Source organism: Ursus americanus, chromosome 19 (genome assembly GCF_024610735.1).
Source record: "Ursus americanus isolate L20-20 chromosome 19, mUrsAme1.1.p, whole genome shotgun sequence".
Lineage (NCBI taxonomy): Eukaryota > Metazoa > Chordata > Mammalia > Carnivora > Ursidae > Ursus > Ursus americanus.
The window spans coordinates 19,605,033-19,749,211 of NC_142145.1; the positions used below are offsets into that span (position 1 = coordinate 19,605,033).

The following is a 144,179-nucleotide window of genomic DNA, read 5'->3' on the forward strand; positions in this document are numbered from 1 at the left end:
GGGACGGAGTAGAAATGCCCGGTGTGTTGATATGGGTGATGTCACGGATATGCTCCATGACAACAATCAATACTTTGTACAATTTAAATATTTACTTCAATAAAGTAGTAAAAAAATTAACATTATGTTATTCTACAGCCCCCAATCAGGTTTTCACACAGGATTCAATCATTTTTTTTCTTTCAACAAATATTTATTGAGTGCTCTCTATTTGCCAGGCACTGTTCTAGATGCCAGGGCTATGACAGTGGAGAGAGAAGAGGGCATGCATGTGTCAGGGAAGAAAGAAAAAGGAAAAGTCTCTACCTTCAAGAAATATATTCTAGGGACAAAAAACAGAAAATAAAGTCAGAGATGTCCCATGGACTGTGAAGAAAAATAAAGCAGAACACAAGGGTCAGAAGTTACCAGCGGGGAAGGTTTGTGGTTGCAATTTAAAACTGGGTGATAATTTTAAATGTGTTAACTATGGATTGGTAATTTAAATACAATAGTCATTTTATTTTTTTTTAAAGATTTTATTTGTCAGAGAGCGAGCACAAGCAGGGGGAGCAGCAGGCAGAGGGAGAAGTAGGCTCCCTGCTGAGCAAGGAGCCTGATGGGGGACTCAATCCCAGGACCCTGGGATCATGACCTGAGCCGAAGGCAGATGCTTAACAGACTGAACCACCCAGGCGCTCCAGGATAGTTATTTTAAATAAGACCTCTCTCTTTAAAGATAACATTTAAGCAAAGACAGGAAGAAGGCTAGGAAAGTAACCAAACGAGAATGTTATTTGGAGGAGGGGTGCAGGAAGAGGCAAGCACAGGTGCCCAGGCTCCAGAGGACAGGCAGACCAGGCATGCCCTGGAATAGCCAGGACATCAAGGAAGCTGGACTGGCAAGTGAAGAATAAGTCCCAATATTGTCTAAATCATTCTCCATGCAACATATTCTTTCACGTTTCCTCTGTAAAAATCATTTCTTTTATTTGAATAATAAATTATCCTTCCAGTTCTTTGAATTCTGAGCATGGTAAGCTAATGAGTTTTAGGAATCTGTATCTCAGTTCTTGTTTGTCTATGTTTCCTAACATACTGAGAAAGCCCACGTTTTCTGGAAGGCACAGTGAAGGGGAAACTGCTCTTAAAACGTTCAGCTGAGTGGTCTTATTTTGACCCTATGCTCTTTGCCTGGAGGACTCATGAGGAACTGCTGTTGGAAGTCAAGGGAGAAGAGGGTCCAGGAAGTTAGGTAATGTGTATTCATAATCCAATAATGAACTAGCACGACTCCAAATCACTCCTTCTGCTTTATTTTTTTCATCAGTGAATGAGTCATGATATAAAATTCTCCGGAGAATCAAGCAAACAGATTGAAGTATCTATTAACCTTGCTGCTGCTTTTTTGTTTTTTTTTTAATCTTTTTGGTAAAGAAGAGTCACTTTCTCAGAGACCTACAAAAATGATTTATAGCTTTAATAATTTCGACAATCAGATTATTATCACAAAACATTTCTAATACCTATATTATCACCTTAGTCAAATTATAATTTGCGTATTGGTTTTGTAAAGCATAACGTACGTCACCTGAATGAGTTTTTAACAGAAAAACAATGTTCACGTTCTTAGAATTAGAATTTTATTTTATTTTTCAAGATTTATTTGAGACAGAGAGCACAAGAAGGGGAAGTGGCAGAGGGAGAGGGAGAGGGGAAGCAGACTCCCCACTGAGCACAGATCCTGAGCTCCTTCCCAGTACCCTGATCATGACCTGAGCCAAAACCAAGTGTGGGACGTTTAACCGACTGAGCCACCCAGGTGCCCCTAGAATTAGAAGTTTATGTTAGAAATGAAAGTGTTCTTGGTATAGACGGCAGTGAATAATCCAAACACCTTACATACAGTTTTTAAAAGATTTCTCTTTTCCTCATTAATGACAGTGAGTGTCAAGGTCGACATTTCCCCCCCCTCAATATGGAGCCTGCTATGACTATTTAAAAATCCTATAAGACCATCAGGAAAAGCAAGTCCTTAATGACTTGTCATAAATTATTTAAGACGAACCCAGGGGGTAAAAGATTCTGCCTATGTGAAACAGCATTATCGTTACCAGGGAGTAAAGTTGGAAGCACGGTGCCAAGCATTTATTTGCTTACAGTGGGAGAGCTGTTTATCTTTAAATTAAAAACCCATCATTATCTTGGCAAAGACTATCTAAGTAACATATGGAATGAGAGCGACTCTGGGAACACGGCAGCCTTTGCAAATGAACATTTAAAAGGAAGCTGTATGGCTGTGGTCTTGAATTGGCCTTGAACATCCATCCTTTCACCTGTCTGGGACTAAGGAAGTTACCATCTCTGCCTCAGCATTTCATTATGGGGAAGAAAAAGGTTCTAATATACCGAGGTGCTTATGTATCATAAAATAGTGTAACAAGTTAACTGTTAATTTTATACATATATCTTTCGAAATTATTAGAACACTTTCCTTGCAAAGCCCAGTCGATAAACAAATAATAAATGAAAAATTTTAGAGAGATGGATACAAATCACTTGGCTAAATCCCAATACCTATTTCCTAGTTCCTCGAGGGTACCACTTTAAATGCAAAACAAGTTCCAGGTTGAAACGGATTTAACATTCAACTTCAACACAGAAAAAAGTTTGCTTTGAGTACACAAAATAATTGATAAAAATGCATTTTTATTATTGAAAAGTGTGCAGAAACAATCACTGAATACAGTTCGCCACCGTAGTATTCAAACCCAGACACCACAAAATCATTGGATGCTATGATTTCTGAAGCCACTAGAACTTTGGTACAACAAAATAATGATCTAACAGTGTTTGTCAGGCACCACAGTATACTCAGGGGCACGCAGAATAAAAACTCCAGGTTTAAGGTTTTAATTTACATTCATAGCACTAGACAAAACAGGTCTGTGGAGATGACAGACAGAACAATCAAAAGTGCTTAGCCTAAAAATGAGAAGAGTATCACTTAAAGGTAGACTGCTGGAATACAGTGAAGCACTTCAGTGTTACGGTAGAACATTGTCTATTTTTAACACATTAAGCAGGATAACTTATTTCTCTTAATTTCAGATGCAGTCAGATCTTTTACAAGGCGATGGACACAAAAGCCCTACTTGTACAAGGAGGATTTGACCAAGTTGTAAAACACTATCTAGAATGCACTTGGACTCCTTGGAAGAAATACCAGATGACGTACAAAATGAAATAGAACTCATATTTTTCAATAACTTGAGATATATTAAACATTTTCAATCAAATACTATGACCTCAAGTTGCTAACCATTGATAGCTTCCAATTCCCCCTCCTAAAATTAGTGTTTTGCCCCTGCTATGTAATTTCTCCTCACCAAGTGGTTTAAACCAAGTGGCTTAAACTACTGTAATTTTTTATTATTCTTAGCTTGTGATAATAGTGCCTGTTTATGAAATGGAACATAATTTACAAACCAATTTCTTAGATTCTCCTTTGAGCCTGACATGAACCCTATGGGGCACACGGGGTTTATAAACTCCATATGAGGCGAAGCCACTAAGATATTTAATGACACACTCACGGTCCCCAAATTGTTCCTTCTGGCCACTTTCCTTTCTATAATACTAAGCTTCCCCTCAAAGAGCATTTGGGAAAATAACCTGGAGAATAAAAGAGTAAATATAAGAATATGTTCATACTTTACTAGGGACGGACACCATTTTGATGTTCCGGCAGACATAAGGACGAGAGCCATTGATTAAATAAGGGACCCATTAGGTTAAAGACAGACATGCCTGCTTCTACAAAATTCACTAATGATGCTTAAAGACTAAGTCAGCTGAGGGCTATTTGCCATGATTTCCACAACCTGTTGGAAAGAAAAGGAACCAGGAAACAAATTCAAATGACTCGATCCAAAGATGATTCCTTTGTATATTTTTTTCTTCAAAAGCTGACACCCTTTTAAATAACCCCCCTATTTTGTTGATAATATTTTTGCTTGTTTTTTGTTCTCTCTCTATACGAAGCTGGAAAATATCTCAACCACACACTGTTGGTAAAAGATGTGCAAAGAAGCATCTTTGTGATTCTACTCCTTGAAAAATTAGTCAAAGTGCTATTTATAAGAAAATTAAATTCAGACAGAGCAAACAAAATGTTTCAAAGTTTCCCACATTTTGATGCCACTAATGAAATATTTGGTGTTTAAATATTTTCATTAGCTTAGTTCTAAGGGCATAAATTTCCACTTGATAGATAAAAATGATGGATAAATATTTGCCTTGGATCTAGTTACAAACACTCTTCTTGTTGGTAATTCTCTTTTTCATTTTCTACTTAAAAATCAGCCTCAAAGTACATGGTCTTCTCTGTGTTCTGCAATATTGTATTCAGACAATGTTGAACTCTAACCTCTCTTTATAGTTCTTCCTTAACAATGTCATCATGGTTGGGTCTCCACCTAAGAATTCCAAGGCAATAAATTCCTAAAATCCCCTAGACTTCTAACAATGATTTTTATCAGTCCTACTCTATGAGACAAATATCTTCATGGGTTTATAAAGCATTGAGACAACACTCATCTCAGATAACACTCTATTTCTACTTGCCATGCTTAAGAGTTCAGCACTCTCCCCAGAAATAAATTTATATCATATTGGTCAAAGAGCAAGAAGAAAATAATAGTTTTTGGTGAATTCTCAGACATCTTTTTCAAGTATAGACAGCATCTTATCACCTTTAAAGATCATAAAGCTTTCCCTAAAATATTCGCATACACTAGCCTTCTTTTAAGCTTGGTGGTACAGAGTGAAAGACAACTTTTCCATCCCTTTGGCTAACATTCGCTCTCAGATCTCTCTTTTAAAGAGTTCAGTATCTTAGGAAACCAGAAGCTTCATTATTATCTCTTTACAGTTTAAGTTTGAGATTGTAACTCCAAGATTCTTTATGGATGAGAATTTTCCCTCAATGCTTTAGTATGGTACACATTGAGGGAAGCATATATACCCTTTTTTAAAGTGAACAGAGCTACAGAACAGTGAATAATTTTGTGTCATGGACACAGGTTCTGGGTTTCCACTCTACCTAGTTATTCACTATTACACACACTGCTTCTCTTTCTAGTCGACCAGTGTGTTCATGAGCTTCAACAAATATGGTGATTTCTAGTTGATTCAGTTTATAGAATATTTTGGCTGTTATTTATTTTTTAATATAGTCATGTACTTCTCCATAGTCAAGCTTCTGTCTCTTACAAAGGAGAAAAGAAAGGTCTGATTGAAACTCTTGCCCAGGTCATTTAACCTGTACAGGTTGGCAGAGAATAGCACACTCTAGAAGCATAACAAAGACACCCACTGATACACAGAATGGCCCACCTGGTGAAAAACAACCGATGAAATATTTACCTTAGAAAATGCTGGTTTTGAATTTTTTGCAATGTATAGCTGATACTATGGAAATGATAGCAAATCAACTCGAGTGGTGACTTGCAAGAATTCTAACACTTATGTAGGACCCACAAGCTCAATTTCTAGCACTCAGCATTTTCTCTGCCAATTTATGACTTGTGACCCTCGTCATACCAAGACAAACATGCTTTCTCAGTCATTTTTGATACATTTTTCAAAGGATTTTTCTTTTCTTGTATCAAAAGGTAACCTTGTACCTACTCACAGTTAAGTCTCGAGCGATGCCCACCCCCACTCCGTGAGAAGCTTAGGAGACCAGGAGATGGTGGTAATCATTCCCAGATTCCAATAACATCCTGTCCCCTTGCTGAAGATGTCAGAACGCCTTTAGTGTCTCTGTGAGACCTTCCTCAAATATATAACAGGAAATGAGCTATGCGGTTGGAGACAAGTTTGGTCATAGAGGTATTCGAGGCACTGTGTTAGAGCAATGTAAACATCAAACTAGTGTAAGCACTCCAGAATGATTTCTATATCGGAAAGGAACTTCATGTACATTTTAAACATTTCCCCAAAATACAGTATGGTTTATCAAAGCATTTGGGAGATAACAAGTAACAGGATACATCTTGGCTAAAAATACATGCTGTTTTGGGTTAAAGGAGGTATGCAATTCTTTAAAGCAGTTTGTATACTTCATGTTCCCAAATCAATTTGAAATTGTAAAATGAATTATACATAATAATTAATTCTGTAATAAGAAGTGAAGGCATTTCCAGTAATGGTGACATAGAATTTGGGATCAGATGTCAAACTCGAGAGAGAAAATATTTTCTTAGGTCAAGTATTTATTTATAAGTAGGACACTATTTTAAATTAATTTTCTTGTCTTCTTTAAATTTCATTCCTCTTGAGACTGTTGCCCAATAATTGTTATTTTTATAGGCAGAGTTCTATAATTATAGGCATCGTCGCCCTCTGCTTCATGCTACAGCTATCAAATAATGATCTTAAAATAGACCCTGAATAAATGCTTGTCAACTGGCAATGACAGAATCTTGGCAAAAGTCAGTCAGTCATATAACTGGAAAAAGAGTAGAAAACAAAAAACAAATCCAAAATAGAATACCTTTAGGATTTCATAAAGGCTAAACATGCCCTATCACGGGAATGCCAGAGACATCACAATTTGAATCCAAAGGAGAGTTGATAAAATGACCATAGAAGTTTACCAAATTTTGCCACAACAATGATAATATTGTTTCTGCTCACTTTTCTTTCAGTCAAAGCATCTTGGGTGTTAGTGAATAGCTTTCTATCCTCATGGCTCAGGAACTGAGGTCATGAAGTGCATCGTAGAGAAAAACAGCATTGGAGGGAATACCCAAGTATGATGGATCCTAGAAGCTGGCATTATGCTTCCAAAGTCAGAGGAACTGAAGAGTTCACACTGAGAATTTTGCAAGAACATTTTAGACAATCCCTTGGATCTGTGTTCCTAATAATGGATTCTATACCAGATGTAGACTCCGGAGAGAGGTTCAAGGGTGGGGATATACTCATGGTAAAAAGAGAAAACTTGAAGTGTGATGCCTTTGTTACTGATAAAACTGACTGAAATATTTAAATAATAGTTTAACAGGAGTTGCTATGCTTATCAAAAACAATGATTGAAAAAAACAATGTAATATCAGTTTAGACACAACAATAAGAAAAGGCAATGGAAAATCTTTTTGTAATGATTTTTAAAAAGAAAAGGCAGTTTTATGTAAAAATATAAAGTGAGTAACCAAATTTTTAGAGAGAAAATACACAGCTCCATTCCTGCCCTACCCCCAACTATAGTTCAAATGTGAGTATTTTGCCTTGGGCAAACAAAAACATATGTATTTTTTCATATATTGTAATATGGCATGAGGTATCATCAATTTTTATGTGATGAATGACATGAAAACTCAAGAGTGACCATAAAAATCAATCTATCATCCTGAAGTTGTTGATTCACAAAGGAACACACCTGTATTTTTGCAATTGATTCAAAGTCAGGGGTGGGTGTGGAGGGTGGAAGTGTGATTTAGAATTTCCCGTGCTTTTGTAAGTTAAACCCACAATTATTTGTCACTTTTTGTTTTCATATCACCAACATATTTTGTCTAAAAACAATTAAGGCTAAATAGTTTTTCTTGACTGCATTTTTGAAGACATATTTAATAAATGACAATCTTTAATTTCTCCTTGTGACCATTTACTAAGAAAAATGAAATGTGAAACTGAACACTGAACCAATTTCCAAAATTTTGTTTGGAAAGGGAAACTTCTGGAGATTCTCTTAATCCCAGCTGATAATGTCAACTTCTAATTGGCTTGAGTGAAATTTGGCTAAATGATTCTTCCAGACATCTGTAACAGACACATTTAATATCATTTGTCCAAATGCCATGGTTTCATACTTCCATTTTTTTCCTAAGGCATTTCTCTTGTGCTTTGTCGTTCACAGTCCTATTCTTATCTATCTGCCATTTATTAAGAATATAAAAATGACATTAATATACAGTCTCCCACATTTTAACAGAAGTCTGATTCACAATCTCATAACCTTACCAGTACTTGAGTCACCCTAGGACAGCTTATTGGGTGTACATAGTAATGTCATTATTAATGATCCATTTAGAATTCTTTATTGTATACCCATTTTTAGCTAATATGTTCCCCCAATGCAAAACTAAAAGTACAAATCAAATTCAATATAAGAAGTAAATCCAATCTTTGAAAAAAAATCATCTTTCTATATTCTCCCTTTCGTGGCCTATTCCTTTCCCCCATGTGACATGGTCATTTTTGTTCTGATTTAAAACTCACTGATATCATCTTGAATACTTTCTTATATACTCATCTTCTTCATAAAAAAAAAAAAAAATGAGCATCCATGACCACGAGATCACATTAGGAAATCTCTGATCTTGTTTGGAGGGTGCGTCAGAGACAACTGGTCAATTCTTTTGAACACTGTTGACTATTCTGGCTTCTTAAAATAGATTTTTCTGGCAGAAAAAGAAAGACATGCCATTATGCATGGTCTACTCAACAACAATTTCGTGGTTTGTCGCTGTTTTTTGGAAGTAATATTTGGGTGGGGTTTTTGATGATCAGTTCCTACAAAGGGTCTAGCAGCCGCATTTCTTCTCTGCTGGTTTTTCCCCATCTAGCTTTCCAGAGTCTCCATTGACAGTGTCGGGGACTTGTGTCTTCTCTACACACTGTTCCATTCGCTTCATGATTAAGTCCAGAAGGGTTTCCACAGCTTTCTCCACATTCTGGCCCGTCGCGGCACTTGTTTCGAAATATGGTATGCTTGCATCGAAGAGATGACACATATTTTTGAGAGGAAGAAATCGAAAAGACACAGACGTACAAATAAGTAACATTGGCAAAAACATGGCTGGCTGAGAGATGGTGAAGTAATCAGGGTTTTGCCCACTGAGATGGAAAGTATCTTGTTTTTTCTCAGTGAGTAAAAATTGATGGGCAGCTTTCTCGTATGGGTATAACCGATTTTATGGACAAGGAAACGGATATGGGAGGTACTTAGGAATTTGAAGCTAAGGCATTATCACTGTTTCACAAAAAAATTAAGAGGGTAGAAATACCTGAATTAGGGATAAATCTTACCATTAAAATATCACTTCCCTTCTAATCAATTATCTGGAAATTTGACTTAGAAATTAAGCAGGCACTGAATAAGAGATGCATGTAAATAAATAATTTATATGGAATCAAAAGTTACACATTTTTAAAGCTCTCATGGAAAATTCTTCAGTAAAAAATTGGCAGGTATGCTGAAACTGCTTTAAATTTAAAGTCTGTGTTGGAAGTCAACTTATCATTGTAGGGGAGTATTTCATTTTTTTTTTTTTTAATCTGCCACTTAGGCTCAGCTAAGATAAGGATTGCAATATTATGTCCTGGTCAGGTGTTATTTCTTAGAGTTTTACAGCTATTAGTGGAAAGGCAGCAGACTATCGTGCTGAAAATCATGAGCTCTGATCTCAGAGTGCCGGGTTGAATTCAAGCTCTGCTACTTACTAGCTACGTGGCCTTCCATCAGTTACTTAATCCTTCTATGCCTCAATTCTTCACATATAAAATGGGAGAACTCTAGATCCCCTATGTATGATCATGAGGGGTTAAAAGAGTTAAAGTCTAGGGACAGTTGTTAGTACATAAGGAGTATTCAGCAAATGTTAGCTGCTATTACTATTAAGGACTTGATTTAAAAGATCACATACATTCCCCTGAAAGATCTTTTTCATTCATGGGCCATTATTGACTCAAGGGGATTCCTCCCAGTATCCAGCTCATGTCCCTGCTCCATCACTAAGCAGTAGCGTGCACGGTCAGGTGACATGTCCGTGTCAAAGACGTACCCGTATTTGTCAGCCAGGTCCCGGGCTTGCCTTTCATTGACCTCCCCGTGGTCTGGCAGGTCTGCCTTGTTGCCAACTAATACTATATCTGGATTTTCACAATAAGCATTCGCTTGCAGTTGGCCTTAGGAAGAAAGCAGATGGACCCAGCACGTTAGTTATAAACTAGTAATGTCAAATGACTGCTCATACTTTGAACTCCTTTTCTTTTTTTCATACTTCAAATTCCTAATTTAATTGTTCACTTCGCTGCTTGCTAGTTACGTGATATAAACTTATATGATATAAAGTTACTTAACTTTACTCAACTGCAGCTTCCTCATCTGAATGAAGACGATGCTTCAAAAACTGCAGGTTGTGACTATGAATAATAATTGCTATGAAGCACCTGTATGATCACCTATCAGTGCTGTACATCCGGGGAAATGTCCTCCAAGATGGACATACTGCTTCATACTATTTGTTCCTCAAATATAAGGGAGATAATAGAACAGGAATTTTAAGTGTGTAAGTTTGCTCTTTCCTTTAAGAGGCTGCTATGTTTTTTTAAGTAGGTTCCATGCCCAACATGGAGCCCAATGCGGGGCTTGACTCATGAACCTGAGATCGAGACCTGAGCTGAGATCAAGACTCAGATGCTTAACTGACTGAACCACCCAGGTGCCCCAAGGCAGGTACATTTCTATCTCCTGAAGTCCAAGATGATGACCTATTAGAATAGAATGTTTCTGAACCACCACAAATTCATGTAGAAACAATTTTAAGACAGGTGACTTGTTTTTCTTTTTCTCTAGGATACACTGTGCAAAAGAGAGAAGAAAGAGGGAGGGAAGGGGAAAAGGAGGGAAGGAAAGAAGGAAGGACTGAAGAAGGGTTGGGGGAGGAAGGGAACAAGGAAGGAAAGAAGGAAGGAAATGATAAGAAATCTGTCAACCTACGTTTTTGAGTTATGGGGATTACTAATTTCTATCTCAAGGCATGCTGTATGCAACTTTGCCAAGGAGGAAGACAAGGCTTACCCTGTAACACTGATTACTTGGGTGTTAAAAATTAAAGTGTTAGGAGACATGCCAATTAATTATCTTAAATCCCAATAGTATCCTCCTGGATTTTTCTTTAAATAAGGAAGAATTTCATCTGCCTCAAGAAAGGACGAACAAATCATTCTCTGAAAGAGTCTAATAATCTTATTATCTCTTTATCTCCTCAGAATCTAATAATACCACCAAAATTTAGAGAAAGAAATAGAGTAATAAAAGAAAATGGAGACAAATCCTAGGATAAACACTCAGATGGAGAAGTAATGAAGGAAGTCAGAATTTGTCGGGATTTGTCCCCGTGGTATCATCTGTATTATTGAATTCACATTTAAAGCAGTTATATGTATTAATTATAAATAATATATAATAAGAAGAAATACATTTTTTTGAGTATCTATTCTGTGCTGGACACTAATCCCAGCTTTGGGCTATTGTGAAGGAACAAAGCCGACAAAGTCTGCACTTTCACAGAGCTCACATTCGAGTGGCAGAGAGTCAAAAGGACATGTAACCAAAGAGATACATAAGACGATGTCAGGCGGTGGCAGAAAGTGTACTGAGGAGATACAAAGTAATGAAGATTACTAGTTTATTTATTTTTTAAAGATTTTATTTATTTAAGAGAGAGCAAGAGAGAAAGAGCACGAGCAGGGGGGAGGGGCAGAGGGAGAGGGAGAAGCAGACTCCCCAGTGAGCCTGATGCAGGACTTGATCCCAGGACCCTGGGATCATGACCTAAGCTGAAGGCCAATGCTTAACAGACTGAGCCACCCAGGTGCCCTGAAACACACTAGTTTAGATGGGTAGTCAGGGAAGGCTTCTTCCAAGAGATAAAGAAAGTTTAAACAAACCCTTGAAGGAGACACGAGAACTGGCACACTCCATAAATGGGAGAAGAGAAACCAAGGCAGAGAAAATCAGAATGTGTAAAAGCCACAACGTAGAGAATGTGCCTTTTGTCCTGGGAACAGCAGCAGAGATGTGTGGCTGGAGGCCAGTGAGCTGGGACAGAATAAGAGTAAATTACACAGGAATCTAAGGCCTGATCGCCAAGGCCTTACAGGTGAGCGAAGGATTCTAGATTTTATTCCAAGTGAATTGGGAGGTCCCAGAGGGACTTTGAGGAGGGGAATAACATGATCCAACGTTTTTTGTTTTTTTTTTTAAGATTTATTTATTTATTTGAGAAAAAGAGAGAGCAGGAGAGAGAGAGAGAGAGAGAGAGAATGGGGGTTGGGGCAGAAGGAGAGAGAATTTTAAGCAGATTCCCCACTGAGTGAGGAGGCTGACTCGGGGCTCCATCCCAGGACCCTAAGATTATGACCTGGGCCGAAATGAAGAGTCGGATGTCCAACCGACTGAGCCGTCCAGGTGCCCCAATATGATCCAATTTTTAAAAAAATATCACTCTGGCCATAGACAGCCCCAACAAATCTAGAAATGACAAGCCTATCACCAGTCCATAGGACTGCTTATATATCCCATCAGGATCAAAATTCTTATTTATAATAAAAATGCAAATGAAATAGTCCCTTTAGTGCTACATCAATTTTTAGAAAAAGAAAATCAAATACTATTTTCCTATGCTGACATATATCAATCTGTCTTCAACAACTCATTGGGCTACTTTTAACTTACGTCTAAATTGTATCGATTTTTCATTTTAAGTCTTCCTTACATTTGAACATGTTTTTCCAAAAATCTAAAATTTCAGTGTGAGCTGATTGACACACAGTACCTTATCTTCATGTGGCTGGTCTGCTCTGGGGCAGTTTCTCACCAAATTAACCAACTCGTGAATTCATCCATTAGTTAACCCGTGCACAAGGGGATACATTTTTAGGTGCCAGTGATCCCTCTCAGAAAACACTGCTGCTTTTCTCTGTCTCTTTTCCAGATTAGATCTGGTAGCTCACACAGTTGTAAGAAGTCCTTTAAGACTTACTGGATAAGTAGAATTAGTAGCCTTTCAATTGCAATAATAAAGACCTTGAATATTTTATATATATATGTTGTGAGAGATACACAGGCTTCTTCTAAGAGTGTCAAAGGAAGGGACGATTCCACGCCACCTTCAGTGAGCCACGTACAGCCCATCACTTTGAAGGTGACACAGGGAATGCTAAACTCATGGATCCCAAGGTTAATCTGTGGAACCTAATCTGGTTCCATGTTTGGAGGCAAAGAAGCAAATAGAGCTGTTGGGGCCCAAAGTAGCCAATGCGAGTAACTTCATCCCACTTACTCATCCAGTTTCTGACATTTAAGAAGCTCTGTTGACTGGTGAGGTCAAACATTAATAAGAAACCCATGGCATCTCTGAAAAATGCAGTGGTGAGGCTCCGGAATCTGCCAAGAAAGCACAGTGGATAGTTCTGGAAGTTAGCCCACAAACATATTATGATGACAGTACACACAACACTTTTCCCTTTGAAATGTGAAATCCCCATGGCATCCCTTAGGGATTCTCCTGCAGAAAGAGAGAGTGGGCAGAAAGATTGCTGAAGGATCGGGGAAGGGCATCTGGTTGTAGACATTTCTTAGGACCACATCCTGGCTTTATGGTCTATGGCAATTATGCACACGGAGTTTGTAACCTTCAGTCACATGCTGGCTTACACAGCCCCTTGGCTTCTCTCTCTTGTTGGCTCGCAGATATCTTGTGGTCCACAATTAAACTGGACGCCAGTTTCAAATGGGGACTTTAACTTATACTTTTCGATCTCCCTTGTCTGTGTCTAGAAGAAAGCTTGGCACTCGGTAGCCTAAAAATGAGCCCGTGATTATGTGCAGAAAACCACAACTTCTTAGCAACTAAAACTAGGTTCTTCTGCAGGGAAAAAACAACACTGGTGAGAAGACTGTTTTATAAACACTGTTGGGGTAAAGCTGAATTTCAGCCTGGCATCATGTTTCATGAGGAAGAGGGAAAAACATTGAAGAAAGGAGGAAGAAGAAGATGATTAGGGGAAGCAAGACAAGGTCAAAGAGACGTACTAGTTGGAGACAGAAAGCAAGAATGCTTATCTCTAATGGAGGATTTTGAAGAATATACTCTGTCATGTGCTATGTAAAGACTTCCTCTCCTCTGCTCCAACCTCCTCCACCCCACACTCTTCAGTAAAATTGAAGGTGTGCTGAGATCCACTTCAAAGGCAGGATTGGGCAAACCAGAGACCACACAGAGGGACTAGAGAAGGTTTGGGTTATACGGATACAGAAGTGAATTTGGAAATGGGTTTTTAGAAAGGCACATAACTTTGAAATACTATCACTTCGTATCCTAAATGTCCTCCTAGGACATTTTAGCCTATTTGTGGATTCTTTGGTTTCCTTGGAGTTCTATTCTCAACCCTTTCCCACTCTACATACATTCACTGAATAATCTCATCTACTTCTCTGGGCTCAATTGTCACCTATAGGTTGAATCCCAAATGAATAGGTGTAGATTTGTCCTGTCCTTCATGCTGTGTGCCCAACTACAGTGTGTTTCCAGCTGGAGGGAACTGGGGCACCTCTCACTTCAGGAGTCTAACCCCAACCTGGCCCCTCCTCCTGATCTCTTCTATCAATGCATCACCATCTTTGGGGTGACCATGGCTTCTTTGTCCTTCACCTACTGTATACAATCACCAACTATCTCCTGACCATTTCATTTCTGTCCATCTACTCTAGTTTCGAGTCTATCCTCTTTCATCTGAATAACTTCAACAGTCTTCTTCATAGGCTTCCTGTCTCCAGTTTTGTTCAGGACCTTACCCTTCACGGATCCCTTCCTGCTGACTATAGAAATCCTCTGCTAAAAACATCTAACTGATGATGCACTGCTCTTAAGATAATGACTGAACTCTTCAATACACTGTCAGGCTCTGCATGAACTGATCCTTGCTCATCTAGCCGGCTTCATCTCCTGACTATCCACAGGCATGCTGATCTTCTTTTAGTTCTTAGAAAGTTCACTCTCTCCCCTGGGCTCTCACACATGCTGTTCTTTCTGTGGGTAACCTGGCCCTAATGCCTCTTCTACCTCCTACCTCTTGAGCCAGTCATACATTGTGTATGAGTGTGTATATATATATATATATATATATATATATATATATATATATATATATATATAAAACAGTCTCAGAGGAAATAGCACTTTCCCAAGCAGCCTTCCTAACACCCACATTTGGGTTATAGGCTCCTCCTGGTGCACCTGCCCATCATCTTTAGTTTTCCTGACACTGTCCTAAGGCTGTATTGCAATTGTTCGTTATCTGTTCAAATTCCACCCTAGACTTGTGAGCTCCAACAGGAAAGGAGTTATGTTTCTAATTTGTTATCCATTATATTTTCATGGTCCTGAACATAGTATCTGATCACAAAATGTCAAATTAAGAGACAAAAATAAAAGAAAGAGAATAGCAGAGGATATACAATTATTAAAGATTTCAATGACTTCAGTAGAGAACGATTCTTTTAATACCCGAGCAAAGAGAATAGATATTTTAATGACTATTCCCAAATTTGATTTCTTTGGTAAGACATTAATCATGATAATTATGAAATACCAAAAATTTTATTCAATTTTTTCTTGTGGAATTGTTCCTACCGTTTGCTGGAAACTCGCAGAGATTTTAGTGCTTTTATCAAAGTTTTCTTTCTCTTTGCGGAGTAGCTATATTCCCAAAATTGTCTCCTACTCAACTACAATAGCGTAGCTAAGACAACTGCTCTCTGTTCTCTCCCAAAGAGAGAGAGAGACAGAAAGAAAGAGAGTGTACGTGTGTCTGTGTGTGTTGTGTGTGTGTCTCATTTCAGGACAAGACTGTAGCCATGGCCCCCTCTCACTGCCCATAGCACGTGACAAAGTTATTTTTTTATGTTAATGGTCTTTTTGTTGGGGGGAAAAAAGGCTAGCATTTACAACTTGGAACGGACATAAATTGTAATTTCTCGAACAACAATGCTCATGGTCGTGCTCAAGTCCACGGCCACAGCCTACTCTGCTGGCTCCAATGCATGGCTCAGAAGGTTTTAAAAACGGAGTCCAAAGATGTTGCCTTGGTAAAGGTTTCTAAAAATTTGTGTTAACGGTGACATCCTGACACCCATGTCACTGCAGTACAATGCACACAATGCTAAACCAACACACGCAACCTGCCACCAGGACGAGTGTCATCGTCACCATGGGTGGGGGCCACGCAAATGCGAGAGGGCCATCCTGCTAAGTGGGGCTACGTTATTTTTAAGACATTCCTGTGTGGATCTCACTGAGGTAAAACTTTCTGCATCCCCAGCAACATGGATAGGACATTCTTGTTCTAGAACAGGCTCCTATCCTGGACCATCCTGCCCAACACCCTTGTTATCCCCATTCTTCCCAAGGTGACTCCAGGGGAGAGATTTCTAGCTTTACTCAGCAATCTCATGCTGTCCAGTGAGTCAGCAGGGTGGGGAGAGCTGGGACCACATAAAAAAAAAAAAAAAAAAAAAAAAACAGATCCCAGAGTCACAGTATTACTTTCTCCCTCACTGGGAACTAAGGCTGTGCCCTGTATCCTTGAGGTTTACATAAGGGGTACGATTTTTAGCTTGTTCCCATGATACCACTTTTATCAATAACCATAATCTTATACGGGTTATACGGCCAGATATTTTTAAGCACCGGGCTGAGGTATGAGACACTGTTTACCTTGCTGCGTGGCTACACCTTATATAAATACACAACGCAAAACTCTCAAGGGGTGAATAACCGCCATATTACTAAGACTGTGCCTAGTTTCCCCCACTTCCCTCCGAGAGCAGCCGTCTTAGGCGGGCAGAGGAGAGAAGCCTACCATCGTGCTAGGCTGACATATCATGTGTGAGGACATATGGGAACCACATTTTCTCATATTACTTCTTCAAAAATGAATTAAATTGGTCTATAAAACATACATCTTTGTGACAACAAAACTGACATATGAACAGAAATTCTTGTGAGGAATGACTTCAGAAGAACGAGCAGTGTTGAAGAATGTGTGTAAATGGAATTCACAGTCAAAAGAGCTAACGGAGAGGGCCCGGCACCTCTCCTGGCGTTTACACTCACTGAAAGCGAGAACACTTTGGACGCATTTCAAAAACTAAAGTGTTTACAAGCATAAACATTCTAAGACATGTGATGCAGAATTTGGAGGTATGTGCCTTCTAAACATCTCTGACGATCTCCTGCCAATTTTTATTTAATCTGATATTGAAAAGCTCCACTAGCTTGTGGTCTTTAGTGCTTTGAAGCCTTCAATCTCAAAGAAACATATTTTCATCAAATAATGGAACAGCACCTCCAGCCCTAAGCAAACAACACTCCTGTCGACTGACCTTCTCTTGCCTTGGACATTATACCTGAGAAGATGTTAGAAAACCAAGCATGGGGGCGCCTGGGTGGCACAGCGGTTAAGCGTCTGCCTTCGGCTCAGGGCGTGATCCCGGCGTTGTGGGATCAAGCCCCACATCGGGCTCCTCCGCTGTGAGCCTGCTTCTTCCTCTCCCACTCCCCCTGCTTGTGTTCCCTCTCTCGCTGGCTGTCTCTATCTCTGTCAAATAAATAAATAAAAAATCTTTAAAAAAAAAAAAAAAAGAAAAGAAAACCAAGCATGGCCTCTGCCCCTATAATGTTGACAATTTTGTTGGGGGTAAGAAGGCCACAGGTGAATCAAAGGACCGCAGTTAGAGATAAAAAAACAAAGATTTGCCTTCTTACAAGGTGGTATATAACCAATCAAGTAACTTAAGGGACGGTGGGAGAGGTGTAGGAGTTCACAGAAAGAGGGAGTTTGTTTCAGATGGGCATTTAGAAAGGCCTCACAGAGGAGGTGGTCCATGACCTAGGCTTAGTAAAAGGAGAGGATCAAGGAAGGTGGAGAGGGAGGAAAACATTCTAGCCAGAGAGCAATGGTATGCCCCAAATCTTAGAAAACTAAGCCTGTCAAGAGGCATAGGACAGACAGTGTGTGCAGAAGAATGGAAAGAAATGGGAAAGGTCTTACTACCCTTTCTTCAACTCCCTCTCCAGGTTGCACTTGTAATCATGTTAATTTCCCACTTGAATTAAATTCTAGAGGGTTTGTTTTTTTTCTTATTAGAAAGTACAAAGACTACATCAAAAACTAAGGATGTATGGTATGGTGACTAACATAACATAATGAAAAATTATTATTTAAAAAAAAAAGAAAGGAAAAGAAAGTACAAAGACAACACAGAACAAGGGTCTCCAGAGATCGCTAAAGATCTGATTTTTGAAATCCGTACCAAATCCGCAATGGTAGTTATGGTTTATTAACTATAAATAATTTATTTTTATTTCTTGACATAAATGTCTATTTTGGAACCAGGAAGAGAGTTGTACAACATTTGCTTTCAAGTCCATGTACAACATTCACTTTAAAAGAAATTTTTCTCAGCTGTTTGTAGCTAGAAACAAAGTAATTTACTATTACCGCTCTTGGCCGGCGGTGTCCCAAAGCTGAAGATGCACTTTAAATGCTTTCCCTGATGATCCATTTGGTCCCTGGGTATTATAAACCTAAAAGATACAATTTTCATCAGTTGATATTACTTTGGATTTTGTCGACATTCAAATTCTCTGGGTTCCCTCAGCATGTTTTTTCTCAATTACTATAATCAAAGTTCATAGTGCAGAATAAATATTTGCTCTGTTTTTTTCCAGAAGTATCACATATACTCTCACTTTTAAATGTCAAGTACAAGTATGATTTTCAACACAATTTAGGCATACTGCAAACTTAAATTAGACACCTTCTGTCATTTCCTCACGGAGACAGCAAACATTAGATTAGGACCCAAGTTCTAGGTTCGAATATCAACCCTTCATTTCACTTCTTTGAATCTTATTTTCTTACAGCAAACTGAGACCCATGATCTCTTCTTACTTTACAGAATTACTGCAAACTTAAATGACGTAACAGATGTGAACGCACCTTTAAAATGCTAAAATGCTTTCCTAATACCTCAATATCTTTTACTGTGCCTTGGACTTCCAAAGTGACCTACCCACGAAATACGCACAGAATTTCTCAGTAAGTTTACACAAGATTTTTCAAAACTTCCTTTACTTGCCATTTTTTCCAAAGGCTCTTTTTCTTAATGTTTAAATTTTCAAAACTATGGCCTTTCGGCTTCTTATTTAAGCAAAGCCTAACAACTTTAATACTTCATTGGCTCCCCTAAGTCTGGTTTAGTAGAGATGTTTAAAGTTTAGCATAAGTATGGTTTAGTAAAAATGTTTCAAGGGACAACTTCACAAGGACTTACCTACCTAGGTCACTGGAGGCATTTGGGAGGGGTGAAGTCACAGGAAAACCCTGGAGAGGTTGGAAGCAAGGTTGCTAAGACTACAGTAAAATGTATTGACCTTCAGATAAGGTACAGGATGTATGGAACCAGGACTGAACTTCTCAGTCGCTATTTCCTTTTCTCTCCCCCACCCCCAAGTCTCGAGCAAAGAGTAGATTTGTGACATCAACTGGAAGCCACAGCCTTGTTGGCAATCAAGAATACCTTGGGTGGCAGGAAATCTGGCTCAGCTTATGTGTCTATGCTCCACGTCTCACATGTCACAATATCCTTATTCCTGTCATTAGCGTCTAGCATAGGAGAAGAAAGCAGTTGTAATTCTCACTTAAACTCCCTTATCTTGGAAAATAGCATGGACTGGTCTCACATTCTGTTCATAATAAGCTAGTGATTGATAGCTGAGTCTACACATAAATAAAAATGCAGCAAGCTCTTACAAAGCTCATGTTCCAGCTATTTGCCAATCATTCTTTTAACTTCTCTCTGAAGGGTTGAGAAATGAACACTAGTTCTTATTGAGAAACTTAACTCAGATCAAGAGTTAAGGGTTTTGCAACCCGGATCATTCAAGTTTTGAAAGATTCCTAGAGAATTCATAGAAAACACGCTATATAAACCTGTAAATTATTTCTTTGTCTAATATGCTTTTGGAGACAGTTGATAGTGCCTCTCGACGTTTTTCTTAGCAAAATATTATTTATAGTTGACAACATTAAGAGTATTCTAAATTGAATTAAAGTGACAGGTTATGAATTTCCTGTGATAAAAGACACCTTGCAATGCAATAGACATAGCTTCTTAATTCTATTTTATTTTGGGAGGGAAGGAGAAATCAGCAACAAGGTTAACATAACAGTATGGTTAAAAACTCACCACACGTTTTTCCCGAAAGTCTATTCCTACTGTCGTAATAAACTTGGGATTGAACTTATTGTCTGTGTATCGATAAAGAAATGTCGTCTTCCCCACCCCCGAATCTCCAAGGGCCAGGAGTTTGATCAGATAATCATAGTCCCCATCAGTCATAGTGATGGTCTTGGTGGGCCTGTATAGGAGAGGAAGAATAGTAGGTTATGATAAAAATCGGTTTCCCTTTCCCTTCCTTCAAAACACAACAAAAATTTACTTTTCAAGGTTAAAATAGTTGAATACTTTTATTCTGTCCAATTCTGAATTAACGTGTTCAGGGCAGCTGCATGAGTAAGGGCACCTCTATTATTTCACTCAGTACAAATCTTTTTACATCATGTCAATTAATAGGGAAAAAAAGCTATCTGGTACCCACCACAGCCATCCACAGCAGTAGAACTTAAAGAACCACAGCCTTTGGTTTTAAAGCCAGTGCCCTTTGGGGACAGCAGTATGGTGCCAGGAAGAGAAGGAGGTCACAGAAAACAGAAAATCCTGCCCAAAAAGATGCAGGGAGGCTAGGGAGAGATTGCAATTACTTATGGGTAGTGGAAGAGAAAAGCCTAGGGAAACATTTTGCATCTAATCATGCACAGTGAGCTTTCTATTATGTGCATGCAAAATATTCCTTTTTAATTTAAAAAATTTAACAACTGAGATGACAACCTTTAAAAACATTGATTTGAAATCATTTCAAAAGCAGTGTCTAAAAATCTTCTGTTTTGAAATACCAAAGCCTCTGTTCTCCAATGGCAAATCTGTTGTATTTGGCAAACCTGCTGAATATTTTCCAGACCTTGAAAAAGGAGAAAAAGCTAGTAAGAGGCATGACTATGGTAATTCTGCTAGTATTTCTCCTGCCTGAAAGAATGCCATTTGCCATTTTTCCCCATTGTCTGGACCTCCTTTGCCTCAGTCTTAATTTCTTCTGTTGTTACAATGACTATGGGTGATGCCATGGGCTAATGCCAAGAACACCTGCACTGGTGACACCTTTGAATTACACTATCACCTACTGAATACTTAATAAGGTTTCCACTCCTGAGGTCAGCAAAATGATTTGCCATTTGATAAAACTTTCTGATTCATGAGTTATAGAAACAGGTTTATGATAGCCCCACGTAGAGGAAGGCCTATAAAGAAGTGCCTAGAAAAGTATCTCTCCTATTATATGAAAGGGCAGAATATTTTTCCACCTTTATAAATCCAGAAAACATCGTACTTCTCATTCTGGGGCGATTAAAATTAAATTTCAACAAGTTATCCCATAGACATATCTAAAAATTGCTACACAATTCCAATCATGTTCTCCCTGTACGAAAATGATGCATGTGGTCATCACTGCAAACAAAACTTTATTTTTTAGGGGCGCCTGGGTGGCTCAGTCGTTAAGCGTCTGCCTTCGGCTCAGGGCGTGATCCCGGCGCTCTGGGATCGAGCCCCACATCAGGCCCCTCCGCTGGGAGCCTGCTTCTTCCTCTCCCACTCCCCCTGCTTGTGTTCCCTCTCTCGCTGGCTGTCTCTATCTCTGTCAAATGAATAAATAAAATCTTTAAAAAAATATTTATTTTTTACATAGTCACTTTAGTTAGTGATCAAAACTAAAAGGTTTCATGTCTTTAGATAAATAATGATGAAGATGATAATTGGGTACTTAGCAAATCAGTATCATTACATCATTTGGAAGATTGGCAAATTTTTTAATTAGAATTTTCTAAAATTTGAACCATCCTGCTGCTAAATCCAGTTAAATACATTATGGATGTATGTTTCTTTAATTAATGAAGTGTTTTGAGTTAAAGTGTTTTGAGAGCTGCCAATACATACTTCTATGCTAAAGCTCTCCTCCCCTGTAATAGGCTTTCTTCACTGAGTAGGACTCTCATGGTGAATGTTTGCAGACAATGTTCTCTCTTTTATTGCTGTTGCTTTTGTTTAGTAGCTATACATTGCTCAGGAAGAAGTGCTTAGCTTCCGTCAACAACCAGCCTTCCTCAATAAAAAGATGCAGATATCTCAAGCATTGACCTGAAATTCTTCTTGGAAAATGTCTTCAGTGACTGACTACCTAGCAGTGACTAGTTCCAAGTTCAGATGTTTTTAAATATCATACCAGGACATTATAGTTAAGATGTTGCTGTTCCTAGTCTTTGAGCCAAATGGATTGCTAGAGGAGATTGCTATCAAAGTAGTATCATTTCCCCCAACTTGGGTCTATCTGGGTTACCATCGCTCGACTTTCTTTTCTCTTTGCTTCCCAAACTTTCTCATGTGCAATTCCTCTGAAGGGTGATAAAGTCTGTCATTTCACTGGTAGAATTGGATGAAACTGCTAATTCTCTTGGGAAAGAAGGATTAAATTTATTCTGAGATATAAGTGACCAAAGCTAAATCTTTCCCTGAGCACAAATCTTGATTGGGGGAGGAACTTAAAGGTACTAGCTGCCTAAATACAAGATAAAGGTAGAGGATAGTATGGCCCCCTAGCCTAGAAAAATGAAAATACTAGAGTCAAGAGGATATATTAACATACTTTAAATTTTTGCTTAAAGTTAACTATGTTTTTTTGCAATATTCCTTGTAATGGAGTTAAGAAAAGCTAAGTCTTGAGCAAATCTACTTAAATATCTTCAATATATAGTATCAGGTCCAAAAATGAAAATTTTTTAAATGTAATTTATAATCTAGTTTCTGATAAGGCATGCATGCAGTTAAAACTTAAAGATGCAAAACAACAACAACAACAACATAGTTTTATAAGAGAGGGGAGCATGATTGACGAGTCAAATAGTTGTGCTTTTAGTTCCAACTAAACAGTAATCTTCACGGGCCGCAGTGGTCTGAGAAGATTTTGTAGAGGAAGACGAATTTGTATTTAATCTTATAACAAAGGGAGGAATTACCTATGTGGAAAGAAGATACAGACCACTGCATGGAATATGACTTCCCACTTGTAGAATGAGACTATCACCACTTGCCAGCCACATGACCTACCAGGTATTCCTGATCTGCAATTTGTTCTCTGTTGTTGGTACATAAACTTGCCTGGGCCAATACTGACTTGCCTCCCAGTCAGGCTCTAATCCAGAGTGAATAATTGGCTAGCCATGGATCAATCTCACTGTGGCCCACACTGGCTCTTTTCTATAAGTGAAGGGCTGTGGATACTTTGCGGCATTGAAATTCCACCCAAAATGAATGCAAAGCTTGGCACTATAGAAAACTTTTATTTAGTGTCTCCAGGAGACTAGTTAAAGAAATTGACAAAGTAAACTTGGCATGAGATCATTTGCCTTTTAAGTTTCTTTTGAAAATGTATTTTCTCATTTTTGTATCACTACTCATATATAGTTACTTAGTTTGGTTCCGCTTTTATTACCATGTGATTTTCTGAGTCCTAAAATCATATGACCTCGATATTCTATCCTTGGCCCAGCAAATATGACACCGCAAAGAAAAATAAAAGCCTTGGTAAAGTTTCCTTTTCCAAGAACTGAGCTAAAAAAAATGATCTGGGAAGGATCAAAAAGCTGACAAGTTTAGCAGTATTTATTCCTGCACAATGATTGATGGTCTTGTCAGTTCTTCCTTCTATGGATCTAAAAGTAAAGAAAAAGCCAGAAGATTGCTGTACTTCAGGAAATATGTCTGACTCTCCCCCATTATCACTGTGTCACAAGCTAAACCACAAGAGCCAGAAGGTCTTTTAGATACCGAAACTGAGGCATTGCCCTCCGAACCCTTCAAGGGAAGGTAAGGGACTGGGAAGAGTAGCAAAAAGAATTCAAAACACTTGTAGGCTCTGCTTAATGAACAGTCGCAAAGGTAGAAGGAAATCTAAATAACCCTGTGGTCTAGTCCTCAGTTTACAGATGAGAAGTCACATGCACAGAAGTTATGCGATTTGTGGGAATGACAGTTTCTAACAACGACAACAAAAAATCCAAGACTGTTGTTTGTCATAATTTGAAATGAAAAGTGGGTTAGATAGGTAGAAAGTAGAAATATTTTCATTCTATGGGGGAAGGGAATTTTCTCTGGTTATTGACAGGAATACGATTTTCATAGTTAGACTATCTCAAATGAGGCTGCCCATAGTTTCTTTCTCTCTCTCTTCCCCACTGCTATGCCTCATTCTTGTTCAACATAAATTCCATCTGCTCAGAAACTTAATATCCTTTGTCCAGTGCTGGACCCACAGAGTCCAGTACAGTGGTAGGCGTGTGTTAGGGAATCAGTACGTATGTGTCGAGCGTCAGAGCCATGCAAATGTCAGAATTAATGAAATTAATCTTTGAGCAGTTAGTGGAAGTGGTGTCCCTCCAAGTTCAGGACTTATATTTGTCTTCCTTCCTCAATTGTGAAGTGAATATTTAGATTAAATGATCACTGAGGGACCTTCTGGGTCTGGCTCCCTGAGCTCCTTTTTCTATTTCTATAAAAACCTCAAAGTAGACTATTTATATCTTCAGAGAAGCAGTTTCAAATAACCTAGGAAAAGAGAAAGCACAGAGGGATTGTAATTTTTGGAAGAGAGATCTGTATTGGCAAAAAGCACATAAACTTGTCAGTTGAATAGATGAGGGCTCAGAACTGGGCTTCTCCATGTAAGCACCCATTCACCCATCTAACACATACTCACTGGCACCTCGTAAGCTGCGTGATATTCTGTATGACTCTGAGGATACGCTCTGTTTTCTCTAGAGGGGAGCTTAACAAATGCTACAGATATGTATGGATGAATACTATACAGGTGGACTTACCCATGTGAACTTAAGATGGTCTTTGCTAGTTCTCCAAGTAATAATCTTTAAAACGCCATGACAAGCTAGGACCCTGTGACTTGAACGTATTAAATTAAGAAAAACCAAGTTCATATTATTTTTTAAAAAGATTTTATTTATTTATTTATTTATTTATTTATTTATTTATTTATTTCAGAGGGACAGAGAGATGGAGAGAAAGAGCATGAGCGGGGGAGGGACAGAGGGACAAGCAGACTCCCTGCTGAGCATGAAGCCAGACACAGGGCTTGATCCCAGGTCCCTGAGATCATGACCTGAGCCGAAGTCAGACACTTAGCCAACGGAGCCACCCAAAGGCCTCAAAACCAACTTAATATTCTTAAGGTACTTCGGAAAGCTTAAAATAGTAGACAAAGTATCAGTGATATTACTCTGTAGGTACTTTAAGTAAAATAAAGCTGTCAAGCATAAAATGGACAGATGCTTAATATTTCCTCATTTATCCTTATTTGACTGGTTTGTATTGGGCCAGACACTGGGTACATCTTGAGATCTGGAGTTCTCACAGCAAACTGGCATTGAGTGATCGCTTGAGGGTGGTTCTCATGGACTGACCTGGGAATTCTGCTTCCCATAACCACATTCGTGTCCTACAGGAACCAGGGCACATGGGTGGTGTAGTTGGTTATGTGTCCGACTCTTGATTTTGGCTCAGGTCATGATCTCAGGGTTATGAGACTGGGTCCTGCATCAGACTTCACACTCAGCAGGGAGTCTGCTTGAGATTCTCTCTCTCCCTCCCGCTCTGCCCCTACCCCCCACTCTCTGTCTCTAAAAATAAATAAATCTTCTAAAAAATAAATAAATTATGGATGGTACTCCAGGGATTCTCTGTAAGGGAGGGAAGGAGGGAGGTAATTTTTAAAAAATCTTTGTATTCGATAGCAGTTTGTTCTGTTAGGAAGGTTTTAATTTTCATTTTGATTCTTCTTAAAGGCTATTAATAATTAATGGATGTGAACCTATATGGAACATTTAAACCCAATTATAAGTATAAATCACTATCAACTCAAACAACATTTACTTAAGCTGACAATGGTCAATGTGTCTCTTGCAACAATCAAATCTATTTTAAAAGATAAAAGTATCCATTTTGCTTCATTCTATGATCGAGGGATCTAATGGAATAGACATAAACAAAGAAGTTATTGAACTCTGAAGTTCAGTTTACTTGCCCTGAAAATAAGGGGTAAAAACTCTGACACAAGCCATCTTTCAACTGATTTATCTCCATAGATATATTATTCTCACACATTTTTTATTATTCTCGCATATCAAATTCCTAAGCCAATGAATAATTTTGTCTAAATATTTTTTTCTCAAAAGTAACATTTTCTTCCATTGGCTTAATTTTGTGGCAACTTTTGAAACAATGTGAGGGGCTTTTCCCCCCCTTTTTTTTCTTTATTACAAGACATTTCAAACATCTACACAGCTTGAGGGAAGAGTAATACACTCCCGTGTATCAATCAGCCAGCTTCCAAATGAGCAATACTCCTACGTCTATACCCAAAAGAAATGCAAACATATATCCACACAAAAACTTGTGCACAGATGCTCCTAACAGTCCCCAAAAGGGAAACAATGCAAATATCCATTAATGGATGAATGGATGAGCGAAATGTGGCATGGCCATGCAATGGAATATTATTCAGCCATAAAAAGGATAAGGTAGGGTCAGATGCTACAACATGGATGAACCTTGATGACAGACTAAGTGGAAGAAGCCAGATGTGAAAGGCCACAGATTTTATAATTCCATATACATGTAATGCCCACAATAGGCAAACTCATGGAGACAGACTATAAGTTAGCATTTGCCAGGGGAAGCAGAGAGGAGGAATGGGGAGTGACTGCTAATGGGGAAGATGCTTTTTGGGAGGGATGACGAAACTACCCTGGATTTAGATAATACTGGGGGCACATTTTTTGTGAATGTACTATAAACCACTGAACTGTATACTTTCAAAGGGTCGATTTTATGATAATATGAATTATGCTCAGTGGAGTTATTTTAAAAGTCCAAGGAAGGAAGAATAACATATTCTATTTTAAAAATATTTTTGAAAATTACCCAGCTCCACAGCTGGGTATTAATTAATACTTGTTTACAATGAAGTCAATTACTAGTAGGAATCATGTGTGTTCAGATAATAATACCCCCCTGAACCGCCATGGAAAGGACCTGTAAGATATATTCTATGAGCCTTATTCTCACATTTACAGTAATTTCTTTTTTATAAAAATATTTCATATGGGGCGCCTGGGTGGCTCAGTCAAAGCATCTGACTCTTGATTTTGGCTCAGGTCATGGAGATGGAGCCCCACGTCAGGCTCTGTGCTCAGCACGTGGAGTCTGCTTGAGATTCTCTCTCCCTCTCCCTCTCCCTCTTGTGTGCAACTCCCCCCCCCAAAATAAATAAATAAATAAATAATAAATAATCTTTTTTAAAAATTCCTTATTTGACAGGGTCCTGATCATTCTACTAAGCAAAAGTGCTCCCAAATCAGGAATAATTGAAAATCACTGAGAAACAGCAGGGCCCACTGGCCGCCAGGAGCCTGTGTAACAGCACTGGAACAGAACTGGGGTGTGCGTGTCAGCCAGTGGGTCCCAACGCTGGCTGATCATCAGTATTCCCTGGGAAGTTTACAAGTATAAACTCTAAGACGTCTCCAGAAGGGCTGAACTGGGATCTCTGCAGGCAGGTCCTGGAACTTAGAGTTTATGATTCCACTAAATTACGACAGTAGCGCCCCCAGATTTGGGAACTGCTTTCCCCCCTCCTTTTATCACCTTGAGCCACATCTACAGGAAGCTCTTCCAGAAGGTTGAGACTCTTTCACCCCCTTCAGCAACTCGTTCTAGAGTAGAAAAAACCCACTGGTCAAGAAAAGAGTCGGTTTATCTGATTTGATCTTGTTACAGTTGAGAGCGATTTCCTCTTGCTGATCGCCATCAGCCAAGCTTGGCACACAGCTACCGGATTCCTTCTGCTGCTGACACGCGCTATTACGATGCCCTTAACGTGCTTTCCCAGCTACAGATCGTTTTGTTCCCTCACATATTCTAAACTTTGTTTCTCTGCAAATTAAGAGTAGTCCTCAAAACATTAGTTACTCACTCGAAACACACATACCACATGCACTGAAGACGTCGCATAAATGTTTGCATTAAAGTAAGCGTTAAGAATTTTTTGAAAGATTTAGTATTTGACTTGGAAAGGTTTTATGCTTGTCTTCATAAATGAGCCACATGATTTACTTTTCATTAGAGAGCCTACTTTAAAAAAAAAAATGCTTTTGTAGGTCCTTCCACCCAGGACTTTAAAGGGAGCAAGAAAAATCGGTGTAAATTCCTTGCAACTCAGCAAAGCCTTATATGGAAAGACCTCTATCTTTTCCGGAACTGAAAACACCTTTGAGGTGATCCAACACATTAGAAAGTGAACACGCAGACGAGGACACCCTCCCTGAAGCCAGTCAGCAAGACCAGAAAATGGGTTTTCCTCACTTAGTGATTCTCAAACTTGGCTGTTTTTAAAACTCCCTAATGCCCAGGCCACACCCTAAATCACGTAAATCTGACTCCTGACAGCGAGACAAAAGCATTGAATATTCCAACCTACAGTCAAGCTTGAAAACAACCACGTTGATCTTTAAAGATTTTATTCACTTGAGGGAGAGAGAAAGTGTGTGCACATGGGTGCATGCGAGTGGGGGATGGGGGAGGGACAGAGGGAGAGAGAAAAATCTTAAGCAGACTCCCTGCTGAGCGCCTGCCTGACTCTATCTCACAACCCTGAGATCACAGCCTGAGCTGAAACCAAGAGTCAGACGCTTAACGGACGGTGCCACCCAGGCACCCCAAGAACCAACACTACCTTTTAGCACAGAGACTCCTCACTGCTAGTGAACATGCTTTCTAATTTCAACAGCAAAAGTAACTCCTAGCTTCATACCATAGCTAACAGGAGAGCAGAGTGGACCACATTCATGAAGACATATCGTTTCCTAAGACAGCGGCTGGCTGGGAAGATGGCTCATTTCCCACGGCAGGTGCCTGCCCCAATGGGCCCACCGGCATCAGCCACGGGAGCTGCTTTCCCTCATCATGACAAGGGCATGCGTCCTCTATAACGCCAATCCAAATCTTTTTTTCTGTAGAGTTATGTGACATATGGAAAACATTGAGTGTATATATGTAAATTGAAGCTTCAACTCTTAATGTTTCCACATAGAAGAATGATATGAGTTTAAGCTAAAGAGATGAGCATTTAATAAGATGTTTTCCTAAGTTTTCAGACATTGGCCTAATAATCTTGCAAAATCGTGATAATTTTCCAGCTGGCTGCTGCTTTGAGGAAGTCCTGCCAAACTTCTACTCTTTGCTTCATTATCTGAGAAAGGGCATACTAATCAAAATATCTGCGCATAAATTCTGCATCTCTCAAATGTGCGGAAGCCAAGTTAGATAGCATCTATGGGCTCACATATCTATGGGGAAAAAAATGAGCTCCATATTGTTACAATTTTCTCACTTAAACCTAATTCTAGGTAACTCATAGAGCCATATAATCCCCAAAATAAAAAAGATTAAAAAATCCATGACCTCTTTGGGAAAAGAATGTTGACTGGTTGTTGTTTTAGCTGATATTTAATAGGAAGCATTTTATGAGCTTAATAAATGCTGAAAAAGAGAGATTATAACTACAAAGAATGGAATCAGTCCAAAGAAAGTGCTTATTTATCTTAAGGGTTCTTTCTATATTATGTAGACACTTTTGTTAATTGATATTTCTAGATTAAAATTTTATTTCTGCAGTATGTATAAGGCTGAGTAGAAAACACAGAATGCTATTCAAGTGGTTCTTAACCCTTAGGTGATTGGAGAGAAAATAAATAAATGTTGTTTCTTCATCTGATAAGTTATTTGAAATGAGCTCTATACCAGAAAATCTATGGCTCTAAATCTAAAAGGTATTCAGAGGAGAGTGAAAAACTCATAAGGCCCCAAAACATTTTCCAAAGAAGGCGTACAGACGGCTACCAGACACCTGAAAAGATGCTCAACATCACTCATCATCAGGGAAACACAAATCAAAACTACAATGAGATATCACCTCACACCTGTCAGAATGGCTAAAATCAACAACACAGGAAACAACAAGTGTTGGTGAGTATGTGGGAAAAGGGGAGCCCTTACACTGTTGGTGGGAATGCAAACTGGTGCAGCCACTCAAGAAAACAATATGCAGTTTCCTCAAAAAGTTAAAAATAAAACTACCCTACGATCCAGTAATTGCACTACTAGGTATTTACCCAAAGTATACAAAAATACAGATTCGAAGGGATACATGCACCTCCATGTTTATAGCAGCATTATCAACAACAGCCAAATGATAGAAAGAGCCCAAATGTCCATCAATTGATGAATGGATAAAGATGTGGTACTCATATATATATATATTATGGAATATTATATATTCCATAAAAAAAAGAATGAAATCTTGCCATTTGCAACAAAGTGGATGGAGCTAGAGAGTATAATGCTAAGCAAAATAAGTGAGTCAAAGACAAATACCATATGATTTCACTCATATGTGGACTATAAGAAACAAAACAAGGGGGAACATGGGGGGGGAGGAGAGGCAAACCAGGAAACAGACTCTTAACTCTAGAGAACAAACTGATGGTTACTGCAGGAGAGGTGGGCAGGGGAATGGATGAAATAGGTGATGGGGATTAAGGAGGGCACTTGTGATGAGCACTGGGTGTTGTAGGTAAGTGATGAATCACTGAATTCTACACCCGAAACTAACATTACACTGTCCAGCAACTAACCAGAATTTAAATATAAATTTGGAGGGAAAAAAAAAAGAAAAACTCAAAGTGATGCAGGAGTGGAGACAGAAATAATCAGGAGGGCTTTATGGAGGAGGTGAGATGAGAGCTAGAATTTGATGTAGGAAGAGCAAAGGACTGGGGTGGGCAGAGCGCTCATGTCCTGGAAGCAGCAGGTATACCCCGTGTCATTGACTACAGCAAATATGGCTTAGATGGAAACAGAAGAAGGATGCCGGGGGGCCTCGGTTGATGAAGTTAGATCTGCAGGATCAAGTGTTGACTGTGGTGTGGCAGAAGAGGCAGCTGTTGGAGTCCACAGCCGTGGGTTTAGAAGTTCAGTTTCAGCCATTTAGCTACTATGTGACCATGGGCAAATTATGTAACCCTTGATTCTTATGGTCTTTACCTGCAGTTGTAAGTATGTAAAGTACCTGGTTCAATGCATTCAATCATCATGTATTCCCTGTCCACTCTTAACTCGCCAAGAAATAGGGAACCACAAAACAAAAACACAAAACAAACAAACAAACAAAAAAAAACCATTTTGATCAATGACACAACAAAACCACAAAATAATTAATCAATTCCTATAGGTTACTTTGTAACTTAAAACAAAGTCACCAAACTTCTCAGAGCAAGGGTGGTATAGAAATCCCAAGGAAAAGGCATAGCTACATTTTAAAAAGGTGGTTTTACTTCCATTTGACAAAATACTAGATTATTTCAGCTACTTTATCCCCTGCTGGAGCTCTGATTAAAAATACAGAATGTCCACGATGCCTAATTACAGCTTTAATAAGCCTATTGTTTATTTCTTGGCAGGAAGCTAATCAACTGACCATGTCTTAAACTCACCTGGCATTTTCCAATCTAAAACATTTATAATTTTCTCTGTGATGACTTTTACCCCCAGCTGTTACTGGTGAGAAAAGAAAAGTCCTCATTAGCACAAAGATATTTACAGCTATGTACTCCCATCCCTGCTGTTTGGTGCATGTTCAAATCTAATCAGAGCAGAAGGTAGCTGGGCGCCTTGCTCAGAGCCCTCCCTGGCCAGGGTAGTGCTCCATTCTATAATATTCATTAACTTTGGAGTTGGTGAACGTTTTTTGGTTAATAACAATTTTGGGCAGAGAAAAGTCATGAAATATTCAAAAATGTGAGTGGTTTACTAAAATTACTTCATAAAAGGTTTCTACTCAGAATTTTGCATTATGCTTTTGTCCAATTTTTTTTTTAACTGAGAAAGGGAAATTAACATGGGAGCCTCCTCTCTTGACTGTTCATATCCGTAGCGACTGTTCTCACCGATAAAGAATCATGACCTCAGCAAAGAAATGCCGAAGAGTTGGAGTTTTTCTACACTAAGATTTCTTATAAGACAGTTCCTATGAAATTAGCTTTGCCTCTATTTGCCAGATGGGTTCTCAGATGAGAGGAAACTGGCATGCTGCAGGAACACAGATTGGGTCATGTTCTATCTCATCTCTGCAAAATCACCACCCTGAGGTCCCTTCCTGCCCAAGGAAAAACACGATCACATTTTCCAGGAAAGATTTACATTTTACTTTCTGGTATTTTTTTAAATAAAAGGACAAGTATCATAATTTACTACATTAAATCAAAATATTGAAAGGGAAAGGTTAACATTTTAGTGGGAAAAATAATCACAGTAAGCTATCTGTCACCAAGAATATATTTGTTATATCTGACACTTTCCAGTTTATGGTGAGTCTGCATCTCAAAGAAAGTTTGGGGAATCAATCTATTTCTCCAACGTCAAAGAATGCCCTTCTTATATCATGTCTACTGCTTTTTAAATTTTTTTCTTTTTTTAAAAAGATTTTATTTATTTATTTGAGAGAGAGTGAGAGAGCACAAGTAGGGGGAGCCGCAGAGGGAGAGGGAGAAGCAGGCACTCTGCTGAGCAGGGAGTCCAATTCAGGGCTCGATCCCAGGACCCTGAGACCATGACCTGAGCTGAAGACAGACGCTTAATGGACTGCTAATGGCGCAGCCAGGTGCCCCTCCATTGCTTTTTTAAAAAGGAAAATCCAAATATCTTCCTTTACTGCTTTGCTTCCTAAGGTTCCAGTAATAAGCAAAGGGTTTCTTTTTAGCAAGCTGTATTATTATTGCTGAAGTAAAGGTTTTCCTGCTGAAATCGGAGCCCATTTGGATAGGTATCATTACAACAAGAGGAAAAACTATGAAAGCTAAATGCTTGTATATTAAATTTCGGAAGTAAAACTTCTAGTTACATTTAATAACAAAATAGAGAAGTTTCAGATTTGTTCTATCTATATATTTCTGTTGAATACATTAAGGTGAATATACCATTGTATGTGACTGTGAGGGGGGTTATATTTCAGAATAAAGCTGGCTCTGCTCTTCCCTGATAATGTGACTCAGCAGCTAATCTTCTCACTCATATTTACACAATGACAATTGCAGACTCATGACCCCCCCACCCCACCCCACCCCCGTTGTTTTCCCCCCATTAAGCTAAGGGTGGGACTATAATATTATTCACCTTAAAATCCTTCACAGCATGTGAAAGAGTAGACTAGGATCTAAAACAGAAACTAACTTTATAAACCCAGGTATAGGTGAGGTTTACTTATTGAATAATCACAAATATTAGCAAATGATATACTATATCTTGTGGCAGATAGGTTTTCATTGTCTTAAGCAAAACAAGTAAGTAGGATAAAATATGGGGAAGGAGTGTGAGAATGCAAGCTGGAACACTTTTCTCCAGCCCAACATCAGCTGGGTTCCATCAGCTGTGGATTATAAGGGATCAGCAGGGTCCTAATGAGCACATGAATGCACACACTTGTACACACACAGGCACACAGGCTCATCAAGCATGAAAAGATCACGAGGCCTGTGCACACCACTCCCTAAAAACCAGTCTTCTATTGAACCTGATTTTGCCAGAAGATAAGTCTACTTTGAATGTTTGTAGAGTAAGCCAGAAATATGCACAATTTACAACACAAATTATATAAAATATACAAATTTGAACTCTCTTCTAGACCTATAGTTCAAAGTAGGAGTGTGAGATCATGTTTTTTTGTTGAGAATTCGGCGCCATCTATCCAACAGGCAGAAGCTAGTCTGCCTAGAAAGAGCATGCTGGGTCCTTTCGAAAGGATTCCGAAGTCTCCTCACCTGGAAGTAAGGTGGTACGAATTTTCTGGATGAGCAGAGGACAGAGGAGGGAGTTCTTTGTCCAAGGGGCGAGCGGAACATTAAGGCACACCCATCATCGGCCTTGTTTCATCAACCCTGACAGATTGCCCAGGTGGAGGCCTCAGGGCACTTCAAAGGAAAGATCAAAAAGTTGCCTGGGGACCTGACACTGTCAATGGCCCGTCGGATTCCTGCCTTTGATGAAAACTGGTACAGCAAACACATTTACAGAATCTCTGTCTGTAGAAGAGCAACCCCAGGAGAGAGGAGGAAATGAAGGAGGAAAATGGAAATACATGTGAGATGATCTAGAAACACTTAAAAAGCAACAAGAAGGAGGTATTTGGTAAGAAATTGAAGAAAGAGGATGGGTTTTATAGTCAAAATTAGGCTTCACAATATACTTGTAGCACAGCTCCGTTTATAAAGGATACTAATCCCCCCTAGATTCCCTCATTCGCTCACCCAACAAACATTTATTGGGCACCTATCATGTACCGGGCACACAGAGTTTATTGCAGGGATTAAATGAAACAGCAGAAAGACTCCACTACATTACCAAGACAACTGTGACGGCTCAAGCGACTGCGTGTTCCCATCACAGACCCAGCTGCCACTCCTACTCAGGTTAACAGTGGCCCCTTTCACTCTCAGAAGGGTCTCATTTGAGCAAGGGGCATGGTCACTGCAGCTAGTAAGAGTCTCCTAACTTGTCTTCGAGTCTCTGGCTTTGCCGTTTTCCCCATCCTCCCCCATAGAACAAGCAGATTTTCTCCTCGAAATTATAGTCAGGTAACATCACTGTCCTGCTTCACATTTTCTAGTGGCATTCATCAAACTGAAAATAAAACCCAGAGTCCTTTCTCCTGCCTTGCAAAGTGCTGTATGACCTGGCTGACTGTTCTCTATTAATTCTCCTTCCTTCAAGGAGCCAGGTTTCATCCTGTGTTAGAATCTTTGCATGGGCTGTTCCATCTGCCTATACCCTTCCCCTCCCATCTCACAAACGGCCTTCTTACTATCATTCACTTCTCAATTTAAATGTTTCTTCATCAGAGGTCTTGTAGGGCCTCCAAATCTAACGAAGGCTCCCATTCACTTTCTATGGCATTAGTCCAGTTTCTGTGTGGCCCTTCTTCCCAGCTGGTATCTGCCTTCCTGCTTATTATCACTTGCTTTCCCATCGAGATTGCAAGCTCTAAGTGGGTTGAATCCTCACATGCTTTGTTCACTTCAGAGCCTAGCTAAAAATAGGTGTTCAACAAATATTTGCCAGAGACACTAATATATGCTCTGTTAGATCGAATTTGTGTGGTTCTGTAATGCAGACAGCTGGTCTTGGAGAATTCCAGGCTGTGCACTATAACCCCCGAACACTCTGCATAAGAAACAGTGTCTTCACCATCAAAGTTACCTTATATGTTGAATCGAAGAAGAAACTAATCTGAAACTCACAAGTTCACTATAAAGCTCTAAAATTAAAGAACCCTGGTGGTTGAGTGTACAGTTTCCAACTCTATTCATTGCTGTTTTTAAGACAGTCAAGACCTTAATACCTGCCTCTGCTTCTTTGGTGTTCAGAACCATGTCCAGTTAAAATACAGAAGATTTTGATGAGATGCTAGAAAGGGTTTTATTTAAGTGCTTCAGGGTAAGATGACTGAAGAGGAAACCTCCTTCGGTTCCTGGACCATTCCCAATGTGGCGTGTGTGTGCATGTGTGTGTGTGTGTGTGCAGGCTTCCCCACACCAACAAGCAATTCCCTGATAGGGTGTTTGAGAATTCAGCTCAATGCTGACATTACCCCCGGATTCCATGGGTAAAGAGCTCAGTCCCACAAGATGGCCCTCCACTTCAGAACTCAAATGAAAGCCCAGGTTGTTATCTGTGCTTCTAACTGACCAGCTACAAATGGGAGACTCCAACGACCCCCTCCAGTACAAATGCCAATTGTAAGTCAGAAGTTACCTGTACTTCTGACCAATTGGCTGTAAACCAGAGCTTCCCACGACCCCCTTCTTAAGTTCTATTAATTTGCTCACAGAACTCAGGCAACCTGTCTACTCCCTAGAGTATGGATATCCTACAAACATTGTTAAAGGTTACAAATCAACAGTCAGATGAAGAGATACATAGGGCAAGGCAGCAGACAAAGGAGCTTCTGTCCTCATGGCATTTGGGGCCTAGCATGGGAGCATGTGGAAATGTTCTGGTTTCCCAACCTGGAAACTCTCTGAACCCCCTCCTTTTTTGGGGTTTTTATGGAGGCTTCATTACTTAGGCATACTGATCTACTCATTGGCCATTGGTGACTGATTCAACCTCCATCTCCTCTCCCCTTCCCTGAAATCAGCAGGTGGGACTAAAAGCTCCAACCCTCTCTCTTCCTGGTTGGTTCCCTCATCCCTTGGCCTTTTTCCAAAAGTCATTTCATTTACATAAACCTGGTTGTAATGGAAAGGGATTTGTTATAAGTACAAGACACCCATGTCACCTTGATGGCTCTGAAGCTATGTCAGGAACTAAGAAGGGGAGACCAAATATTATGACAAAAGATGCTCCACTGCTCTTATCAATCAGGAAATTCCAAGGGTTTCCTGACTGCAGATAAAGACCAGATATATTTGAGAAATACGTTTTGGTCATCTGAACGATCAAATACATGTATTTCTTATCAATCACAATATCACAGAATCTCATGCAAGAAAATGATGGGCTCAAGTCCTCATTTCTACAATCTCCTAGTAAAGTTCTTAATGAAGCAACACATTATCTTAGATCTCAAACTTTGAGGATACAAAATAAAAATAATCTGTACTTCAAGAAAAAGCAAGAATCCTGTTGTAAATGTATAAAAATGCTAGTGTTGCAAGAAAATGAAAGAAAACATTATCACTATAGAATGCAAATAACTCACATTATATGTAACCTCAGGGAAGAAGTTTGCTACTGTTTGCGACTGTTATTACTCTGAACTGGATCCTTGGACCCCAGCATCTGCCCAGCCACCATGCCTAAAGCCCTTATGAAATCCTTATGAAACAGATACTCCTAAGGATCTAGTGGAAGGATATGAACTGTATTAGAGCAAGAGATCACCAAGGAGGTGATATATTAACTAGTTCACTCATTAGTGTTGATTAGGTTGACTCATTAAACTCACTACCTCCCATAGTCACCCAAACTATGTCTTCCAAGGCAAATTTTGATTAGCAGAGTACCTGGTAAAAAGACACACAACATATTTTGTTGAATGAATAATGAAAATGAGGCAAAGGTAGACTAAGGCATATTTGTATCAATAAAATTCCTAAATGGGAAAATGGGTGAGAAATTTAGTAAAATAAAGTCAATGGGCTGATGGAGGGACACAAAAAAAGGTGGTGAGGGGGCATATAGAATCAAGCCCCTCTCTCCCCTCCCTCACAATTTTGTTCCTAGCTGGCCCTAAAAATGCCAAACCCATTCTAAATATCTGTATTATAACTGGTTGAGCTCCTCAGATTCTAAAAGCTATTGTAAATAATTAACTTAAGAAAACCACTCTGCCCTTTACCAGTGGCATTTAATTGAATCTATTATAATCTGTACTTTTGCTAATACCTTCAGTCTGCAGCTGTGTGTTGAAAAAAGACCCAATAAAATGATGAGGAGGAAAGGGGAAATTCCAAATTGTTGAGCCATAATTTATAAAGACATATCTGTATTACTGGATTTCGGATATGAAAGAAGCCACAGGCAAAAGGGTACCAAAAAATTCAAATGAGTGGTCTGAAGAACAAAGACAAAGGGAGGTGAAAACTTTAGAAGTAGGATAATAAAAAACCTGGGCTGGACAAAAGGAAATTTTAGAAACTCCCACTCAACAAGAGCTATACAACATTCTGAGCTTATAAAGGCCAGTCCTTCCACCTAGAGAAGGGGCCCTCACAGTAATGCACAAGGGACGCACTATGTGGCAAGGCACATGTGATCGCCATACTTCTAAATAGGACAAAAATCAAGAAACTTCAGACCAATGCATAAAATTAACAAAACACTAAGAGAATCAATAAGATACTAAGAAGCTGACCTGGTTTCCCTTTTTCTCTCCTTCTTTCATAGTCCTCAGAGAAAACTTTACTTAAAATTTCTTGGTTGCTGTCACAGCATTATTCCTTGGATGCTGGGCCAAAACCCAATTCCAAACTACTGGAATCACTCAAATGGTGGTTTCATGGGTATCTTCTTCTTCTTTTATTTTTATTTATTTATTTTTTTTTAGCATCCGAATTTGCTCTAGACTGTTAGGCATCACGTGCTCTCCGAAATTCACTGGACCTTAAGGAATTCTTTCTCATCTACTTTTTGCTGAATGTTAAAAGATTTCAAGGTTGCTTGACCTTCTAAAGATGCTTCTAGGTGAGTTGAAATGATCAAAAGTCAGAGAACTTAAGACCCCGGTGCAGTTCTGCAGTTTCCGAGTCCATAACAGTGCTTGGGTTCAGCCCCCATCATATCCCCAGCATTGCCAAACCACCCAGAACACAGTCTCTTCTCAGTTTTAAGAGAGAATGTCAAGACAGCTCAGCAAACGTTTGTTGAACCTCAACTATATGCAAGAGGCTTTCATAGGTGCTGTAAATACAGAGACAGATGAAAGGTGTGAAGCCGGGAATAGGATTCAGTCTCACATCTCTCCTCCCTGAATCTGTGCCTCAAATTCACCAGAAGATACCATTATTAGGAAATGACCTTGAAACAGATACTCATAGTGTGTCGTCTGCTACAAAAACCAGAATGGGTTTGCGGTCTGTCTCTACATCACGCATCTCGTAAAACACGTCCACAAAGGATGAGAAAGAAAATATTTGGCATGTGCAGGAATAAGATATCCACCCCCCGTTTTAACCCATTCCTTCATTTAGTTACACATCAAGACATGCGTGTGATATACACACAATCACAGCAGAATGATCAAGTTCCTGACCAAAAAACACTGCTTCCTTTCCCCCAAAGTCACAGCTCATCATTATGTCCATTTGACTCTTTTTTCATAAGCCCTTCATGCTCAGGTGACTCAAGGCAGGTGAACCAACAAACACAAAATCCGGAACTACCTTGCAAAGGATTTACAGAGATGAAAGAAACTTGAACTCCAAGAAATTTTACCTGTTCGGTTTCTCTCGGCTGGTTCTCTCTAGAAGGCATTTTAACTGAGCTCATCGTCCGCTGAGAACAAGGAACAGCTGTTCTGAATTGTTTTCCAAATTAAAAATAGGAGTTTCTGAATAGCGTTAAGAAAAGCAGAATCTCAGAATTAGATCAGATAGGGATGTGACCCCAACAAGACTTTGGGGCCAGACATGGCTCTAATTCCTGTTCTCTAATTACTAGCTGCGTGGCATGGACAATTAGTTAACCTGGCCCTCAGATCCCTCCTGTGTAAATGGGGTCAAACAGTGTTTGTAAAGCACCTGGTTTGCCACGTAGCCAATGGGGAGACCCTGAGCAGGTGAAAATGATCTTGGTATCAAGCACTACTGGCAACAATTTTTGTCATCTTTGCATTTCTTTGTAATTAGTGTTGCAATTGTGAACATTTACGAGAAGCATTTCTCATTTTGTGACTGCAGTAAAGGACTCCTGCTCAGTGAAAGACCATCACTGGGGGGGGGGGGGGAGGGAGGTACTGTTGCCCACTTACAACCCGGAATGATTCTGCTGGCACTGGTCTGGAGTGTGTGATTTGGGGATAGGCAAGTCTGAAACCAGCTCAGATGATTCTAATGTGAAAAAAAAAAAATCAAAAGCAGACAAATAAGATGCTAGGCAGCTTGACTAGTAATTTAGGGATGCCAGAGTTAGCAAATAAAATTCAGGACACTCAGTTAAATTGCAAGCTTGGATAAAAAAACCAATTAATTTTTTAGTGTAAGCGCGTCACAAATACTGCACATTTAACCGGATGTCATGTGTTTCATCTGGCACCGCTAGCCAGCATGGTAACCTTTGGGCAACAAAAAGGGAGAAAGAAGAGTATGTGTATCCAACTGTTTAATTACATGTTGTATAAAATGGATTTTGAAGATTTGCTTCTGGGAGGGGAACCAGATAGGAGGCAAGGAAGGGAAAGGTACTTTTCACTCTACACTTCTGGTGCCCTTTAAATTTCGAACCACATGAAAGTATTCCATAATTTTTAAAACCAACAGCCTTACAAAAATTAAAAATAAATAATTTGTAATGGGAGGGAAGAATCGATATAGAGAGGACATCACTGATACATATGATACACTTAGAAAACAAAACTAATAGGAATCTGTCAAAATACCTCCTTCTATTACCCTCCGGTTTTTCAGTGTAGACATAAATAGAATTAATATTACCAATCACTTGTTGAGCTGCCAGATTATAATTGGAATTAATATTAGCAGCCTCCTGTTGAGTTGCTATTACGCTAAGCACTTTACATACTTTTGTTAATTTAATCCTCACAATAACCCTTGGGGGTTTTGCAAACGAAAAGGCTGAAACTCAGAAAGGTTAATTAATTTGCCCAAATCACACAACTAATGATTGGCAGGCCTGGGGTTTAAATCTAGGTCAGTCGGCATCCACAGCTTGCTGCTTTTAAACACAAGACAATACTGTCCTGTCTTCCAGCATGTTGATGCCCAAAGTCAGGAAATTTGTATTTGGGCATAAAAATCAATGCAAAAAGAAAGAACAAAGAATGCACACTTTCATTTTATGCCAGCATCAGTCACCGAGCTATGAAACATGACACCCCCCCGTAAGTATTTTCTTGTTAAGTAAATATACAGGTACACCTCGCTTTATGCAATGCCTATGGTCGACGACAGTTGTTTATAATTGACATTTATGCAAATGTAATCATATTTAGAATAAAACCAGGAGCTTTTAAACAAAGTGTGTTAAATTTGGAAGATACATAAGACTGGCTCAATTCCATTATTTTGGGGCAGGGCACAAAATGAGATCATCTGGGAATTTGCTAATCGTCCTTCAGAGTTGGGGGTCTTGATATAAAACATGACTGATAGTTTATGTGTGGAGAGGATATTTTGCTAAATTACGAAGGATTTAATCAGTTAAATTAAATTTCCAACTTGAGCCTACTTTTAGCTAATTTACTCTTTAAAAAGCATGAGTAAATATTTGTTACAGAGAAGAAGAATGTCACTTATCAAACCAGTACTATTTTCATAGCTTATCAGGGACAGGAATATCTTAGAGGACTATTTAGTTTTCTATTGTGAATGGTTGTTAAGAGATTTCTCCACAATCTCTTTTGGGCTACCCACCTTACACATCCCCCAGTGAGCTGTCTTCTTTAGATGGCAATGTGTGCGGAATGGGAGGAAGGGGTTTATCTGTTGGAATTGATGATCAAAGGCTAATAACATTTCAAGAGTCTTTTAAATTAGTAATTTTATAAGCAGTGACCAAAAGCTATCATCCCTTTAAGAAGAGAGCCACAGACCCTCTGCATAGTTCCAGGATTTCTGTAGAGGTTGGGATAGGAGTGGTTGAAGGCAGGTTAAGTGTCCCCTCCAGCCCAAGGGCAACCAGAACAGCACACTGAGGTTAAGGCAAGACTTGACTTCCCCTTGTTTCAACTTTGTGCTTTCTACACTACATCAACTCTTCTGAGAGGCCACTATTACCATTTCGAATTTAGGAAAAATCAACTCAGGAATGATCACTTAAAACTATGCCCAGAGATGCTGTTGGCCAGGCAATGGCTCCACTTGTCAAAGGCGGTTGCCATCTTGGTAGAGCGGCATTTGTAACACCATCTAAATATTCTATTTATTTTCCTCTTTACTCCTTATAAAAGGGAGCATTTTCTTTGAAAGTACAATATTAAAGAATATGTATAAAATGCCAGTCAATGCTATCAGAGATTTTATCTAAATAGCCAAGAGTAATTGAGGATTTTATGATACTTTCAGCTCCCTGGAAACAGACAAATCTCTACCTCCCCACCCTTTACACCTAAACCATAACATGAAATGTATTTATTTTTTATATTTACACATATTTGATTCAGTAGGTATTTTCCAGAATGCATTACATTCTGTCAAAGTACTGCCAGGAGTAAATCTGCATAAAACTCCTATTATTTCCAATAAATCAAATTGTATCTCCATTTAATTGCATTTATTATATGTAATTGAATCAAGTTTTTTTGTTTACTCTTCTTCATTTTAAAAATAGGGAAATTGAATTGTTTATATCATTTATAAACTATGATGTTTAAAAAAAATGTTTTCCTTCAGTTTTCTGAAGCTCTTGTTTTTTTCCCCCCTGTAAGTCAACAGCCTATTCTTACTTAAATGTCTTCTTATCTAGAGTCTGGGGAAATATATGTACATTTATCTTAACATTTCTTTACTCACTATTTGAGCCTATACTTTATGACTCCAAATTTTACCAGAAAATTCTTAGCACCAGTGGTAAGATGAATTCATAAATAAAAATGAGCACAGATATTTAAAAGAGATAGGTTTGGTGGAGTCAGTTTCAGGAGCATCTCACCTCATAATCAACATGCTATTTCTAATTAACATTGTAGTTAATTAACTGGAGGAGTCTGATGTGGGTTGGAGGCCTTAGTTTTCCTCATTTTTCTGGGATACTCCATGATGACTCTCCAATCCACAGGCAAATTCACATGTCCTCTTTCTATGGTGATTTTGGAAGCACCAAAACAGTAGCCTGCTCAAATATACTCCCCTCTCCCATATTCCAGAAAACCAGATAATTCCACCATTATAATAATTTCATCTGAAGCTCTTTAAAAATGTAAATGTCAGCATAACATGTGTGATAACCACGTTTCACTTCAGCATCCCGGAAACATACAGAAAACTTTAGATCCCCATGGAAATCCTTCAAAGAATAATGAGATAGGATTTGTGTCTTAAGCTTTCTTATTGTCAATATAAAAGCAATCATATAAAGTCCATTTCTACATTATTTATAAAACTACAATTAAAAACATTATCCATAATGGGCTTTGTGCCATAAAGTAACTATTAGAACGTAACGATAGAGAAAGAAATGTGTCTCTCCCAATAAATTGATATACTTTCTTTAATCCGATAAGAAAAGCTATGGTCCTCATTATTTTTGTTTGTTTGTTTCTGTTGCCTGGAAGACCAGAATTCAGTTTTTTTCCTTCACATTTTAGTGATTAAAGGTTCCCTGGCTAAACTACTTTACCTCTTTCTATTTCCGGACTGCATAACTCTGTCTTTGCTTGTTTTTTCTTGTACCTTTAGCTACTTGACTGCATTCTTATCTCTAAACCATCACGAACACTTTGGCGGGAGGAAGTAAACACAGTTGATTCTGTTAATCACGGTAGTTTTGTTCTATAAAGTCACTGCAAATTCTGAATTAGCAAATACTGAGCCATCGTTCCTAGGAGAAATACTGGATAAAGTTCCCATGAGCCTCTGGTCATCGACTGATCAATATAAACCTCATTTTGTATTTCTGTTAAGGACACCTTATTTAATATTATCGTTGATTCACAAACATTAACTCATGGCCAATAGCAACATAACTCGTGCCTCAGTGAAGCTTATCTGACACACGTATTTTCTTCATTAGGCAGATCACAGCCTTATGCACTTAAAAACACTAATCACTTCAGCAAGATGCTTGAGGGGCATTTTAACCAGGAAAAACTACCACCTAAAAGCACAAAAATGGGAAACAGGTGGCATTAAATAAACCATGCAAAGGACACTTGTTTACAGCATGAGAAACTGAAAGGTAAGAAACTGAAACAAGACAGCGTCACCTTGTGTGCCCTCAGCTGGGAACCCGCACTTCAGGAGACTCAAAGTTTCCCCCACGTCTATGCATGTTTGTGAATGACCACAAAGATACCAGCAGTATTGATCTTGGAGTTACAAATGAAGCGTAGCTAGTAGGCAAATGCATAAATCTACAACTGGCAAATGATGCGGATTGGTTGTATGACTTCCCAAAACTAACACTATTATATTTTGGCCAATTAGCACATTAGCCACAATTAGAATATCAGACTATGGAGTGGAAAGGAGGGGCCTGAGGGAATGGGGCCAGCGACAGGTATGCTTTGATTTTCTTACGGAAATGAGAGAAAGGTTAGAGCAAAGGCAAGAGGAGCAGATCCCAGGGGAGCAGCCAGGGAGTCTGACAAGGGACTCCGGTCCCTGGGACAAGGATAGGAGAAGCAAGGTGAGCCTAAAATGGACACAGCATTAACCGATTTCACAACTGTACTTTTTCTTATTGCAGTGACCCTATTATTATACCCATGATTGCTTCACTAGTGGAATTCAGGAGGACTGTTTTCTTTCCCAATAGATTCCTACCCTAAACTTAGAAAAATATTGTCAGGCTCTATGACCAGGTATTGTAATGCCAGGATGTCTCAGGGAAAAGAAGCCTGATACATAATGTGTTGATTTTGGCCAAATTGTTAGTAAAAGTTGTAACTCCTGGTTCTCGGGGGAGACTCTTCTTTCTAGTTAATGATGAAAAATGTCATGAAACCTGGAACTGGAACAGCCACTCCCATCTCCCCCACACCGCTGTTTCTGACACCAATATAGACACACGCTAGGCCAAAAGTGGTGGAAAGGCAGATTGGGAAAGACACATGTGAATTTTGTAGGACTAATAGCAAAGCAGATTAGTCTGTTCAGTTAGGATGCTGCACATAGTAGGTCCTCCAGGGATCAACTATGTTAGCAGTAGCTCTACATTAAAACTGATTAGCTCATGAAGTGAAAATTCAGTCCCTTTTCCCTCTCTATTTGGCTTATCACATTCAGCAAATATACTGGGAATATTAGCACCCACGAGCTCTGTAGATAGCTCAACTCAGGGCTATCTGTCATGGCTCATGACTAATTCAATGTCTTTTTCCACAGGGTTATTTCTCGTGGAAGATACTGACATATAGAAAAACCATAATTGTACCTGTGTTTTATGCATGAAATTGGCTTGGTTCTTAAAGTCACACCCTTGTTATTTCAGGCCCCACCCTGATTACTATGACACTGAAGCCATCTCACGGTTGTGGAATGGCTTTCCTTCTAGTTCTGTGGTACTTGCACTTCCTGTCCTTCATTGGGACTGTGATACTAAACCTATTTGAAGGGCAACTGACATACAGATTCTAGCATATGAGGGATGGTTGCTCTAATAGTCATGGTTTTAAACATTATTTTAATCTTGATTATCTGAAATGGAAGAAAAATGTATAGCTCCCATTTGGTCGAAGTTTAGAAAATTTGAAGACATTTTTCAAGGAAGACTTCATTGTTTACATTTATATTTAGAAGAACAGAAATAATCCCCTGTTACCATATGACATTTGAACGTGCTGGAATCAAGGAGACTGAGCTGAAGGTTAGGATAGGTCTGATTTCCAAATAAGCCAGTTGGCTCTGCTTTATTGTGTAATAGTGTAACACTGGTCCCCTGGCCCTGCTGATATCAGCAGACACACACCCGTGCGGCTTACATCTTCCTTTCTTCTTAGTGGTCAGCAGGTGCCATGTTAGTTATTCAACATCTTCAATAGTACCCCTAGTCCCTGGGAACCGGGAGAGGAAAGAGGAGAGACGAGTTCAAATATATCCCTGAGGCTATTTTAAATTTTTTTTAATTTTTATTTATTTACTTTTAAAGATTTTATTTATTTATTTGACAGAGAGAGAGACAGCCAGCGAGAGAGGGAACACAGACAGGGGGAGTGGGAGAGGAAGAAGCAGGCTCCCAGTGAAGGAGCCTGATGTCGGGCTTGATCCCAGGACTCTGGGATCACGCCCTGAGCTGAAGGCAGACGCTTAACGACTGAGCCACCCAGGTCCTGATGCTATGTTTAAAATCACTTCAAGTGCAAGTTCTCCTATGAGAAGCACCTTCTTAATATACGGTAGATTAACACTACTAAAATAAAAAAAATAAATTTTATTAAAAATCTAAAATTATAGGTACACTCTACCACAAAGCTTTAATACCTATGAAATATAAAATATTTAAGTATATCAAATAGAAGTATTAAATATATTATATACTAAATAGGAAAATTAAATATTAAAATATAAAATATTTAATAAATTTTAAATATTGCATATGGTGCTAATTTATTTTAATGTCTTTCTGAACCTCAATCACCAGAAAAAGTTGTAGCACAAACCCCAGTCAGATTATGCTACTCGCTGACACAATACCCAGTGACAAATGGGTAGATTTGAAGGACAGTGATTGACTTTTTAGAGTTTTACAGTCTCTGTTCATTAAAAAAATAGTACAAATGCAAAAAAATTAAAAAGGCATGAATTGAAGATATTTACAACACATATTTTTGTCTGAAACTAGCAAATCTAAGGTAAAATGGTTGCAGCAATCCCCCAGACTAAGAATATTTTTTAAATAGGCATTTTTTTCTCTTAAAAGTAAAAGATAAAACCTAACAGCAATGAATATCTTAAACTATATTGTAATCAATGTTTTGATTTCTGCTTTGACCCATACCATAGGAAAAAGGATTTCTACCTATCCTCTTTATATGCTCCTAATGGTTACTTTCTTTGTCCTTCTTGATATTATCATCTAAGCTTTGGTGGACTTCAGACTGTCTGGATAAATCACATTATGCTTAAAAATTAGTTGAAAATATCTGTCTAAATCTCTATTCAAACATAAAGCTTTATAGAAATCTTTTCCTGAAAAATAGTTCAAAACCTGATGTCTTTGAAAAGAGACTGGAAATGAATTCAGTGCATTTGATTAAATGTTCTGGTAGTTCTTCAAAAAAAAAAAAATTTAAAATTAAAATTAAAATTAAAATAAAAAATCCCATAAGACCCTCCTAAAAATTCCTGTAGTTATCTGACCTAGGCTTTTCTTACAGTGGAATAAATAGAAGCTTGCTTATGTAACCCTTCTTACAAACAAGTGGGTCAACTACTTCCATGTCAGTTTTCTAAACTTCACTGACTTGAAATTATTCTTTGGAGATAAGCCAAGTACAGATAGAAAACCAGGTCCAAATTTTCCCACGATGAACTACCTAGTTGACTTTGGGCTATTTCTTACACAGCAGCCTTCTGCTAGCAGCCACTTGACCTACCTTGCTGCTTGCCAACACTTCCGAATATGTTACTGTGGCCACTGTGGGACTCTGTTTTACTGACTATAATCAATAGGGTATATTTTTATCTCTAAGGAAAGTCAAACTGTTATCTTTGTGATTCCTGTGAATCATGTAAGTCCTCAATTCTGAACCATTTTATTTTATGTAATAAGTCAGTTTTTCTAGACTGACAGGTTAGAAATTGGACTGAATACTATACTGGTGTCTATTTCGGAAGGTAACAACTCAGAGGACAGGAATGGTTTTAAAGATTACTCTAAAATTACCCAGATGCAATCAACCAAGAGATCTTTGGTGTCATGGATCTAAAAGGTTGGCCATTTAGGGGCGCCTGGGTGGCACAACAGTTAAGCGTCTGCCTTCGGCTCAGGGCGTGATCCCGGCGTTATGGGATCGAGCCCCACATCAGGCTCCTCCGCTGGGAGCCTGCTTCTTCCTCTCCCACTCCCCCTGCTTGTGTTCCCTCTCTCGCTGGCTGTCTCTATCTCTGTCAAATAAATAAATAAAATCTTTAAAAAAAATAAAAAATAAAAAAATAAAAAAATAAAATAAAAGGTTGGCCATTTAGTTTGCAGTTGTGGGCCTGGACCTGGCTAGAGATTATGCAGCCGTTTATAAGCCCATCTCTTATGCTAGCAGCTGGCTGAGGTTGGCTCAGAAAAATGCTACCATTCCTGATGGAAAAAACGCTTAGCCTGGTTAATCAATTACAGTTACCTCAGTCTGCAGACTAACCACAGTGTCTGCCAGCTTACCACCTGAGTCTACTTACATACATTTGTAATGTTTATCCATGAGACAGGAAACGGAGAACTTACTGGCAAGAATATACAGTCAAGTGTTATGGACGGTAATGGTGAGCAAGCCTCAACCTCTATCACAGGGCCAATTCCCTTCCTGAGGATTGACTTCAGAGACTCTACAGAAGGACACCAATGACCCTTTCTACAAAGGGATGTGACTGTATTTTCAGAACTAGGGATTTGAAACTCATCTAACCCAGCATCTGCTCTTAATAATGGAAGATTTTATATGGTAACTGCTCCAGAATTTTCAGGCCATAGAATCACCAACAACATGGACCACATTAGCTTCTATTTATAAAGTTCTTTTTTTGCCCCACATTGTTCCCCTACAATTCTATTCATATGCCTGGAACTTCTAAGGTTACGCATGCCTTTGGATTTTTGCTACATAAAGTAAATATGCTCACTGGGAAGAGTAATTCATTAGCTGTTTGCAGTCATAGCTACTTGAGCAGAATTTAACTCATCAGAAAGACTGGTCAAGAAGCCACTAATTCCCCATCTTAGAAGCAACAAAATATCAAAAGAGAAAAATGGGCTCTGAGACAAAGTTCTGAAAAAGAACAATTTTCCCTTGACAAGTACTAAAAAGGAAGTTCTTTGCTCCACTTTCAATGAATGTCAAAGAAAAAAAGACTCAAGGAGACAATTTTACCTCCGTGACAATATAGAGTATGTAATAAAATTTTTTGTCCAGGCAAGAGTTTAGGGGCATAGGGAATGCTTGGCCTTATAAGAAGCTAACTTATTTTCAATTATGTAGGAGAAGCTGAGGATATATCATTTATCTAAAATGTCTGCAAAAAAGAATCTTTTATTTCTTTCTCAATAAAGCTTCAGGACAAAAGCAACTACTCTTAAGAATGTTATGGATTTACTCATAGACACCATTGCTAGAGTGTAAATGTGCTTCTGGAAACTCAACACTGGAATGATTATCATAAAAATATTTATTCTCTTTAGTTTTAGTCTCAAATCATTTCAGATCCAGTTAAGTGGGATAATTTCAAAGTAATGGTAATAAAGTGATATTTGCTGATTAAAAAACAAAAAAATAATGGAAGAAACCCAGTGTTCATCATAGATGAATGGATAGAGAAGGTGCAGTATGTGTACACACACACACACACACACACACACACACACACGGAATATTACTCAGCCATTAAAAAGAATGAAATCTTGCCATTTGAGACAACATGGATGGACCTAGAGGGTATAGCGCTAAGCGAAATAAGTCAGTCAGAGAAAGATAAATACCATATGATTTAACTCGAATGTGGAAGTTAAGGGGAAAAAACTAATGAACAAAGAAATAAAGAGACAAAAAAACAGATTCTGAAATACAGAGACCAAACTGATGGCGGTCAGAGGGGAGGTTGCTGGTGGGGGGATACGTGAAATAAAGGGGATTAAGAGCACACTTATCTTGATGAGCACTGAGAAATGTGTAGAATTGTTGAATCATTATATTGTACACCTGAAACTAGTGTAACACTGTATATTAAATATACTTGAATAAAAATAAAATTAAAAATTAAAAAAAGATATTATTCAAGATCCTGTCTACTCCTTAGGCTTTTCCTAATTAGTGACAGATATACGTTCTTAGTACTGGGAGTGCTAGAGAGCATATCAGGCCAAGAGAAAAACTTTAAATAGTTAAAAACTTTTACTTCTGCCCTTATTTGCCCTTTCCCTCAAGACCCCATGGTTTGGAGAAGACCTCACTGTCACCCACCCACAACATTCAGTTCAATTTTGCCTTTAAGTCATTCCTTGGGCCCATTCTGGCAATTGTGTTAAAAGAAACTAGACTCATAAAGATCATGGCTGGAAGACATGGGGACATGTTTGTTTACTTTAACCTTATTTCATCTTTTTCATATCTTGGCAAATACACTGCACGCATGTCTGAAACCTCAACAAAATATATGTAAAAAAAAAAAAAAATTATCCCAAACAGAAAGTGGTAGTAAGGAAAAGTGGAATTTGCAAAACTGCACCCATTAAAATGAAAATGACCAAGCTTCTGATGTTCTTACACGGTGACCGAGATTTGAAAACTGGTGCATGGAATGAATGCATTCTTTTGGTGGTAATAATTCAAAGCTGAAAATGGTGGTGGGTGTTGTCAGCCTTTAATCAAGGACTCGTTATCAATGCAAATTTCATCCTTGACAACGATATCAAAGAGTTACAACTGATAGGGATCTGCAAAGGTTCATCATAAGTTACAGCTTTCATGAAAAACACATTTGCAGAACGAGATGTTGGAAATGATGTTTCCATAACAAAGAATGCTTTACACACCTGGAATCCAGAAGGGAAAGAGAGAACACCTCAACTGGACAAGCGGGCATGCAGAGTGTTCTCATACTAGTTACTTAATAATCAGAGATACTTGAAATGGAGAGTGAGAGGCAGCCATATGGTTGTATAAAGAATGTTTTTAAATGTAATAAACTATTCCCGGGACTTTTTCAAACAGTGAACTAGAAAGCGTGTTATCATGGGGATGGAGAGGGGATGGGAGAAAGGGGGTAGGAAAGAGAGAATAAGTCTCCCTAAACTTGGTCAATCATTTGACATATATTTACACTTGATAACATTTTACATATTGTTCATTACTAGAGAATGATTCTTTAACTTTTAGAACTTCAAGATTTTTTAAAATTATTTTTTAAAGATTTTATTTATTTGTCAGAGAGAGAGAGAGAGAAAGAGGGCACAAGCAGGAGGAGGGACAGAGGCAGAGGGAGAAGCAGCCTCCCACCGAGCAAGAACCCCGAGATCATGACCTGAGCTGAAGGCAGACGCTTAACCGACTGAGCCACCCAGGTGTCCCTCTTTAAGATATTTTTTATGCTTTGGTGAGTAGATCTTGAGATTAAAATTGTCATAAAGTCAGTCATAGCAGAGCTAGAACAAAGCTCCCTAATAAAATGAAGAAAATGGGAGGTAACTGGTTTTTCAGTTGAGACTGGCCAGGTATCAGTTTTACAGCATGATAGTAATAAGCCCAAATTAATAGATTCAATCGCTCTGGGAATCTGCTGGGTTTTTCCATCCCATGGCTCTAGAACACATTCTTAACTGAGACGCCTGTCATTTACACAAGGGGCTCCTGAGAATACAGAGCAGAATTCTAGAGAAAGGAAGTGTTCCTTGAAGTGACTGCCCCACAGAGAGGGATAAATGATGTCATATTCATAAACTAAGAGCTAACGGCATTTTAATACAGTCTTCCAATTTAACATAATGATAACAATAATGACGATAACTATATATAATTAGATAGAACCTTGCATTTCCCCTCTTCTCAGAACTTAAATGTCTTTATTAGCCAAAGCGATCCGTGCTTACAGAAAAAGAAGAAAATCATGAGTCTGATGTTATGGCTACTACTTCTCCCTGAGAGATGGCACTTGGTCTTATGGATTTAGCCAGCATATCTCAGTTGCTGTCACCTGACCTCTTCTAGGAGGTCCCGATCCCAGAAGCCATTTCCCTGAACATATCCAATTGAATGAGCACAGGTACCCACATGCACTACATCTTTCTCCCCCAACTTGCTTTGCCTCTTTTTATACCTAATTTCAATTTGGGGAACCACTTTTCATTCATCTATCGACTCCTTAAAAGCAGCGAAATTTTATAAAAATTTCTTCTTTCTCGAAATAGCTGGTCAATGCCATTCTTGTTCATTATTTCTCTAATCTGACTTCTCTCTCCAACGTTACAATCACTGAGCTAACTTCAGATGTTATTTCCCATTCCTAACTCATCTCTCTACAATTTTAACCCCCTTAAATTTATCTTCCTGTTTATTATCACAATACTGCATTGAAACCACTAACTTAAACCCTACCTGGTGATGTTCAAATTATCTGTTCACAGATCTTTCTAACATACCAGATTCTAAGTTCTTCAAGAGCAGGAATTGTCTCATTCACCCTTTTACAACCAAAATACCAAGTATGCTGCTGACACACCAGAGGCACTTTGTGACTTTTTTCAATAAAAAATTCAGATATACAAAATTATGCCAGAGGTTAAATTGCTATTATCAGTTTTAATATGAGGAGCAGATCTTTTATTGCAATAAATACTGTTGTCAACTTTGATATAACTAATGCCATTTTCTCTAAAGTTTATGCTTTCCAGTTAGAATCTGTGTTCTTCAAGGGGTGTCAGTAATTCTTTGAGATCTTATTTTCATCTTTTGGATCAAATTATCACACACAATAACATGTTTATCGCAAAAAAGACTAATTCAAAAACAGTTTTGAACTATTTCTTTAATCTGAGAAATAAGACAAAGAAAACAGTTTCTACTAGTTATAAAATATTATGATGCAAACATGGCATCTTTCTTTAAATACATAGTCAACATTTATGAATTTGAATTCTTTTCTCTTGAAATAATTCTCTGTCCTCAAGCTGCCAAGACTCTCCTTGCATGTGGATATTTACTATATTGATTTTAAGAATCAATATCATTACTTTAGACCGACTGCACCAGACTTCAAGACTTTATTCACGAAAATCACCCTAATTCAACACTTTCCAGGAACTGACAGGAAACTAACTTCTGGTTTCCTGGCCCTCACACATGGGTTTATTTTAAATGTCAAAGCGTACTTTGAGAGAGTGAAAAACCATAAGGAGTCAGAACCATGAAGACCACACTTGATTAGAAACACTGGTACGAATGAGAAAGAAGACATTTGTGATTCAAGGGAAACCCATCTTTGTAAGAATTCAGTTATTATCATACAGAGAAAACCACACCACAGAATTCAAAGACTTCCTCCCACTTGGTACCAGAAACAGACGCACACCAGGCCTTCTCCAAGTCTGCAAAGGAGACCGAGTACAGGGCTTGATGCAGCTTTCCCCATCAGAGGACAACACACATCGGTCCTTACTCTCCACTTTTCATCTCGCCCTCACATTTATCTAGAGATGCCCTTATCTCCAGATACAAGGGATTCCATCAAGGGTAAGATATCAGGGATAATAAAGGTCATTTGATACAACCTCCCAGCACCGGCCATCTCTATAACAAAGAATTCTTAGAGTGGCGCATTCCTTGGTCTTCTTTGGTTTTATCCAGTCCCTTCAATGACTTCCTGAGTGGTGTTTCCAGCCTCACCTGGTGCCCCTCTCTCCACCCCCTACTTTCCACTTAAGCCCTCTGTCAGCTCACTGAATGCACCAAGCTCTTTCCCAGGTCGAGACCTCAGCAGGTGCTTTGGCTCTGTCTGGACTGTTCTGTCCTAACTGCCCACCTGACTGGCACCCAGACTGGCACCCAGACATCCTTCAGTCTCAACTGAAACACCAGTTTCCTCAGACAGTTCTTCTTGACCAATCCCAGCCTTATTTTTTCCCATTTTAAGAAGTTACTTGCGGTCACAATAACTTCTCAACTTTCTTTGACTTAAATTTTCTTTTAGTGTTTTCGATTCCTTCCCATTCTGGAACACTATTTTCTTTTTTGTAGAAAGAAGAGGGAAGCACAATAGAAACTGAGTAATTCTACTTTCACTTACATCCATTAAATTCCTTATTCACCGCTTTGCTTTAAACAATGCTAGAAGAATCTTTGGCTCTCCTTAGCATTTTTTCCAGGGTTCAGCCCACTCTGGGTTTTACTCTTCTTCATACTATCTTGACAGCTCACAACACCTTTGTAAGTATTTCTAATTATGTGTCCCTTTGTTCATCTGTTCTACAAGCCAATTTTTAAAATGGATTTTACTAGAGCCTCTGTGTAGCCTCATGAATTTTTCTAGTGGTCTCTCTTTGGGGATTATGCAAAATGCTCTTTTCAGCATTTGTTAGTTTATCTGAATTCGGTATTTTTAAGAACCCTGTCTTCTGTCAAAGTTGCCAATGATTCCAAGTTGCCACAGGCAATTATCACTTCCTGGTCCTCATCTCACTCTGCAGCTTTGCAGCATCTCACCCAAGTGACCATCCCTTTTTTTGGAAACACTTCCTGGCTTGGGTTCCATGACCACATTCTTTTGGGGGGAAAGGGGAAGTTTTTTACTGGCTCCCCTGCAAGATCCCTCGATGTCAGAATAAGCCAGCGTGTGGTCTTCTGGTGATATCCTCAAGAGCTGGGCTCTAAATAGCATCCATAGACTCTTTATTCCCAAATTTCTATGTGCAGCTATGACTTCTTCAAGTGCTCCAAATTCTATATCTAAAAGCCCAATCTGACATTTCCACTTGGATACCTAAACATACTTCAAAGGCTGAAAATGAATTCTGCATTTCCCTTCCAATTTTGTTTTTTCTCTTAGCTTTATCCACCTTAGGAAACAGCTTCACCACCTGTCTTGTATCTCCGTACGAAACCTGGTGATCGTTTCGGTTCTTCCTTTTCTTCAACCCACCCCTTAATCTGATTTGTCAGCAAGTCCTGTCAGCTCTGCCTTCAAACAGGTCCTGAATCTATTTCTTTCTCTCCAGGGCCACTGTTCCAACCCCAATCTATGCCACTGCCATCTGCTGGCATAACCCCCTACCTGGTCTCTTCTCTGCTCGTCCTAGGCTACATTCTCTTGAAGGAGGCCAGGGTGATCTTTTAGAAAGATGGCCTTCTCTGCAGCTTTTCCTTGGAATCATAGCGCATTCTCCTACCCCTCCCAGGTCACTCTCATTATTTCACATTACATTTTTTTTTAAATAGTGCTGAAACTTGTATAATTGCAATTTGTATATTGACTTAGGTGTCTATCTCTCTAAGCTAGAATGTAATTTCCATGATATTCACCTCTATTATCCACTGGCTTCGAAGAATACCAAGGCTCAGAGTATGCTTAGTCTCTGTTGAATGAATTTTCAAGAGACAATATCTAAAGTCTTCTCACTTCATTCAGAATAAAAATCAAAAGTCAACATGTTTTTCAGGACTTTCAAAGCCCTCTGTGATATGACCCCATTATCGTCCCTCCCCCGTTTCTTGCCACCCCAGCCCCCCTTCAGGTGTGTAGGCTGCTTTGATTCCTGGAAGATGCCAGGCAAACCCCTGCTTGTTATCCTTTCGGTCTGGAAAACTCTTCCTCCTCACAACCACATGGCTCACTCTCTGACTTCCTTCAGATCAATATTCAAAGATCATCTTCTCAGTAAGGCTTTCCCTGGGCACCGGATCTAAAATTTCAGCACCCGCTGGGCCACGCCACTGACACTTTCTGCATATCTCTGCTGCTTTACATCCTCTCCCAGCACTTATTTCTAAATGTAGTATAGATTCAGCTTGTGCGTATCTTGTTTATTCTCTGTCTCCCCAGTAAAAGGCAAGCGTATGGGGCCAGGGATGTTTGTCTGTTGTCTGTTTTCACTTCCGTCCACACAGAGCCCAGAACAGTGCTTGGCACTAAAAAATATTTGTTGAATAAATGAACAAGAAACTTAAATTATTGGTTTTTTTTTTAGAGGTGTTTTTTTTTTGTTTGTTTGTTTGTTTTTGACAGAGATAGAGACAGCCAGCGAGAGAGGGAACACAAGCAGGGGGAGTGGGAGAGGAAGAAGCAGGCTCATAGCGGAAAAGCCTGATGTGGGGCTCGATCCCAAAATGCCGGGATCACGCCCTGAGCCGAAGGCAGACGCTTTTAACAACTGAACCACCCAGGCACCCCTTAAATTATTTTTCTTAATACATGGAGCAGTTGTTTACTTAAAAAGATACCTTATTAAAGACTTTTTTGATTATGTGTTAAGCAGAGTTTTAGTCTTATTATTAGTAATCTAGACAAGTTTCCTTCATTTAAGGAGGACCTATGAGAGAAGGTTAATATTGGGAGGACATGAATAATAATAATGATGTTGAAGGACATGAAACAACTTAAGTAATACTCTCAACTCCATTTATGGGGTTTACAATAGGCTTTTATTATGCTTAGTGATGTTGCTACGTCCTACCACTATATCATAAACTTCAGCTCTAGGTACACCTAATAATGAGTAAAAAAATCATTGTCCTGTAGACACCAACTCTAGAAAGTGACATACTCTTTATGGGAAACACCTGGTTTGTCCTGTCTATTTTTACTGTAATTGTTTTCCTGCATCTCGACATTACAATTACTTGCTTAAGAGCTGACCTATTGGTTAAGCTACGTTGATGAATCAACTCAAGAAACTAGATTAATTGTGAGCTGAGCTTTATGTGAGTAGTTGGTCTATGTTTCATGCTCTACTGATCTGAAAGACCAAAAACCTAACCTGAAACTTTTCAGTGAGGGTGGGAAAACAGCAGATTTCTGTTCTGAACCACCTGGAGTTTTGGCTGACTTCCACTTTTCCAGAAAAAAACACAGTTAACTAAATGAAAAGCAACTCAGAAACCAGTAGATAATTTTAGAATAAGCTGGTGTGCCAAGGAGCAGAGAAGACCAATGTATTAGGGTTACCTTCACTATCAGGTCAAATATTCCTGTTCCAGAAATGGCCTGTGAGAGTTGTCATTTGCTTACATTTGATAGATTCCCTTTATTCCTTCTTGGCAACTATGAGAACAGGCTCATCCAGTTTCATCTGAAATGTTTTGTTTTCCTTTCGAAAGTAATGATGGTAACATTTTATGAGAGGCCCATAATCCTTACGCAGAAAAGCCTCATTAATTAACTACCCATCAAGATTACCCTTTTTCGGTCATCCATAAGAATCCCCTCTTGCTTTAAGAAGGGTTGATCCCATCTGGGTAGAGAATCATGCTAAGAAACTACGAAAAGTAACTCTTTAGGGGGAATGGCACAAAGCAAGTATGGATCTCAATACTACAATGTGGATTTTATAATAATTTGAAAATTCAACAAACTTAAATTCCTAAGGCTATAATGCCAAAGTCCATCTTTTCTGTTAACTTCTCAAATTTAGAACCACACAACCATGCATATAAGTACATATATTTATTTTTAACATCACTGAATATGTGTGACTGTAACAAAATATTAAGAATAGCACACATTTTTAAAAATAGTACCAAATCAAAATTCAAAGCCACTGTTACGTTAAATAATAATTTTGTTGTTAATAACCCTGGAACTACATTCATTAATTTGGGCTTAATTAAATAATGTACCATTTAATCAACTGGAACCTTATACCCTTTATTTTAGATCTTGAAATGAAAAGCCAGTAGACATGTTCCAGGGGTGATGATTTTAACCAAACACAGCTTCTCCCTAGTAATACAGCTCCAGCTTTCGCTAGTCACCTCTTCAGCATTTTTCAAATAATTAAATTCTGTTGTATGGGATGGGAAACTCTCGGAAGCGAAGGTACTGTGGCCACTTGAACAAGCGCACATGCACACACCCTAGTAGCTGCCATGTGTGGATTAGAATTTGGAAATCACTGAGCAAAAAAACTGGAAGACGGAAATTACTTTTGATTTCTCTGTGGCTACACCTGAGGCAGTGCAAAGAAATGTCCTATCACTTAGCTGGCTTGGCTCACTAAAATACGTCCCCTTCAGTGAAACTCTAAATACATCATTATTGTTGTTGTTATCATCATCATCATCATCATCGTCGTCGTGATTATTTTTAATGAGTTTGGCTATTTGGGGATACAGATGGAAGGAAATTGGCATTGCTGTGATGGGTTTTTTTGGGGGGCGGGGGGGTGGTGTGTGTTTGTTTAATCCTAACCAGCTGTTTGCTACGGAAATACCCAAACAGAGACAGCCGGCTCGGGTTTCCCGGGACTCCGGGGGCGGCCTCCCGGGGCCCCGGGATGGCTGCGGACCCGCGCGCTCGCGCCCCGCACCGGCTCGCGCAAGGCACACGCTCCGCTCGGCTCGCCCCTCTCCCGGCCTGCCGCTCCCCATCCACGTCTCACTTCCTTCTCGCAGGCCAGCCGCGGAGAACACCCGGAGTGGGTGGGAACGCATTCCAGCAATAACAGCCCGGCTTCCCCAACTCACCAGCCTGCGAAGTTTCCTCGGCGAGAGGGCTGGGTGTCAGGTTTCAGAGGTCTCCGTCCCCTCTCCCAAGCCCTTGAACTCCGGGGCTCCCACGCCAGCGACCACACGGGATCTGCTCTACAGGGCGACCCTCATGGGGACAGCTCCTTAGTTTCCGACCGCGGCTCGGGATCGGTCCCCTGCCCCTGCCCGTCGTGACTGCCAGTGGCAGGACTTGTAGCACCACCCCTGAGTCGGCCCAGCCGCCGCCGGGATCTGGAAGGTTTGTGTAAGAGGAAGGCGTGTCTCCCCGTCCTAACGCGGACGTGCCGAGCTCACCTCGGGCAAATCTTGCTGGTGACTCAAAGGCGCTGGGCTTCTGGTTAATTCTCCACACTGCGGAGCTGTAAGCCCTAGCAGCGGGCTCATTTTTATTCCTCTATTTTCTCGTTGTCTTCTTTGATATCTCTTATTCGAAGAGCCCAGGGCACTATGCGAACTGCTTCCAAGGCAGTGCATTCTCTCCTCCCAGGGGATGTCTCATTAACAAGGGAGAGAGCGAGGAATTGCCAGTGGAGAACACAGAAGGGCCCCGGGAAATAAAAGGGGACCTAATAAAATTAGTGCTTTGGAAGGTGAGACCTGTTAATGTGAATACATTAATCAGTATACACCATCCTAATTTTTTGCCTCCTAATGTCACTTCGGAGATCAGTAGAGTAGTAAATAGAAGTCATGTGTATGACATCAAAGGAAATAAAGAGCATCCACATTCACTGAACAAATAACTATGAAGTACCTACTATGTGGCCGACCCTGCTCTAGAAACATTGGCTCCTTCTGTCCACAACAGAGATCCTGGCTGGCTCTCTTGAGTCACAGCATAGACAGACGCTGGAATCCCTAGTTCATGGACTGATGATAAAGGGGAGAATCCAAGGTTGCATACATATAATAATAATTGAATTAGTCCTCCATGAAGAAAATGTCAATGTTCCAAACCATTGTTGGGAAACAATGAGATGCTATTTAAATTTTAATTGTTTGACCCAGTTCTGACAGGGGGCTTTAGGGACAATCTGGGAGGCACTAGGGACCATCTCCCTGAGAAGTGCCGTGAGGGGAGGAGGGGAAGGAAGAGCCCCAAACCAAAACCCAGTGTAAACACCCAGTAGCAAAATAGTGAAGGAGAGGACAATGGGAGAAAGTATTTGGTCCCGCAAGACTCTATTCTATTAGAAAATATGGAAGTTCTATTTCCTCTGCCTCAGTGTTCTTGTCCTGAAAATGGGGATGATAAAATGCCTTTATAGGGTTATTGTGAGCAAATGAGTTCAGCAAAGTGCATAGAGTAGTGCCTGGCACAGTAAATTCTATATATGTACGTGGTGTCTACACATGTTATTTTGGTAGCTCTTATCTACTTCATTATCCTAAAGTAAGGTCCAATTAATAAAAATTATTCTGAACTACTAGGAGAAAATACAGGAGGATTGGGTTGTAGATTTTCAAAATATATCTATATACTGCAAATCTATATTTATGGTAGCTCTGTTTGGCATCCATCAGCAATATCTGATTATATAACAAGCATGTGTCCGTGGGCCTAGAGAGAGAGAAAAGAAAGAACTCTGAATTTATTCTATTGTATGCAGCACATTAATTTAAAATGATTCTCAAAAAATTTTAAAAAAATAAAATGATTCTCTGTGGTAATCAGTGATAATCTGTATTCTTCACCTAGTTTATGTGTCCACTTACATTAATCTAAATAGCTATTTTATTTCCCATATGGAGTTTTGAAGCCCTTGCCCATAGATCATCTCATTTGACTTTCACCACACTGCTTTGAAATAGGTAAAGCATCTACTATTTTTGTCGTCCCTGCTTTAAGAAAGAAGAAATGGAGGCTGAGAAACTCCCAGCAAGGTGCCCAGAATCATGAAGATCATAAAGGTAGATGGAACTCAGGTTTGCTGATCCCAAAGGCAGGGCTCAGGGTGGTCATTACACTGTGCTGCCTCCCTTTTTCTAGAAAAAAGTCCCTGCCGTGAGAAAGTCTCACACAGACATTTCTCATCTGCTCTCCTGGTCACCCTTCCCCAGATAAGCAGGCCAGCTGCCTTGTAGGGTCCACTTTTGCAGGGACAGCCCTCCTGGTGTCATCTGCCACTTAAGTCCCCTCTTTGGCTTCTGAGGCTCAGAGTCACATAGTGATGTTATTCAGCTACTGGAAAGTGGCTGGACTTTTCCTTCCCAGAGGTCGAGCAGAATAAAAGACCCTGCAAAACCAGTGAAAACAGGGGGGGCAGCATCAGGCATCACCATAAAAAATAAATGCCTTCCTGTACCTGGAGTTTTTGTGGCACAAATTAAATAGACATAATTTGTCAATGGGTTTATCGACCAATAAATACAGCACCGAAGTAAACAGATACATGTATGTACATGGGAGACTTCTAGTTAAAAATGACAAATTGATCACATGTGTTTTGTCCTCCCCTTCCCCAAACTCCTCCAACGTGAGAATAAGTGGATTTTTAAGTGTTATTAAATAATAGAGACAAATAGAAAGGAGAAGAGACCTCAAAAGACAAAATAAACAGCAAGAGATGGCTGGAAGAATGGAAATCAGATGGAGGCTTATAACTGACTTGGAAAAGAAGAGTTTACACTCTCCATGCCTGTAGGAGGGGTTATGGATAAGAAGCAAGATGATTCTCTGTGCATTAGCCTGGGAGGCTCGGGCCTAGGAGGCAGAAATACCACCCTAGAAGGAGGCCAGGTGGTAGGGTGAACACAGGGGCTTGGTTAGACGTCTGTATACAGAATGCCTGGACCCAAAGCTTCCTTCCCCACTGCCGTGCAATCAACCAACCATAAGTTCCTCCATCTGCTCAACTCAGCCTCCAGGAGACTGGAAGTTTATTTTCTGGAGAAAGTTAACTAGAGTAATTTGTGGTTTAACAAGATAAACACATATATTTACTCTGCTCCTATAGAAAATGAATTAAAAAGAAACATATGCAAGACAGGAAATAAAAACTCTCAAAATTGAAAATTGACTCAAAATTTTTAAAATTTGGCAGATGGGTTGTTAAGATTATGTTGAAAAAAACTTCAGGAAAATAGAACAAAAAGCTAAGTAAATACAAAAAAAATAGAAAATGGGAAAAATTTTCGGACTAAAGGGAATCCCACAGAGTTCCAGAAAAGAGTTCTTTCTACCCAGAAAGGGATGAAAAAATTAAAGAAATAGTGCAAAAACCAAAATGCATCATTCTGAACTATTATAAGCCCAGGAATAAAAGGAAGAGCATAAAACATCTTTCAGAAACATAAAGCAGATCACATAAAAGGAAAAGAATAAAAATTGCATTGGATTTCTCAAGAGCAATAATGGATCCAGAAGATTCTTTAAATGCCTTCACATTTAAAAATGAAATTACTTTTAACCTAGAATTGTATACCCCAACAAAATGTCAGTGAAGTGTGATTAAAGATATTTTCAGATCTGCCAGGATTCAAAAATGGACTTCTTGAACTGTTTTTAAAAGAAGGATCTCCAAAACAAGCTTATAAATCAAGAAAGAGAAAGAGATGGGAACCAAGAAATGCAGGTCCAACATAGGCGACATAAAAGTGAATTCTCCAGAACAATTGTGAAGCAGCCCTGGAGAGAAAGCAGAAGGATGAATTATAGTAGGAAAGTCTCCAAGAAAAGAAAAGAAAAGAAAAGAAAAGAAAAGAAAAGAAAAGAAAAGAAAAGAAAAGAAGGAAGGAAGGAGGAAGGAAAGAAAAGAAAGAAAATTAGAATTATTTGATGTACATATACATTTGAAAAATTATTGATAAATGTATGTGTGGTGAGACTGGAAATGCTCATCTGAGTCCATGGCTTCCTTTTCCTGAGCACCTCACTAGATTTCATTTCTTAGCCCTGTGCGGGTAGAGAGACATGTAATTGAGTTCTAGCCAATGGTATGTGGGCAGCTGTGATATACGCTACTTCCAGGCCATTCCCATAAAGCAACTTAACGAGATCCTCCATGCTTTCCCTTTTCCTTATTAGTATCAGACATGATGCTCAGAGGTAAAGAGTTCTGAGGCTTTAGAAGACATGAAAGCCCCAAGATGAAAGAAATGTGTGGTTCTAAATGATCGTGGGGCATAGAAGGCCCAGCTGCCACACATTTGACCATGATAAGAGCAAGAAATAAACGGATACCATATAAAGCCACTGAGGTTTGGGGGCTTATTTGTTATAGCAGTTAGACTATTCTGTTACTGTTTCAAAGATCACTTGGGGGCATTTGTAAATAACTTACGGTAGATACAAAGTTTACTAAACAAATTTGAAAAAGGATATGACTAACTCCAGGGGGAGAAAAGGCTATGAGAGAAAAGAAACATAATGATGATATACCACTCTGTTCAGATGGTGATATAATCAGTATAATGGGAACACTGACAAGAGAGTAACCCTAAACTACAATGTGAGCAATAATTAATTATTAACAATTAAATCTTTCTTGATTTCCTTTGCCTGCCTTTTAATTATCAGGTAATTTTCCAAGCATCCAAACTAACACTGATATAATTCAGGAAAATATGTCTTTCCTCCTAAAACATATGTAGAGGTGGAGATAAGAAAAGACAGTCTATGTACATGTATAAGACAACTAAACCTTCAATCATCATAACACACAGTCAATAAACGTGTAAAATTGCTAAAGAAATAGCAGAATAAGCAAACCATTTAGAAATATGCAAGTACAATGGAAAACATGACTCACATGTTTTACTATGGGGATTGAGACTGGGGCTTAGGAGGAGATCTGTGCTGGTTTATAAGGAGTTACCACCACTTTTAAAAAACTATGAGATATATTACCTCAATCAAAATAAAATTAATATTGAAGTAGTCTTAAAATAAACAGAGAGAAAATATTTTAATAAAGAGAACATTACAATTTATTAAAGTATGTGTATATATTTTTGCATAATGACCTGTTAGTGGAGAAAGTGAATTTGGGGTGCAGCCTGACGATAGAGTTGAGAGGGTTGCACTGTCATTTATTCACTCAACAAACATTTATTAAGTAAGGTGTGCCTGATACTCTGCTAGGGGTGGGGGATGAAGTGAAGAACACGAAAGAAAAATAAAAGGTGCTCTAAGAGAAAATGAAGATTTTAAAGCTTTAAACAACAAATATATTTGGTTTCTTCTCTCTTGTCCTCGGTGACATGAGCCACTGATTTAACTTTTTGGGCAAGATACTGCCTTTCTTTCCTTCCCAATACTCTTAAAAATGGCCATCTTGTCTACCCACTCAAACCTCACACTGATGAGATCAGAGGTTAACTAACTCACCCTTCTCCGGGGGTGGCAGGGAAGGCTTTGCCAAGTAGTCATGCGCGGCTTTGCCTGCACCCTCTGCTGATTTTCAGTTCATATCAAGTCCGTCTAATCACAAATAAAAATCAACCCCTCCCCAGTTTGAGGAAATCCCGCAGCATGACTAAAAGTCGCAAGACTGGACACCCAGGTCGTGCTAGTTTTGCTAAGTACTTGTAAAGATACAAGTTCAAGAAATATATATGCTTAAGTGAATTTCCACTAGCAAATTACTCTAAATACATAATTTTAGGCATCATAGTAGACTTGTTCACATATTTATAGGTAAAGCATCTATTCTATATGGTGTGTTCTTAACCTCCCACTTCTAACTTCATTTTGCCTCAGTTTCTTAGGATGTGAAATGAACATACACTGGGACCTTATGCGGAAATTACTATAACTCAGTCTAATTCTTTCTTTCTATGTTAAAGGAATATTGAAAGTGAGAGGGCCAAATGGTTTCGTGAGTAATGTTTTCATAGAGCCTTTATGCAAGCCTTGACTTGCAAAGAAGCCACAGTAGAGTGGGTAAGCCGTATTTCTGTATATCAATAGTATTCGATCCCTTTATTAACAAAAAAATGTTGTAAGTATAATTATGAACATAACTATGATTACAAAATTATTTAATTCATGTATCAAATTAAGGACAAATAAATCCATTTTAATAAAACTAAGCAGATAGGAAAGAATGTAACAACAATATATACACATAAATACAGTCATATATCGACATATGTAATTATATATGTAAACGTAAGTATAGTCTTATACATGCACATGTATAGACATATATTTGCTTAATGCTAGCTTTATGGTGAGCTAAAAAATAAAGTTTTATGTGCCTACCATGTAAATATAAGCAAATATATGGTGACTTCTTCATTTTCCCCAAACACGTGACCAAAAAACAATGTTCTTGTTCACAATTTTGCTATTTTTTACCTGCAAACAGTTCAGACTATGATGTCATACACTCAGGAATAACTGAATCTTTCTTAAATTTTTTTGCCAGCCTTTTAACCAGTTATCAGGTAATTTTTCCAAGCATCCAGACTAACATTGATCGATGTAATATCAGACAAAAATATTCTTCCCCCCAAAATGATTTTTTGATCAAATTAATATACTTTCATGAATGTTCCATTATAAGAGATTTATAATGACACCAGTATAAGGTAAACATCTCTTTTTAAGGTATAATTTGGGAAATGATGTTGCCCTATGCTTGATCATATATGATATTAAAAGAATTTGAAAAATAACAACTAGTACATGAAGATTTGGTCATAGCAAAGAATCCCACTACTTTTTAAAACTATATTTCAAGAAATAGTAAGACTGTCTTAACAAATAATTTTATATTATACCTAAAGAAATATGATCTATTTTTATCATCAGTATGGTAAAACTTTCTAAGACCATGATACATTTTTATTATATTTTTAATATATATTTAAATGTTCTATTTCCAAAATGCCTTGAAAATTCTAAGTACCATAGCCATCTGATACCTCCCGAACTATGCATTGCCACTGTAACCCCTAAGTTGTTCCTGTTCTGTGAAATTTTTAGTTACAGATTTCATTCCAACTGCAGATTGAGAGAATGGAAGAAAATCCCTGCATACCTCATATAAAATATAGGCTTTTGTTAAAACTACTCAGCCTATCTTAAATAAATTAGACACAATTTATTTTTATAGTCATATATTTGGTGAGAGTCTTGAGAGAGAAAACATTTTAAAGGAAGCACACATGATCAGAATGAAGATACAAAGTTAATAAGAATTTCTCATTTGCTTGCATTTCTCCACCTACGAAATATGGTAAATATTAGTCATCTTCTTGGTATAAGGCATTCAATCTAATGTGTGTCTTGGTGGGAGTCCTATAAAAGTCTCCTTTATAAAAGGGGTCAGATACTCATGACAACAGTGGCAGCCTATAGGGTCTGGATGTAGTAGCATTGAGTGGTTCCAAGGGTAGCGTTCTAATCACATAACGGAAGGCTTGTTACGCTGGCCCTAAGCCAGCTTGCCCTAGAGTGAGGGGCAACACAGTATCAAACCTGGGAGAAGCAATCTTACAACTAAAAGAAATATGGAACTTGCTAAATTATATAAGCGAAAGAGAGAAACATGTATGGGAATGGATTCTAAGGAAGAAGGAATGCAATTTTAGACTAGGATGAATTGATTAATATAGATGCCCAGGATAAAACGTAGTAATTTGATTGAGAATGCTAATAATTGTTCTCTCAGTTTGATGAAATTCAAACATAGAGTAAGTCCTATCTTAATTCAAGGAACCACCCTTGCTCTCTAGGAAGGATACTGCAACATTACAAATACATGGAGAATGTTTTCTTTCTACATTTTCCCGAAAGATCATGCAATTATTTTCCAAGATAATTGGCACTGGGGAACAGGAATCTTTCCAGAATAGAACATTGACTCAAATGTGTCACTAATGACTGAATAACAAGAAAGTCACTGCAATTCAAAGATTAGAGTCAGAACTTAGGGCTTAATCAAATCCTACCTCACAGGAGACTCAACAGGAAGTCTCAAATCCATCCATGTTTGCCATTTTTTCTTGAACCTAGAGGTTAAGGGTCAATGTGATCCAAAGGTTAATTTCTGAGTCTGTGATACTGAAACTATGCGACACAAACCTAGAGAATATATCCAAAGGTACAGTTATTCCTGGAACTAATTGCAGATATTAGTGTCATTTCACTGTTAAGAACTTGAATGATGTAAAGAAAGTAATTCCTCTCACATTTCCACCTGTTTTTCTACATTGACCTATGTAGAAGGTGAATGGGTCTCCAAGAATGACAATGAATATCTAAAAGCCTAATTAGATGATGACTTCAAAGGCCACTAATGCAACTAATCAAATGGATACAGATTCTAATATCCTTGGTAAACTTGGAAGGTGGCTGTAAGTCACCTGCAAGGCTCCATTTGATCCAGGTTTTAGACAAAGCACTTCTGCTTCTTGTACTCTATGCCCAGGGGATTTATGATACAAGATTTATCTGTAGTAGAATAGGGTGCTATGTAGAGACTTTGGCATTTCCAAGGAGCAGGATCATTTTGGAAGCCTCTATGTATAAAATTATAGAAATAAGGGTTTTCCCAAGTTCTGGGTAGAGGAAGACGAGCAAGAATTCTAAATCAAAAGCCTTAGGTTTTACTTCAAGTTCTGCCAAAAGCTATTTGTAATGACTTCATCTTTGATCTAACATGTTAAATGCACAGTGTTTTAAAATAATTTGCTTATAAAAATTTCGCGTGTCTGACATCACTACAGGTGTCCAAAGAATGAATGTTTGCTGAATGAGTCAATAGATAAAGCAATCTGTTCACCATCTTGACATCCTTTGCAAGGAAGTTTTCAAGGAAACAGACAGGAGTCTCTTGTCCATTCTATGCTTTATATTTCAGCAAATCTTTTTTTTTCATAATTGAAATATTAAAAGTTGGAAAAAATATTTGTGAAAATGATTCAAAGCAGGAAATACTGCACTCTTAAAGTAAATGTGATTTACAATAAAATTGCCAGGAGCAAATTAAGGAAACTCCTTGAGGCATAATGGTACGAATGTGTGTGTGTTTTTCTCAATGAGAAACTTTGACTCCCTCGCCGTACTTACTATAATCTTATGTCACAATTAAAGGTAAACATATTGGCAACTTTCTCTCCTACTAGTTAAGAAGATAAATAAGTCACAGAAATGCTTGGTCTACTGTTGGGCACCTTCAGCCTTGCCTTAACTCATTAGTGGCAAAACCGGATTTGTAACCACCAGAAAATACATGGCCCAAACTTGCACTTAAGGATCTAAGATCCTTTAATAAAGAAGCAGATGGAATATAGACAGGAGTAAAGAAAACCCTTTCAAAGACATTCTCATCACAGCAACAGGCAAGGACCACAGAGCCCCAGAGGAAGCCATAACTGACAGCAACATGAGGACAAGGTATTAGCATTTTCTAAGCCATGACATCTGGTTTCTTCTCTGAATCATGCCAATTAAGGCCAGAATTGCAGAGAATGACATTAGACCTAGGTTTCTTTATTCATTCTATTCCCCATGCTGAGACTTGGAATTCTCATTTGCATCAAGAAGATGGTAAGTATGTCATAAGTGATTAGTTTTATTTGCCTTTATTCCGTATGTGTTTATTGCATGTGTGTGTGTGTGTATACACACACACATATGTGTATGTATATTTTGTATGGATGTATATACACATATATGTATATGTACTTTTTTCCTTACACCAAAGGTTAAATTCTCCTTCATTTTATCTTTAAACCACTAGAAATAAGGAAGTTAATAACAAAAGTAATTCCTAAAATGTCTTTGTTACTTAGTTTGGAATCACAGAAACTCAAATTTTAAAAGCAATCATTTAGGACTAATTCTCTTCTAAGGAACACTACATCTAGAGATATTAATAATCGTGTGTGCATAAAAAGGGTTCCGTAGTCAGACTGATTTAATACTGCTTCTGCTACCACTTCTTAAACTTCACAATGAGAAGGGTGCCTGGCTGGCTCAGTCGGTAGAGCATGTGACTCCTGATTTCAGGGTCAAGAGTTCAAGCCCCATGTTGGGTGTGGAGCCGACTTAAAAAAATTCATGGGGCACCCAGGTGGCTCAGTCAGTTGGGTGTTTAGTGAGCACCTACACACTTTATGAGGTCCTATGTTTCAAATTCAGAACCAATTCCATCACCTGTCCAATCCCTTATTTCCTCTTTTGTATAAAAAGACTAATAATATCAATAATCACTTCATAGAGCTGCACGCCTGAAAAACACTTTGATAGCTATTTCTGATAAGTATATACATAAGAAAGCACCGTATTCCCTAGAATTAAGTGTTGTTCAACCAAATTTATTGGGAGCCTGCTAAGTGAGAGACCTGACAATTCACAATGGAACCTGAAAGTTTCATTTTACCAAAAGAGAATGGGGTATGTGGAAGGGATTATAAATGAACAGGAGGAACCCTTAGAGATGACAGATGTCCTCACTGTCTTGACTATGGGGATGGTTTCATCGGTATATCCACATTTCAAATTTATATCATATTGTGCACTCTAATTATGTGTTTATTTTATGTCAATTAAAGTTCAATAAAACCATATAAAAAAGGAACATAAACGTAACACTAGACTTATTTTTCAACCATTTAAAGAGATGTAGTCATTGCCTTACTTACTTCCTCCCCCTTCAACTCAAACCCTTCAATGTGGGGTACGCTGTGAGCACCTCATCTTCTATTGTATATTTGGAAGATGTTTACTTGTTTTCAACAATATTTTCAGATCAATATTCTCAATACTTCAACTTATACAAATGCTGAAAAACTGGAGTTAGAAGAATAAACTTATGATTATTTAGATTCTTAACTAACAGTAAAACCTAGGGCACCTGGGTGGTTTAGTCGGTTGGGACACTGACTTTTGATTTAGGCTCAGGTCATGGTCTCAGGGTCCTGAGATCAAGCCCTGTGTCACGGCTCCACACTGGGCATGGAGCCTGCTTGGGATTCTTTTTCTCCCTCTCCCCCTTTTTCTTTCTCTCTAAAAAAAAAAAAAAAAATGAAAAGAAAAGAAAAAGAAAAAAGAAAGAAGAAAAAGAAAAAAGAAAAAAATTAAAACCTAACTTTTTAAGCTTTTTAAAAATCAGTTAAATTGGTGATGGGGAGTAAGGAGGGCACCTGTCGTGATGAGCACCAGGTGATGTATGGAAGTGCTAAATCACTATACTATACACCTGAAACTAATATAACACTGTACATTAACTAACTGAAATTTCAAAAAGAAAACTTTTTTAAAAATCAGTATGACACAAAATTATTATCTGCACATGAATGGGCATGAATGTACTTTACAAAGCATTAAAGAAAAATAGCCCAATTTTTAAAGAAATTAATGTAAGACCTGTTTAATAACGTTCATACTTAATTTTTGAATCGTGAATAGTATCTTACATGGCATGTAGGTAGATGGTCAATAGACGTATTGAGGTGAATAATTATTTTATAATCAACTATTATCTACTTAACTAAAGCATGTTTAGCATGTTTGCTCCCAACTGGTTTTGACTCCTGTACTGGTTAAGGTTTCAGGCAATAATGTACTATAATAAATCACTCCAAACTTCAGTGGCTTCAACCAATGTTATTTTCTAATTGGGAAAGTTTCACTCAAAAGATTTGATCACACACTAATTGCTCTAGTAACTATCTTTCCTTAGGAAAAGTTCCCAGGGGACCCTGCGTTGCATCTTTTCAGTGGGGCCTCATGTCAACATCATCACTTTTCTTTCGCTTTCTCTTAGCAGTTTTTCAGAGTTCCTCGTCCAGTAAAGACTTCTCATTGTTGAGTACAGCTAGATAGCTAATGACTACTTTTTTTTTGCTATTCTAATTATTATATCACATTAATTCTGTTATTTTAGTAAGGTGGGGTATTTAGCTCTGTATTCCAGTTAAAAGTTGGAAGCTTTTCAAGGTATGTATATGTGTTTGTATGTGCACACACGATAATTGTTTTACATTTTTGACTACAGATTGGAAAGAATAAGTTGATTCAGTGTGGGCAGTCAAGAACTATGTGATCGATCATAAATCAATATATTGAAAAAACATAACCCACTAGTATATTGACTTTGTTTCAACAGGGTGACATGTTACATTATATGTGGATAATCGGTGGAGATTTCTAATGTTCCTGAGTTTCCGGTTCTTCTCTACTTCTGTGTCAGTGAAGGTTTGCACCTTTTTGTCCTCTGAAGTTGGCTTTGGTTATATGACTGGTTTGGCAAGTGATATGTGTCACTTCCAGAAGGAAACATTTCCTTTTTTATTTTTTATTTATTTAAATTCGATTAGCCAACATATGGTACAGCATTCGTTTCAGATAGAGTATTCAATAGTTTATCAATTTGCGTATAACACCCAGGGCTAATTGGGCGGGAGGAAACATTTCTGAGCTGCTGGATGCTCCCCTCAGGGATCACGGAATCATGGGTCAACATGCAGATGTCTGAGGACTTCAGGAGCCTAGAACGCTGGGCCACTGTGCAGACAAAAACTGCTCTGACCAGTTGCCTAGACTGCATGTGACCAAGACGCAAGCTACTCGGGTATGGCTGCTGGTTACCACAGCATTACTGAGCTCGTCCAGACGAGTACAGAAGATGAACAGTATCTTACGTAAACAATGAACAAAATGTAAATATCTAGAACGGCAGAATATGTAACCGATTTTGTTTGTTCTTACAGAATTCTATTTTAATTATGATGGAAACTCCTCTGGCTTCTGGCTAGTGTTGTTTTTTAAATCAATGCTTAGCATGTAACTAGTGCAAAATTAACTCTATTTTGAAAGATACAAACAGACTGGGATCAAGAAATAGATCTGAAAGACCAAGACCGAGTACCATGTATTCTGGTATTCAGAGATAGGTGATATGCCCTGAGGTGAGAAAGCAGCAAGGCGAATTTAAAGGTCTCATTTATTTTCTGAACGTTTTTCCCCCTCAGTGAGACGTGGGTGGTTTTTCACAGCGTATCCTTTGCCAGCATGGAGGTGTGTCCCATTTTCAGAACTTACCTGTGAGTATAGGTATAGATGCACTTGCTCAGTTCTCCACTGAGTGTTCAAGAACAAAACTACTAAAACATCACTAACAACCATTGCGAGTGGTACTTAAACCCCACAAAGGTATCATAACGGATACACACTCACCATTAACAAGACAGGCTTGTTTCCATAGTGCTGTCAAACAATATGTGTATTGATAGAAGTAGCTTATCTTGTCAAAGATGGGGGGCTTGGTGGGGTGAGTCAAGTTGTTGCAGTCACCCCTAAAGCTCCAAGTTCCTGATGAGGTTATATTTTTTGGGCGAAAGTGCCGACTTATACAAAACCTGGCCAACAAACCTGCCTCTTGCCAACCCCTACAAGAAAACTCTAACCCTCTAAATCCTTACTGAACCCTCAAATCCAGCACCCATCAATACATTCAAAGACTTTTTTCTGCATACTCACATTGCACATGATGGGTGATATCCCAAAGCAGGAAAAGAAAAACTAAATTAAAACTAAATGCCAGTTAATTTTACTAAACCTCATAAACCTCATTTTAGAATGAGCTCAATATCTTCTAATCAATCCAATTGGCTCAAACCTACTCATGTTTGCTTTTAAGAGATTTAGAATACTTCTGATATTGAGCAGGTTGGCATTGATGTAATTCTCTGCTTTTTTAAATGTTATTTTTGCTAGTTGTTAACAGTTTAATCATGGTGTTAATGACTCATGTTTCCTATCTACCTAACCATCCCTGCTTGATAGTAACTAACAAAATATCCCGAAAGCTGATCTAACTAGGCCATTAGACTTCTCAAAGATGTTGTAAAATTTACACATATAGATCCTCCAACGTGTATTTATATTCCGTGTATTATCTCCTTTGATAGGTCAGAAAATTTCAAAGTTTTTGGGGCGCCTGGGTGGCACAGTGGTTAAGCGTCTGCCTTCGGCTCAGGGCGTGATCCCGGCGTTATGGGATTGAGCCCCACATCAGCCTCCTCCGCTATGAGCCTGCTTCTTCCTCTCCCACTCCCCCTGCTTGTGTTCCCTCTCTCGCTGGCTGTCTCTATCTCTGTCAAATAAATAAATAAAATCTTAAAAAAAAAGAAAAGAAAAGAAAATTTCAAAGTTTTTGATTAATATATTGGATCAATAATTTTTAACAATTTTTCCTTCTATTTGTTCCTGTCAACATTCATCCCATTTTTAACCCATATTTGTCCTTAAATAAGATTTTTTTTCTATATTTTAAGAGCATAATGTAGAGACAGCCAAATTCATATTTTTAGTGTGTGATTGTGCCAGTTTGGTAAATGTATAAAGTCATTTAGTCCACATGACAATCAAGATAGAGATTAGTTCTATCACTTCACAAAATTTCTCCATGCCCTGGAGCCCGACCCCCCAGCAATTACTGATCGGTTTTCTCTCCCTCTAGTTTTGCCTTTTCAAGAATGTCAAACAAATGGAATCATACAGTATAAAACCTTCTCAGTATCGTTTCTTTCAGTTAGTTTAATACAGAAGTGGGGGTTTTTAACATGTCGTGCTATTTCTCAAAATTTGGTTTATTAATTCCTATACCATTAAATATGCATTTCTGCCTCACATCCTTAATCTGATGTTTCATATTTAGTAATTTCTCATGTAAGTTCTTCTCACCAATCAGATCAATTTCCTCCAAGTATGTTAGAGCAAATTCCTTTCCACTTCAATATCTTTGTTCAGGTTGCTCTCCCCTCCTGGGGTACTGAACCCATCACCTTGACTAATTTAAATCCTTCACATATTCCTATGACCTCAAATCAAGTCCTGCCTTTTCAAATAGTTTTCTCTGGAAGAAAAAAAAAATAGGTAATAACATACCTGCTGTTGAATTGATCTCACTGAATTGATTGATCATATAACATCTGAATTGTTTCAGATTTGTGTTTTCTCACCTACCAGATGTAAGGATCCTGAGAGCAAGATAAGGTCCTAGCATGATAAGGGTTACATATAGCTGCTCAAAGAGGTAACTTCAGAATTCCTACAAAGAGGTGTTGAGAGGAGAGTAGGGGGTTTGTAGGCCTTTGTAAACTTGGTTACTGGTGTGCAGGTAGAGAGAGATATTAAATTAACTACTTGATAAGTTGCAAAATAAGGATGCTAGGAGGTTTTATTGGTTTTTTTTTTTTTTTTTTAATAGATGGTATGTTTCATTGGCATGGCTTTGGGGAACTGATAGAGATTGGTATTACCAGTGCTCGTGGATTCACAGATTGCATGAACAATTTTGGTGACTTCTTGTTTTCCCTAGATTTAGCAACTAGGGGGTGAATGCCAAGTTCCTAACTGAGGAGCAGGTGACCACAAAAAAGTCGTTAAACGAATACTATTTCTTGATGTAAAGACTGCAAAATGGAACTTGAAATTTCCTTTGGGACTCGTGAGATCCCAGAGCCTGCTTTAGCTATCCCCGGAAAAAGTCACAGCTCGGTATTGGTTGGCAATGGCTCCCTCAGATTCCAGGGAAATTCATATCTGCTTCATGGTGGCTAAGCGCCAAGGTCATCCAAAATGAAGTACATTGGCATGACTATGTGAGAGTCACACATTTCTTATTTTAAGAATTTTCAATCCTCAGATACTTTGCATTAGTATTAGCAGTCATATTAATCCATCATTAAAGAACCACGAGTCTTAAATATTTTCATGCCTTTATTTCAGTTGAAAATTGTAACAGCCAGTGGTTCTTGATACTATTTTATTAAATAAGCAGCTTTAGAAACATTTAGGTTGAACAGACTGAATATTTTTCAAAATACATTGAGTGAGCAGAGACTATCAGGGCGTAATAAAGGTATACCCCATCAGCCACTGCTTTGGTCCCTCATAACGTCTCCCATTTGATAGAAGTCTTAGCGACGTGTTTGTTTTTCTTCAGAGCCCTGCAGGTAAATGCACCGTAGTCCCTCACATACTCTCTGTGCCTAGGTCATGTTGGAAGTGAGAAACATTTCAAGTGACCGAGGAAAGTCTGCTTTCTTAACACCTGAGTTACTTAAACCTAACACAAAAGAAAGAGCTTAAACTAAAGTATCATTATTATGATAATTTTTATCATGATAATTCCTGCAATAATAACTTCTGAATTAGGCATACATTTAAGCTCTTAAAAATATGCGTGGGGAAAGAAAACAGTATCTGAGAGTGTTGGGAAGGCTGTATTTTTTTCATTTTTTCCTTTGGATACTTATGCTTGTATATACTTGATATATACAAGAAAAAGAGATACTGGTCCTCTCATCAAAGGTATGCCCCCCAACGAGGTAACACACAATAGCCTCCATGCTACACCCGGCTTCATCTCCCTGAGAGGTGGGTTCTGAGTGAAGCAGATGATTCACAGACCGGTACATTTTCCAGTCCTTGACCTAAGGCTCAGCACATTGCTTATCTGTGAGGGCTGTCAACATATTTCAAAAACAGACTCTCCACAGAGCACAGAATGTGGGCGTCAGAAACAAAAAAGGAAGCAACAGCAAAGTGTCTCATATCTCTCAAGGAAATCCCATAGCTTGGAAACAAATCAAGTGGACTCAATACATGATTCGCCTTCATTACAATGGGTCAGGATTAAGCAGCTAAATCAGATGGTCTACAATAGAACAATTTTGGGAAAATGAGCACATGATTTCCTATGAAATGGGTTTGTCCCAACTTATGAGTCATAAATGCATGATTTTGATGGAGCCCCATTTACTTTTTCAATCTGTGCATCTGGGGACCTAATTATATTTTCCAATGGAGAAAAAAATAAACACTTTTCTGAAGCATTCGTACTACGCGACATGAAATCCAAGCTCTTGAAACTTCATCTTTCATTTAGGAACTTAGGTTTCAAACAACAGTTAAAGATACCTGCTTGGTGAATGTTGAGTTAACCTTGAGATTCATTCAACTCTATTAATATTTTCTAAGAATTATCTGCCCTTCATTTTCAGGGCACGATAGCACTTCATCTCTAAACTTGTAAATTACCCATGCTAGGATCCTCAAGTCAACACTACTGGATTACGGTTTTCAGTGAGGGAAGTCTTCAACCACACTGGGGATAAAGACAAGCATGCGCATGGATTCTCCAATGTGTAGAGCAAATCATTACCATTTATGGTTGTGAAAACTATATTTGTGCTTCGGAGACAGAACTAGCATAGTCCCCTGACAATTTTAAATAAGAAGACCTAAATTTCTACAAGTACGGGAGGAGACAAGTATGAAGTTTTTAACATTATACAATCATCGATGGAAAAAATCAACCAGAAGGAAAAGGGACCCAGAGTTATAAATGTTTCTATGGTGTTTTCTTACAGCCTTTTCAGGACTGAATGCCATGGTGATCTCCAGGTTTACCCAAGTTTTTCTCTTGGTACCTCTCAGAGACTTGATGAGACTTCCCCTTCTCAGCCTGCACTTTAATTTACTCAGAGTGAAATGTGTGAAAGGCCTGCAGAGCACCTTGTGAGCCTGGTAAGGCTCCACCACCCACTAGCTGAGATTTGAAGGAAGGCATTGTTGGATTGGGGTCAGGTTGCCAGAAACCACCCCTCCCACCACCCCCACCAAGCTCCATCATGTTCTACTCAACACTGCAGCAAATGGCCCATACCAGTCAAAATTACAAACAAAACAGAACAAAAACAAGAAAATAAAACCTTCAAACATACATTAAAAAGGTAGCCACCTTTTTAAGCAAGAAACTCCTATGTACCATACCATTCACCCAAAAGTCCCATTCAAACTGGGTCAGCTTTCTCAAGAATATCTTTTAAAGCAAAAGAATCCAACTCCAATCCAGGATCATGTGTTTCACTTAATTATCACATCTGTTTATTTTTCTTAATCTAGAACAGCTTCAGCTCTTTGACCTTCATGACCTTGATTTTTTGAGGATTACAGACAAGTTGTTTTGTAGAATGTCTCTCAGTTTGGATTTGTCTGATGTTTTCTAATGATTAGACTCAGTTACTTCTTCCTAACATATGTGAATGTGCATAGGAATCTCATGGCGACCTTGTTAAAATGCAGATTCTGGTTAACAGGACTATAGTGCCATCCATGTACATTTCCTACAAGGCCGAGGCCATTGATGGTACTGACCACACTTTGATTTAAAAAAGACACCAGTCAAGAAGAGGAAGATATAGTTAGCTCTACCTCAGGACTAATCCCTCCATCCTTCATGGCTGTTAAACACAGTCCCATCCAGAAGTCTAACAAAATTATTGATTTCACCACAAGAAATCCCAAACTTTTGGAACTATTGATTTCTCCCATTCCTAAATGAACCCCCAACCTCACCGCCATCTTAGTAAATAGCTCTCTCAGCCACACAGTTGAACTCCAAAACCCAGGAGACACCCTTGATTCTTCTCTCTTGCTCAGCCTCCATAGCCATCCTGGCAACACAGTCTAATTCCATTATGTCCCAAATCTATTCACTTCTACTTGTCTCTTCTCCTCCATGCATCAACTCTTTGTTGCACCACTAAAGTTGTTTCCTAACTGGTCTCACTGCGTCCATTCCTCTCCCCTTACACACAGCCACCAGGGACATCTTTTCAAAATAATGAAAGCAGTTTCCTCAGCTTGAAAACCTCTAATGGCTACTTATTACAGTAGAGGGAATAAAATCCAAACTCCTTTCTATGTTTGCAAGGACTTGTGTGACTTCTCACATCCCACTCTTGCTTGTAACCTTGTTTTTTCCTCAGCAGCCAAGCTCCATGGTCCTTCTCTCTGGATATGCTTCTTCCTGAACTTTGCATAGCTTGCTACTTCATATCATTTAGACCTCTGCTCAAAAGCCATCCCTCCTGAGGACTTCCAATTACCCTATCTGAAATAACCCCCTTCCCCAGTTTATGTACTTCTCTAACCCCTTTCTTTATTTTTCATGATAAGCATCATAACTATGTAAAATTGTTATTTAATTATTTTCTTGCTTGCTTTGTGTTTCTTTCCCCTTCTAGATATAAGTTCATAGAAGAGGGAACATTGTATTTTTTTATTGATGTATTTCAGCTACAGTGTCAGGCATAACATAAACACTCAAAAAATATGAACTGAATAACTAAATGAAAAAGGTGAATAAATGAGTCCTACCCTACCTAAATCAAAATGTTTACATAAGCAAAGAACTGCCAAGAAAGAATTATTAAAGATATCACTTCTCACATGATTGCTCACCACCAACATCGCCTTTCCAAATCTGCAAATGCTCAATCAACATAGACTTTAGACTGGAATGACATTGAATGATGTGTAGCCCTTGGATTATTTCTCTTGCTAAGTCTAGGATCTTAATAAAAGTTTGGCAGAATGATACCAGTCCAACTAGACTTTATAATCTTTAGAAAAACATCCCAATGTCCCCCATTCCAGTCAGGGAATTTCTCCTGGAAAATTGAGCCGCACATTGAAATTTCCTTTGCCCCATATTCTATTGAAATAACTAAAGAATTTAAAAATAAGAAAATATCTGTAGCCATTTAGAAAAATAGAAAAGGGTAAAATCGCTCAGCAAGAGGATATTAAAATAATGGAGGTGGCCCAAAAGAATATCTGATCCATGCCGACCAGTTTATATACATCCAGTCAAGAAAAGAAAGGACACACCTTGAACGTACACGAAGAGGTTTCCTTTGGGTTGACTCTTGAATCACCACACACCAGATGCAAGAGAGGGTAGTGAGACCATGGAGGAAGGCCAAAAGAAAGACTAAAGGAACAAAGACAGTGCCCCCAGCACCGGCTCACTTTGGTCTGCCAAAGAAAAGAAACAAAGGGAGAAACTCAGCTCAGCCCAGGAGTCAAACCTTAGTGTTCTCTCTCTCTGGGAATTTCTTCCCTACCCCCTACTGGTAAGTATTGCTGAAGGGAAGGCACAGTCTCCAGCAACAGTGCTGGAAAATGCTGGAGCAAAGGTAAAGCTGCTGTGAACCAGGGTAGGACCTGGCTTCCCTGTACCTTCCATAACTGACTCCTGGCTTTACTTCTTCCGGTCATCCCACTGACAGAAATGGCGGCTTCGCTGTTTGGGAAATCCATAGTCAGTATCTTACTCAATGGGAAGGGAAAGGGGTCAGGACACCCAATTGTGGACTGCTCTTGGTCTCTGTATTCTGAAGGACAGTCCACCACATTCCATCTCTCTGTACTCACAGGTCCCAGATTCAAGCTTACTCTCCATTCTCTGCAGTCATCCTCCACATTCAACAAATGGGGGGACAGTTTCAACAGGGAATGGCACAAAGTGACCTGCACATTTGCTGACTGAGTCCATATCTTCTACACATTTTAAACAATCTAGATCTTCTAAACTCAGATGGTGGTTCTCACAGAGGGACTATGTTTGATCTTTCCTTATTCAAGTGATCCTGGAGTAATGGAATGAAACTGAAAAACTGTGCAATCTGATCTTTGCCTTCATCTCCACACCTCTTGATAAAGGTAATTTTATTTTTAATTTACAAGACTTGGAGATACATTACATTAATATCAAATACCATGAGTGAAAACAATCGTCATAAATAACATTATCTAGTATTCAAACAACTCGTAACTCTTGGATATTAAGTTTGGATCATGAAATACAAGCTAACATATAACTGAATGTTAGAAACTTAGAAATTTCAAAACTTACAAGGCCTATCCTTTTCAAATTGAGTAGTACTTTGAAATGTTGCCACTCCTGGCAACATTTTTCCTATTTTCTTTGAAGGCCTAACACAGAGAGAAACTTCACACAAACTTCACAGTGGTAGGTTGACTTAGAATGTGACTTTCCTCTGCCTTGATGCTTATCTGGAAGGACTCATTACTCTCCTGTACCAGGGATGGCATCAGGATGGAGAAGAGACAGAGTGAGCCTACATGCCCCATGACATCTGGTTCTCATCTGGGCTCTGCTATCACCAGTTCTTTGATTCCTACATCTTCATATTTCTGTTTCATCATCTGCAAAATGGAGCAATTCTGTAACACAGTAGCTAAGGTCCCTTCAGACCCTAACCTTCCATGATTCTATGAGCAGATCCAGGAATATGCTTTAATTCTGGATGCCTGAGGGTTTTGTCTCAGCATCTCTCAGCCTTTGAGGAGGGGTGTCCATAGGTTCAACCTGCTCAGAGCAAGATAGTTAGGCTTCCCAGGTGATGAATTGCTAAACAATAGGGAGGGGGAATGAGCTCTCGGTGTGAAACATTAAAGGGAAAGAGAAGTCATTTAGGTTACAGAACAGACCAGGGATTTTCACATTAGAGCCACCTACAGAGTTTTGAACAAAAAACTCAGCTTCATTACAATCAATTAAATCAGAATCTTTCGGGGTAGGGCTGACACTGGATGTTTAAACAAGAACTAAAATAATAAAACTCCTGATACTTCTCTTGCACAGTCAGAATTGCACAGAGAATCACAAGACGAGATGATGGTGAGAGTATCATTTGAGAAAGAGAGGGAATAAATCAGAAATATCCTTATGCAAATGGAAATTATTTTTTTCAAATCTACAAACCTAAAAATATTAACTGTTCTTGGTTTATAAAGATACCACAAATCACTCCTTTTCATGAGTCTGTTGGGCAGCCAGAGTGGAGAGCCTCCAGAGCATATTTTAATATTAGCTCCTTATTAGATCATTGGAAAGTTAGTTAGGTCATTGGGAAATAGAGATGGAGAGCTGTTATTTAATCTGTCACCATAAATGAGAAAGGCTATAATTTAGGCTCAACTATTCTAAATAAAGAAGGAATGAATGAACAGTTTTACAATTTTAAAAAGGAAAAAAAAAAGTCATGGGGATTATAACTAATTACAAATTCTTAAAGGCCTCCACACTTAAATGCCTGCTTGCCTTTCTGTATACATAACTCATCGCACATACTTGCATAAGGTTGGAAATAATATTTTCCCGATGTCAACAGAGTTAGAAATCAGCCACATCAGAAATGAACAGGAGAGGTAAAACTCTCCCTATTTCTGACATGGAGCAAAGACGGCAATGATTCCTCTTCAACTCTGATGTTTTAGAAAAGTATCTATCTCTCTGTCTGCTCAGAACTAACCACCTTGTGACACAGCTCTTCGTACAACTATCCCACAGCCAACTCTCTTTCAGATCTACTAGAATGAGTGGTTCCTTCCTGAGTACAGTTGGTCGAAACTGTAGGTCTAAACCGGAAGAGTCGATGAAGAGAACATATTCTCACAGAGCTCTAATCTCCGATTATTTAAAACAACTGGGAAAAAAGATTAGACCTCAAATTTACTATATTTCATCCATCAATTGATCAGTCAATTTCCATATGTTCCCCTTCGAAGTTGGGATGGCCAGATTTGGATGATGACGATGATATAAACAGTAATAAAGGCAACAATTTAATTAATACTTTTGAACTTAGGATCAGATTTTGAAGCATTAGTCTCAGAGGTAGGGATCTTGAAGCTGGACTTCGATGTCACGGACCCAGGCGTGTAACAAGCACATGACAGCGTGGCAACATCACACATTCTCTAGCATTAACCTGAAGTGGAAAATCAATTTTTTTTTTAAATCACTCTGAAGCTTAAACTTCCATTCTGATGTAAGGATGAGAAATTTGGGAAGCTGGTGACACCCTCAGCCTGCCATGCTGCCATTAGGAACCAAGGGCCTCATTTTGGAATATAACACCTTTAGTCTCTGGAGTAGATAGAACAGCCGAAAAAGCAACACACGTATACAATAACCGGCCATGTCATTCAGAGGAAATCCCCACTTGTGTATCACGTGACAGGATGCTCTCACTTGTTTTTATTTGCATTGTTCATGATTTCCTACTAAAAGAAGGAACCACAAACACAAACATATTTGAGGGGACACTAGTCCAAACCCTAGATGTAAAGAGATAGGAATGCTAAGGACTGTGGCATTCTGGTCACTGTCCCTCCACTCTCAAGGGGGGTACCTCTGTTCTACACCAGCTGATCACTGTACATAGGACATATTGCCAGGTCTTCCCTTTTTTCAAAAGTGGGAACTTAAGATATTTATGTGAACTTCCATTTAAAAAATGGCAACCGTTATTCCAGTAATTTTTCAACATTGTATGCATCAATTGGTTTGTGACTTCTGTCATAAAACTATTTTAATATCCCCAACCTGGAAATTATCCTACATGTAAGGCTCAAATCTCATTTTTTGGGAAAACGTGAAGATTTTTTTTACTCATTCAGAGCTCATGCCAGACTTGGACAGCATCTCACTAGTCCTGCTAGTGCACTAGTCCTAAGTGCAAAAGGCGTGCCTCTTGATGAGATAGTGGGGCACATTTTTATTATTTCCAACTCTTTATTTAATGAAATTCAATCTTACGTAAATGTCAGTGAAAACAGAACTCAGAAAAATACGTCTAGAGTATGCAATGATGAACACATATGTTTTCTGGGTCCCAGGTTCTATGTAGTATAGATAGATGATAGATAGATAGATAGATAGATAGATAGATAGATAGATAGATATGCAAATTAATTTTATTCTCACACCAACCACCTGATATAGGCAGTACTTGGTTTTCCCAAGTTCTCAACGAAGGGGAGTCTGGACCAGATGACCTCTATGACCTGTCCCTTCTAATCTTCATTCCTTAGCATATTATGAAATATTTGAAATGACAAGTGAGCAAATTAAATGGAAAACCAAGTAAAAATTAGGCATCTCTCTTTCCATTAACCACCAAAACTGAATCAGGATATGTGGGAATCCTCTTCCTTCATCACTAATCTATGTTCTTTTCTCTCTTTCTACTGCAAACCACAGGAAAGAGGACCCCTTTCCTGAGAGAGGAGAATTCTCAGGGGAAAAAAATGAGGAGAAGTCAGATCAAATGACTTTTGCCAAAGTATGTTGAGTAATGAAGTTGAATATTTTAAATCCAAAGGATTTTCCTTCTGTTTAAATTCTGAGTTTTTATTCAAAGACCCAGGATATTTCAACTGTCCATTAATTCACCAAACATACCTACTGCATTTGCATCAGGAACTGTGATAGCCTCGATTTTCACATAACAATAGCAGAAGTTGGCTGTTATGTTGCTGTCAATAAAAAAGACAACCACTATACTATTGACCCTGGTGATGATTTTACAAACCCCTATGTCACAATATTTTCCCTTTAATGACTACTGCTTTAGAATACCTCCTGTTTATTAGCAATTTGTAAAGCAAATGTTCTCCTAGCAATGATCTAGTGGAGAACTTCACGAGTTCCTTATTACAGAGAATGTGTTATGTATTGGAGCACTAAAGAAAAATTATGTTTTGCTTTGAATATAAATGAATATAGTAGTATTAATTATAGTAATAACTAGCAGAAACAAATGAAAGGGTTATTTAGAAAACCAGGATCTATCCCATTTATCCATTGTCTTATGTGTGTAAATATATTTTTGCTCATTAACACAAGTGTTCTTCTAACGTCCTACCTCTTATCCTTAGTCATCTGTGTAATGCAATAAAGGGGTTTAGTCTGTTATTTTTTTGGCCTTACTTTTGCATCTGTGATGACATAAATAGCCATGGAGAGAAACCAATTCATAGGGAGCATGACAAAAACTAGTTTGTGAGTCTGATGTTCTTGGTCCATATAGAGTTAAGGTTTCCTTTTTTTGTTTTGTTTTGAGGATTTATATCTCCCTTTATTATGTTGTAAGGCTATAAAGTAATGAAAGGAATTTAAACACTCACATCAAATTCTAACACCTAAATGACAAATGATTAGTCACCTAAGGCCACATTCTTATGGCAATGTTCCTGTTCAAGATGTTTCTCAAAATTCCACTTGTAAAATTGCTTTAAGTGTCTTTGAAATACATCTTAGCAGGAAAAAAAATCTTGGTACTTTGGTGCTGAATTTGATATTTGCAAAGAGCCAAAACTCTTTTTTTTTTTTTTTTTCCAAAACTCATTCTGAATCAGGTGTGGTAACAGAGGAGCTGGAGTTGAGCCATGCCATTCTCTGGGTGTGGGGTCAACAGCGGGTCAACAGTAAGCCTTGAAAATATTCTGTAAGTGTTAGAATGTTTTACAGAAATCTGGCATTATAAAAAGGGGCATAACTTTCCAGGACAACTCTTTAGGGACAACATTTGTATGCCTCCTTGAAAAATAATTTTAAAAAATTACTACAAATAGCTATTAATAAATGTTACAGTCATCTCTAGATAGTGTTTCAAGACTCCAGGCACATTACACAAAACATCTCCAAGAAAAGTTGAATTTTTTTGCTTGTTGAAAAATACACCTATAAGAATATATGCTAATTACCTGACTCTTTGATAATCTAGCTGTTCAGTGAATTTTTCATTTTTCCCCTCTATGTGTTAACATGAAAGACAATCTTAATGTGTTTGTCTTCTAGCATCTGCAAGATTAAATCACTGATGGTCTTTATATAGTCAATATCCAAAATAAATTCAGGTATGGTAATGGCAGTGGCCAATGAAAATCATTCAGAGTAATTGGGAAGGAATAATTTGTCACAAATGTACTCACTTTTTTTGAAAAGTGCTCCACATGTTTTCTGGAGACTGTCTTTAAACACTGTAGCTAAGTTTCACTCTGGTTTACATACCTACCTGTCTTTTCATTTTTTTTTCTTTGAAATAAGCCATACTTCATACTTAGTTCAATACAGTTCATCTATGGAGATCAACTTTCATAATATCAATAAATAGTGTATTTCTTTAATAAAGTGATGATATCCTTAAATACTATCTTTCCTTTCCTGACAAACACAAGTGACCAGTTGTCAATGGTTCATTTACCTACTTCATTAATTGTCCTTCAATAAGAAGTTGACTTCGCGGTAAGCTATGTCTAAAAAGAGCTATGAGGGGCGCCTGTTGGCACAGCAGTTAAGCGTCTGCCTTCGGCTCAGGGCGTGATCCCGGTGTTGTGGGATCGAGCCCCACATCAGGCTCCTCCGCTATGAGCCTGCTTCTTCCTCTCCCACTTCCCCTGCTTGTGTTCCCTCTCTCGCTGGCTGTATCTATCTCTGTCGAATAAATAAATAAAATCTTAAAAAAAAAAAAAGAGCTATGAAATCATCACTTTGAATGAATTGATGGCTCAAATAAAACAACTAGACAATTTAGTCAAAAAAACCAATTTACAGCAATAGATCTCAAATTTAATCAATATAGTCCACGGCTCGAATGTAAAAGCCAATCTTAGTAAATGTAGGCTAGACTGGGACAGGATTGGAATGGCAACATGAAAAAAATTCTAGCAACAGATTGTTTCCTTGTATTTAATTTCAATTCTGCTAATGAAATAGGAAGCAAGCAGAAGGTAATTTGAATTTAAACATGGCCAGTCCTTCTGATATGCTAATTACATTACAGAAACTATTTGATCTAAAAATCCATGCGAAAGATATGAGAAACCACTTGTAGTGTGTTTTTTCCTAACAGAAGACATTTGCAACATCATATTAAGTTCAAATGTAAAACTTTACTGTAGCATCCTACTAAGTTAAAATCTAAAACATAATTCCCCAGTGGAAAATAGAAAAAGGAGTTTTGAGATAGGATATCTGAAAACATTGTATCTGGGCAATAATATAATCAGAGGAATATGCATATATAGCACAATGGAATTTTTATGACTTTTCAAATACCCACCATTTATAAATTATTGGGGCAATAATATCTAAACAGCTTTCTGCATTTTACTGACTTATAATTTAAAAAGAAATGTTATTTAAACAGTATTTATATACCAATTTAGAAAAATATTGATCAGTTTGACTGAAAGCATACCATAAAATGCCCAAATTAATGATATTGATATGTTAACACAACATAAATTAACGTCATTGATAGGAATACAACCATAAAATGTTTCATACTTGATGTGCTTTTAGTCCATAACAGTATTTGAAAGATGCTATGGATATCCCCATAAACAGGAATTGAACATTTTCTTATGGTTCTAGTCCAGATGGTCTACATTTCTTCAACCTCAAAGTTGGAATTAAAATGAACCTTTTTTTTGCTAAGTGGCTAAAATCTCTCTATTGGCAAGATTATCGGGCCCAATAGCTAGAATAAAAATTGCTAGGAAAAATGTCCCAATTACTTAGAACCATGAATTAAACAGCAGCTGTAGATTTCATAGTCTGCAATTTCAGTGACTTCTGGTATGTACTGTGAAAGGCCAGCACACACTCTTCAGGGGACCTTTCCTGTACTACTAAGTTCCTTGGGATGTAAGCCTCCAGCAAAGGGGCAAGATGCTGACCAACTCTATGTTTTATTCTCTGGTACATAGGGGATAAAACAGAGGTCCCTACTGAAAAATGACTCCTTTCCAGATGATACCTTTGGAAGACAGCACTGCGTTACTGAACTCTTCATTGCAAATTCCCTTGTGAAGTTTATTCCTTTTGCTTAGCTCCCATTTGCTGTTAATGCTAAGGGGGGAAAATACTAGTTGGGATAGGATTTTGGTTTGAATAATGAGGATACTAAAGGTCAGAGCTGGTAAAAGGAGAAACTGTGGACAGCCCCCAGAATAGTAAGAAACATCTAAGAGTCGGGGTAGGAGACCAGAAGAAAAAAAATATGTTGTGTTTTCTTTTGTGGTTTTTTTTCCTTCCTAATTTTGTTTTAAGGTTGAGAAAGCCTGAGGTAAAATTATCAGATTTCGAAGGGTCATGGCTGTAATGTCAGCACTCTTAAAAATCCAGCTGAACCGCCACATTTTAGCACCATGAGCAATCAGCAGGGATGCATGCAAATATTGAAATATTTGGAGAGTTTAGGAGTCTCTCTAAATCTGCATTTCTTCCAATTAACCCAGGAAGAGATATACTGAACAAACAGATGTGCACAACTAAGATGGGACACTCAGAGTTGGTCTCTTCATGAATTCCAGCATAGCGACTTCTGGGTGATAATTGGGGACCATCCAGATTTAGATCTTTTTGGTTCAACATTGCTTTGAATGGAATCTTTCTCTGGAACTTTAAACCAATTAAATTGATTTCTTAAACCAATTAAATTGATTTTTAAAGAACCAGTGTGAGTAGATTATACGGCACAAGTTAAGAAGACTTAACTGAGGTATGTACATATAGGGGTAAAGCCATTATTTAGCTATGAACCTGGTATTCATCAACTCATGAGGGAGTGGTAAGTTTTTAGCAGTTGTTAGCCAGTTAATATTTTCTTCTGGAATCTTACACTGATCCTTATCGATTTCCTCTACATTTTACTGTATTTCCTAAAGTTTGACTCAGCTACTACTATTCTTATATTTTATCTTCTTTATATCTTATCTCTGCCTTGGGGTGTGTGTGCATGTGTGTGTGTGTGTGTGTGTGTGTGTGTGTGTGTGTGTGCCGAGAAGTCAACATATTCTGTCTGCTAAGCAAGAGCTAATGCTTTCTCTCTGAGCAGGAGGCAATGTGATCCCCTCCATCTCTTCCCGCCAAAGAGTTGCTTAGAAGCCCCCATATGGTAATAAGGTGGATGTTGTTTTTGTTTACTCAGAGCTCCCTCCCCTTTTGAAAATAATAACACTGCAGTTACACTTGGAGAATCACTCATAGACCACCTACTTCTTGTGGGAAGAGAACCTTCCCCAGAATCAGAAATGGGCATATGACCCAGCGCCAAAGGCTCAAAGGTAATGAGACACAATTCCAGAATAATTTTGTGTGAGTAGGTGATACACCTGGAACAGCTGGCAACCATCTTGCCCCCATAAGCCAGGAAACGGCCCAAAAACAGAGCAAACTAAAGCAACTGAGTCATAATATAGCGAGAGATTGAGTAGGCCCTAATGACAATCTCCAATGGTGATTCCAACCCTCTTCACAACTCACTCTACTCCTCAACCTTTCAGGGCTCTAGCTTTTGTGAGAAATGCTAGACTATTAAGGCAATATTCTGATGTTATCTAATGAACGGAACTCTTGTTTTCACTTTCAGAATTTAAAATCTAACACGGGACTAGAGAAAAACTTTGAACTCTTTTCTGCTCACTCTTCTGTTACGTATTTATTTTACATACCTCCTACCTCATCTTCAATATTGGGACCAAGTTCTTGGGCTTCACTCCTCAACATATTCACTGTATCTTGAAGTATTAAATTGCCTTGGACATGATAAATTAAGCAAAATAAATAAACTTGAATCAATTTCTAATTAATCAAGGCATATGAGCACAACAAAACTTTATTAATTTCTGTTGATGCAGAGAAATGTGTTTAAATATTGTTATTCAGCATACAAACACCTTGCAATAAATCATACCACTTTGTCATGGCTGAATAACCTTATTTAATTTAATTTACTTATGAACACACATCCTCCAGTTGTAGTTGTCAAACTTCAAATACTTCACTTCTAGTTAAATATATTTCAGGAATGTTAAAAAGTTTAATTGAAAAATTCAGTTTCATAATGACTTTGAATCTCTCCAACTTTTACTACGTTAACATTTCAAATGGCATTGGTCTGTAGAGTAATTTAAAGACCACTCTCACACACTTTCATTGCATATGTTACAGATGTACTATGGGTATCCAGATGTGTATCTAGATGTTTTTTAATCAAGTCTTGAAAGATATTATCTAATATAACCTGTATTTCAATGGTGTTTCCGATGAGACATTCTTCAGACAGGGGTATCTTTGAATTGGGGGCGCCTAGGTGGTTCAGATGGTTAAGTGTCTGCCTTCGGCTCAGGTCATGATCCCAGGGTCCTGGGATCAAGCTCCACGTCTGGCTCCTGGCTCAGCGGGGAGTCTGCTTCTCCCTCTCCCTTTGCTCCTCCCCCTGCTCATGCGCTCTCTCTCTATCTCTCTGTCTCAAATGAATAAACAAAATCTTAAAAAAAAAAAAAAGGAAATTTGAATTGGTTAGAGTAATCCTGAAAAGACTCAAGGAGAGGAATTTTGTCTTTTTTGTAAAGTTGAGAGAAAAGATCATGTTGTCCGAGGAAGGAGGAACTATTTTGCAGAAGACAAAAATGATGAAAACGTGAAGGAAGAAGAGAAGTAGAAAGTTTTTATTTTTTATTTTTTTTAAGATTTTATTTATTTATTTGACAGAGACAGACAGACAGCGAGAGAGGGAACACAAGCAGGGGAGTGGGAGAGGAAGAAGCAGACTTCCAGCGGAGGAGCCTAATGTGGGGCTTGATCCTGGAACGCCAGGATCAAGCCCTGAGCGGAAGGCAGACGCTTAACGACGAAGTAGAATGTTTTTAAAGAGAGAAGAGAAAGTAGAAAAAGAAGAGAAGGAAGAGGCAGATGAGCCACAGAAAAAAATGTGGGAAGAGAATGCATTTTTGGAAAATGTCAGTCCAACTGGCATAGGTTAACACCCCTTACGGATAACTGATGCACTAGCCTGCTTTCTGGGAACTGGTCCCCCCCACTCCTTTTTCTCCTATTTTCATGGGCAAGCGTATTTGGATAATATGACTCTGCCTTTGGTCACAACTGATTGGTTCAGGGCCAGACACAAGATCAAGCTGGACCAACAGGCTTCTCCCCAAGGGTATGAGTAATTTGGAAAGTTTAAACAGAGTCTTTTGAGGAGTGGAGGTGTAAGCTTGGAATGTGGTGTTGGCATCCATTTTCCACCATGGGAGACTGGAGTGGAAGAATTTGGTTTCAAGAAAAAAGGAAGAAGAAAGCCCAAACCCAGAGGGAAGCAAGGATATGAGAGACAGAAAGAGCAGTCATACTTGCTTCCAGATATTTCTGTGGTCCAGCTTCCCTGGTTTCCATGAGCCACCCTTCAATCCTCACAATAAATCACCTTTCACTTACTGTGAGCTAGAGTTGGTTACAACTATATGTAATCAAAAATTTTTAATCTAAGAACGTGGTATAACAACTAGAGATCGGAAAGTACAATAATCACTGTGTGTATACGCATATATAAATATGTAAATATATATTTATATATCTCCACAGGCTCCACAATTAACATTTCAAAGCTGAAAGCAAAATATTTACTAATTCAGCCACTACATTCAAAATACTTTTTAAAAACAGCTAGCAGAGTTGCAAAATCACAGTAGGGGAGGTGATAAAACACATTCTTCAAACTCCGAAAGAATTGTAATAATGATAATCATCAGCTTGGTGTGTTCGCAAAAGCAGTGTAAAATGTTATCATAAGAATCTTGTCGATGTTACCCTAAGAAATCCATAATGACCCTGTCATTGTGTCAGCTGCACACTTAGTTCTGGTTTTCATACAGGATTCTGATAATTTATCTCATCAATGGAACCACATTACGTACTGCATGGCAAATTTCCAGTTTTAAAAAATGCGTGGCCCTAGCTGTTATTTACTGATTTGTTTCTATGGTTTTCTGAAGAAGCACAAGAGTCAACATCACTACTGCTCAGCAAATGGGGCGTGTATGACCCGTCTATGCTTCCCATTCAAATTTAAAGAATATTAGAGATTTAATAATAATTTTTGAAAATTACTGTAGAGGTTTCCTTAGAATTTATATGACCGTCAATGACAAATATAGGTCAGAATAGCCATAAAGTTATGCCACAGAGTTGTTTTATACAAGAGAAATAGGAAGGGATAAGGATATTAAGAGAAGTTTATGAGAGTATTTAAAACACACAAAATTGTTGTTGCAAAAAGCATCTTCTTATGTCTCTTCACATGCAGGACGAAGAGAGGCTGGCAAACGAGTGAAAACAATGTTACTAGACAAGTGGATTTTTTTCTTTCTTTCTTTTGAGTTAGTGTGTATCAGGGCTGAAAACCTCCATCTCTGTTCATTACAGCAAAGACTTTTTTTTAATGTCTACATTCCTTAAAAAGATGTTGAAGAAAGATGTTGAAAGATGTTGAAAGACTTTCAAGAAATAAAGAGAAATGCAGTGAGCGTTCAGTTGTGATGCAGCAGGAAATGGAAAAACCCCAGATCCTGAGCAAGGGCAACTGGGGTTCAGGCTAAGTAGCCATTTTGGGGAAAGGTGATGAATATGGCTTTGAAAGTGTTCGGTGACAGGTGGTGGCAGGACACCCAAGTGCAAACTCGAGAAGCACCTAGAGAAAGCAAGGGGAGTAATGGCATGGTGAGGGATTTAGCAAGAGAGCATATGACTGATTAGCCAGAGGGAACCTGCCAGGCCTTTCAACACTGAACAGAAAGTTTTTGAAAGCATATCTACATATAAGCTTATGATACTGAAAAGTTGTAAATTGTTACAGCAAATGAGTAGGGGAGGGACTTTTTCACTTGTGCATTGACTTCTGTCATAACTTAACTTCTTAAAAGTTTTCCTTGTCTGACACGGTCTCGTTATTTTATATTTTTAGCAGACTTGATAAGTGAAAGTGAGAGCTAGTCTGGGAGCAAAAGAGAAAGGGGAGGCGAGGGAGTAGGAGGGAACAAATGTCCCTCTATTATATCCAAAGAAGTACTTAAAAACCAAATAGTCGATGCTTAATTGAATTTGTGAGGACTCTTGTTTCTTTTTATTATATCATGAAGGAAATCAGGAAATACAGTTTGCAATTTAAATCTATCTTTAAGGAGGTAAAAGGGAAAATTAAGACAACTAGCAAATAAACTAAAGGTAATCCTTCATGTTAAATATAGTCACCCTGAAGAACTATAGCTAAGAGCACAAAGAATATACATGAGTATACAAACTACATCCATATTTCTTTTCTCTCATTACTGAAACAAAAGGTAAGTTGTCTCCATGCTGCTTACTACATTTCTCCTACATCCTTCCAACGTTTGTTTGAGGACTTTCCACTGAAGTGAAGTGCAGCTGTGCAGACATGCTGGGCTGCAGAAATACTGCCCTCGTTTCTAACTTTGTAGAAATCGGTCTTCACATCAATGCATTTCTAGAACATTCACTGCCAGCTCCCAGCCCCATACCCAATTGATCTGTGAGTATTCTGAACGTGATCTCTGTTCTTTCTCCAGATTCACCATCTACCATTTTTGACTCCTTTACCTTCGCTGGCCCAAGCTCAAATTCTTCCATGTTGTAACAATACTTCGCCATATCAAAGTTATTGCAAATTGAAGTATTTCTCTCACTTCTCCAAAAATGTATGAGTAAAGACCTCCCCAAAACACTTCTCCCCCCAAAATGAATAAGGAAAGCTTCTAAGCACCCTACTTTTATATATAAATCTATGTTATTGTGATCAGTTGCGTTCATTCACCAAACAGTCCGTGTGATTGGGAGCTGGAGTTATTCTAGGCATTGTGGACACAAAGATGAATAGGACTCCAGAGGCTTTTACAGTCCAAAAGACAGGCACATAAACCAACGATTGCAGCCCAACGTTGCAGAGGGCTCCACAGAAATCAGCTCAGGGCGTCATGGCAACGCCTACAGAATCTATCCTCCAGGATGGTAAGGAAGTCATCCGTTTGCTCTCTCCCTGTCTTACAATCTCCAAAAGGAATGATGACACCTCTCTTCTGGGTTGTCCCTGCTGTGATTCATTCAACCACAGGAGATGGAGGCTTCAGGAAACAAAGGGACGGAGAGCAGCCACTTGGGCTTTACCAAGCCCTACTGCCTAAAAATTACAGGGCCCAATAATATTCATAGAGGACCCCAGCTACTCCTGCTCTCTGAAGGTGGGGGGTCTGATTTTATGAATGGTCAAGGCCAAAAACAAGGCCAGTTCACTTGTTCTTTGGGGTGAAATACAAGGCGTGTGGGGAATAGGGGGTGAGGGGCTCTGCCTGTAGTTAGGCTTGGCCTGTCTGAGCAGGAAACTATTCCAAGATGGAAAGGTGTCCTAACCCCCTTCTTCCCTTGTAGCTGAGATTATGAGCAACTTTCTTTCCTCACTGGAAACACTGAAGGGCCAGTTTCTGTCTGTTTTCTCAAAACACTGCTGTCAGGTAATCTCAATTTGCAAACAAACAGGATTTATACCAAGAGGTTTGCAAATACTACATACTCTGTCTTCATGTCACATACGGCTTCTTTTCTGATTAAGCAACACATAAATCTTGGAGCAACTTGCTGAAGGGCTATGATCACAGTATATTAACTCCAGTAGTATTTCCATGAGGAATCATCGGGGGCACGCCAGAGGGTCGTGCCATTTTCCGACAGCTACCTTATAGCATCACCACACTCCACGGTACCTGGCACTCTGCAGGTGTGTGATGGTGAGTCACAGCACTGCTCATACCAGGGACGGGGCATCGGGGACGAAGCTGGGAACACTAGGAACTGGCTGGGTCACTAAGAGGAGGGGCACTATGGACATTCAGGAAGAGGAGACAGCGTGAGCAAACATGGAGTACAGGCAGCATGGCAGACATGAAGCAGCTTCCTCAGGAGGTAGGAGGAGATGAAGCTGAAGAAATAGCCAAGGGCTAGATTTTAGGGGACACTATGTCCGATTCAATTCACTGGAACAATTACTCCGGGATCAGACGCCATGTGCTCCACATATATTAGTGGCATCCCGAAGGCCAGGATGCAAAAGTTGGCAGTTGAAAGAGATGGGAGGAGTTTCTGGATGCTGAAAGGACCACATCATTGCCTGGGGCAGCAGGCTGTTGGAGACAAATCCCTAGACACTTTTTCCTTGATGATATGATGCCAGGATGACAAACATGAGGCCAAGAAATTTAGCCTGTTCTCTGGAAGAGTTATGGGTGGAATATTGTTAATTTGGCATCAATTCCAGACTCAAGGAAAAGGTCTAAAGTGCATCTGCTATGTTCCATCATTTAGCTAATGGGAGCTGGAGGATTTGCCAGACATCATTTCTGGACTTGACATGATTTCAGAGTTGCTTTTTGTTGACACTGTGGTCATTGCCTCCTCTGGGTCAGGGCCATATAGAAGGGGAATAGTAGACACACTCCCAAGTCAAGGCTGGGTGAAAAGCTGAACTTCCTGCTCCAAGGTCAGGCCCTGGCAAGAAGCAGTGGGAAGGACTGAGACCAAGTTCCCTCCAGGAAGAAAGAACAGCGACTGACAGCCCCAAAAGCACACAGGCCCCTTTTGTATTTATTCCTTCAACCACTCAGCAGATACTGGTCATGCGCCTAGTGTCTCTAAGGCATGACTCCAGGCTCTGGGGATGCAGCAGCGAACAAAACATAAGGAGCCGCTGATGGAGGGAGGGGAGACTGACAATATACAAATCAATATGCAACTGTCAGGTGGAAGTAGGTTCAATTAAGAATAGTAAAGCAGGATAGGGGGATAAAGAATGACAGGAAAAGATGCTGATTTCAGGTCTTGAACAATTATCGAACAGGTAAATTAGAATTGAATAGTTTCAGCCTCTCCAAGTTGTAACAAGAATGAAATGCAATGTAGTTCTGAAAGATTTTGTCATCTCTCTGGAATATAGCAAGGAGCCAGCAATCCGTAGCTTATATTATGAATAAGGGTAAGACATTATAATAATTAAGTTCTCTTAGAACTTAGAATGCCATCAACCTTCCTATGTTCAATTTTCATTTCATTCTCAAAATCCATATAGGCTTTGCCAGTTACTTTATCTCTCTAGGTCTCTGTTTTCTTTTTCTTTTTTTTTTTTTTAAAGATTTTATTTATTTATTTGACAGAGAGAGACAGCCAGCGAGAGAGGGAACACAAGTAGGGGGAGTGGGAGAGGAAGAAGCAGGCTCCCAGCAGAGGAGGCTGATGTGGGGCTCTATCCCACAACGCTGGGATCACGCCCTGAGCCGAAGGCAGACGCTTAACGACTGCGCCACCCAGGCGCCCCTCTAGGTCTCTGTTTTCTTATCTGTAAAATGGGATAATAGTACCTTCTTGTTAAGTTGTTGGAAGAATTAATGAGATAATACATACCAAGTGCTTAGCTCTGAGCCAGTCACATAAAATAGACGTTCAATATAAGTTATCTATTACTATGGTAACCTCTTCAGGAAAGTTTTTCCCAGCACGAAAAACAGCCTTCCAAGGTTACAATTATTTCTGAATGGTAATACAAGATTGTTTTTTCTTGTAGCATTCACTTTCTTGGGGTGGGGTGGGGTGGGGTGGGGTGGGGTGCGGAAGTAAAATGTTGGTTGAGAGCACAAAGAGGTGGAAAAACCAAATGTGTTTTAGCTATTCACAGTTTCTTACAGACATTTCTGGTTAGCGTTTGTAGGCAATGATATGTTAGAACAAAATAGAAGCTATATTTCCTACTATTCAAAAGTTAAATTACTTGCTACTTTCTGGCCTTAGGAAGTGGCGTCTATCCTGCTTCATGTGTCTGCATCCCCTACTAGAATGTATATTCTCATGTAACAAAATCGTTCTTATTGATTCTTCCTCATTCACCTAAGTCAGTGCTTGGCAGTTAAGTGCTTGGAAGATAAGGTTAAATGGACCTGAGCAGCACAATGGAAAGGAATACATAAACAATACTCACAGGGACAGAGCACAGGCCATCAAACTAGGCCACGATTGCATGGAATGGAGCTGGGGCTCTCTGTCACAGCAATACTCCCTTTGCTTTCTTCTACACAGCTTCCGTGGTCTGTTTCCTTTGGGGAAAATCAGGCCAAAGTCATCTCCACTCTGTGTGTGCTCACTCCTCTGCCTCTTCAGCCACTGCCCCCGGGCAGCATGCCAGGGGAGCTGAGCTTCAATTTAGAAGGTCCATCCAGAAGTATCGAAGAGGGTGGACATTGCTACATTGACTCATGGCCTTAGGAACAGGAAAGTATTGATCCCTCTGTTTGCTTGGCTCATAAAAACATTCATTTTCTTTTGTGGTTTAGAGAATGAAATTTCAAAGCCAATGTCTACTCAGTCCAATTAAATTCAGGACAAAATATGACATGATCTTTGCCAAATGAACCAAATATGATTGGTGAAGATAAAGACGGAAATACTGGCATGACTATCGGTCTATGGCTTTTTTTTTAATTCTGAAAATACATTGGATTTGTACTTGCACATAAAAAAGTAATCAAGTACAAAATGCATGAAAAGAGCATGGAATTAAATTATGACAAAAACTAGTATTACTCTGCCAGACAGCAAAGGAAAAGTTGAATGAAGAAATGAGCAAACAAACGAAAGCAGTAAGAAGCAAATATAAGAAAGCATATACAGTGGGACAGCATCTGGCCTGGTGATTGTATATAGTATACCTTTAATACGAGTTTGTTTAATAGGTTACTGAGTAAGAAGCATGACTCACTACATATGCAACAAATTGATTATAAAATATATCGTATTACTTTGCCATAATTAATAAAGGGACTGGGTTTCAAGTAAGAATTTTAACTGTCCTAATTCAGTGTAATTAGCTCAATGCAAAACATCTCCTATTCTCATGCTGAAGGTCTATTTGAAATTTGGATGCATACAACTTTTAAAATGAAAGATCTCACATTTTGATTCAAATGCGCGCATAGAAATGTGGGAACAATCAATATGGATAAGCCTAGAGGCCAATGCAGAATTAAGGATGAGCCACCAAAACATTCTCTTTTCTCCAGCAGAGGAAGGAGAGCTCGGATTCCCAGGCTTCATTTGCACATGCTGTTACTCACAGATGAATAAAGCATGCCACTTTGTTAGTCACCCCCTGGGTCCATAGCACGTAAGCACAGAGAGGAAATAGTCCAAGAACCATTGGCATCCAACCCATGATACATTATGCTACTAAATATCTGGCATGGCAATTGGCTAAACCTCATCAGCCAGCTGCCAAATGTCATTTAACAAAGCAGTCCCCATCCAGGACCTCTATGTGACTATACTGATAATATTATCATTGGAGGTAAAGAGCCACATTCCCTAAAGAAACTCATCATTAGAAATAAACATGGTAGCTGATCAAAAGCAAAAGCAACATGAAGAAATTGAAGAGGAGCTCTTACATAAACCCGTGTGTTTGTGTGGGTTTCCGTGTGTGTTAAGTGAACCAGTGCAAATGTGAGCCTTTACTCCACCAAGTAATACAGATGATATATTTTTCTCTTCATTGCCTAAATTCACGACTAGACTTCCCCAACACCATAAATAAAACAAATATTTGTTCCTGCCAGCAGTCTTCAGATCGCAGTGTCCAAGACTGCTTGGGTTTTCGTGCTTCCTTCTAATTATTTTGGGAAAACTGAGTGATTTCTTCTCAGTCTGGCTTCTTTGCAAGTAGAAATATCCTTTGTAACTTTGCCAAGCATGAAGTCAAATGTGATGTTTCAAATTGAGAGTGGAAGAGTTCCTTTAACGAACTTTTATCTTCTTACTTTACATGGTCTTTTGGTGCAATATCACCTCTGAACACATTCACATACATGCACACACACGCACACACATGCACACACACACTCTCAACTATCAGCTATGATACTCCCCTTCTACTTCTAACCCAGATCTCTCACCTCAGTTCCAAATTCATATCTATTATTAGGCACTTCAAAATGACACGTGTCTAAGATTGAGCTCATTGTCTCTCTACTCTAAGAAATGTCTCCCTGACTCTGACTTCTCTTTATGAATGGCGCACACGTGAATCCAGTCACAATCCAGTCAAGATCCTGAGCCCTTAAATACTCCTATGCCTCCTTCAACTTCTGAATCAGTCCCATTAAAAATTAGTGTTGTGTTTTACCTGCAGAATACCTTTTTTCAGGACCCTCTTGACCCACCTGTCCCTGCCTTAGCCTGGACTCGGCATTTTCCGGATGGTGGCAACCACCACCCATTGGTCTCCCTATCCAGTCTTAGTGCTGTCTGATCTGTCCTCCATTCTGCACTGAACCTTTAAACTATCTACCTGATCATGCCCAGCCACAGCTGAAGATCCTTCCGTTTAACAGAAAAGAGGCAGAATCTAAATGAGGAAAACCATATTGTCTTTGCTCCCAAAATTAATATATAAATTATGTGCAACTCTAATTAGAACCCCAATAAGATTTTGATCAAATCATGCTAATATTTATTTGGAATAGTAAGTGCTTGGGAAAACGTTGGGAAAGAGTGTTAAGGGAAGGATAAGCCTCACCAAATAGTAGAAAGTCCTAGGTGGCTACTATGAAAACACATGGTATTGCTACAGGGATAGAAAAACAGATCAAGGAAACAGAATTGAAAACCCAGAAATAGATCCCAGAATATAGAAGAACTTTGTGTATGATAAAGGTACTGTATTTCAATGCAGTGAGAGAAAAGGTAATTTATTTAACACACAGCGTTGGCCCAATGGGCTATTAAACTGAGAGGAAATGAAATTGGGCCACTGACATACATTGTATACAAAAATAAATACCACATGGGTTAGAGACTTAACTGTAATACGTAAAACCACAAAACTGTCAAAGAATATCCCAGTAAATGCATGTGCAATGTTGGAGAAAGGAAGATCCTCTTAACCACAACTAGAAAGCCAATGCTATAAACTAAAAGATACCAAACAAAAGTTAAGTCTTTTGTGTGGCAAAATATACTACCCACAAAGTCACTAGCCAAACAATAGATTTTAAATAGACAGTTACTATTGCAGAGGATAGAGAAAGAGTTCTCAAAAATTAACCGAAGAAAAATCAGAAAAAGAACAGAAAGAAGGTAAGTTCAAAAAAGTTCAAAAACTCCAAATGGTAAAGAAATACAAGAAAAGGTGCTCTCGTGTAATAATGTGATGGAGTTTGATATACAACGAACTGTCAAAGCAAAACAGAACTCTATCACCCAGCGCTGGAAAAGCTGTGAAATAAAGTGCTCTCACACGCTGCTGGCGGAAACACATATTGTTACAGTCTTTGGGGAATGTAATCTGGTAATTCATTAAAATTAGGTCGTTATCCTAGAAAAATAAACACCCGTTTGTAAGGATATATATGTATATGTATGGGAGTGTATATATACACTTCGTTTCTTTGGAAACAAAGAAAAACAAATAGATGAAGTGGTGAATTATTACGAAACATGAAGACTTAAAATTGGAATTTATTTGAAGGCATCTCATAGAGGCATTAAGTAAGAAAAACAAGATGCAGAAAAATGTATACAATACGAGCAAACTTTTATGAAACAGTGGCAGCCCCCGCTATGTATGTCCATGTGTTTTTACATATTTGTATATGATTATGTGAACCATGAGAACAACCACGAAGGTTAGATTAGATTGTTGACACTGATTGCCCCAAGTGGGCAGTTTGGTGATGAAACCATAGGAGAAAAAGGGCAAAATCAAATATAGAAAGACTGTATGTGTTCACTTTTAGTATATATGAAAATTATGTATATTGTGAGTATGGGAAAGAGAATTTAAAAGTTCTCAGTGGCTCTTTATTGGCTTCAGGCAATTTTTTTTTTAAAAATTTGTTTTTTTTTCCTTAAAGATTTTATTTATTTATTTGAGAGAGAGAGAGAGAAAGAGAGAGAGCACAGGAAGGAGAGGGAGACTGAAGCAGACTGTGCTGAGTACAGAGTCCAATGCAGGGCTCGATCCCACGACCGGAAGATCACGACCTGAGCTGAAACCAAGAGTCAGATGCCTAATCGACTAAGCCACCTGGGTACCCTTTTTAAAAAACATTTAAAAATTTTTTGCTATTCAAGCCTCTTCACTATTTCACCATTGCCTGTTATTCCAGCCTAACATCTCTACATTTTCACAAACACCTTCATGCTTTCTCCACAGGGGAAGATTCTTCCATTCCCATACATGCTCCATTCTCTAATTTTATTGGTTTTTTTGTTTTTTGTTTTGGATTTGCTATTAAAAGCATTTCCTCTTTAATTCCCCAGCGAATTTCTACTTTCAATATGAGCTCATTTCACCTCCTCTAGGGTGTCCATCTACTCCCTCTATACCTTCGTTGTCTTTACTCTGCCACGGCTCCTACTCGATAGTACTGTGATTACTATTTACCTGTCTTCCCCACATGTCTATTAGCCTGGGGACTCTCAGAGGAAAGGGTATCTCTTCTTCATCATTACACTCCTAATCATCATTTAATCTCCCCACTAGGTCCTTCAACACAGGCATTCCCTGAAATGATTCTACGTTACTTTTACACGGCAAAATATTTCTCTACAATCTGATTACTTTATTGGAGATAAAGCTGAGCTTGCTGTGTCCACACAATAGGTAAAGCTCAATCATACAATAACAACATTTCACATGCAGAGGGTAGTACTTGTGGTTATTTTGTGTGATCTTATGTGAATTCTGGGCAACAGGCAAAAGAACCAAGCAAGGTCTGACATCAGCTGGTTGAGGACTGGCCACATGAAATGAAATGAATGTTTATTAAATAAAATAAAAATGGAAGATAAACAATATTCATGGACTTTGTCATATTTGGGGTCATTGTCTAAAATACACAAGCAAAGTGACTGCCTGTGTTTGTGAACTCCTTGATACAAACAGTTCCTATTTATATTATTTTTTTTTTAAAGATTTTTATTTTATTCGACAGAGATAGAGACAGCCAGCGAGAGAGGGAACACAAGCAGGGGGAGTGGGAGAGGAAGAAGCAGGCTCATAGCGGAAGAGCCTGACGTGGGGCTCGATCCCAGAACGCCGGGATCACGCCCTGAGCCGAAGGCAGACGCTTAACCGCTGTGCCACCCAGGTGCCCCTATCTATATTATTTTTAATTGTATATCTTGCTTTCAAGAAAGACCATTAATCAGTCACCATCTTCTGGTTGTTCTTTCAGAAATACAGGGAGCTAAATAACTCTCGCAATTAAATGCTCTAAGGCCATTATCTTTCCAGGGCGCCATACTATGAATTCTAACTATTTAGCTGTTAGAACAGCTGGGCAACTCCTGAAAAATCAATACTGCGTACCGCACATCAGCATGAGCCACTGAGTAAACCCTGGTTATATGTGGAGTTATTTACCCTTCCAGGCTATTTACCCATGTGAAAACCTGCTTGGGGAGTATTGGAGCAAACAGTTCTGAGAGAAAATGGAGAAAGTAGTTCACTGTTTCATTTCCTTTAAGCAATATGTTGAAAGCGCAGAGTAAAAGAAAAGAAAATCTTTGGTTTCCAGGGTGGGGGAAATCATAGACTAAAGTTTTCCCACCTTCTCTGAGTCTAGAGTCCAACTTTGTAATCATTCACCAATTAAGTGAGTTGGATGTATGCCAGCTGTGGCCAAATGCCTACATTCTTGTCATTTGGCACAATTAAAGGAAGAGCCAAAAATGAACCACTAACCACCTTCTAAAGCCATTAGAAAAGTCACATTACGATGCATTAGTGATGATTTAGCTCCGTGATTTACATTGAAAATTCCCAGGCGGTCATAGCTTCTTCACTTCGGAATACACAACTGAAATGACATTTCAAACCTAACAAACTGAGTATTTTATCTCTGAGAAACCAGCACACAAACCAACAGACAGGATGTGAAACATAAGTCAGTCACCTGCACATGTCTGACATAGATTTCTAATATTTCATCACTACGTATATGCCGTTAGGTGCACCTCATGGATTTCTATGTACAGGGAACACACAACTGAGATATAAAGAACTTGCATTACACAAACCTGGACATTTTGGCGTGGGAGGTATTTTAGCACTTACTTAACCTAACCTGCTCACTTCATAAATGGAACCAAAAAAATGGGACCTGAACAGATTAAATGACCAGCACAAATCAAAAGGCAGTTGAGGGCAAAGCCAGAAATGGAACCCAAGTGTCCTAAATCCTAATCTGGTGCTCTCTGCATATACCTATGTGCTTCTACTCGCCCCACTAAACAACCTCTCTAAGCTAAACATACAGGGTCATCGCCACCCTTTTACTCGTCAGTAATGACCCCATTTATGATGTTCCATGCCTGCTTTGCTTTAGATTTGTTTAGTTATTTGCTGCTTTTGATAAGACGATCAGATGGTGCAATGGAAGGAAGCCGTGTGTTACTTCGTGCTGCTCTTACAAACCAAGAACTGAACTCCAGTCATTCTTAGGTGTACTGAGATCTAAAACTGGCAATGCCAGAGGTATGATTGTTGAGCACTAATTCTACAAATGTGCCCCCAACAAAAACATTGGAGTTGTATAGTAAAGTAAGTCAGAGAAAGGCAATTAAGATTGGGCTGGCAGGACAGATGCAGAATTGAAAAATCTTTATTCTGATGAGAATTCCAGAGTCTTCCTGGAGTTCAGGTCTTTTCTTATTCATCCTTAGCATCTCACATACAACCTGGACATTTAAAAGATGGTGGGGGGGGGGAATAAGATGTCGGTTAATTAAAAGAACAGATGAATGTGCATGAATGAAAGAAGTACAATAGCGAACAGCTGAAGGATCTCTCGGAAAGTAAGATGATGTGAGCAGTTGTTTTGAAAATAAATCTGGTTGGCGATTTGGTGTGAAGCGATACCACAAACAGTCAGTATCAGTTAGAGGACAAAGGTAGGAGTTTAGGACAAACTTCTACCCTGGAAGGGACAGATTTGAAATGCATTTGGAAGGAAGCCTGAAGAGCAACTAAATAAAGAAAACAAAGAGCAAGGACAGCAGAAAATGGCAAGGAACTTGAAACCTAAGAGATGGACAGCATCATTAATAGACAAAGGAAGATTCCAAAGAAGAATAGCCTTTGTAGAAGAATTAAGGGTTGAGGCATGATGACAAAAGTCCAGCAGGAGATGTCCCATCACCAGGACAGTGACATAGGGGAGCAAAACTGCCTGCAATACACTCACCCATTTTAGCTCATTTTCTAGGGAGATGTGGATATGATGAGTATCACCCCTATTCTGCAGATGAGAAAACTGAGTAGCAGAAATACCAGATTTTGCTCTAAATACACAGTCTCAGCAGGGAGCATAGCCAAGACTTTAATCTCCATCTCCTGATTTTATATTCAATGTTCTTTTATAATATTACATTTCAGGCGACATAGGATTGAAAGAAAATATCCCGAGATAAAGATTTGAAATTTACTCTCATAGATACGAAAGTCAGAGTGATGAAAGAGCATTTATTCTTTGAGAACTGATTTCAGCTTGATGAACTTTTACTGGGAGCCTGGTATGTGCCCGGCTCTGTGACCTCGATGAGAGAATGGAAAGACGATAAGCACAGCATCAAGAACTTACATCTAGGGAAGGCTAAGAGGCAGAGAGGAATCAATATACAAGCCAAATTAAGTAAAAGCTGTTACCTACTGTTTCATGAGTACCTACTATATCCAAGACAGGGCCTGGTTACTGAAGAAGAACATGCAGATGAAAAAAAGCAGTGTTCCGGAAGTCAGCACTGGCAAAGAGGACGGTTTAATTAGAGATGACAAATGCCACGACCAGGAAGTGAGAACTTAGAAAATGTTCCCTTCTCAATACTTCTTCCCTTCAGACAAACCAAGAATGGAAAACAGGCTCAATGGATACCCCTTATTCACCCAACTTCCCAGTTTCTACTAGGACCAGACTCTCCCTGGAGTCCACGATTAAGTATGGGGCTTTAGTACTTAAAATGAATGGGTCAAGGGAGAAGAACCAAATGGCGCATAGGGATTTAAGGGCAAAAGACTGAGTCCTAAAGTTTTTCAAATATATTTGAATGGCAGCCTTCTCCTATCCCTGTTTCTCTCTCTCCCAAACACAATTATAGGAATCAAATAAAAATAGTACGATGTGCAAGATATTCCAGTCTATCGCCTGCCTCCCCAGCATTCTCTCCCACTAAAGCCAGATGGACGCACTGTACGTTTGCCAGATCAGTGTATTATTACACCATGTATTACAGCATTATTTGCTCTCTTTGCAGTACATTCTGATAATCTCCATCAACCAAAATCATGCGTACTGCCCTCATAGCTTTGTTCAAATATTACCTTTGCCAGGACACCTTCCCTGAACACCTTTGCCTACAATGATCTCTGCCTTTCTGAGCTCTTTAGCACTTTGTTTGGAAAAAATCTCACACTTGCTGGTATGTATTGTGACTTTTCCAAAAACATCATCTATAAAAATATGAATTAAACATTTTAAATGCCCCAAATAACAGCAGACACAAAGTCTGAATCATGGCACTTTCACTTCAGAGCCTTTCTTTTACCCTCACTTATCTATCCGTATCTATATAAAATATAAATTATATTATATTATTTTACCCTTTTAAGTTTTAAGTTCTCGGATGGCAAGGACCAAGTTTGACGAATCATAATATTCATCAAAGCATTAAGCTTAGAGACTCAATAAATGTTTGATGGATGAATTAATTAATTAGAAAAATAAATGTGAAGTAAAATAATCTTTAGGTTAAGCATTCATTTGTCTATGCCTGGGCATGCTGTGACACACTATCACAGGTGTTGGGGACACGGGTGCAAGAGAAACAGTAAAAACCCCCACCCACACAGCCTACAGAGTAAAGGAGGAGCCATACAATATGCAAATAAAGTAGTAAAACATTTGCCAAAGAGTGATAAGTGCCGGAAGAATAATAGAGCAAGGAAGAAGGATAAGCAGTGGACAGGGGGAGGAGGAAGATGTGCAATTTTAACTTTCTCTTAACATGTTCCTTCTGCTCTAGGTCTTTATGTTTTTTCATTTTAATTCCAGTGGCGTTCACATACAATGTTATATTAGTTTCAGGTATACAATATAGCGATTCAACGGTTCCATGCATTACTCAGTGCTCATCATAAGTGAACTCTTAATCCTCTTCCCCTATTTCACCCATCCCCCCACCGACCTCCCCTCTGGTAACCATCTATTTGTTCTCCATAGTTAAGAGTCTATTTTTTGGGTTGTCTCTTTTTTTTCTCTTTGTTTCGTTTCTTAAATTCCACATATGTGTGAAATCATATGGTATTTGTCTTTCTCTGACTTATTTCACTTAGCAATATACTTTTTTGATCTATCCATGTTGCAAATGTTCCATTCTTTTTTATGGCTAATATTTCACTATATATATATATATATATATATATATATATATATATATATTTATATATACCACTTCTTTCTCCATTCATCTATTAATGGACACTTGGCCTGCTACCATAGTTTGGCTATTGTAAATAATGCTGCAATAAACATAGGGGTGTATATCTTTTCAAATAAGTGTTTTCATATTCCTTGAGTAAATACCCTGTAATGGAATTACTGGATCATATGGTAATTCTATTTTTAATTTTTTTGAGAAACCTGGATACTGTTTTCCAGAGTGGCTGCAACCAGTTTGCATTCCCACCAACAGTGGACAAGTGTTCCTCTTTCTCCACATCCTCGACAACATTTGTTATTCATTGTGTTTTTTATTTTAGCCATTCTCACAGGTAGGAAGGGCTAGCTCATTGTGGTTTTGATTTCCATTTCCTTGTTGATGAATGATGCTGAGCATCTTTTCATGTGTCTGTTGACCATCTGTATGTCTTCTTTGGAGAAATGTCTGTTCATGTCTTCTGCTCATTTTTAATTGGATCATTTGGACACCAAAAAATGTGTTCAGTTGTACAAGTTCTTTATATATTTTGGATACCAATCCTTTATTGGATGGATATGTCATTTGTAAATATCTTCTCCCATTCAGTACTTTGTCTTTTAGTTTTGTTGATGGTTTCCTTTGCTGTGCAGAAGCTTTTTATTTTGATGGAGTCCCAATAGTTTATTTTTGCTTTTGTTTCCCTTGTCTGAGGAGATATATCTAGAAAAGTGTTGCTACCGCTGGTGTCAGAGAGATTACTGCTTATGTTCTCTTCTAGGATTTTTATGGTTTCAGGTCTCACATGTAGGTTCTTGGGAGATGAATAATTTTAATAAGACAATCAAGGAAGACCTCAAGGTTAAAGTAATCTTTGACTGAAACACTTAAGGAAATGACTGGACAAGCCATGCACACATCTGAGGGAAGACTATTCCCAAGAAAGAGAATAGCAAGCATAAAGCCTCAAGCCAGAACTGTATTTTGGTTGTTAAAGGATGAGCAAAGAAGCCAACGTGGCTGAAGCAGAGTGAGCAAGAGAAAAGTAGAAGGAAATAAGGTCAGACTGTTAGGGAGTGTATTAGTTTCCTGGGGCAGCCATAATCAATTATCACAAATTGGGTGACTTAAAACAACAGAGATTTATCAGAAGTCTAAAATCAAGGTGTTACTATCCTGTGACTCTCTCCTAGCTTCTAGTGATTGGTGGCAATCCTTGGCACTCCTTTGCTTGTAGACACATGGCTCCAATATCTAACCCCATCTTCATATTTCCTTCTTCTCTGTGTTTCTGTGTCTTCTCTTTTTCCTTCTTCTCTTTCGCTCATTGATTTAGGACCCACCCTAGCCCAGTAGAGTCTCATTTCAACCCTCACCTTAATTAATTCTGTGAAGACTTTAGTCCAAATAAGGTCACATTCTGAGGTTCCGGGTGGGCATAAATTTGGGGGAGACAATAATTAAACCCATTGCAGGGAGCAAGGGAGAAGCATCAAGAGCAGCTGGGAGGCCATTCAGATGTCAATAATCCATTTGTGGGTCATGTGGCTTGAGTTGGTAACATGGAGGTGGTGAGAAGTGGTCCCCTGAGATATATTTTTAATAATATGGGATTTGTTGACATGTAGGATCATTGATTTATTGGGTTTTTCTTTTTCACAGATATATAAACAAGAGAAGCATTGATATTTGGAATAGAAAGAGTTATGTGGCAGTTCAGTAGTTGTTATTGCCTAAATAGAGGCATAAACCCAAATTATGATTTACAAACAAATGTACCCAGGCTGAGGAAGTAGGAGCCCTTTTCCAGTTTTTAATATTTGGTGTTTCTTATTTGATGTTTTTTATTAAGTATGTTTGTGACAATATATTTTGTTCCAATTCAACAAAGCAAAATTCTAAAGATAAACACAGTTGACTCTTGAACAACACAGGGGTTTGGGGCACCAACCCATTCAGCCAAAAATCCAGGTATAACTTCTGACTCCTCCAAAACTTAATTATTAATAGCCTACTGTTGACCAGAAGCCTTACCAATAACATGAAGTTGACTAACATGTATTTTATATGTTAGATGTATTATACACTGTATTCTTACATAAAGCAAGCTAGAGGGGAAAAAAAATGTCCTTAAGAAAATCATAAGGAAGAGATAATGCATCCAAAGTATCATAATGTATTTATCGAAAAAAGACCTGTGTACAAGTGGACCATGTAGTTCAAACCCAGGTTGTTTGAACTGACAAAGGTCAACAGTAAATTGTTCTGAGAACAGGAAATATAGTCACATGACAGGGATGGATAAATGTATTCCATTTCTTATGCAAACCCTAGAACCAAAACAACTCTGTATTCTGATTCACTGCATCTATTTGCATGGAAATATTTCTCTTTAGGGAAGAAAACTGATCTCACCCATCTGAGAAGAAAGCAGACTTAACAACTTAAAGAGCCTTAGCAGTTGGGCTTAGCTGGAAAAATAATAATGAGAATCAATATGAACTTCTAAGTGCTTTGGTAACAGTTTCGGCTGAAATCTTGATTTACTTCCCAAGCTATAACCTCAGGGAGACAGGACAGGCAGGGAAAGTGAAGGAAATGAAATACTATAAATTATTCCCATTGCAGTATCAGATCCTCAAGCAAATCTCTCATATTCGGTACAAAATCAAGACCAAGTAAGCCCCTTATTTAACAATTGCCTCTCTACGGACATTTCCTATTGATTGGACAATGGTCTCTTATTACTTATTACCTAAAGAATATTCTTCCATATTCTGAGATTGGCCTCCAAAGACCTCTCATCTAACTCTCAAACTTTGTCCTCCTTTCATAAGAGAACTCAGGGCTCCAGTTAAAGACATTCAATATCCCTCCAAACATGGCATCCTCCTAATCCTTCACTACAGGCATTATGGTATGGATAGTACTTCCTTTCACTGAAAAAAACACTAATCTGACAGCAGCTTGTGAGTAGATAATTAGAAATATCTTTATTATAAGTCTTTTTTTAAATTGAAGTATAATTGACATAAGATTAATTTCAGGCATATAACGTAATGATTCAATATTTGCACACACTGCGAAGCAATCACCATAATAAAGTCTAGTTACCATCCATTACCATACATACAAACTTTTTTTTCTTGAGATGAGAACTTTTAAGATGTACTCTCTTGGCAACTTTCAAATATGCACTACGATATTATTAACTGTTGTCACCATGCTGTACAATACATCCACATGACTTACTAATTTTATAACTTGAAGTTTTATAACTCTTGACCCCATTCACCCATTTTTTTCAGCCCCCCTCCCCCATCCACTCTGGCAACCACCATTCTGTTCTCTGTATCTATGAGTTTTGTTTTGTTTCTTCATCCGTTTCATTTATTAGATTTCACACACAAGTGAAATCATATGGTATTTGTCTTCTCTGTATGATTTATTTCACTTAGCATAATATCCTCAGGGTCCATCCATGTAAATGGCAAGATTTTGGTACTTTTTTATGGCTGAGTAGTATTCCTGCGTGTGTGTGTGTGTGAGAGAGAGAGAGAGAGAGAGACAGAGACAGAGACAGAGAGAAAGAGAGAGAGAGAGTCACATCTTCTTTCTCCATTCAATCTTCAATGAGCTCAGATTGTTTCCATATCTTGGCTATTGTAAATAATGCTGCAATGCACATCAGGGTATATACATCTTTTTGAATTAGTGTTTTCATTTTTCTTCAGATGAATAGAATTTCTGGATCATATGGTAGCTCTATTTTTGTGGGACACCTCCGTGTTGTTTTCCATAGCGGCTGCACCAATGTACATTCCCACCAACAGTACACAAGGTGTCCTTCTCTCTGTAGCCTTGCCAATGCTTACTGTTTCTTGTCTTTTTAATAATAGCCATTCTAACAGGCATGAGGTGATATCTCGTGGTTTTTCATTTGCATTTCCCTGATGATGGTGATGTTGAACATTTTTCCTGTGCTCACTGGACATCACATAGTCCTTCTTGGAAAGATGTCTATTCAGATCCTCTGTCCATCTTTAAATCAGATTGGCTTTATTTTTTTAATATTTATTTATTTATTTATGCTCCTGAATTGTATGAATTCTTCATATATTTTGGATATTAAGCCCTTATCAGATATATGATTTGCAAGTATTTTCTCCCATGCAATACATTATGTTTCCATTTCACTGATGGTTTTCTTTATTCTTCAGAAACTTTTTAACTTGATGTACTCCTACTTGTTCATTTTTGTTTTTGTTGTCTTTGATTTTAGAGTCAGATCCAAAAATTTATCACCAATACCAATCAATGTTAAAGGGCTCACTTTCTATGTTTTCTTCTAGCATTTTTATGCTTCAGGTCTTACATTCAAGTCATTAATCCATTTTGAGTTTATTTTTGTGGATGGTGTAAGAAAGTAGTCTAGTTTCATTCTTTTGCATGTGGCTGTCCCATTTTCCCAACAGCCTTTATTCAAGAGACTGTCTTTTCCCCATTGCACATTCTTGCCTCCTTTGTCATAAATTAATTGGCCTAATATGCATGGCTTTATTTCAGGGCTCTCTGTTCTGTTCTATTGATCTATGTCTGTTTAATGCCAATACCATACTGTTTTGATTACTTAGCCTTGTAGTATAGTTTGAAATCAGGGAGCATGATGCATTTAGATTTGTTCTTCTTTCTCAAGGCTGCTTTGGTTATTTGGAGTCTTTTGTGGCTTTATACAAATTTTAAGATTGTTCAATTCCTGAGAAAGATGCCACTGGAATTTTTATAGGGATTGCATTGACTCTGTAAATTGCTTTGAGCAATATGGACATTTTAACAATATGAATTCTTCCAATCCATGAACATTAAATATCATTCCATTTTTGTGTATGTCTTCAATTTCTTTCATCAACGTCATAGTTTTCAGCGTACAGGTTTTTCACCTCCTCAGTTAACTTTATTCCTAGGTATTACTTTTATGCAACTAGAAGTGGGATAATTTTTCTTAAATTCTCTGACACTTCATTGTTAGTGTATAGAAGCACAACAGATTTTTGTATATTGATTTTATACCCTATGGCTTAGTAAATTTATTAGTTTTAACAGTTTTTTGGTAGTGTCTTTAGAGTTTTCTATATATAAAATCATGTTGTCTACAAATAGTGACAGTTATACTTCTTTTCCAATTTGGATGCCTATATTTATTTTCTTGCCTAATTCCTCTGGCTAGGACTTTTAATACTATATTGAATAAAAGTGGCAAGAGTGGGCATCCTTGTCTTGTTCCTGATCTTAAAGGAAAAGCTTTCAGCTTTTCACTGTTGAGTATGATGTTGCTGTTGACCTGTCATATCTGGCTTTTATTATGTTGAGTTACATTCCATCTGTACCCACTTTGTTGGGTTTTTGTCATGAATGGATGTTGAAACTTGTCAAATCCTTTTTCTGCATCTATGGAGATGATCATATGAAATTCATCCTTTGTTTTGTTAATGTACTGTATCATGTTGAACCATCCTTCTAACCCTAGAATAAATCCCAGTTGATCATGGTGTATGATCCCTTTAATGTATTGTTGAATTCAGTTAGCTAAAATTTTGTTGAGAATTTTTACAACCTATCTTCATCAGGGATATTGGCCCATAATTTTCTTTTGTGGTGTTCTTGTCTGGTTTGGTATCAGTGTATGCTGACTTTGTGAAATGACTTTAGAAGTGTAACCTTTGAATGTTTGGCAGAATTGATCAGTAAAGCCGTCTGGTCCTAGACTTCTGTTTTGTTGGGAGGTTTTTGATTGTGATTTAATTCCTTACTACTAATCAGTCTTTTTTTTTTTTATGGTTTTTCTTTAAAGATTTTATTTACTTATTTGAGAGAGAGAGAGCAAGAGTGTACACGAGCAGGTAGACAGAGAGAGAGAAGCAGACTCCCCTGCTGAGCAGGGAGCCTGACACGGAACTCAATCCCAGGACGCTGGGATCATGACCTGAGCTGAAGGCAGACATTTAACCAACTGAGCCACCCAGGCACCCCTATTAATCATTTGAAGGGGATTTTCTATTTGTTTATAATTCAGCCTTAGAGTATTGTATGTTTCTAGGAATGTATCCATTTCTTCTAGGTTGTCCAATTTATTGGTGTATAATTATTTATAGTCTTTTTATGATCCTTTCTATTTATGTGATATTAGTTGTAACTTCTCTTTTAACTACAATTTTACTTATCTGAGCCCTCTCTCTTTTTATTTCCTGATAAATCTAGGTAAAGTTTTGTCAATTTGGTCTATCTTTTCAAAGAACCAACTCTTAGTTTTATTGGTCATTTTTATTGTCTGTTTAGTCTCTATTTCATTGATTTCCACTCTGATCTTTGTTATTTCCTTTCTTCTACGATGAACTTCACTTGTTATTCTTTTTCTAGTTCCTTTAGGTTAAAGTTAGATTGTTTATTTCAGATTTTTCCTATTTTTTCACGTAGGGCTGTATCTTCCCTATTAGAACTGCTTTTGCTGCATCCTACAGATTTTGATATATTTCCATTTTCATTTGTCTCAAGGTGTTTTTATTTCTTCTTTGGTGTTGTTGTTGTTGTTGTTGTTGTTGACCCTTGTTCAATAGCATATTGTTTCATCTCCACATATTTGTCCCTCGGGGGCACCTCCAGACCAGGAGGTAAACCTACAGTTCAGCAACATCAGCAGGGGTTACAAGTATAGTCCCACAGGACTGTACATATTTGCACACTTTAAAAGTTGCTATCTGAGGATCTGGCTTCCAATCACGCTAAAACTAGGTGCTAAATGAGATCCCTCTTTTAGAACACTGACAGGTCTTGGCACACCCTCAATAACTGTGATCTATCAAGAATCAATCAGGCCACTTTGATCATCACAAAGGGAGAGACGACCAAGAACTACGGCGAGGCTGAACTGTAAGTTTCATCTCTTACACAAGGCCACTCCTTCAAGACTGAGAGAGGTAGCTCTTTTGCCTAATACAGACAAATAAACGTAGAGAGTCAAGCAAAATGAGGAAACAGAGGAATATGTTTCGAATGAAAGCCAAAGATACAGACCTTAGGGAAAAAACTCAATAATAAGTAATTTATCTGATAAAGAGCTTATTGACCAACTACTGTGTGCAAAGGTCAGTGCTACTCACTGACAGAATACACAATAAAAAAAAAAAATGAAAAGGAAATGTTTGCTTGCCTCTGGTCAGAATACGATAATAGAAACTGGTGCTGGGTTTGTATTTAATTATACAAGTCCAGAGCTGTAGAGAAAATTTTGAAGTCTTCTGATCCCCCACAAACTCACTTCAAAATGAGGCATCAAGGGCTGAGCAGGTTAAGTGACACAAAGCTAATGAGTGACCCCTCACTAACGCCTGTTTGCTGCTTTGATATTTGCCCCTACTTTAGCACACTACAGAGCACATTAGAACCATCAGTCCAATATCTTCATTTTAGGGACAAGATAAATGAGAGTAATTTGTTTGTCCAGAGTGACATAGAGTGAACTTAGGGGGAAAATTAGTATTAGAATTTAACAGCTTCCCTTAGCTATATTGTCTTTCTCTGTTTTTTATTTGTTTTGGGTCATTTGCAAGCTCAAGAGAGCTTCCTTAGTCTACTAACCTCCCAACCTTTAAGGTCCATCTCAGATGATCCTTCATTCATGAAGCTTTCCTGATTCTTCCCAAATTGACATATATTTTCCCTCTTATTTGTTTATAACACATTTCAGTTATTTCTCTTGCTGAATTTTATACTATATTTATTTGGATGCTTATTTAATTTCTTTTACTGAGTTGTCAGTTCCTCAAAGGTAAAACCTTTATCTGTTGTATTTTCATATTATCCACAGTTATTAACATAATACCATACATATAATGTTTTCATTAGTATTTGGTAAATTGAATGGAATTCTTTAGAAATTATCCGCATATGTTCTATAAATTACAGTGAAGGCAGTTTCTGAATCAAATGACCAGGGAATTGACAACAATTTTAATTGTCATGCCTCCAATTAGAAATTGGATTTAAGAATACTTGGTTATTATCTAATAGAGGGCAAAGAACTGCCTGGAAAACACAAGAAAACAACTTGGGTTACAAGACATCCATTAATGTTACTCCTAACCTTCACCAGATTCTTCAAAAATAGTTCTTTGTTCTAAAAATCCTTCCTCCTTCCCCAGAGAAAGGGAAGATTCCACACTCACTGAGTCACAACTGGTTTCACAAAAGGATTTCTCCTTGTTTCAAAGGAATGACAAGATTAGTGACAGAAAAGTGCAATTCTTTAGTTGCGTATAACGCAACTAATGAATCATCGAACTTTACATCAGAAACCAGGGATGTACTGTATGGTGACTAACATAATATAATAAAAAAACATTAAAAAAAAAAGAAAAGTGCAATTCTTGATTTGTGTTGGGTTTCCTACAGCATGCCCTCCTTTCTGAAGAAGGTGGCATTGCTATTTCTTTGAAGGGGATAGAGGAGGGCAGAGGAAAATTTGATAAATAATCAAATGAACACTTTGAGGAGAGCATCAGGAAAGCCAATTTGATGAGTTAGGGAAAGACATAAATCAAAAGTATAAAGGAAATTTTGGAAGGATCATCTATGTTTAACTAAAATACCAGAGCTTTTAGGCACTAAATTTTATTTTGGATCAAATCATTCAAACAGGTGAAATACATGTAGAAGTTCAGAGCCTTTGCACTGACTGGTGGAACAATTTGAGTTAACACAAAATTTAAATGGATTTTTGGCAGGTACGATAATCTGATTTAAATGTCCAACAGCTTTTACTCTACTGAACATTATGGGGGAAAAAACCATTTCTTGCTTCAGATGTACCTTATGTTTTATTCTTGGCTCAGGTGTACATTGTAGATGAAATTAATAACCACCTTTATAGATTTTACATAACTTGAAGCAATCCTGTTCAGTTGGAAAATATGGAAAAAGAGCAAGGCCAGAACTTGAGAGCTTAGTGATAGGAGTCAACTTTATGTACACAAGCTTTGGGCAAATTGAGATTCAAAAAGTCAGATTACTAAACAATGACACACAGGCTGCACTTAAAAATAGATAATAGTACCTGAAAAAAAGTATTGATTCAATAAAAATCAGCCAATGTTTATTGAGATTTTGCTCTGTTTAAGGTATAATCTGGATAGCTATTTGCCAGGAATAGAGCCCACGGAATAATCATACATTCTTTCTGATTCATAGTCCAAATTAGAGTGGCCCTTCCTAGATATAATATGGTGAGCATGCATGGCAAGGTTTAGAGAAATCCCAAATCTGGGGTTTAGCGACATCAAACTATGGTTGGAGGTATTTCTTCATATCTCAAAGCAGGTCACATTACTGGTATTTTAAACCAGTCCTGTGTCACTCTGTATATATGAGTCTGAGGTATATATAGCTTTTATTTCATTGCTCTTCAAGTATCTATTTTTCTTCCCTACCTTTTATATCAATGTATTTACAAACACTAATGCAGATGTAATTGCTTGAAAAAAAAAAAAAAAACTTTACAGGATCATGTCCTTCTCAACTGGAAATTATGATTTTTTGGTGTATTACCTAGTGTCATCCAGATAATAATGGGGTCATATCTCATACTTTCATATGCAGACAAATTGCATATGTGATATGTTAAGGGTCATTCATAAGATTTGCCACAAACCCAATGGAGCATAAATTTCAGGCCCCCTTACTTGCCTGGAGTAATCAAAACATCATATTTCTTTTACTAAATGTACAAAAATATGATATTTTCACTGCCACTGGTTAAGAATACTGTCAACTTCCATTATGACTTTCCCTCTGTCACGTTTCCTCTCATATCAGACATATATAAGTGGCCATGAGTATTTGGGGCACATGACAAGGGAATGTGGAGTTGAAAATTGGCCATTTTAACCACAGTTTACATGGTCTGAGTATTTACAAAGTCCTGATTTCATATACATGAAAAGCAGTTTCTTTAATCTCCTTAACAGCATTTACTAAAGATCGGAGAGAATATTCACATAAAAAACGAACTGAAAATTAAACAATAGTGATAATGACCATGATGAAATCAATCAAGTATCAAGAAGAGGGCTGTAACAAAACATCAGATTAAAGAAATTATCTGACAAAAGCAGTAATTTATTGAGAGGGAATACCTTCTAGAGAGATGTAATGAATCAACACTCTTCATAGTTGGATAACTTAATTAATGAAGAGGTACAAATCCATGAACACTAGAAAATGATTTAAATTTCTTTTTCAGATTTCACACAAAACAAGGATGGCAACAAGTAGTAGACAAAACTCAGAATATGTCATTACAACAAGGACATCAGTGACAAACTGGTAAATGAATATCATCTTTTTTGTTTAATTTTATTTATTTTTTTGACAGAGAGAGAGAGAGAACACAAGCAGGGGGAGCAGAGGCAGAGGGAGAAACAGAGAGCTGATGCAGAGAGCCTGATGTGGGGCTCGATCCCAGGACCCTGGGATCATGACCTAGGCCAGAGGCAGACACTTAACTGACTGAGCCATCCAGGCATCCCAAATATCAACAATTTAAACAGTACTTAGGATTAGATACTGCATAAGAAAACCTAAAATACCTTAAAAACTATAGCTCATAAATGAGGAAACCTAGTAGAGGTTACCGAATTTGTTTACAATTCTATAAATTTGTATCACACTACCAAAAAAAAGGTGTGAAGCTGAAAAAAATCTTTCCTACATAACCTATCAGTTACATGCATGTGTATACATCCCAGCCTGTGCACACACAGATTCTGATCAATTATGCTAATAGAGACCTAATTATCTATTTTTCCCATAAAAAAAAGATCTTACAAATCTTTATCATATAAAGAACATAAAGCCAAAAAAAACCCATAGAAAAACAAGGTATTATAAGTGTCAATTTATTAATAAAAATATTTCTAGATTTTCTGTTTGTTCTTATCTTTTTCAGATTTTAGAAGATAAAATTTCTTCTGATTTTTTTTGTCATTTCAGATAATTATTTGCTTCCATATTAATTTTGTATTCATAATTAATTAATTTATAATCAAATCAAAGAGGCTTCCCCCAGAATTATAAGCTTCAGGCCCCATAAAACCCATTATTTTCCTTTATTACAGGGATGATTTCAACTAGCACTATCTTGTTCTTAAATATTTACAAAGAAAAAAAATACATAACCCTTTTCAGTCTACGCCATCAAAACACTCTTCCTCAGAAATAGATTACATTTTCCCTGCTACATTTATACAATGTGTTCATATTCCATTTTTAGTGGACATACACAAAAAAAGATACTGGAATTGATAAAATTATATAACTCTCAGCTTTCTCAGGAAAGAGTGGATTGAATTTCATACTATCTTTTTTATTATTATACTATCCATCATTCTCTTTCAAATAAAGATGAAAAAGCTTATGGTCAAAAGGTATGACTAACTGCAAATGTTATAAGGAAATAGTCCTTTAATTAATAACCAACAGACAAGTTGTAGCGATTAGAACCCACTCAGATGCTGCAGAGCAATACCTCCTCTCCTGTCCCCACAAAATTCGGATTTTATCTGCAAATTTTGGTATCGACTCACCCTGATATTAGCTCGGGAATCCATGGGATTCCAGGATCTCTCTTTTGTTCTGACTCTGGTGTTCTTTACATACTTGTGACAGACCTGCTTTCCTACTCTACTCACGCTTCATGTGTTGATTTTTGTGTATAGCTCTTAACTGAGAGCGGGCCTGTTCCTGCCCTGAGACCAGGGCTGCTGGTTACCGGCTTGCGCTATACTAGCCTAGGAGTCTCATGGCCCTCTGCCCACTGATTCCTGGCTCTATTCTGACCCCTAGCGCCCACTGCAGAAACCACGCTATTTGAAGCCCTTACCGCTGTTGGGCCCTATTGGATGGCTCTGATTGAATTGTCTCAATGAGGACCACGCTAGTAATTTTTTCCTTATACAAAGTATGAAGCATTAGTTAGAAATAAAGAAATTTCTGAAAACTAAGGTGATAGAGACAGGAAATTCATCCTCCTTTAAGCAAAATGAAGTTTCTCAACTGACCTTGGTTATGTATTCCCCTATCTTTCACCTTCCTTCTTCATCCGTTCATTTAACACGAGTATCTGGCAAAGTGCTACGGTCAACTGGACACATTCACGTCACAGTGTGGCCTGCAGCTCGCCATTGTCCACACTCACAAATACATTCAGCCCAGAATGCCGCGGAGTAGGTGTCTGTCCAGCAACACCAGTCTGGAGTGAAGAGCCATTGAACAGGCAGTTCTGAATAACAGAGTGGCTGATTCCCGTGCTAAAAAAAAACCAACATTTTAGGGTCTGGAAAAACTGAACCAGCACTTGGTGTTCTGAATGACTATATGATGTGGAGTCACTTGAAATAAGCTGGGAGACCTAATCGGTTAGGTGAAATGTGGAACAGAAAGAGAAGACTTTCAGCTGAAAGAGGACCAGAGAGTAGACACAAAGAGAAGGCAGAAACGGTGTCAGCGATCGCAAGGAAATACAAAATGGTGCTTTCGTGTTGTACTTCTGTTACTTTAAAAAAATATATCACAGGAGGTTGGTAACTTCTTGATCATTCTTGTTGAATTTTGCAGGGTAGAGGTCATGTTAATTACTTAGCCAACAGACCAATGACCATCTCACACTTTTTTCAGTAGATTGATAACACTACTCAGTTATCATCCTTAGTACACTCAGTGAGAGATGTTCTCACTTTCATATAGAAACAAATAAACTGCCGATAGGCAATACTACCAAATCTGTCTTGAAATGGCCAGTGAAAACAAAGTCACTATGGACTGAGGTCTCCGTGAGTTCATTGTTTTTGATTTCATTGCAGGGCTCTGGACAAAGAACAGATTGTGGTGACACTGTTATTTGCTTTCCACGTAATATTCAGTGTCCTCTTGTGTAATATTTTTCCCTGACCATTACCCATTGACATCTAGATTACTTGTTTACGGACTCATTTGGCTTACGGAACTCTCACGGCGATGCTGGAATGGGGGCATTCGCTATTATTGGCTTTCCCTACCAGGAACTCGCACTGAATGTTCATAAAGATGGGGGTGTGGGGTCAGACCAGGCATCTGCACAGTGAAACTACTGCTGAGGGACGATCCCATGCAGTCCATACTGTTGGCCTGTCCTACTGGGGCTCTCCTTAGCTCCAAAGAAGGTTAATGCCAAAGTGCTTAGAAGGACGAAGATACCTGTGAAACCCTACAGAAATGTTTTTGTTTTAGAGAAAAACCTAGGGGAGGATATGATAAGTAAATAAACAATAAACTATTTTACACATAGTGTATAGAACTGCAGTGTGGCTTTACCCATTTTTTCTGGAGCTGACAATCTGTCTAGTACTGTGCTAAGCAATTCAGATATATTACGTCCTTCAACATTCACAACCAACTTGGGTACAGACGAAGAAACAGTTGCCAGAGGGATTAAAATGCCCGAAGCCAAATGGATATTAAGTAGCCAAGCCTGTAAGTCAGAATAAGAGTCTTGGAATGTGCTGCCTGGAGATATGCAGAGAGAGTGGAGAGGCAGTGGATAGTTTCGAAAACAGGAGCAGAGCACAAAAATGGCAAGATGCGTGATTATAAATATCCACCTGGCATAGCTAGTCCGTCCACGTGGGCGGGGTGAGTAAAATGTCTGCTACAGGAGGCCTCTCTCCTCTGCTCTGACAGGGGAGAGAGACATCTGGCTGCTCGAAGGAGCACAGAAATGTCTCCACTCTTATGCCCGAGTCAGTTCCCCACCCTAGCACAGGTACCTTTTAAGGTTAAAAACAACAAACAGACAAACAAAACAAAACTCTATTTCATGCTGCTTTCCTAGGACTTCGCTAGTTCATTCCTCAACAGCCGCTTACAATGTGATTATACATTCATATACACGATTTATTTGCACATACACAGTGGGTTTCTTCCCCACTACTCTGATTTGGCAAAGCAGGTGTCCCCTGACTGGCCAGCAGTGCTTCTCGCTGTTGCCTGCACATGAGAATCACCGGGAGGATTTTTAAAACATACGGATGCCTGGGTGTAACCCACCACAACTAAACGGCCGTCTCTGAGGAAGAGGGGCAGCGCATCTTGCTTCATGAAAGCTCCCCAGATGATTCCAGTGGGCAGCCAGGGCTGAGAGTCGCCATGAAGCCTGACTGAAGACAGGTTCGGGGCTCAGGTTTACAGAATTATTCAGAAGTGGACAACCACTCCCTAGGCTCCCCTGCCTCAACTTACACATGAACAGAGCACAGACAAATTTACAATGGTGTGTTAGGAAGTGCCAAGTGAATGGTTGCAAGCAATAACAATGACTAGAAGAACCATGTCCCATCCTCACCTCACAATTTAGGTCCTAGAATGTGAGCCAGATGGGGCCACTGAGGACAACTAAAAACCCCTGACTAGTATGAACTCTTACTTCGAAGTCCCAGAAATGTTAACTTCAGGAAGGACCTTTCCAGCTCAGCATTTTCTCTAATTACTGTGACTCCTCCCCAGGTGTTTTCTCACAAACCTGATAGGCGTGAAGCTCAGTTTTCGTGGATCTTCTCTATTCTGTGCTTTGTTAATTTCCTTTCATCTTTTACATCTTCCCTTCAGCATTTGGGGAGACTTCACCACCTCGTTGATCAAATATTGTGAGACCAGAGAGAAACATAATCCACACATTTGCTGCTGGTTTCAAAATACGTGTTTCATTCAATCTCACTTGGGAATTTTTAGACTTGCGTTGCCACACTCTAACGGATCCCTGAATTCGTTGTGCCCAAAATTGAGCTCAGATTTTTTTTCAACTGCCCCTAGAGTCTTGTGAGCCGCAAACCTATATCCCTTGGCTAGATTCCTTTCACATTCAAATATCTCATCACCTGTGGTCGCTCCTCCGGTGTGATCCAGGCACCTCAAAAGCAAGATGTCCAAAACCAAATTGACTGTCTTCCTCTTCATGCCTATTTCTTCCCCAAAATTCTGAGTTAGTGTCATAACTATCCATCCAGTTAACTAAGCTAGAACTCTGGGCATCATTCTTGATTTTTCCCCTTATTGCTACTTCACTAAGTGTTACTGATCTCATCTCCTCTGTATTTCTCCTACCACCCTCTTAAACACCCCCACATCAGCCCTAGCTAAGGCTCCTATCTCTTGCAAACAGTATTACTTGCAATGCCCAAAGCTTCTAGTATTGTCTTTCTCAGATGCATAAGCCCTGACACAGCCAGAAGACAAAATGTAAATTTTATACTGTTCCATTGCCCCCTTAACTTACAGTGTCTCCCCAGGACAGGATAAAGTCCTGTGTTTCCAGCTGGCCTTGGATCTTTCTGGGGACCGGCACCTGTCTCCCCCTCCACTCATAGCTTCTATGAGCCTCTAAGACTCAGTTCTCCAGAAATAATAAATCATTTGCAGTCCCCTCCAACTTGCTTTGTAACCTTCGCCTTTGGCCCTCTCCCTTTTGTTTGGCTAACTCCTACCTACCATGTAAGATTCTCATGTATGTTACATCCTCCTCCAGGAAACTGTGCCTTGTCCTCATTGCTTCCCAGGCTCTTCTTTGATTTCATAATATTCTATGCAATTCTCTATCATTAAAAATAATCCTCCTCCTCTTTGTCTACAATGTAAGCTCCTTGAATTCGGTGACAGTCCTCTGGATCCTCAGCAGGTAGACAGAGCCTGGCACTCAAAGAAACACTGTGAATTATGAACACCTCCACGGTACTCAGTATATACTGCTTTCACAGTCCTTACTGCCTTGTATAGTATTGATTGTGTTCTTTCTCTCCCTTTTCAACCAGACCATTACCCCCAGGAGAGCTGTCAAGGACAGCTTTGTATTCATCTTTGTTCCTTTGGTCTTAGCCCTGTTGCCCGAACACGAATAGGTGATCTCTCAATGACAACTGAAAGAAAGGAAGAAGCGAGGAAGTTTCCAGAAAGGAAGGTCCTATCTCCACCTGATGGTTCAGAACCATTCGAAAACATTAAACATGAAAAATCTCAGTAAAATGTGTGATATTATCCTTCACTTCTCTACCCAAACAAATGAAACAAACATTCCTGGACCTTTAAGATAGTCCCTATCTTCTCATATCTGACTGGAAATAGAGTATTTGTCTTATAATATTCCAGAGTTGAATCATGATTAAGGTCCTCAAAGGGATCATCAATTTCATCGGAGAAAACTGAAGGAAGTAGTTCCCTTGATGTGTATGAACGGACAGAGACATACTTGAAAGAATGGCTGCTAAGGAAAAATGGAACTTCCACTGTTTATAAATGCAGCATGAGTCATTTGTCTTTCCAGCTCCAACGCCATGTTGTTGAAAGCATGACACTAATGGACGCACAATCTTAAACATCATGATTAGGGATTCAAGAATAGTAGGTATTTTTAAGAAGTTTGTCAGTAGGTATTTTTAAAACAGTAGATATTTTTTAAAAGCTCAAAGCAAAGAGCATAATTAATAAATATTAATTGGTAATAAAAATAGAGCTAACATTGTCATAGCTTGCCAGAAAAAAAAAACAACAACAACAACCCTCTAATATTGTTTGTGGTGTTGCTGGGGAATGCTACGAATACTTAGAAAAAATCTTGTTCTTTTCTTCCTTCCCTGTCATCTCTCTTCACGTCCAGATCAGTCACTCATAATTTTAGCTTTTTTGGACTCTCTTATCTCATCCATTTAGTGTTTTTTTTTTCATATTAATATGTTCTTTTTAGAAGTGAAAAAATTTGTTTTTAGTTTTTTGTGCTATTGTTTGTAGGGAGACATGGACTATAATTCACAGAAGCCCTTTACAATCTCTGTCAGTGCATTTGAGGAGGAGGGCGACTCATACCAGGAATTGGCAGCTGTCAGCACCTGTCATAGGAAGTTAGGGTCTGTGAGCCAAAACTCTGGGGACTGAGAACATACCAGCAAGTGTTAGACTGGGAGCTAGGACAAGGCATTCAGGCTGGAAGGAAGGCATGTGGTCCATTTGACACTGGCTGCCCTTGTCCAGCCACTGTTTGTGAAAATGTGATCTCTACCCACCCGTGTCAGAGTCACCTGGGTTGCTCATTAAAGATGCAAATTTGTGCCTCAACCCAGAACTATGACACCAGATTCCTTGGAAGTAGGGCCCAGGAATCTGAATTTGACCAGTTTCCCCAGAAGATTCAGCTGCATGCTAGAGTTTGGGAACATCTATTTTAAACCATATACAAAATGTCTGTACCTACAGCCCCTTTCCCTTCCACTCAAAAGAATCACATTTTTAGGAAGAGCCTTGAATCTGCTTACATGAGGCAATGTGTTTGAAATTACTTGTGACATTCCGCATCGTGAATCCCAAAGTTTGTTAAGGCACAGATGCGAGAACTGCCATGAAGATCTGGGAGAATCCAGCTCCTGGAATTCCCACGACAGTTATTCTGACTTTTCTACAGAGCACTCAAAAGACTCACCCTTTAGAGCCACCCTCACAGAAAATATGTTAATCCTTATGAGAACCAAGATGATTTTGTGGACGTAATATATTGTAACTTTAAATAGGATAGGGTCAACCACTGAGAAAGTCTTAATAAAAGGAATATAAACTACTCGAGCTGGAAATTCTAATTTCACAATCTAATAACTAACCCTGGCTATGAAATCCATGCATATTTGGGGATGTTGTAATTATTTGGTAGGCAGGGTATGGGAAGCAAAAAGAATTTAAATGAACTCATGCACAGATATGTGCGCGCACACACACACGCACAAACATACACACACTGAAACACCAAGAACTATCATTCAGTTTTGTTTAAAAATCCTCCCACATTCTTTAGACTGAATCATCCACTGTAGCCGTCTGTAAAACACCATAAGCTATCATTTGCAATTCATAATTCACATTCGTGGCAAAATGGCATTGGTCTTACCCCTTTTGATAAGGTTTTTATTTTTTTTTACTCTACATTTAAAACTAAAACTGACATCTATGGATTCAAAGGCTTTTGCTGCTTTCAACCATATCACCTCGGAGAAGGAAGCCATGATTATTAACAACCCCTGTTATATTAATTTGTATTTGTTTATAAGGTAATATGAAGACCATGAGACATTGGGCTAGCAAACCTTGGCCACTGGTATTGGAAAGAAAAACAAATCTACAGTATGCAGTCTCTCTTTTAGAAGTAAAACTAGAAGACAACTCAGGAGTAGCTTGAGGCTATAGACGATTTGAGATGGTGGGGAGAGGGTCTATGAAATTGGAAGTTGGCTGGGAAAGCCAAACCCAAACATGGAAATTTTGTCTTGGCTAGTATGATGGAATGTTACAGGGGAATATGAAGCAGATGCAATTTCTCAGCTTCATGGCAATCTGGGAAGTGGAGAGCTCAAGGAGAGACTGATTTTAATTTAGTTACAGGTAAACACTAAATCTCTGTACTGTTTCTCTTCTTATTAGGAAGCCATTTGCCTCCTGTCCTCCAAGCCAGGATTCTTAGACAAAGGTTGGTTTATGTTATAATATGGAGAATAGGTTACTTGGAGCAAAACCATCACAGAAATACAGGCATAAAAAGTGAATTGGGGATTGAACATAACAGTAACTCTTATGCAGTAAGCATTTACTATATGTCACCCATTTTGCTAGGTGTTTTACATATACTAATTTCTCTTTCATTGTAACCCTGGGATGAAATTACTGCTATTCCCTCAGTTGTTCAGAAGCCAAAACAAAGGCTAATTCATGTAGCAAGGATAGCAGGTAGGTGATAGAGCAAAAGTTTACATTCCAGTCTGATTTCTCCAGTCCCTCTGTCTTCATTGCAAGCTAGAATGCCTCCAAAAACTAAGAGTGTTAACCACATAAAGAGCATTAAGTGTAAGATTTCTCTATCTACAAGCTCCTCTGATCTACATAAAATAAGGTCAAATTTATTTTTAAGCCTTGCAAACTTTCAGGAACAGTTTCATAGATTAAGGTATGACCCACATGGAAATACTTCAAAACAGGTCTTTAAAAATTCCATAGAGCCTCCCAATAGTAGCCGCTGTATTGAAAGCATTCTTGCTATCCAGACACCAAAGCCAACTTCCTGGTTTTCACCTCATCCAGTTGACAATTAAGATTCTTACCTAATACCTGGGACCTCACTAAAGGTTATTCTTGCCATCTAATAACCATGCTATAATCTTTCTTCAAGTTCTCCCCCAGGGGGGGACTATTTCTTTTTTTAGAAGGACCCCTACTAATTTTACTCTTTTCAAAGACCAAAACTAGTCAACGGACTTCCTTGTCCGCCTAACAATCTCCTTCTGGCTTCATTTCATATATCAACACCTTCTGAACCTCTCCCACACACAGCGAGATACCTCCCCTCTCCATGCTCCCCCACCATTCTGCACATACACACTAGATATGCTTCTGCATATCCTTCTTCGTGTCTGTCTTCACCAGCATGGTGGGCAAATCACTGCCGTATCTCGAGAAATATTTGCAAACTGACTGACTGAATGAACAGTTCCAATGACTCCTTTTGAAGTATTACTCTTTATCAGATGACATTGGTCCTGACCTTCTATACATCCTTCAGCAAAAGAAGACAAGGAACAAGTCTAGATTGTGGATGATGAGAAACAGGGTCACCTATGATCTGTGCCTCACGATTCTAGTCTTATCGGTAAAGTCCAAATCATAAAGGAAAAAATGGTTTTTATGTTCTCTTAGAAGATTTCTTTATCACATTTTGAAATAAAAATAACTCAAAACCTTGCCCTGGAATGAGGTAGGAAAAGGAACAGGAATATTAAAGATCCCTATCTGTTGATCTTCCTGTCTGGGTCCAATATGAGCTGCCAAAAAGACGTACATTTAGCCAAGGCTCAAAAACCTTCAAATGAATGAAATCAGTCTATTTAATAAACATGACACTCGTTCATTGTTTTAGGAGAGACAATACAAATGGTCAAGAGCCCAGACGCAGACATATTGCCTGGCGCAAATTCTCTCAAGAGATGTCTGCCGTATCAATTATGTCAGAATTACTCCTCCAGCTACTGGTTTTAATCACTACTATCTCTTGCCTGGACTATTTTGACAGCCTTGGAATTGGTCTCTCTGCTTCTATTCTTGCTCCCTTGCCCTCATCACCTCTGCTAATGGCTTCCCATCTCCCTGGACATCCAGGTCACAGTTCCACAAGATTATTCATGCCATCCACTCTGACTCTCTCTGTGTATCTGCTCTCACCTCCTATTATCCTCCTCTTTCTTTTTTCTAGCTGTATTTACCTCCTTGCTCTTCTTGAAGATGGCAAACCCAGTCTCATGCGAGGCCCAGGGCCCTTACCAGTTACCAGGTACCATTCTTCTTCCTGCTGGGCTCTTTCCTGCATTTGTTACCTGTGTGCCTCATTCACTCATGGAACTCAAGTCTCTGCCTAAGGAGCACATGGTCAGAGCTTCCTTTCCTCACGATTCAATCTAAATCAGCCCAGGCTTTCTCAGAGCCCTTGTTCTTCTTTAGTTATCCCCATCTAACACACCCTAGATGCATTCGTGTATTTTGGGTGTTCTATCTGGAACTCCAGGATAGCAGGGATCCTATCACCAGTCCCTAACAGAGGATCTGGTCCCTAGTAGGCACTCAGTCAATATCTACTGAGTAAATAATGGGAATGCTTCTGCTAAAAAAGCGTACAATTCAGTTTATACATTCATACGTTTTAGGATATAAAATGTTAAAAACAGATAAAAGCTAAGTAGCACGATACTTGAATGATAAGCCACAGGGTAGTAGTATAGAATGAAGGGTCAGATGAGCCACTAATTGGTATCAAAAATGAGTTTGAAGTCTTTGCATGCTTACAATTATGTCATATAGGACCAGGAGGGAAAATTATTCTCTTTCCGTCTAGACTGCTGAGAATCCCTTCCCATACTGAGGATAGCCAGTTCTCAGAGGCTTCCAAAAGTAGTACAGGGTTCGAACATCCTATCAAAACTTGTCCCCACAATTTATGTTGATGTGGATGCAAAATTTATAGGACTGTCTTGCATGCTTTTGAGGAGCTGAGACCTACCATCGATGTCCTGGGATAGGGGCACCATCTGCAGAGGAAACTAGAAAGTTATACAACCAGAGCCTTTGGCCTTGAGATTCAAGTCCTCAGTCTCTTCCTTTGGCTTGACTCCAGGGATTAGCTGTGTTCTCTGACAGTCTAGAAACACAGAAAATGGGGAAGCCAGATTGGCTTCCACCTACCACTCAGCTGTCCACAGGGCACCTGTTTTTATAATTACTTGCTTTGTACTCAGAAAATGCAAATAAACTTGATTATTAACAGAAGCAAAACACAGAAACGAAGGCATATCTATTGGAGAAATAGCAGATGAATTCTTAGTAAATAAATTAGGAATGGGTTAAGTGACCTTATCTTTTTAATATTTGTATCTTTGACCCTAACTTCTTCCTGCCTTCTGGTATTATAAATTCAGATACTTCTATACATGTTCTTGGAGGTTTTTAAAAACAAGCTAGGATGCTCATAAACTTAGAAAGATGAAACTATCTCCAGAAATTTTAGCTACAAAATAAACCGCATTCATGACAGTGACTCCAACACTGGTCCACCCACCATTCTGACTCAGAGAAGGGCCTCTCATGTACTTCCTTGGGAGTTAGTGTTCCAAGAAGTTTATACTTTCCTCCAGGGTGACCATTAAGTCACCTTTACAAGCAATTGCCTTAGAAAGGTTTCTTCCCAGGTCATTTGCCCTACTCAGAAAAATAAGACTGCTTTAGATTCCTTTGACCGTTTAAGCTTTACAGGTGGAAAACATTCACTCTTCAATGAAAAGCTGCATTAAAGTTTATACTGAAACACCTTTATTGGTATCACAAGCCTTCAGGCTAAAATCAATCCCTCAAAACTGATTTTGCCAGAAGGAAGATTGTCAGAATTCCCAGAGCTTATTTTCATGAGTAGTTAAACTCCAGAAATGTCTTCAAAATTTATGGAGGCCTTGAGTTCTTACCAACTGCCACCTTCGGCCTCTAGGCAAGAGGAGAACTAGTCAGCAAGGCTGAGAGGTGGGTCACTTTTTATTTAGCAAAAGGGCTTACTTCGGCATATCCAATAAGGCTGGAATGCTGCCTAGAAGCCCAGCACGGTCACTCTACAGACGTGAAATGCTACTTCATGAGGTTTTCCATACATGTATTTTTTTTCATCAGCTGGATGAACAACAGTGCACGTAGTATACAAATTTTTGTGTAACTAAAAGGGAGGAAAGACTTGAGATTCATATGTGTCTGTATTGGCATTGAGAAATACTGAGTAGATAATAGAACCAATTAGCTTTAGGGAGCAGAGGTATGGGGAACTTGACATGTGAGGAGAGCAATGCAGGTGAGTCTTCTTGGTGTAGCCTTATCGTTTGAGTTTTCAACCATGAAAATGTATTCCTTATTCAAAATTTCACAAGGTCCCATAGGGAGATCCAGCCTCCCTTGATACTATTTAATTTTGTTTGGTCTTTGAAAATAATTGTGATACTACTTGGCTCTTTGGTTTGGTATGCCAAGGATACTATTCAATATTCATCACTTCCAAGGACATGCTTCTTAATGAGGAGGGAGCAGAAGGCTAGCTGAAGACAAAGCACAAGCGGACACCCTGCAAGCTTCCCGCTCAAGGGGATTTGTGTGACAGTCTTCCAGGGAGCTCCCAACTGTCTTAATGTGAATGCCTTGCTAGAGGGAAAAACCACCTTAACTTGACAATGGCAAGGTCCCCAGTATCTTGTAGGTCCTCGTTAGCATATGAAAGTTCTTTTGAAAACCTCCCTATTTCCTTACTTCCCCCAAGCGCATAGAATATAATCAATTGCTCCTTACAACCCCAGTGGAGCTCTTTCTGGCCACGGGAAGTGCTTTAATAAAACCACCTTTTTGCACCAAAGATGCCCCAAGAATTCTTTCTTGGCCGTTGGCACTGACCTCACCCCACCAGACCTCACCTATATTCAAAAACTACATCATTAAGAAAGTAGGCCACAATTAGCTTATTATCTTGACCAAAAACCTAGGTAGGATTTATGGAAAATAAAGTCCCAAGTTTTTAATCTTGTCACAGCTTTTTTCCTGGTGAATTTCTCAGCTTTCTTCTATTAATAAAAATGCACCAGAAATAATATTGCTCTCTCTGCATGTCATCATTTCTATCACTAATCAATTTTTTTAAATTACCATTTAGTGAGAGGCTACTAAGTTCTGGTGTATATATACTAACCTTTACATAGTACAGACAAGGTAAACTGTGTCCCGGGACATTTAAGTGACTAAGCCAACACATGCCTACCTCAGCCTGATTAGAAAGCTCTCACTCTGTCCATATGATCATTTTAGCCCCTCCCGAGGCACAGAATCTACTTGAAAGTAAGTGATACATTGACTGGAGATGTTTCACTGCTAAGCTGAGGCAATTCAGGCAGGCATCTTATAAATGAAAATGTCGAAGATCCGTTTTCCTTTCCTGTTCTAATATCCAGATGAGTTATGCTAGATTGCAGCCTATAATGAGAATAGGTTCTGGAAATGAGCATTAGAAAAATGATTTGACTGCTAAATGTTTATCCAATGGATGGAAAGAATGTCTTATCATTTCCTTCCCAACCCTGAGGCTCTATAGCTCTTTCTATTTAGACATCCAAGGACTTAGGAGGACAATGTCTATGAATCATTTCATTATCCAAGGGACTAGTTAATCAAAAGCGTAAGATAAAATCACTCTTATAAAGAGCCTCGGTATTACTGCCTTATGTAGAATCAATCCAGTAATGGAACTTCATTAATATTAGCCATGGGCTGAATTCTTCCTCTAGTCATGAACCTGTCACCAGACCATGCACAAGCCATAGAAGACCAAAAAAAAAAAAAAAAAAAAAGTGTTGCAGAAGGTCATCAAGAGGATGTGACTACCAGCTGACCCAAGAGCTGAACCCAGGCAACTAGAGGCTCCTCACCCACTCCCCTGTCCTGGGAATATACGTTCTGCCCACACTCCCACACTAGAAGCCGGTTCCGAGGATGCAGCCTTCAGAGAGCAATGTGTTGTTGAGACTGTCTGGACGGTGACTGACCACAGTTAAGGCCTCTACGTAAACTTTTACTATTCTGCTGGTGGGGGAGCAGATCTATTTACTTTGCAGCCCCCCCAGGACAGGCCTGGTATGTAAATTCTCTTGCCTGGTGAAACTGCCATCTACCAAACTGGAGGGGTCTGCCTGTGGTCTCACCTTGCCCTCTGCGCACAGGAGCCAGTTTCACATTTCACCTGGGAACTCTCAAGGTACAAACAAAAGGTAAATAGGACTATATCAAAATTAAAACCTATTGCTCTCAGTAACTTCTAAAAATGAAAAAGAAAAAAAGAAAAGAAAACAGAAAAAGAAACTAAACATACTCTCTCTATACAATTCAGCAATCATATTCCTTGGTCTTCATGCATGTGAACTGAAATTTTATGTTCACACAAAACCTGCTCAGGGATGTTTATAGCCACTTTATTCACAATGGCTAAAACCTGGAAGCAACCAAGATGTCCTTCAAGCAGATGAATGGGTAAATACACTGCTATACATCTAGGAAATGGAATATTATTCAGCACTAAAAAAAAAAAAAAAAAGCTATCAAGCCATGAAAAGACATGGAGGAACCTTAAATGCATATGACTAAGTGAAAGAAGCCAATCTGAAAAGTCTACAGACTGATTCCAACTACATGACATTCTGGAAAAGACAAAACTGTGCAGAAAGATCAGTGGTTCACAGGGGTTGGGGTGAGGAGGGAGGTATGAATACGTTAAGCACAGGGAATCTTCGGGCAGTGAAAATACTCTGTATCATACCATAATGGTGGATACATGCCATTATACATTTGTCCAAACTCACAGAATGTATACACCGAGAGTGAAACCTAAGGCAAACTATGGACTTTGGGTGATTATGCTGTGTCAGTGTAGGTTCATTGATTGTACCAAATGTACTACTTTGTAGGGGATGATAGTAATGGGGAAGGTTGGGGGCGCCTGGCTGACTCAGTCGAGTGTCCGACTCTTGGTTTTGGCTCAGGTCCTGAACTCATGGGTCATGGGATTGAGCCCTTGGTTGGGCTCTCCGCTCAGCAGGGAGTCTGCTTGTGGTTTCTCTCCCTCTGCCCCTCTCCCCATTCTCTCTCTCTCTTTCTCTCTCTCAAATAAGTAAATCTTTTTAAAAAATAATGGGGGAGGTTGTGCATGTGTCAGGGCACGGGCTATCTGGGAAATCTCTGTACCTTCCTCTCAATTTTAAACTGCTCTAAAAAATAAAGTCTTCCAAAAAAAAAAAAAAAAAAAGACAAGTCAACAAATGAGAGAACATATTTGCAATACAAATATCTTACCAAGGATTTGTATCCAGAATGCATACAGAACTCTCACAACTCAATGACAAGTAACTTAACACAAAAGGGGGCAAAAGACTTGAAAAGATAACCTCCCCAAAGGTAAGCAAATGTGTAATAAGCCCCCACAAAGATGATCAACAGCATTAGTTTACCGGAGAAATGAAAATGAAAATTATAATGAGATCCCACACACACCCCCACAGAAAGGACTAAACTTAAAAACATTAACAATATCAGGTGTACGTGAGAATGTGAAGAAATTAGAACTCTCGTACATCTCTTCTGGGCAAAGTGTAATGAAGCAAATACTTTGGAAAACTATTCACCAGCTTCTTTCAAAGTTAAATGTATACTTACAGAGCTCAGCAATTCCACTCTGAGCTGCTCGCCAAAAGAAATAAAACCCTACCTCTACACAAAGACTTGAAAATCAAGGTTCATAGCGAGGCGCCTGGGTGGCTCAGTCAGTTAAGCATCTGCCTTCAGTTCAGGTCATGATCCCGGGGTTCTGGGATCGAGCCCTGCATCAGGCTCCCTGCTCAGTGGGGAGTCTGCTTCTCCCTCTGCCATTCAACCCACTTGTGCTCTCTCGCTCTCTCTCTCAAATAAATAAATAAAATCTTTAAAAGGAAGGGAAAACAAAGAAAATCAAGGTTCATAGCAATTTTATTCCTAGTAGCCAAAAAAAAAAAAAAAATGGAAAACTACCTAAATGTCCATCAAAAGGAGAATGGATAAATAAAATTACAGTATATCCATGAGATGGAATACTACTCAGAATTTTTTAAAAAAAAAGATCTTGAACTACTGATACATGCAGGGACACAAGTGAATCTCAGGAACGTAACACTGAGTGAAAGTAGTCAGACACAAAATAGTACATACGGTAGGATTCCATTTCCATGTAATGCCAGACAAGGCAAAGGAATTTATAGTGACAAATAGCATATGGGAGGCAGCCTAAGGCCAGGGTTCACTGCAAAAGGGCATCAGGAGACTTTTTGGAGGTGATAATAATCTCCATCTTGATCGCACCCATGATTATAGAAGAGTATACAGTTTATCGTGTGTAGAGTACATGGCACAGCAAAGTTGTTTTATGAAAAAATATTCTCATCCAGATCAAGTTCTGTTCCACAAATAGCAAAGGATGCAGATTAGATTTTTAAAAATCTTGTAAATGTGTTTATGTTCTATAAAACCATTCAAGGTACAAATACATTATGTAAAATCTGTTCTCAGTGTCTGGGATATGGTAGGTGATCAACACATATTAATTTCATTCTTTTCTTTCCAGTTGTTACTTGTGTGGAAAATACAAGCCATGTCCTCAAAGGCAGTCAGCTATAAAACACTGGAAATATACACAGAAGGACAAAATTATAAGTCAATGTTTAGTCATCTAAGAACAATTAGAGGGGTCTGGTATTACATGGAAATCTCCCCTCATTTGTGGCCTATAATATGACCAGGATTTTGGAATATACTTGTGGTTTACTTTTCAAACTCTGGTATTTGTCACTTTTTATTGTATTCATTTGGTATTGAGTACATGCTTCCTACATTAGTAATTGCATTTTTAAGCATACATTCTTGTTTTTCAAACTTTATCTCAAATTCCTAGAAGGCAAGAACTGTTACCTCCTTTCTCTTTTTGAATGGCTGATTTGTATAGAGGAGGCATTCAATAAAAGTCCAACATCTTGTTGATAACATAAATGTTCTTACCTTTGAAAATTTCTTGCCTCATCAATATTATTTAGTCAAATAACTTAGATATTATCAAGTTACTTCCATATAAAATGAAAAAAAAGAATTATGTAAGAGATTCAGCCAGGTCACTGAAGGTCATTTTCTTTCTCTTGATACATTCCTAAACCTAGGATCATTCATTTATCTACTTACTTAGTCTCTCAATGAACATTTATGGAACATCTCTCCTTGCCAAGGTTATGTTAAGTGCTGGAAATACAGAGGTTATTATGGGTTCACATTCTAGAAAGGATGTCAAATATAGCAAAACAAATGTATCACGATAGGACAAATACACCATGAGAGGTTTGTAGAAAGGAAAAAAGAGGATGCCAAGGTGATATACCATATAATATTCAAATGTAAGATTTTGGGGGTGCCTGGGTAGCTGTTGGTTGAGTGATCAACTCTGGATTTTGGCTCAGGTCATGATCTCAGAGTTGCGAGATCGAGCCCTCTGTAGGGCTCTGTGCTGAGTGGAGAGTCTGCTTGAGATTCTCTCTCCTTCTTCCTCTGCCCTCCCCGCCCCTGATCTTAACACACGTACTTTCTTAATAAGTAAATAAATCTTTTAAAGAAGAAGAAGAAGAAGCAGCAGCAGCAGCAGCAGCAGCCGACCTCTTCCATTTCGGACCTTAGTGGAAGTCAAGGTGACTATACGAGCAACTTTCTTCCACAGAGGAAAACACGTTTGGCAATTTTGAATGAGGAGTGGGGCACTAGGATTATGTCTACTTACATGATTCCTTGATTGTAGTTTGAAAGATGAAAGTAATCTCTGCCCTCTTTCTTTTTTGCCACAAAAAGGAAATGCTAGCAATAAAACACAATTCTTTCAAGTCTAAGCTTTATGTGTCAAAAACTCAAACATTCCTGCTGCCTCCTTTCACAAGACCTCCTACATGAGGTTTCCTTTCTGAAGTTTTCCACCCCACTCCCTTCACAACCCTCCCTTACCTAGAAAATCCCTATGTATCTTCTAGGTCCTTGTTTAAACGCAGATTTCCTGGACATGACCTTCTGGACTCTATCCCACCACAAACACACCCAGCCTATATCCGAACAGACTAGGAAAGGATTCCCATCAGAAGTACTTTTCCTTAAAATTACAACACTTGTCATTCATTAGTTATATGCTTATTTTCTGTCTTCCTTATCAGTCTGCACCCCCCATATGGGCAGACACTGCGTCTCATCTGCGTCCACAATATGTACTTCATGGATCTATTTATTTAATAAATGATGAAATTTACAAACTAATGAAATTCAGGGAAATAATCCTCTCATTTTGTGCATGAGAAATCCAAGGTAAAGTAGTTCTCTACTACAAAATTATTTCTCACAATTTGAAATAGCATCCTGTTTGATACACGTCCTGTTTCCCTACTGCACTGTTGAGTGTTATTATAAAACATAGGTTCTGCTTAATAAGGAAGTTACTTTAACAGCAATATGTGTAATTCCATTTTATCATAATCGAGCATGGAAAAATAAAATTCTATGTGGAGCAAAAGGTCACACAAATTTCCTTAGATACCATGGTTGCCCTGACGCACATCTTTTCTGTTTTGACTCTGCTCTGTTTTACCAGAACCATTCACTGTATCCCAAGTTTGATGGTTTTTTTTAAGAGAGTTGATTGAGTTATCTTGAGTAAACTAAATGATACATAATGTATTTTGGTAGCACTATACTTTAAAAAAATTATTTGCTCTAAAGCCTTTTTAAAAATAATAATACCAAAATATATCATGCATCATTTGGTTTACTCATATCGTTTTCCATTTGGGCATGATCGTGACACACATAAAGTTTACTCAAATCATAGGCATTTACTATCTCATTTTAACTTCAGATGATTATAAATTCTCTCACAATTAAAACTGTAAGAAAAATTGTCTGATCCTTGGAAGTAAGGCAAAAATGGGGGTAACACACCTTTAATATCCTACAGGATCAATGCCCACCTGAGGATTGTGTAGGTAGGCTGTCTAGAAGAACTTTCTATGAAAATGGAAATGTTGCCCAATATGGTAGCCACAAGGCAAGCATAGCCACTGAGCACATAGAAACTGGATAGTGTGACTAAGAGACTAAAGTTTTTGTTATATTTAATTTTAATTAATTTAAGTTGAAGTTTAAATAGCCACATTTAAAAAACTAGTGGCTACCTCAACAGACAGCACAGGTCCACTTTTTGTTATTTATTAAAAATCCCAGACTTAGTAAAATTACTTACTAATTTGTTGAATTTTTCTATTAAATATGCAAATACTTTTTGCCCAGTGGGATAAATAATTCAAATAGTTATGGTCTGTTGGATATTAGCAAGTTTTAAAATCTGATTCAGCAGTTTTATCCTAACATATCTTTGTTTAATTGCCTGTATGCATATATTTCTCATATTTTAAAATCTGATTCAGCAGTTTTATCCTAACATATCTTTGTTTAATTGCCTGTATGCATATATTTCTCATATTTTCTCTGCAGCAGTCATAACATCTAGTTCCCTTATTCATTAATTAAGTTTTGCGAAATTGTTCACATATGTGCATTTTATATTTGCCAGAGTCATGATTTGCAAATTAGGCTTCAGCAGTTTTGGAGGTGACCCCCCAATAGCCCTTTAAATTAATTCATAAATTTATTTTTGAGATTTTTCAGAAATCTCAGAAATCACAAAGATTTGTTATTTTACTTTATAAAAGTAAAAAAAGAGAGAGAGAAAAGATGCAAGAAACAATCAGGTTTGTTTGGCAACTCCACAGTTACTCATTAGTTCAATATTATTGGAAGAGCTACGAGGCAAGAATTATAAAGTCAGGAGACAGGCTCAGACTTCCTTAGGCTAATCTGCATAAGTAAAAGATAATTAATCTAAATATTTCAGAAATTAGATGCTTTTTGGGGAAGGCCCTGGAGATTCTTCAGTTCCTTCCATAATATGTTCTTACCCTCAGGGAAAAACACTGGTCAAACCATTATGAGAACCTATTAGATAACTTTACTCCCCTCAATTCTGACATCATTGGTTATTGTTATAAATTAACCACAGTCAGTTTCATCAACAAACAGCTTTCTGTTTGTTGATGCTGCCTCAGAGCTCTGCTATAAACTGTAGGCTAAAATTAGTGTTTTCAACAAAGAAGTACAGTCCCAGAGCCTTGCAAAAAAGACAGCACCAAGTACTCTTCAAGGAGTAGACTCCCGGGATAGCTTCTAAACTAACATGGCTTGGACAGCGTTCAGGCTACACCGGTGGAATAAGTTAGGATTTGCTGGATTCTTTCCAGTCCAGAAGCAGACATATTACACAAAAGCAGACTGCTGGTCCAGGGCAACAAGGGTTACCACCAGGATTAATGAGCTCATGAGGGATATTTAATTGTGATGATTTGTCTGGAATATGGTTGGCATTATTTAAACTTTCTATTTTTTTTTAATAAATGTGTAAGGAAACCCTCTCTCTTTTTTCAGCTATCTCTAACCCTAATCTTAGAAGATTATTAAATTGATGTTCTAAATGATATCTGAGTCTCACTGACCCAGTAGGAATTGAGAAGCAAATATTTTTACTGCATCTCTTTACTTTCCATGGTAATAGGTTATTTGCATAGGATCAATGCCAATGTGTCCCCATTTTTACCAGGATGTAACTGCACAAATGAATGTTGCAACAAAGTCTACGCTTGGAGTGTCACATCTGAGAAGGATTCTTATTTAATCAAGTATGGCAACTCATCATTAAGGAACATCTATGGACCGGATGCCCATGAAACCCTTTTAGGAAGCTGGCCTAGTACCGAAGTCCCTGCCTTTCAGGCAATAAAAAGGTTACTTCCAAAAGGCTAAGGACCACAGCAAATTTGAGGACGCTCTAGAAGGGAAGAGTTCATGTAAATTTATAGGAACAGCAGGTGAAAGCTAGTGGAGACAGTGTTTGGAGGTTAGTATCCCAGACTTAGGATCGAAGAGGTACTAACACAGAATTTAAAAGTCTGACTCAGGACAATGAAAATTTCGATAGGTGTTTATTTTGTGGTGTGAGTGATTAATAATACTGTAAACCCTAGATTCACAGAGCAAACTCCAGGAAGTTTATTTGGTTAATTAACACTCTTGACGCACCCACAGAAAGAATCAGGTCAAAGCTGTGCTCTGGTGAGACTTCACTTACAGAACAGGTGAAGGGCTGGATTTGGCACACAGGCTTAGCTGGTCAGTCCCTGATCTAGAATGCACTAATAAGGCACAAAGAGGGGCAGAAAGTACTTTCAATAACATATGGGGAAAAAGATCACCCAAGGATTGTCTAAGAGAAGATACGTAGTTCATCTCATTGCTTATTATTGATTAAAAGTCCCAGATTTAGTGAAGTGACTTGTTAACTTGTAGGCTTTTGTCCTATAGAAATGCAAATAATTTTTGCCTGATGGACCAGATAATCCCAAAGATGAAGCTTTAAAAAAAAAAATTCCACAATCTTATCCTAACACTACTTTTTGCCCACAATTATATATATACAAACATATAGTTTCTTAAGTGCTTTTCAAACTGCTCATTACATCTGACTGATACCCTTCATTAATTAACGAATTAAAGAAAATTTTTTACAACATGTTCATTTTCTATTTGCCTAAGAGTTATGATTTTACATTTTGAAAATGCCCTTTAACAAACTATAAGCTGATACAATAAAGCCAGGGCGAAAATCGTTATAAGACAAGATTCTCCTTTCATATCTGGCGCAACATGACCTGACCACTGGGAACTTCAGAATCTTCATCTCTACAAGGGAGAGGGGTGGACCAAGACTTCCAAAGTCCCTTCCAAACTTTACTTTAAATATTCTAAAACTGAAAGTTATAATACATTAGTGGAGGCAGAATATTATTGAGAGAAAGAAATTTTAACATCCTGAAAAGGACTCAAACAGACTTGGAATACACTAAGGCTTTTTACTGCAGTAACAACTAAAGGGATCCATTCAAAATGAAAAAGCACCATTCAAGTGATCACTTTGCCAGGAGCAATTGCTCTTTAATTGAGCCATTTGTTCGTAAGATAGATAACTTTTGACATACACATAGAATGATACAAGATTTATATCTTTCCTAGAGTTTTTTCTTGTCAAGCCATGAAATAGGGTCATTCTTCTTCAGAGAGCATATGCAATACCCTTTTCATACTGAGTGCAAAGTTGCTATAGATTTCAAATGAAATTTTGATCCAGTTTGAGTTTAGACAAATAGAAACTCGTAGATAACTAAAATTTTTCCAAAAGGGTATTGGAATGGTCTGTTAAGGGTCATTAAAAATTTCTACACTTAAGGCTTTTAAAAAATAGTTTATAAAACAAGTGAAAGGCAAGATAATAATTAAAACAACACAGATTTAAGTATAACACCTACAATATTTACAACCCAGATGAATCATTTTGGGATTCCATCAATAATGGATTTGGTTGGTATTTGTTTACAGTGATTGGAATACTTTCTGTATTAAGAAAATATAGGATATTGAAATATAGACCATCTAAAATCCAGTTATGAGTTCATTCTAACCTTGAAAATGAGGATTTACCTACAGGACATGACAGTTACCAGAGTAGGGCCAGTAGAAATCTGGTCTTAGAATCAGAATCGTGCAGATGTGGTTGAATAGGAAAATTTCAGGTGTGTTCAGTTCAGAACACTTTTATCTAAACCCTTACACAGTACCCTGGGTTAAAAGCTGAAAAATGTGCCTGGTTAGAAATAATCTCAATGAGATGCTTGGATAAAAGTGAATTTTTTTAATGGGGTTAAATGCAATTTAATAGCTCTTTTTAGGTATAGACACTATTTTCTACATTTTCAAGTCTGGATTATATGACCTTTTATATTGCATATGGTTAAATTGAAGTGTGTAAGTTTCTGATACAAAAACATTTGTTAAATTGTGATCAATGACATTAGCTATATGATACTGATCTTTGTCATTTGTTGAGACTTGCTCTGTATTTTGTTAAATTTTTATGCATAAAAAGACTGTTTATGTGTGCTTAAAAAGAATAACTTTATTGGTTACAGTTTTCATATATGTCCATTAGATTGAAATTATAAACTGTATTGCTCAAATTCTCTATCCTTATTAATTTTTGCCCAGTTCCTGAGTGAATTTTAATACAATCTCACTATGATTGTGGATTCATCGATTTCACCTTGCTTTATATATTTTGTTTATATTATTTTAGGTTATGTTATTAGATGCTTACAGGCTCAGGATAGATCTATCTTACTGGTGAATTGTACATTTAATCATTATTTAACAATTGTTCTAAATCTTAATCATGCCTTTTTTTTTTTTTTTTTTTTTTAGTGTTAGAGATGGGGAAGGGGACGGGGAGAGGGGAAGGGAGAATCCTAAGCAGGCTCCACGCCCAGCACGGAGCCCAGTGCGGGGCTCAGTCTCACAACCCTGAGATCATGACCTGAGCAGAAATCAAGAGTTGGACGTTTTAACCATCTGAGCCACCCGGGGTGCCCCTTATGCTTTCTGCTTTAAAATGTAATTTAGTAATTATCTGCCTGTTAGATATTTATGTATCACCTTCTTCCTCATTTAGTGATATTAATTTACTACTAAAATTCAATAGATTGCCATAAAGAAACTAAGACCTAAATAAAATTACGTTTTCAAGGACACACAAATGAAGCATGACAGAATTACAGATAGATTTAAATGTGAGCAGCTCAAGATCTTGTGAACTTGAATTTTACTTCCGGTCCTGACCCTCTGGACTTCTTTTTCACCCTCAGAAAGCACCTTGGCTTTTTTCTGGTCCTGCCAATCTGTCTGCAGCTGCCAGATCCAATTTTGACATGTCAGGGACCTTCTTCCCCTAACCATGCTTCTTTTCAATGTGAGCCTCTTTCAGGCTTCTATTTTAGTTTAGTTTTTCTATTTTGGATTCTGTCTGATAAAGTAGCTTCACCTACATCTAGCTGTTAACACCCAGGATTAATGTTTTCCTTTGAAAGGACTAAGTGAAAATATTGTTAAACAATTGTGCCACTATACCTAGTTGTATTGTCAACAGCAACAGGGGGGAAATACTTAAAAATCACCGCATAGCAATTCTCCACACAATATATATATTGTAGTATATAATATTATCTATCCAAATATATATGTACCTATATTTGGAATACATGTGGTTGTTTGTCTGCAAGTATATATTTTCTAGCTGTGCACTGATGAGATGACAAAACTCCAGAGTGCTCAGATGCAAATCACTCCAAGTATTAAGGCACTACCTTCTTCATCAATGAACTCACTTCTTGAACTTAAGCCTGCGCCCTGTGCTGTGCACTGTGAAGTGCCTTGTTCATCTCACTCAACTTCTCAGGAACTTGTGTTTGAAGGCCAAGCCCAGTAAGCGCAGTCCTACCGGGGGACCCCTGCCAACCTCCATGGAGGGCGTCCTCTCCCTCCAGCACTGCCCGGGAGGAACGGCACCTTCATTCATTCCCATCGACCACCGTGTTGGTGGTTTCTGAGGAGACAATCACAAATGTAACACAATCCCAGCTAACAAAGCTCCTATTTGAGAGTCTTTAGAAGACTCAGGAATAATGCTCTCTCTCTGCTGTCTGTGGGAGTGACCGTCTTTCCGCCCCCCACTGTGTGGTATGGAATCACCACAACACTTTAAGGAAAGGGACACAGGGGTGAGCAAACAGTCCAATACTTGATTATCTGACGAGGTATTCCAAAGAGTGAATTCATAAAGTTGTAACAACACTTTACAAGTCATAATGGAAATTCAATTTGCCCCAGATATTGTCATGGACTCTTAACATAGGTTATCTTATTTTTCTTAAAACTCTGTAAAGTTTTATCAAGGGGGTAAAATGCTCAAGATTTCAAGACTTAAGAATGACCTAGAATGGATGTAAATTGCGGCATGAACTCCACACTCTTTCTGTTACAACACATTGCTGCTCATTACTTGGGTGTCTCTTACACTCAGATCCCTGATGATCTACCACTTTTTCGGGGAGTTTTCCAGACAACATGTCAAAAAAAAAAAAAAAAAAAAACCCACCAAGTCATTCTTTATCATAGTACTCTCTTCTAATTTTCAAGTTAGCACCTATTAGATATGTTACTTTGTAACGAGTTATAATAAATTTAAGAGAATTTTAATAATAATATATATGGTTTATAACATTTGGGTTTTGTGGCCTATTTCCCTCCATAAGATGATGAAGCCCATGAACGGTGGGACATATCTTATTTACTGGTCTGACCTTCATACCCAGCATATAGTGAGGGATTGACAAATATCTAATAAACAAATATAATCCAAAAACAAAAACAAAATTAATGCTGTGTCCATAAAATCTTATATCAATTCTAAAATATAAACTATAATTATTACACTATATTTGGGGGAATAGCAAAGCGCATTTGCTACTTAAACATCTTAACATGATTCGTATTTATCAACAGTTCCCTTAAGAAGAAGGTTTAACTTCTTCCCTATTAAATAAAAGACGTCAGCGGAACGAAGCAAGTCTATGAGTGGTGTCCTTTGTCCACATCAGTTACAACTGCATGAACCAGGAGGGATAATTGAAACAATGTTTTGGATAAAACTGCTTATCAGCAGTCCACGGTACACCTTTCATTTTGCTAATTGGTCTTTTACACCTAAAGGCTGAATCTCATCTATTTAAAACTTTCTGCTGTACCTACAAACTTAGTTCTTTGTAAGTAAAATCAATATTGGAAACAAAACCTTTGCTTTTGAGAAAAGCTTATTCCCAAAACTATATGGATAGTAACTTCTCCCTCTTGCCAAACGCCCACAAAATGTGTCTCATCCCTCCTGGTTCACACAAGCGTATACGAGGTGGACCTGGCATGCTACTAATGTGCTCCCGTTCCATTTCCTTGAACTCTTTCATTTAACAAGAAAAAAATTACAATTAGAGACACAATTAGAAAATGTCAAGGAAAATGTCAAGGAAATTCTCAAGTTACATATAATTCCTAGTCACTGTGGCTTGTATCTGTGCCTGAAAGTTTTGTAACCATTCATATTAACATTGTAATCACCTTTCAGGGCAAATCAAGGACTATCTGTCATTTCTTTCCATTTGTTTCTTTATCCCCTCAACAAACACTCAGGGCTTCCTGCAGGGTTGACCATTAGAAGTCAGCCCCCAGCCAATTTTTTGCATTTTCAGTGGCTTTTACTAGGAGACATCTTTCCTTACCCCACACAGAAAACTAAAATAAGTGTAAATTGAAATGACACAAGTTTCACTGATGTTCCTCTTCTCCTATTACATTAGCTCCTTCTGGGTGGTTTAATAATGTAAAAGCTAATTGTTTTCATCTCTTTCCTAAATGTCTTCCTAAGGACCCTCCTCACGTGAGAATCCCTGTTTTGGAATCTATCATATCCTTTAAGGAAAAAAGCACTGCTGAGGGTAAAATCAGGGTATACAGATTTGCTACTTTGTTAAAAGTAATCTTTTAGAAATATCTACCTTACTATTATCTAGTAAATCGAGATTATGTTGATATTCACCTGGATCTCCTAGGAAACCAGACTTTTCAAGGCCTAAAGAGATTATCCTCGGGGATAAAAATCACCAGATAATCACCACTTTCACACTTTAACAAACGAGTTTTAGCTTTTGCATTTGATTCTGCACCTTAAGCCCCACTTGTTCACCAGCAAGTCTGGACTCCCGCTGAGTATTGTGTCCTTGTCTTCAGTCAGGTCTGGCCAGTGGACTTAATTTCAGGACTTAAATTCAGAAACAAAGTTCATGTTCTGCAGAGAGTATCAAATTCTGAATAAGAGCTTTCTTCTCTGGTCTCCCCCACCCACCCGATTGTCATTGAATTCAATGAATCTTTAGACCCAACATATAATTAAATTATTTTTAGATTATTTATGGTAAGGCATGTATAATGAGTATGACATAAAACTAAAGTTTAAGGCTGCAAATCACATGTTGGGCAAGAATTTTGAAAACTAAGTTTTAATCTGAAAGAACTCAGTCATCTTCCCAGGCTGAGACTATAGAAACATTCTTTTTTTAAAGAGAAAAAGGAGAAATTTTATTAACATGAAGTTCATGGAGTTATGTAGTATTTCGTTATACCAACTAAACATAAAGGTAAAAAATTTATTTTCCTTCACAAAACGCTGGAAGTCTATTACTACCCCCAATCTGATTTCCCTAACTTTTTCTAGAAGTAAGGCACTTTTTTCAAAAAAGATTTTCCCTGTTAAGAAATTTATAGAGCATTATTAACGTGTTATTTTTATATGATTATATTCATTTGCATTTAAGGATATTGCAAATTAATTGCTACAACCACTTGTAATTTCTGTTACATTAAAAAAATATAGGTAGCATATTTATTTAGTAAACATTCAATCAGAGCGTTCAAATAGAAAGAAGTATAGAACAATAAAATAAGACTCAATCCCTCCCTCATATCCTCTGTGCCTCTTTTTTTGTACCAAATAAAGAGTTTCAGGAGAATTATAGGTATATTTTCAGAAGCTTAATACTTCAATCATTTAAATCTCATTTATGGTATTTCAATGTATCAAATATAAGTCCTTAAAGGATACAGTTTTTGAACTATTAAATGTATTTTAAACTCATAAAAATGCTTTTCATTAAAGTCACCTTTTCAATGTTGATGCCTTGCTATGAGTCTCAGTTTGACATTTTCTTTCCTGAAATAAATTTAATGCCACTATTTATCTTAAAATTTCCCATGAATTAACCATTAATATGACTCAACATTTTATTCATTTATAAATACATTTATCTATTTCATTTTGGTCTAAGATACCTAAATTTGATCTAATTTCTAAGGTAATAATCTAACAACAATTTGACAAGGCTTTAAAGTTTTCAAAGAGCTTTTAATGCATGAAATTGGCATCAAGGCCCTGCAGAAGCATCTTCAACTGTTTGCAAGATACTTAAAGATAATGTCCAATTTTCTCTATAGAGTGATCTTCATTTGGGTTTCCTAGTAGCAAACTACTTCCTTATCACACATAACCAGATGTATTGTTGAACAGGAGAGGGAATCTTGGATAATTTTTTAAATGTTTCTGTGTGTAATCTACTAATTGTAGTATTGAGTGGAGTGCGGTGCAAGAGAAAGCAAACTCAATTTCTCCTCAATGGCTTTACACCGAGAGGTACAGAATGGTGTAACAGCTTTCTGGCAGCCCACATCTATGAGGAGTATTTGGAATGCAGAAATAAAGAAAGCATAAAAAGACTCCTACACTGCACCATGGCAATGATTAGAAAGGACAATCTCTGAGCTTTGAAAACGGAAAGCAGAAAGCCAGCAAGCAGTCTGCAGCCCTGAGCAAAATCTCTTTCCCATCAAAACTCTGTTGCAAATCCAGCTTCTTCTCTTGCAAACCCACAGGCTGGGAGTGGGAATCACAGCCACTCCAAAGTGGAGCTGCAGGGCCATCATTAGTGGTTTCTGTCACCGTCTTGGTGCTTTTCCTTCATGAATGAAATATGCAGATGGCATTTTACATTGGCTCTTTCAGTGAGGAAGAAGAAGGTCAAGAGGTACAACTAACACAGCCAGCCCGTTAGAGATCCGTGACCAATGTACTTACACCTTCAAATGTCTCCAGATTTCAGCCTCTGGAAATATCTAGCCCATTTCTTTATGGCACTGTTGCTTCCATCAGCTGTGGAAATTAACAAAATAATATAGTAACCCAACGAGTGCTGGACAGCCTTCCAGAGCATCAGACTAGGTGAACATTAAAGGCACACGGACGGTCTACAAAATCTGAATGATAAATAGCAAGTAAATACCTTCCAACAGGCCAGAAGGGGGAAGGATGCTGAGCTGCTACAGCTGCTGTCGGCTCTCTTGTGTAACAGCAAAGGCGGCTCAGTCCCGCTGACACGCTGTGAAGCGCGGCTGCCTATCGGCGTCGGGGCGGTCCTAGTGCCTGCGCCAGGTTACACACGCGGTAACCCTGAGCAGCTTCCCTGCGTCTCGTGATCCCTCCAGAGGCTCTGCCCAAGGGCTATCAGGGACGTCGGCTTGTTGAGCATCAGGGCAGTGGGCTTGGGGTTTGGGAAAAGTGATTAATAGTAAACAAGATCTGCTCACAATTCCAGACCCTGCAGCTGAACCCAAAAAGGATTACAGATAATCTTGTCTGTTAAACGAACTGTGCTCTTGAAAACGTTAAAGCCAGAGGGCTTTTAAAGGAAACCTAATTTGCACCTCTGCTATATTGACTGTATCTATTTATTTTGCTTTTCTGCCCCCGCACTTACAATGTAAAGGAAACAAGAAGAAAGAAGTAGGGGATTTTTTAAAAGTTTGGTATCTTTTCTTACCACTTGCAGAAAGTGTTTGTTAAAGGCCTAAAAACTCCATGTTGCACAGCACATTCAGTTCAAAAACCTAAACTAAAATAAATGCAAAAATAAAGACTTCCAGAAGCTTATTCTCAGAGAGGCGAAGTGTGTAAGTGCCACTCCATGTAAATACCACCTCTGCCTCTATGTGCCCCATCTCTTTCTCTTTGTAGCACCTCTCCCCCCCCAAAATTAATGCTTTTTTATTTGGTTGTGATCTGACTGCCCTCTGCAATATAATATCTACGAGGGAATCTGTTCTCTCTACTTTGATAAAGTAGCCTGGAAGATCACTCAGCACATAGTAGGTCCTCAGTAAATCTTTGTGGAAACAATAAACTGGACAGTAAGCTGAGAAATGATACTACAGAAAGCAAGTACAGAAGTCAACCCCTTAACTAATTACATTCAACTAGCACATCTTCCGGAGCAGCTATTTTATTTAAGGTCTGTGTTAAGTCTATGTTTACCTTTAAGAAGCTTATAACTTAAAGGTAGAGAAAAGATACTAATACATGTGTACAGTCAAGCAGTTATGTGTACATATACTATTTGCCATAAGAGAATGAATAATATTAAGTCGGGATGTGCTGTCTGATAAGAATTTCTGTGTT

General features: G+C 38.5%; 1 protein-coding gene across 1 annotated transcript; it reads right to left on the reverse strand.

Annotated features, from left to right (window-relative positions):
• Nucleotides 1-2,668: 2,668 nt before the first annotated feature.
• On the reverse strand, nucleotides 2,669-58,171 carry RAB27B (RAB27B, member RAS oncogene family). Its single transcript, XM_045790141.2, has 6 exons — nucleotides 57,903-58,171; nucleotides 20,090-20,261; nucleotides 18,340-18,425; nucleotides 13,119-13,222; nucleotides 9,834-9,957; nucleotides 2,669-8,760 (listed from the first exon to the last, which is right to left on the reverse strand). The coding sequence occupies exons 2-6, from the start codon at nucleotides 20,240-20,242 to the stop codon at nucleotides 8,574-8,576; spliced, it is 654 nt and encodes a 217-aa protein (XP_045646097.1). The 5' UTR covers nucleotides 20,243-20,261; nucleotides 57,903-58,171; the 3' UTR covers nucleotides 2,669-8,573.
• Nucleotides 58,172-144,179: the final 86,008 nt, after the last annotated feature.

What these genes read in the sequence shown, in the direction of transcription:
- RAB27B (XM_045790141.2), bottom strand. Translation starts at nt 20,242, where the DNA reads ATGACTGATGGGGACTATGATTATCTGATCAAACTCCTGGCCCTTGGA. An exon ending in ACTTTCGGGAAAAACGTGTG is followed by an intron (nt 18,426 to 20,089) that starts GTGAGTTTTTAA and finishes TGTATCTTTTAG; the next exon opens with GTTTATAATACCCAGGGACC. An exon ending in AAATGTCAGAAACTGGATGA is followed by an intron (nt 9,958 to 13,118) that starts GTAAGTGGGATG and finishes TTTCTTCCTAAG; the next exon opens with GCCAACTGCAAGCGAATGCT.